The 120,927-nt window shown below is 38.3% G+C and overlaps 11 protein-coding genes and 1 pseudogene across 15 annotated transcripts; 6 read left to right on the top strand and 6 right to left on the bottom strand.

The window, feature by feature from the left end:
- Positions 1–27,349: 27,349 nt before the first annotated feature.
- LOC112177303 lies at positions 27,350–27,709 on the top strand. The gene has a single exon (XM_024315605.1). The coding sequence runs from the start codon at positions 27,350–27,352 to the stop codon at positions 27,707–27,709; it is 360 nt and encodes a 119-aa protein (XP_024171373.1).
- Positions 27,710–34,760: 7,051 nt separating this feature from the next.
- On the bottom strand, positions 34,761–37,001 carry LOC112177184 (40S ribosomal protein S7-1). The gene is made up of 6 exons (XM_024315419.2): positions 36,852–37,001; positions 36,143–36,227; positions 35,979–36,052; positions 35,771–35,894; positions 35,353–35,535; positions 34,761–35,108 (listed from the first exon to the last, which is right to left on the bottom strand). The coding sequence occupies exons 2-6, from the start codon at positions 36,215–36,217 to the stop codon at positions 34,989–34,991; spliced, it is 576 nt and encodes a 191-aa protein (XP_024171187.1). The 5' UTR covers positions 36,218–36,227; positions 36,852–37,001; the 3' UTR covers positions 34,761–34,988.
- A 2,228-nt stretch (positions 37,002–39,229) lies between these two features.
- LOC112177183 (transcription factor MYB62) lies at positions 39,230–40,745 on the bottom strand. The gene is made up of 3 exons (XM_024315417.2): positions 40,505–40,745; positions 40,244–40,373; positions 39,230–40,146 (listed from the first exon to the last, which is right to left on the bottom strand). The coding sequence occupies exons 1-3, from the start codon at positions 40,656–40,658 to the stop codon at positions 39,579–39,581; spliced, it is 852 nt and encodes a 283-aa protein (XP_024171185.1). The 5' UTR covers positions 40,659–40,745; the 3' UTR covers positions 39,230–39,578.
- Positions 40,746–45,890: 5,145 nt separating this feature from the next.
- LOC112179762 (transcription factor BEE 3) lies at positions 45,891–47,680 on the top strand. Its single transcript, XM_024318241.2, has 6 exons — positions 45,891–46,537; positions 46,626–46,748; positions 46,849–46,914; positions 47,009–47,077; positions 47,178–47,258; positions 47,396–47,680. Exons 1-6 carry the CDS (start codon positions 46,121–46,123, stop codon positions 47,492–47,494), a joined length of 855 nt encoding a protein of 284 aa, XP_024174009.1. The 5' UTR covers positions 45,891–46,120; the 3' UTR covers positions 47,495–47,680.
- A 6,023-nt stretch (positions 47,681–53,703) lies between these two features.
- LOC112178585 lies at positions 53,704–59,337 on the top strand. Of its 2 annotated transcripts, XM_024316733.2 has the most exons (10): positions 53,705–54,099; positions 54,593–54,816; positions 55,019–55,253; positions 55,662–55,831; positions 56,366–56,508; positions 56,601–56,778; positions 56,911–57,487; positions 57,827–57,939; positions 58,550–58,793; positions 58,935–59,337. In XM_024316733.2, exons 2-10 carry the CDS (start codon positions 54,626–54,628, stop codon positions 59,160–59,162), a joined length of 2,079 nt encoding a protein of 692 aa, XP_024172501.1. In that variant the 5' UTR covers positions 53,705–54,099; positions 54,593–54,625; the 3' UTR covers positions 59,163–59,337. The 2 variants fall into 2 exon arrangements, with proteins under 2 accessions (XP_024172502.1, XP_024172501.1); XM_024316734.2 differs by lacking the exons at positions 58,550–58,793; positions 58,935–59,337 and adding an exon at positions 58,371–58,539 and having other exon boundaries at positions 53,704–54,099.
- A 286-nt stretch (positions 59,338–59,623) lies between these two features.
- On the bottom strand, positions 59,624–60,661 carry LOC112177302 (VQ motif-containing protein 20). Its single transcript, XM_024315604.2, has one exon. The coding sequence runs from the start codon at positions 60,626–60,628 to the stop codon at positions 59,948–59,950; it is 681 nt and encodes a 226-aa protein (XP_024171372.1). The 5' UTR covers positions 60,629–60,661; the 3' UTR covers positions 59,624–59,947.
- A 1,560-nt stretch (positions 60,662–62,221) lies between these two features.
- On the bottom strand, positions 62,222–63,608 carry LOC112176092 (annotated as a pseudogene).
- Positions 63,609–70,729: 7,121 nt separating this feature from the next.
- Positions 70,730–76,012, top strand: LOC112177213 (synaptotagmin-5). 2 transcript variants are annotated; one of them, XM_024315479.2, is made up of 14 exons: positions 70,730–71,259; positions 71,632–71,706; positions 71,803–71,910; positions 72,303–72,335; positions 72,455–72,544; positions 72,762–72,887; positions 73,104–73,247; positions 73,335–73,742; positions 73,861–73,995; positions 74,107–74,319; positions 74,422–74,694; positions 74,807–74,944; positions 75,089–75,391; positions 75,492–76,012. In XM_024315479.2, the coding sequence occupies exons 1-14, from the start codon at positions 71,068–71,070 to the stop codon at positions 75,711–75,713; spliced, it is 2,460 nt and encodes an 819-aa protein (XP_024171247.1). In that variant the 5' UTR covers positions 70,730–71,067; the 3' UTR covers positions 75,714–76,012. The 2 variants fall into 2 exon arrangements, with proteins under 2 accessions (XP_024171247.1, XP_024171248.1); XM_024315480.2 differs by lacking the exons at positions 70,730–71,259; positions 71,632–71,706 and having other exon boundaries at positions 72,455–72,536.
- Positions 76,013–92,881: 16,869 nt separating this feature from the next.
- LOC112176311 (CRM-domain containing factor CFM3, chloroplastic/mitochondrial) lies at positions 92,882–99,354 on the top strand. Its single transcript, XM_024314161.2, has 9 exons — positions 92,882–93,926; positions 94,558–95,023; positions 95,114–95,244; positions 96,168–96,512; positions 97,140–97,296; positions 97,379–97,671; positions 97,771–97,830; positions 98,567–98,650; positions 98,907–99,354. Exons 1-9 carry the CDS (start codon positions 93,051–93,053, stop codon positions 98,982–98,984), a joined length of 2,490 nt encoding a protein of 829 aa, XP_024169929.1. The 5' UTR covers positions 92,882–93,050; the 3' UTR covers positions 98,985–99,354.
- Positions 99,355–99,468: 114 nt separating this feature from the next.
- Positions 99,469–102,442, bottom strand: LOC112176312 (cleavage stimulation factor subunit 2 tau variant). Its single transcript, XM_024314162.1, has 7 exons — positions 102,267–102,442; positions 102,062–102,139; positions 101,664–101,702; positions 101,033–101,584; positions 100,853–100,945; positions 99,981–100,145; positions 99,469–99,888 (listed from the first exon to the last, which is right to left on the bottom strand). The coding sequence occupies exons 1-7, from the start codon at positions 102,357–102,359 to the stop codon at positions 99,763–99,765; spliced, it is 1,146 nt and encodes a 381-aa protein (XP_024169930.1). The 5' UTR covers positions 102,360–102,442; the 3' UTR covers positions 99,469–99,762.
- A 3,304-nt stretch (positions 102,443–105,746) lies between these two features.
- Positions 105,747–108,022, bottom strand: LOC112175379 (protein CUP-SHAPED COTYLEDON 1). The gene is made up of 3 exons (XM_024313052.2): positions 107,665–108,022; positions 106,879–107,153; positions 105,747–106,700 (listed from the first exon to the last, which is right to left on the bottom strand). Exons 1-3 carry the CDS (start codon positions 107,816–107,818, stop codon positions 105,993–105,995), a joined length of 1,137 nt encoding a protein of 378 aa, XP_024168820.1. The 5' UTR covers positions 107,819–108,022; the 3' UTR covers positions 105,747–105,992.
- Positions 108,023–114,733: 6,711 nt separating this feature from the next.
- Positions 114,734–117,909, top strand: LOC112175378. Of its 3 annotated transcripts, none has more exons than XM_024313050.2 (6): positions 114,734–115,020; positions 115,107–115,534; positions 115,652–115,999; positions 116,095–116,472; positions 116,661–116,875; positions 117,194–117,909. In XM_024313050.2, exons 1-6 carry the CDS (start codon positions 114,875–114,877, stop codon positions 117,437–117,439), a joined length of 1,761 nt encoding a protein of 586 aa, XP_024168818.1. In that variant the 5' UTR covers positions 114,734–114,874; the 3' UTR covers positions 117,440–117,909. The 3 variants fall into 3 exon arrangements, with proteins under 3 accessions (XP_024168818.1, XP_024168819.1, XP_024168817.1); XM_024313051.2 differs by having other exon boundaries at positions 114,735–115,020; positions 115,107–115,501; positions 116,655–116,875; XM_024313049.2 differs by having other exon boundaries at positions 114,736–115,020; positions 116,655–116,875.
- The last annotated feature ends 3,018 nt before the right edge of the window (positions 117,910–120,927 follow it).

The raw sequence follows: 120,927 nt of genomic DNA, 5'->3' as shown, positions 1-120,927 counted from the left end.
ATCGGTAACCGGTTTAGTTCCGAAAATGCTTCCCAACTCTTCAACAAGCTTTGCGACAATACAACTCTCAACAGTTGCTATTATGGGGAACTGTGCACTAAAGTGATCGAGTATAACAACGTTTCATGGAACAGGTGGCTAGAAAACTTGAAGCGCGATTACTTATCTAACCCATGGAAGATTACTTCTTTGGTTGCAGCCTTTACTCTTCTGGCTCTCACCTTATTGCAGACCACATATACCATTCAGCAATACTACTATTCTCCTCGTCAGTGATTACTGTTTGTTAACTAGTTTACTTTGTGGTATTCATTTCCTTATTTGGCAATGTATCTTGATGTATGGGATTTCAAATAAAAGTTGGATTTGCATATGGATGAAGTTCCTTGATTTATTAGTAGGTTCTGTCATCAATAAAAGATACGTCTAACTTATAGTTTCATTTTCACAAGTCATTTCTCATTTCCTTTCCATAAACTATTGAGCATGATCTGGTAGTTAATGGATTGCATACAATGAAACAATTGTATACGTATATGAAAAGAACTTTCACCCTCGATTGGAATGATTGGATTGCTGCAGACATACTGTTTTGCTCCAATTTTGTTGTAGCTGGTCAACAGTCTCTTTTCTTGCGGGCATGCCAGCACCGTTACGGTGCGGTCGTCAGGGGTGTCTCTTGACCTGACTTCTTTCGTGCGATTGTGGATGAGGAGAGCACCAACCTCGTCGCGGGATTCTTTGTGCCTCGTGGTGAGGACTTTTGCTTAGGTTCTTTGAAATCACACAATCGATACTCGACGTTGTAGATCGAGCAGAGCGAAAATCACCTGGAAGTGGGGAGAACTTGCTAAAGCGTGACTTTAGCTTGGCTAGTTTGCGAGGGCGTTACCCTTGCTTGGCTGGTTCCGTAACCGTTGTGGTCACGGCACTACAGTCGGCTCCTGAGGAGACTAGGACAGAAGCACGTTGACAGAGGGTTTGGTGGTACTGACAGTCGGCTCCTGAGGAGACTGAGACTGGAGTGTGGTCACCGGTAAGAGAGAGAGTTGGTTACTCCAAGGAGGCTTGGATAATCGTAGAGATTAGTTGATTGAATTGTATGTGTTTGTGTTACTTGTTGTAGCCTCTATATATAGGCTACCATGCCATAGTGGTTGGCCTTAAACAAATCATGATGAGTTTTCCATTTAAGCACTAATGGAATCATGATAGGTTTTCCTATTAAGCACTAATGGAATCATGGAGCATTTAATGAAATTATGGGGCACTAAATGGAATTTTGGTGGGTTAGGCACTTAAGCACTAATGGAATTGAAAATGATGAGTTTTGGAGTGGTTTTGAGTCACTTTCTGCTCCTTTATTCCTTCAATTATATCTCCACCAAGAATTCAGAATGGGCATTCGACTTCTTCATATCAAATTATCCACCATGAGTGTAGATCAGGCCGGAAACGCTGCTGGACTCCTTACAGGTCTGGTTTTCCAGTTTTGTCTTTCAGAAAATTGGACTGATTGTTTGAAGGTTTTCCACTCCAAAGTCCAAACTAGCTCTTTCACTATTCATAAGAAATGATTCCATGTGGTTGGGCCGGAAACGCTGCTGGACTCCTTACAGGTCTGGTTTTCCAGTTTTGTCTTTCAGAAAATTGGACTGATTGTTTGAAGGTTTTCCACTCCAAACTAGCTCTTTCACTATTCATAAGAAATGATCCTTGGAATGTCTAAAATGAATCTGGAAAGTTTTAGCTCATTTGGATTTAGTTTGGTTAGTTTGCCGCCCCTCCTTCCTTGTTTAGCTCGGTTGCTCCTAGCCGAAGTAGGACATTGTGCTAAAGTTGACTTTTTATTTCCATGCTTCCATCATTTCCTTTTCTTGCAGCTCGCATAATCTTCCATAATTATGCAGATAGGCTTTATTTAGCCTCATAATAATATATTTCGAACTTGTCGACAATATATAGCTTGAGCCACTGACATTGGCTCAATTTCTCCATGACATGCCTTGTCAGGCCAAAATGCTCATTTTGAGTTCAAACACATACTGCAACATAACTGTAAGTATATGGGTATAACCTTAGCCTCATGTTTTATATCTTTGTATGTTGGTTCATATAGAAATGGCACAACAAATGTACATTTGACAACTCATTTCAATGTCCTTTTTATGCTGTCAAGATCGTATTGACCTATCTTTTTGAATGGCATGAAGTAAATAAGATAATGGAAACTACTACTTCCACTAAAGTTTAGTTGCTTGGCTGGGGAAAACCAAATTTCACTACTAAAAAAAATTGCATTTGCGACGCCTATTTTGCGACGGCAAATTGGGCTTTTGCGACGGAAAAAACTTTTCGCGACGGAAAATTGAGCCTTTTGCAACGGAAATGTTGGCGTTGCAATAGGTGGCGTCACAAAATCCATTTGCGACGGTAAAATGCCGTCGCAAAAAGTATTTGCCTCGGAAAACTATTGCCGTCGCAATGGATAAACTATTTGCGACGGATACTTTGCCGTCGCAAAAAGATATTTCATTTTAAAAAAAAATTGGGGTGAATTTGTTGCAACGGATACTTTGGGTCGCAAAAGAATATTTCATTTATAAAAAAAAAAAATGGTGTGAATTGCACACCAAAGCTAGTACCATCTAAACCACTCCAAAGAAACATATTACGTATATACAATTATACATATATACAAGAGTTGAACTATATAGAAACATGATCAAAACCCTTACAGCAAGGGATAATGCCCAGTGGCACCAAAACATCAAAACTAAAGAAGGAAATTTACAAAGACAGAACTCTTAACACTCGGGCACTCTTTTCACAACCCTGCTACCTAAGTATCTGCAAAGAAACAAAAAAAATAAAATAAAGGAGGCATGAGCAACTAAAGCTCAGTGAGTAGCTAAACAACAATAAATGAAAACGTAAAGACTAACAATCAGTACTCCAAATGAAAAGTAAACAGCACCAAAATTTATCACCCAAGTCATGATCAACCCACTGGTATTAATCACAGAAAAATCTAAACTCCAACACAACCAGTTGCCACAGCAAACTCAGTCATGAAAATAATCAGGCTTCCAAAGCCCCCGAGCTACCACAGCTCAATGACTGTGCCACTAATCATGGTCACGTCATATGTAATGTGCACATTGCCAACACCACTCTCTTGTTGACTAGAGGATTGAAAACACAATTAATTTTAAGGTAATTCTCAAATCATGATCCATAACAATTGCAGCACAATAAAACCATCAAATTCACAATTCGAAACACATACTGAGTTGATGACTAACAGAACATATAATCAAGATCCAAAACCCAATACTCCAAAGTAAAAACCAATAAGGAGATTAACAAAATAAAGAAAATAGATAGAGGATACCACAAAGTAGAAACATGAAACCCTCACCCTTGACTTAGTACCCGAGCTTCTTAATACCCAAACCAGAAACAAGCTTAGTTTGTACTCTCTTTCAAAACCAAGGTCTAAATTCCTCTCTTCCTTCTCTCTTCAATCCCCCGTCTCAAAGAAAAGAAATCTGGAACTATGTAGTACCCTCCCCAAATCCGTTTCTCGATGGGAAACAAAAGCCCAAAAAGAAAAGAAGACAAAGGCAAAACGGTGGAAGGGATAGAATTTAGGCTAGGTGGGCTTCTAGGTTTCAAACACGTCATCTCAACACCCACTGATGCTAAGCAAACAAACATAAAGTTAATTTAATTAACAATCTCTATCAATAACAATGAATAAAGAGAACAAGATAAAGGTACCCAACTGACAAGATAAAAGAACTCATTCTAAAAACAACCTTAGGTAAAGAAAAAAAATAAAAAAATCAGTTTCAGGATTTCACAGTCTTCACATGATAAGAGAATATAAAACAAAACCCAATGTGAGAGTAATATACTGATGACATGTGCCAAAAAATTGAACACTAGAGGATCTACTCGGCAGAAATGAAAAGGAGGCAAAGCAAGAAATTACAAGGCCGACCAAAATGCACCAGGGACATAACCAAATACTTATGCAATAAACCAGAAACATGTGATTGATAAGCAAAGCTGAACAAATGGCATAACTGTAGGATTCAACTTACCTCTCCATTCATCTCATAAGCAAGTAAAACATCTGCTTCTGGGCTTGTGGCATGAATCAATGGAATTGATGCCTTGTAGGGGCCTTCATTCTCCTCCTATAAGATGTAATCATTGCTCTAACTATTAGAATGAAAACAGATTTCTTCTTGCTAAGAAAATGTACTCTTTATCTACCGGAAAACATCTTAAAACCAAAGAAATGACTTCAGAGCACATATTAAGTATGCAAGCATGTACCTTACACCTATCAATGCTTGATGTTTAAAAACTAGTTTAAACTATACACTGAAAACAACATAGCATTATCATATATGCAATTGAGGCAATCATGCTTGGATTTTAATGTTAGGGAAGGTACTGATGGACATAACCAAAGTGTTAATGATCTTATCCAACAGAATCGGGGCAAAGGTTTCTTTCAAGGACCCATTATAACACGTGGCTCACTTGGTCTGGTTGATTGAAACAGGTCCCCAAGAAAATAATTCAGTGGCCCAGCTCGTTACTATAATCTATAACCGAGAACCAAAAAACAAATCTGCTGAGGGTACTTGCACATGGATACCATGAATGCACAAACTATTAATATCATGCACTCATTCCATATCTCCACCAACGAGAGATATGCATAAAACCTAATAATTACACCTCATTTCATTTACGGAATTGGAGCATTGAGATAAGAAACTCAATCATGGATACCTATAATCATATGTTAATGGCTCTCCGACTTCTATTGATCTTGCAGCAAACACACCGACATGTGTTTCCCCCTCAACTTGCCTGCAAAAAAACCAACTTACATTATTGATTAGCACTTGGGACCTAATAGTGGGTTAACATTTTATTCTAATGAGCAGATAGAGAATTCAGTTGTATTACCAGTGGATTATATCACTGTATTAATTTAATAACAATTGTAAATATGATAAAGAAATAAGTAATTTTGAAAAGAAAAACAAAACAAAACAAAGTGGTACTGCCCAGTCGGACATTGTTAATCTGGAGTACCCCAGATGGAGACTATTTCTTGCACCCACAATTCGAGCATCAAATTCCAAACATATTATTACTAGTTGGCTGGAACCCAAAAAAAAATCTTGTCTAAATTTACTGGAATAGCAACAACGTGCTACTTAAGAAAATTTGATGCTCTAGAAGTCCATAAATCTTGTCTGATGCATATAGGATCCATAATTAGTTAAGATGTAAACAACTATGGTATGCACTATGTTTATAGGACTGTTATGTTTAATGATTGGTCTGACCATAAATGTTGGCTTAACAAATTATCATATACATATTCATGTTTAAACACGAGCATATAGGATATACATAACCACTTCAATAATTATAAGATTAAAAACAACATTGAAAGAGCAAATTATCTTAACAAAATCTGGAAGTGGGCAATATCTCAAATTGCAAAGCAAGATATAAGTAGTACTGTCAAACCACACTAACCACTTTTCAAGGACGCAGTTCGGATCACAGCTGTGATTGAGAAATCGTGATGGATTTCCTTTAAAAGTAGCGTCGATTGTGAAGTCTTTTTGAATTTCACACATATAGAAATTCTTCACTTCTTTGTATTTCATGTCCCAAAGCCTTTGTTCGCACAACGCATCATTAATAACTAAAAAAGCAGGAAAAAGTAAACCGTGCATTTATTCTTCACTACTATATTCACTTTTTTTCACAATCCCTTAAAACTATCCCTCATATGACTACCGACACATCAAATAACACAACTTGCGTAGAAAAGGTCCAAGTCATATCACATCCTTACTGATAGCACGTACATATGTACTAGAGGTAGATCATTTTGACCTTTTCTGATAAGATTGTCCAATTTACATGCACTCATGCAGTGTTTGGTGTTCTACCCAAATGGATAACAAACTCAACATGTTTACCACCAGATTTAGTGGCGCCTGTCAACTTCGGTATTCCCACAAGATTCAAGTTGTGGTAAAACCTGAAAAAGCAGGGAATGAATCAAGCTCATTCTAAAATGGACCAAGTCTCAATTCCTTGAGACGGGTGAATGCGTGTGGGGATCCTTTTGCTAACCCACTGTTATATGCTCTAAGCAATGAGACCAAAAATTGATTAACTGTGATATGAGTCATGGTTCCCAACATAGAGAGCTCAAAAACCTCATCTTTATCACTGAGCAGTACCTAAAAACTCAACTCAAAATTTAATCCATAATCCGATCCCAAAACCCTAACCTAGAACGATCCAAATATCACCTAAACAGCGCATAATCAAGGAAATTAGAGCAAAACCCATATCAAAAATTGGACAATAAGATAGAAAGTTGAGTACCTGTGGGCCCAGGCGTCGATGCCGGAGTTCTTGGCAGAGAAGACATCGTGAGCGGTGATCTTCTACTTAGCGCGGTGGAACTCGGCGTCGGGGTCTGCGAGGTCTTTGTACTTCTTGGAATCTTCTTGAGACTGGTAAAGCTAGGCTTTGAGCTCCATGATCGAAGAGGCTCCGACGCCGTCGCGCGGTGCTTCAGAAGACATCGTGAGCGGTGATCTTCTACTTAGCGCGGTGGAACTCGGCGTCGGGGTCTGCGAGGTCTTTGTACTTCTTGGAATCTTCTTGAGACTGGTAAAGCTAGGCTTTGAGCTCCATGATCGAAGAAGCTCCGACGCCGTCGCGCGGTGCTTCTTGGCATTATGGTTGACTCCGTCAGCCATCCCAGTGATTCCACCACCACCATATCGTTATAGAGTGATTGATAGAGGAAATAAGAGAGGTGGTAGAGGTCGGGGTGGCCATGGAAGAGAAGATCGATAAGAGCAGAGAGCTGTAGCGAGAGAGAGAGAGAGTCAGAGAGAGGAGGATGAGAAGGAAAGTGTAGCCACAGATCTAGATCTAGAAAAGTTTTTTCTTTTTTTTTTACTTTTCCTTAACAATTTATGCGACGGCGTGGCAAAACCGTTGCAATTGGTTTAAAATTATACGACGGAAACATTATATCCGTCGCACAAACTTGCAAATATACTACGGAAAAATATCCGTAGCACATACCGTCGCAAAAGTTTACTTTTTGCGATGGAAAAGTTTTCCGTCGTAAATTTCCGAAGCGAATGCAATTGTTTTTAGTAGTGTTTGGGCCAGTTCAACCATCATTTGTAGACTTCCATCTATACCTGCCTTTATTGCTCCAGTTGTCGATGATGTTATAGGCCTTGTTAGGCCTATGGATGCTACCACAACTACTATTTTTCAGTTTTTTGTTTCTTCTTGGGCCTTGGACCCCTATTGTATTAAAAAAAAAATTACATCCAAAAATTGTCTCAACTTCTAATTGCTAAATAAGGACTACTTCTACTTGGAGAAATTTTCCTGTGCTACGGTGAAGCTATGTCAGCATGTTGACATGGTTAGACGAGTTAATAAAATATTGACACGTGGTAATATTTATTAAAATGAGATTATACCTCATCTCCAAACTCAGACACCGTTATATGCTTGTACATTCTCTCGCTGTCATCCAGGTCAGGGCTTGCCCAAGGGCAGCTTTGGCGACAGCCCAGGGCCCAAGGGAAGGTGGGGAACTATTTTGATATGTACTTTATATACAGATCCTATCCAGAGCGAAGCGCGAAACTCCACTTTGAAATTAAAGTAAAGATTTTGACTAAAGTCACTTTTCGGTCGCATATCTACATCTCAACCGTTTAGTTTTTAGGTACTAATGTATAGATCATCTCTGTGTTTAAGAATAAAGGATTCAAGAAAGAATTGATGAGAGAATTGTATATTCAATATTGAGAATATGAGCCCTATATATAAAGATTACAAAGTACATGTTCTAATGTTACGAGGAAAACTATTCCGACTAGGACTAGGAATTCTAGAACATTCTCTCCTATTATAATCATGAAACTAATCCTAGTTTGAATAGGCATACAAAGCTGATTTTCCTTCAACACTGCAAATTTTCAGCTAAATTGATGATTTTTAAGGTATCTAACTCGCTTAAATCAATTGACGAACTGAATCTGTCCAACCTGAACTGTACTAGCTTTAAGGCAGTTATCAATGCTTTGGCTGAAAATTTGCATTGGTAGATGGAACAAGTGGCTAGCCCGATTGAAGCGTGATCATTGTTCTAACCCATGGAAAATCACTTCCTTGGTTGCAGGCTCTATCCTTCTGGTTCTCACCATATTGCAGACCTCATATACCATACAGCAATACTATTTTCCTCCTCAGTGATATTTGTTAACCAGTTTAGTTTATGGTATTCGTTTACTTGCAATGTATTTTGGTGTACGACTTGTTTAAGGAAATTTTAAATAAAAGCGGGATTTGCATATGAGTGAAGTTGTTTGTTGATTATGAGGAGGTAGTCGATCATCTAAGATGCTTTCAACTTTTGATTTCGAAGCTGTTTTATTTCTTTTTCATTCTCATTTATACTCTCACATCTGGATGCTTAGCTATAATTTGTTCCTAAAATATGAGCTGGGGGTGATGATTGGATCACAGACAAACAAGTACATGCAAATTTGATCACCTACACATTGTAAGCGAATAGAAAGAGACGTATGCACGAATCAGGACTAACTACACTAAGCCACTAGCTAAGGGACAAAAGAAAGAAGGATAATTCTATGAAACCCTTGTCATATAATTAAATAAGGCCAATGTCTTGTAATAAGTAGAAAGAAATTCTACAATGTGTTAACGTATGACATGCATACAAGTGCGTTAAAGTGATAAAATGAGTCATCAAAATAGTAATATTAGTCCTCACAGTGGTAACATGAGTGCTTAAAGTAGTAAATTTTCTTAGTTACCACATGAGTCCTCAAGTGGTCAAATGAGTTCTCAAAATGGTAAAAATATTTGATATATTAGAAATGTTAACATACCATAGTCTTGCCCCGTAAGTAGATACTATTTATATTACTTTGTTTGCAACTTCGCAATGAGCCATTTGGCTGTTTGGTATCGTTGCTATCGAGGCATTTCAGATACAAATTACTACTAAAAACAAAAACATCAACTTCGTCAACGGATAAAAAGAGTGTGTTTAAGTAAATCGAAATTGCAAAGAGAATTGATGGGAGAATTGTAGCAGTATTATTGATAATAGGAGTCCTATATATAGGGATTTACAGAGTACACAAAAGGTAATAGAATCCGAACATAACTAGGAAATCTAGAACCTTCTCCTATTACAATTCTAGGACTAAACCCTAGTTTGAAGATGCATACATGATGTCGACTTCCTTCAATACTCTCCCTTGTGCCGCTCAAACTTGGTGATGACGCTTTGATCATTGCCTCACTAAAAACCTTGTCAGGTAACAAAAACCCTATGGGAAAAAAATAACCATGGTTGAAGGACAAAAAGAGCACAACACGTCCTTCACTCTTCGAGATCTAACATGTAGACATCATACCTCCCGCTGATGTCAATATCTCCCTCTGATTGCCAGAATAATGGAAGTTCGGATAACTTTCTCAATCCGATGCTCTTCACATGTTTCTCGAAGGTGGATTTAGATAACGACTTAGTAAATAAGTCCGCTACATTATCCTCAGATCGGATTTGATTCACTTCAATATTTAGAAGTGCTTGTTGTTGCTGATTGTAAAAGAACTTAGGCGATATATGCTTGGTATTGTCGCCCTTGATGAAACCTAACTTCATTTGCTCAATACAAGCTGCATTATCTTCATAAATGCACGTAGGTTCATATGTGGTAGACTTCAAACCACAAGTTTCTCGAATATGTCTAATTACATACCTTAGCCATATGCATTCTCGCACGGCTTCATGTAGAGAAATAATCTATGCATGATTTGAGGAAGTAACAACAAGGGTCTGCTTTGTAGACCTCCAAGATATCGCAGTGCTTCCCATGGTAAAGACATAACCCATTTGGGAGCGACATTTGTGAGGGTCAGAGAGACACTACAAGAGAAAATGTCATCGGCGACAACCCAAAGTTGTCGTAAAAAGTCAAAATTTCTCGCTGAATTGAAAATGCGACGACTTTGGGTTGTCGCAACCAGTTGCCACCTTATGTGTTTTACTGATTGTCAAAAGCGACGAAATTACACGGTTGTCTCTTTTCTAATATGTGACGCAATTGGTTCCTCGCATATCACAAATTGTGACACTCACAAATGTGTTACCAAAAATTATATGCGAGACTTTATATTTGTCGCTGTTTTTAATATACAAGGCTTTGTTTACGTCGCATATTCCATATGCGAGGTTTGGATGTTTGTTGCATTTTCAATTGGCGACGCAATTCGTTCCTCGCATATGACATCTTGCAAGACAAGAGAGTGCGTTACAGAATGCTATAAGCGAGACTTTATATTTGTTACAATTTCCAATATAGGAGACCTTGTTTACGTTGCATATTCCATCTGCGAGGTTTATATGTTTGATCGAAAATTTATATGCGAGACTTTTTTTGTTGCAAAAAATAACTGCAAGGTTTCATTTTTGTTGCATATATTAACATGTGACACATATGCATTTGTTGTAGAAAATGATATGCGAGGCTTCTTGTTTGTCTCATATAATTTCGTCGAGGAACTTATTGCGTCGCATATTGAAAAAACGACAACCCTGTTATTTCGTCGCTTTTGACAATCAGTAAAACACATTACCCGACAACTGGTTGCGACAACCCAAAGGTGTCGCATATTTAATTAAGCGAGAAATTTAGTCTTTTTACGACAACTCTGAATTGTCGCCAATATCTTTATATAAAGATATGTCAAATTAGCATAGTTGTCGAAATATAAAATGCAAGAATAAATATTTGTTGAAAAAAATAATAAGCAAGATCGCATATAATGTTGCATATAATGATTTGCAACATATGCAAAAGAATCATTGTTTGTTGCAAATGACTTTAAATGAGGCTGGATTATTTGTCTCATTTGATAATTATTTATTTAAAATTTTCAAAATAATTTGAATATTTAAAAAATTAATTTTTTAATATTAATCAAAGATTTATTAAATCATAAATCAAATAGAGTTTACAAAATTCTACCCACAAAATAATAATAGCTAATAAAAAGAAAAATTGTTTGCCAAGCTAGACTAGCTAAATCCTAATCCAAAAATTACTAAAAATGACTTTATGAATCACAAATCTTCCTCCAAATCCTCTGTTTCAGAATTATCTCCATTGTTTTGGACACCGTCTTCATCTCTTCCAAAGACATTATCTTCTTCACTGTTGGGTACTACGATATTCATGTCAATGTTTTCTGTATCAGCAAAACAACCTTGGCTATTCATCAGGAACTTCTTCAACATTGTCATTAGCTGTGCATTTTGTGACCGCATAGTGTCCACAGTTGATTCAAGCTTCTTAACTTTATCTTGCATTACGTTCATCTCAGAACTCACAGCTGTTGAAGATGTAACAGTTGGAAGCCCCATGCGAGGAAACGAGCCTAAACTTCTTTTTCCCTTCCTTCCACACTCTTCAGCCATGATTGGAATCTCATCACGCGTAGTAACTTGTACAGATTCTGGTGGAGTACCCTCTGGTGCCTCTAGGGTTAGTTTCTCCTTATGCTCTTCTCTCTTATTTTTCAGTCGATCCTACAAAAATAAAATATAACAACAAAAATAAATATGTTATTTACTTATATATTTAAATAGTAATTATTTTCCCAAAACTAATACGACTTTAACAACATTGATAACAATACTTACATATTTACCACGTGCAGCATCACTAACCCAATTGCTATTGATACATAGCTGCCCAATTGTCTATGAAAGACAAAGGATTGCCCTCCTGCAATTTAAAAAAATCTCCCAAATTAACAATTATTCAAGATAACATTTGAATCAACTCACTCGAAACTCATAAAATTTACCTTGGCTGTCCTCAAAGAATGTTGAATGAAAGGCATAGCTCCACCACGATGTGTACTCCTTTGTCTCTTTCGGCTAGTTGAATTCTTTTTGCATTTATCCTTTATAAATATTGTGAGGTTAATTATGTACTCTAAAATTTTTAATCAAAGCATAAAACTGTAATATTATTTCTTTTAAAAAAACATACAACAATAAAAATATTTTGAAAAAAATAAAGGAGTGAAGAATACATACAATATATTTTGGATCGGTGTAGAGTTCATCACATAGCCAATGCCACTCCTCTGTCGATCTCTTACCCCATAGATCAGGTGGAGGAAGTGTGGCTCGTCCCTGAACAGATGTGCCACATTTTTGGTAGTGATCGTGCAACTTCCACTTGAATTGAGTATATGCCGAGCGCATCTTATCATCCACAAAATAGATAACTTTTGGTATCTTATCATCTAGATACCATGCATCAGCAAAAACCATCAAGACATCATTGTCATTTTGATGGAGGGGAGGAGGAGAAAGTCGGACACCATGGACGGCGGCGCCGGCGTCTACATCACGAAAGGTGGATTTTTGCCTTGTGGGGTTCAATCCCATACTTTCGTCTTTTCTTTTCTCTCTATAGGGATAAAACAAGCTCATATCAATCGTACCTCTCAAGTATCGAAATATTGTCTCTATACCAATCCAATGGAGGCGTGTTGGCGCAGAGCTATGTCGAGCTAACAAGTTTACTGCGAATGAGATGTCCGGTCTTGTGCATTGAGCTAAGTACAATAATGCGCCTATTGCACTTGGATAGGGCACTTCAGCCTCTAATAAGTCTTCGTCCTCATCCCTTGGATAAAACGGATCTTTTTCGGGCTCAAGACTACGGCCAATCATGGGAGTACTCACAGGGATCAAGATGAGAGACAAAGTGGGGATAGACCACGAAAATTCATGTCGTTCTTGTTGAACATTATTGTTCTTTTCTCCCCCTAATGACAGGAAGACTGTCTCATCAAAGTGACAATCCGCAAATCTAGCGGTAAATAGATTGCCTGTCAAGGGTTCTAAGTAGTGGATAATGGTTGGAGAGTCATATCCAACATAAAGGCCTAATTGTCTTTGAGGACCATTTTTGGTGTGCTGTGGCGGCGCAATTGGCACATAAACTGCACACCCAAATATGCGTAAGTGTGAAACATCAGGTTCATATCCAGTAACCATCTGGAACGCAGAAAAAGATTGAGTGGCAGTAGGCCTCAGATGAATGAGCATAGCTCCAAGTAGAAACAGGGAGATTGGTGTGCATAACCAATGCTCTAGCAACCATTTGAAGTCTTTTAATGGCAGCTTCTGCGAGACCATTTTGGGTGTGAACGTGAGGAACATGGTGTTCAACCTCAATCCCAATGGACATGCAATAGTCATCAAAATTTTTTGATGTAAACTCTCCAGCATTGTCAAGATGAATTGACTTAATAGAATGATCAGGGTGGTGAACCCTTAACTTAATGACTTGTGCTAAGAGTATAGAAAATGCAGCATTTCTTATGGACAATAGCATGACATGTGACCAGCGTGTCAATGCATTAACCAACACCATAAAATATCTAAATGGTCCGTAAGTTGGTTGGATAGGTCCACAAATATCACCTTGGATTCTTTGCAAGAATGATATATTTTCTTTAGTGTCCTTTGCATAGGATGGTCTCGATCCTAACTTTGCTAAAGAGCAGGCTTTGCAAAACGAATGATGGGTTTTAGAAGTAACCAAGGAAGAATTCGGTTAAGCCACAAAATCACATAGGATTTTAGAAGTAGAAGGAGTCAAGGAGGGGAGCATGGCCTTAAAACCATGCTGTTGCCGTAGGGGGTAGACGGTGCCGGCCCTTTGTGGCCGGTCATGCACACTCATGGCGCCTTATGGCACAAGTGTTGCTCCTTTGACCAATTTTTGGTTCGTACTTCTCTTCGTTTTGAAGAATGGATGTCCGTGTGAAGTCTTTAATATACAGATCATCATATCACTACCTGGATGTCCCAAACGGTCGTGCCAAAGCCTATATGTGTCAGAATCCCATAAGTCATCTTTCATGACATGGTTGGATTCAATGACTCGAATAGTGGTTGCATACAACCCATTAGAGCGACACATAAGTTTCTCTAATACTCGTTTATGTCCGTAATCATTAGAGGTGATGCAAAGGAACTTTTGTCCATTCTCACAATGTGTTTCCACATGAAAACCATTAGCTCGTATATATTTAAAACTCAATAGGGTTCTTCCAGCCCTAGGAGCATATAGAGTTTCAGTGACATTAATAATTGTGCCGTTTGACAACATAAATTGAGCTGGTTCTCGACCATGAATCAATTGTGATGGTCCAGCCATCATAGTCACTGAAGATCGACTAGGCGTCATCCATAGAAATAGTTGCCTATGTCGCAATATAGTATGTGTGGTGCCACTATCAACAAGGCATTCCAACTCTCCGGGAAACATACTGAAAAATAATAAAGTTCCGAATTAAAACATGTCCATGACATTGAATAATAATAGGATACTTTATTAATAAAAATAGTCAATGATTACATCAAAGTTTCCAAGGTCTAATCCAAAATAACAACAACAAAAATCAATCTTAGACAAATCGTAGTCACTCAATCCGTTTGGTAACTCCAATCAAATACGACCAGGGAAGTAAAGAGAGATGTCGGTGGAGCGAGGCTCTCTTAAGTACCACTAATCTCAATTACTTTCCTAGACATCATACTTCATTGGATGCCCCACATGAGAAACAGTTAATAAATTGTCATTTATTGACTAAGGCATATTGCCATTACATATTTCTTGGAAAATAAAAAGGACTATTCTAATCAAAGTCTGAGGCATCCTTGTGCACTTCATTTCCATCTTTGAAGTCCTTTATGGTGAGATTGACATCTTCACCATCTTCTTCTTCTGCAAGGTAAACTTCTTGCTCCCTCAGGTCTCCATACTCCTTGTAGTGTGCAGCTAGTTGGGCGCTTGCCTTGCATTGCTTGAACCAATGCTCACTTGATCCACATCAATGACACATGTCATTGTGGTTATCTCCCTTTAATTGAGGTGCACGTTGTGGACGCTCCCTAGGAGGGTTGGCGCCGCCACCACGGCCACCTCTCCCACGTGTGGCATTGCCACCATGTGTATCCTCACCAAACTTGCGGTTTCCTTCCTTGTCAGGGCAGTTATATGGACCCATATTTCCCTCATGCCCCTTATTCTTAGGGTTCCGCTCCTCGCGCCCTCCTTTGGGTGCTTTATAATTCGCTTCATGAAAGCTCTTAGTTCCAATGGGCCTTGAACTATAATTCCTCACGAGTATGTTATCATGTTTCTCAGCTATAGACATAACATTGATAAGCTGATGAAACCTTGTGATCCATTCTGCATTGACCTCTGTACGATATTGCTTTGAGACCACAATTGCTGAAACTGGGAAGGTGGAGAGAGTTTTCTCAATTAGCTCTTGCTCTGTGATGGGTTGTCCACAAAATTTCAACATGGATTGTAGACGAAGAGCTTCTGAATTATATTCAGCAACGGACTTGAAGTCGGCAAAGCACAGATTGTTCCATTGAACCTTTAAGTCAGGGAGGAGGGAATCTTGGACATTGCCAAAGCGCTCTTCTAGCGCTACCCATAGCTCTCTTTCATCTTTGATCGACATGTACTCCAATCTGAGTGATTTGTCCATATGACGTCGCATTAAGATAACTGCTTGAGCATGCTTTGTAGGTGTTCGTATGAACACAAGATCTGTGTTAGGTGCCTGGATTATGGGTAATATTCCCTTTGAAGTGAGGTGGTTCTCAACATCGGTTACCCAGCTATGGTAATCCGAGCCTGTTGAGTCAAGCATGGGAAATTCGAGTCTTGGTTCATTCGACATCCTGAAAATAAGAAGATAAGATGTATTAGTTTCGGAGCTAAACTTCCACGAAAACTAAAATAATAAGATTTCCGAGCTATGCTACCAAGAAATCAATTTCCAAGAATATTTGGATTAGACCAAACAATGATGTTTAATATGGTTACAATTTGATGCTTGCGGACGCTCTTAGTCCGAATATTATGAACACTCTTAGTTCATTGATTACGAACGCTCTTAGTTCGAATATTATGAACACTCTTAGTTCATTGATTACAAACGCTCTTAGTTCGTTTAGTGTGAATCTCCACAACTCCGTTTATTAAATAATCGAACTCATGTTCGGATATTGCAAATCCTGCAGCAAATAAAGAAATTTAAAAGACAAGAAAGCAGGAACTTTAATCACAAAACCTTACTTGATGATTCGGGGCTTGAGAACATGTGCGTGTTGAAGCAGGCGTGTTGGGGCAGCAGTAGCAACAAGAGGCAGCAGCAGCAAGTGAGCTGCAAAGCGAGGCAGCGAACGCGGGGCAGCAGCGAGGCAGCGAGGTAAGCAGGCTGGCTGGCGGATGCGCGCGAGGGGCTGGCTGTAGGGCTGCAGATGTCACCCGGGTGTGCAGGGGCTGCGGGGGCAGCATGTACCCTTGTGAGCAGGGGCTGCAGGGGCAACAGGCAAGCGGGTTCGCGGGAGGCAGGGTTGCAACGCGGTAGGCTAGCAAGGCTAGGGCTTGCGGAAGTTTTTGGTGAGGGGGTTTTCGGGTTTTGGTTTTAGGGTTTTGGTTTTAGGGTTTTTTTTTTTCTTTTAGGGCTTGGGTTAGGGCTCATGCATGTTGATAACTTGTTTAAGTAAATCAAAATTGCAGAGAGAATTGTAGAGTTCTAACATAACTAGGAAATCTAAAACCTTCTTATATTACAATTCTATGACTAAACCCCAGTTTGAAGAAGCAAACATGATGTCGACTTCCTTCAACAGAGTGAGCACTTACTGCACACTTGGTCTTATAAATACTAACAAAGACAATGAAGCTTACTTTGGAATCAGTCATGGCAAACTACATAGAAAGATGGTGTGATGAGCATGATAGTTTGATTGTTGTAGAAGATGACAAGAAGAGCACAGAAATTGTTGAAGCATTGGAAAAGACCATGAGCGCTAAGCTTCGCAGTGATTCACCTTGTCTGCTAAGTGCTGCAACCTGATGTTGTTTCAATTGGACCTTTTCACAGAGGTGGAAAACAATTTCAGCTCATGGAAGATGTAAAACAATGGTATTTACATAACCTTCTCTTGCGTCTGAATATAAATATGAAAACTTTGATCCAAGGCATTGATAATGTTGTGAAACGTGCACGTAGATTTTACGCACAACCACTTGATCATATTAGCCAGAACGACTTTATAGAAATGATGATACTTGATGCATGCTTTCTCATAGAACTATTTCGGAAACTTTGCTTTCCAGAAAATAAGCTTTCTTGTACAGGAAGTGTCCCTCTAGTTCAAGAAACAGATACTGGCAATGACCCTATACTGAACATGGATTGCATGCTCCAATATTTATGCCATGATCTTTCGCTACTAGAAAATCAGCTACCTTGGTTTGTTCTTCAGTGTTTGTATAATCTGACCGCATACAATTCTCCCCACCCTTGCCTCACCTTACTAGTGCTCAAATTTTTCAGCTGAGAAGCATCACTGGCCAGTAATTTCAAGTATTATTCCAAACAAAATTCTAGATATAGAATCTTACACATACTTGATTTAATAAGAACTGCAATAGGTGTCCCGAGCAAAGTATTTTGGTATACTAACAATAGATCAGAATCAAAATTGCCTCCTCCATGCGAATATTCTCTCAGAAGCTGGCATTGAATTTAGAAGGGGTGCTGCTGAAAGCATAATGAGCATAGATTTCAGAGATGGCACTTTTATGATTCCAGAACTAGCAATTGGAGAGTTGACTGAACCATTGTTCTGGAACCTCATTGCCTTTGAACAATGTTATCATGGCCACTAGCATAAGATCACATCTTATGCCCTGTTAATGAATTACCACATCAGCTCCAGCAAGGATATGGATTTCCTTTGCAACAAAGGAATAATGGTTAATTGGTTGAACTCTGAAGATGCTTCCCAATTTTTCAACAAGCTTTACAATGACACTGTTCTCAAGCAATTCTACTATGGTGGACTCTGTGCTGAAGTGAATAGATATTACAAAGTTATATGGAACAAGTGGCTGGAAAAATTGAAGAGTGATTATTTATGTAATCCATGGAAAATTACTTCTTTGGTTGCAGCCTTCATCCTTCTGGTTCTCTCACCCTATTGCAAACCACATACACCATTCTGGAATACTATTATCCTTGATCATAGTGACTAGTTGATTTACTTTGTGGAACAAAAATACATTTGTATAGTATGAATGTTGAGCTCACACACTTTATAGCATGAGCAGTTGGATGATTGAATTTTGACACTCAATGGTCTCATACTGTTAAAATTCTACCTGACTGGTGCCTAAGATTACTATGAAGTTTCATTATTTATACTAATTAAAGGAATTTGAAATTAATATTGAAAGGCTTGGACCAGAAAAAAGTCGGAGAGCAATCAAATTGTTAGGCTTTATATGTTTTTGTTGCATATGCTACTTGATCATATGGACTCTTAAGCTTAAGGAACCTTCTCCTATTATTCAATAAAAATATGAAAAGCGTGCACATATAAAGTGCAGCAGTCTTGATCGAATTTTCCTTCCCCCAACAGAGATGGTCAGTTAAAACTTAAAAAGACTTATAGTAGTGCATCTTCTCACAAGCTTGACAGTGAAAAAGAAACAGCATGTAATTGAGTAACCTGCAAGTATTCAAACTAAGGCTTATAAAATTTGAAGTTGGACTTGTACCTTATTAGTTTCGATTTTCAGTACTTCGTATTCAAGTTCGATTTCTGTTCCTCTTTGCTTTGGGCAAATTCCCTCTTATCCAGTTAGCATCACCACTTTGAACCTTCAAATCATGACGAATCATACAGAAAGTACAGCAGATCATTCTTTAGTTGGTATAAAAGGCGACACGGATATAGTTGGAACATTTGAAAACACCATGAGATCAAAGCTTTCTAGTCAAACCCCATTCTCTCCTACATGTTGCATCTTCAAAGTTCCTGAGGTGTTCAGAAGACAAAAACCAGAGGCCTATAAACCTGATGTGGTCTCAATCGGACCCTTGCACCGAGTAGGTAAACAAGTCCAACCCCTGGAAAATGTGAAACATTGGTATTTACATAACCTTCTCTTTCAGTGTAGCATAAGTTTGAAAGCTTTGATCCAATTAATGCATTCTTGAATTTGAGAAACAAGCTAGCTAGTTTTATGCAGAAACACTTGATCATCTTAACCAGAATGGCTTCATAGAAATGATGATACTTGATGGTTGCTTTCTAGTTTCTAATAGAACTTTTTGTAAGATCATATTGAACTAGATATATAAAGCTGGTATGCACACGAGTTGCAGCAGCAGCAGACAAAGAGAATAGAGCTAAGTTATTGGGATTTAATAAAACATTGATGATTTAATTGAGTTGTAAAATCATTTAATGAACACTTGATTAAAGCCATCTGATTTGAATTTAAACATTCAAGTTATGCATTGATTAGGATAAGGGCTTGTCTGAATAGATAAGAAGTTATGAGCAGTTTCCTTGATGGAAGGAACTGCTGTAAACTGCAAAATAGTTATAAAACCTGTTTATCAGATTTGTTGATTCCCCTGCAAGAACATAAACGTTTCTCTATAAATACATTCCCATCAATGCAAAGAGAACTTGTCGTATGGATCTTGGAGAAGGAATGGACAACACCAATCAAACTGGTCAATTACTTGAACTCTATATCTAATCCTAGTCTGACATAGAAATATGTTTTAGTTTATATACTTGTTCTGCATATGTGTTGCAGTAGGCTAATTTTAATTTTACAATTGGTATCAGAGCTTTTATGCTTAGACTAAGATTGATATATCTATGATTATGAGATTACATGAATGCTAATACACGCTTATATGATTATATTGATCTGGTTATTTTTTAAAATCTGCAATATTGATATGATTGTTGAAGGATGTCGATATAATGTGTGCCTCCACAAACTAGGGTTTAGAGTTGTAATAGGAAAGTGTTCTAGGTATTCAATTGTATTCGGATTCTATTACCTATTGTGTACCTTGTAACTCCTTATATAAAGGGCTCATATTATCAATAATAAACACAATTCCAATTCTCCTACAACACGTTATCAACACGAGTTCTAACCCTAGCCCAAAAGAAAAAAAGAAAAAAACCTAAAAACTCTCTCTCTCACAAAAATCTGTTGTAATCCCTCCTTGCCCACAAAAACCCTAGCTTCGGCTCCACTCCAGCTGCAAGACTGCCTCCCGCTGCAGACTGCAGCCCTCCTGCCGCGAGCCTTCTGTAGCCCGCTCTGCACACCAGCCTGTACACCTGCGCACCCTCCTACACACCACCGCCTGCAACCAGCTACTTCCTGTTTTCCTGTCGCACCCTCCAACGATGCACACCCTGCTGCTGCCGCAAACCGCAAGTCCCTGCTGCTGCTGCACAACCGAGCGCACCCCTGCGTCCCTGCACCCTCACTGCTTGCTACCGAGCCCACTGCCAAACTAGCTGCCTGCTGTTGCTGAACCAGTCGCACCTCCCTGTCGCACTGCACAGCAGCCCCCGCTGCTTCCTGCCTCCCTGCTGCACAACTGCTCAAGTCCTTTGCCTGCTACTGCCAAATCTACCGCTGCTGCTCACCTTTAGGTCACTGCTCTTGCTACTGCAGTTTGTCAAAACACGCCTGCTCCAACACGCGCGTGTCCTCAAGCCAAGAACCATCACGTAAGTTTTTGTAAATTAAAGTTGTTATTTTCATGTATTTTAAATTCTTTTATTTTCTGCAAATATTGGAATATATGTTGCCAAATGGTTTTGAGTATTTAACAAAGCGGAATTGTGAGGATTCACGCTTAACGAACTAAGAGTGTTCGTATAAACTAAGAGTGTTCATAATTAAACGAACTAAGAGCGTTCGTGTGAACTAAGAGTGTTCACAATGCTTGGACTAAGAGCGTCCGTTAGCATCAAATATGACCATATTAAAACATTGTTGTTTGGTATAATCCAAAAGAGATTCTTGGAAATTGATTTCTTGGTAGCTTGGCTCGGAAATCTTATTATTTTTGTTTTCGTGGAAGTTTAGCTCCGAAACTAATATATCTTCTCTTCTTATTTTCAGGAGGTCGAATGAACCAAGGCTCGACTTTCCCATGCTTGACTTAACAGGCTCGGATTACCATAGTTGGGTAACCGATGTTGAGAACCATCTCACTTCAAAGGGAATATTACCCATAATCCAGGCACCTAACCCGGATCTTGTGTTCATCCGAACATCTACAAAGCATGCTCAAGCAGTTATCTTGATGCGACGCCATATAGATAAGGCACTCAGATTGGAGTATATGTCGATCAAGGATGCAAGAGAGCTATGGGTAGCGCTAGAAGAGTGCTTTGGAAATGTCCAAGATTCCCTCCTCCCTGACTTGAAGGTTCAATGGAACAATCTGCACTTTGCTGACTTCAAGTCTGTTGCTGAATATAATTCAGAGGCTCTTCGCTTACAATCCATGTTGAGATTCTGTGGATAACCTGTCACAGAGCAAGAGCTAATTGAGAAGACTCTCCACCTTCCCCGTTTCAGCCATTGTGGTATCAAAGCAATATCGTACTGAAGTCAATGTTGGAAGGATCACAAGGTTTCATCAGCTTATCAATATCATATCTGTAGCTGAGAAACATGATAACATACTCGTGAGGAATTATAATTCAAGACCCATTGGAACTAAGAGCGTTCACGAGGCGATTATAATGCACCTAAAGGAAGCCGCAAGGAGCGGAACCCTAGGAATAAGGGACATGAGGGACGTATGGGTCCATATAACCGCCCTAATCAGGAAGGAAACCGCAAGGTTGGAGCGGATACACGTGGTGGCAATGCCACACGTGGGAGAGGGGGTCGTGGCAACCCTAGCCGTGGTAGTGGAGCCATAGCTCGTGGTGGTGGCGCCATGGGTCGTGGTGGAGGCGCCAATCCTCCTAGGGAACGCCCACAACTTGCACCTCAATTGAAGGGAGGCAACCACAATGATATGTGTCATCGATGTGGATCTAGTGAGCATTGGTTCAAGCAGTGCAAGGCAAGCGAGCAACTAGCTTCAAGATACAGGGCATACAGGGACCTGAGGGAGCAAGAAGTGTACCTTGCTGAAGAAGAAAAAGAAAATGGTGGAGACATTAATCTCACCATAGAGGACTTCAAAGCTGAAGATGAAGTGCACAAGGATGCTGCAGACTTTGATTAGAATAGTCCTCTTTATTTTTCAAGAATCATGTAATAGTCAATAAATGACAATTGTATTAACTCTTTCTTATGTGGTGTACCCAATAAAATATGATGTCTAGGAAAGTTATTGAGATAATTGGTACTTAAGCGAGCCTCGCTCCACAAACATCTCTCTCTACTTTCCTGGTCATATTTGATTGGAGTTGCCAAACGGATAGAGTGGCTACAATGTGTCTCAGTTTGATTTTCTTTATTCTGGATTAGACCTTTTTGGACCATTTGATGTAATCATTAGCTACATTTATTAATAAAGTATCGTATTATTCAATGTCATGGACATGTTTTTAATTTCAAACTTTATTATTTTTCAGTATGTTTCCTGGAGAGTTGGAATGCCTTGTTGATAGTGGCTCCACACATACTATATTGCGACATAGGCAACTATTTCTATGCATGACGCCTAGTCGATCTTCTATGACTACGATGGCTGGACCATCACAATTGATTCATGGTCGAGGACCAGTTCAATTTATGTTGCCAAATGGCACAAGTATTAATGTCACCGAAGCTCTATATGCTCCTAGGAATGGAAGAACCCTATTGAGCTTTAAAGATATAAGAGCCAATAGTTTTCATGTGGAAACACATTGTGAGAATGGACAAGAGTTCCTTTGCATCACCTCTAATGACTACGGACATAAACGAGTATTAGAGAAACTTATGTGTCGCTCTAGTGGGTTATATGCAACCACTATTTGAGTCATGGAATCCAACCATGTCATGAGAGATGACTTATGGGATTCTGACACATAGGCTTTGGCACGATCGTCTGGGACACCCAGGTGGTGATATGATGATCCGTATACTAAAGACTTCACACGTACATCCATTTTTCAAAACGAAAAGAAGTCAGAACAAAATTCGGTCCAAGGTAGGGCCAGAGCCTCCTACCCCCTGTGGCCCAACAGTGGTATTGACACCACTAATGCCTCCTTGGTTCCTTTCTCTACTTCTAAAGCCAATTGTGACTTCGTGGCTCAACCAGATTCTTCCATGGTTACTTCTAAAGCCCATCTTTCGTTTTGAAAAGCCTGCTCTTTAGCAAAATTAGGATCAAGACCATCCTATGCAAATGACACTAAACAAAATATTCCATTCTTGCAACGAATCCAAGGTGATATTTGTGGACCTATCCAACCAACTTGCGGACCATTTAGATATTTTATGGTGTTAGTTGATGCATCGACATGTTGGTCACATGTCATGCTTTTGTCCACTAGAAATGCTGCATTTGCTAAACTCGTAGCACAAATTATTAAGTTAAGGGCTCACCACCCTGATCATCCCATTAAGTCAATTCGTGTTGACAATGATGGAGAGTTTACATCAAAAACTTTTTATGACTATTGCATGTACATTGGGATTGAGGTTGATCACCCTGTTCCTCACATTCACACCCAAAATGGTCTCGCAGAAGCCACCATTAAAAGACTTCAAATGGTTGCTAGAACATTGGTTATACGCACTAATCTCCCTGTTTCTGCTTGGGGCTATGCAATATTGCATGTAGCAATGCTTATTCGTCTCAGGCCTACTGCCACTCAACCCTTTTCTGCGTCCCAGTTGGTTACAGGATATGAGCCTGACGTCTCACACTTACGCATATTTGGGTGTACAGTTTATGTGCCAATTGCGCCGCCACAACGCACCAAAATGGGTCATCAAAGACGATTAGGCATTTATGTTGGATATGACTCCCTAACCATTATCCGCTATTTGGAACCCTTGACAGGCGATCAATTTACCGCAAGATTTGCGGATTGTCACTTTGATGAGACGGTCTTCTCGTCGTTAGGGGGAGATAAGAACAATAATGTTCAACAGGAACGACATGAATTATCGTGGTCTGTCCCCACCTTATCTCATCTTGATCCCCGAACCGCACGTACGAAATTGAAGTGCGGAGAATTCTCGATCTTTAGAACGTAGCAGACTCTATGCCTGACACGTTTTCTGATATCGCTAAAGTGACCAGATCACATATACCTGCTGCAAACATGCCTGCAAGGATTGATGTCCCTAAAAATAGTGGACATGGCGCCACCCCTAGGGGTATTGAGCATGGCGCTGTCACCACTAATGGTGATGGAAATGTGGCTCAGGTCGGGCTCCTAGCAAGGAAACGTGGGAAGCCCAAAGGTTCGATGGATTCTCGCCCGATAAATAAAGCGAGTTTGGCACAAAGAGATCCATTAATCATCGACATAAATAACCCGTCTCATAAAGATATTCCGGAATATGGTTATGTCCAAGAGACATCATTGAGGTACGCTCCAATGTCAGAACCAATTCCAGAGAATAGAGAGATCTCCATGAATTACACTAGTCTACATGAGACGTTAAGTCAAGAGTCTATTATCCTTGATGACGTGTTTGCATATTCTATCGCTCAAGGAATTATAGAACGTGATGATATCGAACCTCGCTCCGTTGAAAAATGTCAATGAAGAGCAAACTGGCCTAAATGGAAAAATGTGATTCAAGTTGAATTGGATTCACTAACAAAGAGACAGGTATTTGGGCCTATAATGTTGACACCCCCAAGTATAAACCCTATTGGCCATAAATGGGTCTTTGTTAGAAAGCGTAATGAGAAAAATGAGGTTGTTAGATACAAAGCCCACCTTGTGGTGCAAGATATCTCACAACGCCCTGGAATAGACTACGAGGAGACATACTCTCCAGTAATGGACTTTATAACGTTCCACTAACTTGTCAGTTTGGTAGTTTCCAAAAAACTTGACATGCAGCTCATGGATGTGGTTACAGCATATCTCTATGGGGATCTAGATTCAGAGATACATATGAAGGTTCCAGATGAACTTCAATTACCCAAATCAAGTGGCTCTAAACCACGGAGCGCGTTTTCAATAAGATTGAGACGCTCGCTATATGGATTGAAACAATCCGGACGGATGTGGTATAACCGTCTAAGTGACTACTTGATTGGGAAGGGATATGTCAATAATGAAATATGCCCATACGTGTTTATAAAGAGGACAAGTTCCGGATTTGCAATTGTAGCAGTTTATGTCGATGACATGAACCTAATTGGAACTCTAGATGAGTTAAAGGAAACTGCTAAGTACTTGAAATCTGAATTTGAGATGAAAGACCTTGGGAAAACACGGTTTTGTCTCGGACTAGAAATCGAGCACCGTAGTGATGGGATTATGATCCATCAGCCAGCATATACCCAAAAATTATTAAGGCGCTTTAATGAAGATAAAGCAAAGCCTGTGAGTACTCCCATGATCGGCCATAGTCTTGAGACTGAAAAAGATCCGTTTCATCCAAGGGATGAGGACGAAGACTTATTAGAGGCTGAAGTGCCCTATCTAAGTGCAATAGGCGCAGTATTGTACTTAGCTCAATGCACAAGACCGGATATCTCATTCGCTGTGAACTTGTTAGCCCGACACAGTTCTGCGCCAACACGCCGCCATTGGATTGGTGTAAAGACAATCTTTCGATACCTGAGAGGTACGATTGATATGGGTTTGTTTTATCCCTACAGAGAGAAGAGAAATTATGGAAGTGTGGGATCGGACTCCACAAGGCAAAACGCCACCTTCCGTGCTCCTCCTCCCCTCCATCAAAATGACAACAATGTCTTGATGGGTTTTGCTGATGTAAGGTATCTCTCTGACCCTCACAAAGGTCGCCAAACGGGTTATGTCTCTACCATGGGAAGCACTGCGATATCTTCAAGGTCTACAAAGCAGACCCTTGTTGCTACTTCCTTAAATCATGCAGAGATTATTGCTCTACATGAAGCCGTGCGAGAATGCATATGGCTAGGGTATGTAGTTAGACATGTTCGAGGAACTTGTGGTTTGAAGTCTACCACAGATGAACCTACATGCATTTATGAAGATAATGCAGCTTGTATTGAGCAAATGAAGTTAGGTTTCATCAAGAGTGACAACACCAAGCATATATCGCCTAAGTTCTTTTACAATCAACAACAACAAGCACTTCTAAATATTGAAGTGAACTAGATCCGATCAGAGGATAATGTAGCAGACTTATTTACTAAGTCGTTATCTAAATCCACCTTCGAGAAACATGTGAGAAGCATCGGATTAAGAAAGTTATCCGAACTCCCATGATTGTAGCAATCAGGGGGAGATACTGACATCAGGGGGAGGTATGCTGTCTACATGTTCGATCTCAAAGAGTGAATGACGTGTTGTGCTCTTTTTGTCCTTCGACCAAGGTTATTTTTGTCTCACAGGGTTTTTGTTACCTGGCAAGGTTTTTAATAAGGCGGCAATCAAAGTGTCATCACCAAGTTTGAGAGGCACAAGGGGGAGTGTTGAAGGATGTCAACATAATGTATGCTTCTACAAACTAGGGTTTAAAGATGTAATAGGAAAGTGTTCTAGGTATTCAATTGTATTCGGATTCTATTACCTATTGTATACCTAGTAACTCCCTATATAAAGGGCTCCTATTATCAATAATAAACACAATTCCAATTCTCCTACAACAATGATAAAGCCTATATGCATAATTTAATTTTGTTAGAATAAATGTTGTGTGATTTCATTGAAGTTCATATGCTACCATAGTAGTCATGAATAAATTGACATGTTACAGTTCATGAAATGTCATATAAAGAATCAATGTTGTTATACTGTACGCTATCAAAGTAGTCACAGTAAAAGAACATTATAGTTTTCTGTAAGAAAACACTGATCAAGATATATCTTTTTTCTGAATTGTTATATGCTTCCAAATAAGTCATTTCAATTAAATCAGTATGGTGGTATGAGTATATGTAAGAAAGAACTTTTAGTTGTCTTTTGAGATTGTATATCACAAATGATATCACTCTTATTTTGACAAATGTTTATCTTAAATATATACATTGTATGAAATGCAAATTATCAATTTGCAGTTGGGAAATTATATTGAGTCAATGGTATGTAGATACCATACTAAATACATCAATACATATTGCAGCACTACATTTTCCAATGAGCATCAGTAATATTGAACTGCTCAATGGATCAAACTACAAGAAATGGAAGGGAGACATTGAATTAAACCTGGGAATTCTAGACTTTGATCATGTGCTAAGGGAGGATCCACCACAGGAGCCAGCTGCTAATGCAAGCAAGGAGACTAAGGACAAGTACCTGCAGTGGCATAGGCATAATAGAATGGCCTTGATCTGCATGAAGAAAAACATGACAGATGCAGTGAAGGGAGGAGTTCCAGATTCTGAAAATGCAAGGGTGTTTTTCAACTCCATTGGAGACAAGTACAAGGTGTCTGACAAAGCTGAGACTGGAAATTTGATGAATAAACTGATCAAGATGAGGTTCAATGGATAAGGAAGCATCATGGAGTACATTATGCAAGGGATAGACACTGCTAGAAAGTTGAAGGGCCTAAACATGATAGTTGAAGATGCCTTCTTGGTGTATCTGCTACTTAACTTATTGCCAGACCAATACAGTCATCTCAAGAGTCTCTACAACACTCAGAAGGAAAAATGGAGTCTTGATGAACTCATCTCCATGTGTGTACAGGAAGAGACTGAGGTACTCAAGAGGGGTAAGGCTATAACCATAAACTACATGGGAAACCCTGTGAACTACTTGGGAGAACCCAAGTTTAAGAAAAATTCTGGAAAATATTTCAAGGGAAGTTCATCTAAGAACCTTGTGAAATCTGATTTCACAAAGGGTAAATCTCTCAATGCATCACAAAGTCAAGTGAAATGCTTCTTTTGCAAGAAAGTTGGACATTTCAAGAAGGATTGTGATGGCTTCAAGAATTGGCTGAATAAAAAATGTAACTTTTTACTTAAATCTGTTTTCTCTGTTGAGTCAAATGGTTTTGAAACTGACAATTCCTGGTGGTTTGATACTAGTTCACCTATTCACATTGTGAACTCATTGCAAGGATTATCCAGAATAACAATCCCAAGAAGGAATGAGACTAAAGTATGTACTGCAAGTGGACAAAAAGTAGAAGTTCAAGCTGTAGGAATTGTCAAGTTATTGTTTAAGAATAAATTTGTGTTAGAACTATCTAATGTGTATTGTATTCCAGAAATAAAGAGAAACCTAGTATCTTGTTCTCAATTTGTAAAAGATGGTGATTTTAGCTTTTCAAGTAATAATATTAGATTGTTGTTTTATAAAGATGATTTCTGTTTTGGTAATACTGATATTATTGATGGCAATGCATGTTAATTGTGTTAATGAAGTTTTCTGCAAAAATAGTTGTTATTCTGATGTGTTTTCAATAAATCAAGTTTCTGGTGTCAAAAGAAAATTCAAGCAAAATGCATCATCTTTTCTGTGGCATAAGAGATTAGGTCATATTTCAAAATTTAGAATGCAGGAATTGGTTAAACAAAATATTTTGCCTGCATTAGATTTCAATGATTTTGAAACTTGTATAGACTGTTTACAAGGAAAAATGACAAATTCCAGAAATTTTAATTCTAAAAGAAGTGAGCATCTTTTAGACTTAATACATATAGATGTGTGTGGACCATTTCCAGTTCAAACCGTTTGTGGGAATTCATATTTTGTCACTTTCATTGTTGACTTTTCAAGGTATTGTTTCATGATCTATCTCATTTCTGAAAAATTACAAGTGTTGGATTGCTTCAAAATTTTCAAGAATGAGGTTGAAAGACAAACTGAGAGATTGATTAAGATGGTGAGATCGGATAGAGGAGGTGAGTATTTTGGCAAATACTCAGAAAAGGAACAATAACATAACGGACCCTTTGCTTTATATTTGGAAGAGTGTGGAATTATTGCTCAATATACCACACCTTACACTCCTCAACAAAATGGGGTTTTTGAAAGAAGGAACAGGACCCTAATGAACATGGTTAGGAGCATGTTCGTTAGATCAGGCCTGCCAAAATTTTTATGGGGAGAAGCCTTAAAGACAGCTAATTACATTAGTAACAGAACTCCTACAAAAGCTGTGAAAAATACTCCATTTGAGCAGTGGTTTGGATATAAACCAAGCCTGAACCATTTTAATGTTTGGGGATGTAAGGCTGAGGCAAGAGTCTACGATGTGAAGAAGAAAGATAAGTTGGATTCACAATCAATATCAGCATTTTTTGTTGGATATGTAGAAAAATCAAAGGGGTACAAGTTTTATAATTCTGCAAGAAGTCAAAGAATTTTTTAGACAAATAGAGCAACATTCTTTGATGAGCTATTTGATCAGTGTGAGGCAGTAATAGATGCATCAAGCACAAGTCAAAATGAGAAGAATTTTGAGGAATGGTTTATTTATCCAGAAATTGTGGTTAAAGATAATGCTTATACTCAAGAAAACATGATCATTGGAAATCAAATTCCAATAGACGTTGTGCAAAATGAATCAGTTGCTGTAGTTGAAAATCAAGCAAATAATGGTGTGGAATTTCAAGAGAATGAAGTAGGTGGAAATGAAGCAGTTGAAGCTGTTCCAGAAGTAATTTTAGTGAGAAGATCAACAAGAGAAAGAAGACCTGCAATTTCTGATGACTATCATCTATTTTCTACTAAGGTGGAATTTGATTTGGGAGAAAATAATGATCATGTTTGTTACAAGGAGGCAATGCAATCTGTTAGCAAAGAAAAATGGAAATTGGCTATGGAGGATGAGTTGCTGAGCATGTCAAAGAATTGTGTGTGGAACTTGGTGGAAAGAACAGCAGAAATGAAGCCTATAGGTTGCAAATGGGTATTTAAAACCAAAAGAGACGCAAATGGAAACAGTGAGAGGTATAAATCTAGATTGGTTGCAAAGGGTTACAACCAAAAGGAAGGAGTGGATTATAATGAGACATTCTCACCTGTGTCAACCAAGGATGCTTCCAGAGTCATCATGGCTTTAGTGGCACATTATGATTTGGAATTGCGCCAAATGGATGTCAAAACAGCATTTTTGAATGGAAACTTGGACGAAGAAATTTACATGCTTCAACCAGAGGGATATGTGGAAAATGAGAACAAGATTTGTAGTTTAAAGAAGTCCATTTATGGATTAAAGCAGGCTTCCAGGCAATGGTACTTGAAATTTGACAAAGTGGTCACAGATTTTGGATTTGAAGAGAATAAACTTGATGAATGCATATATTGCAAGATCAGTGGGAGTCATTTGATATTTTTAATTTTGTATGTTGATGATATTCTACTTGCCACAAACAGTGTAGCCTTGTTGAAATCAACCAAAGAATTTCTGCAAATGAATTTTGACATGAAGGATATGGGAGAAGCACACTATGTACTTGGTATTGAAATTGAGAGGGATAGAAGCAAACATGTGTTGGGATTATCTCATAAGCATTATGTGGATAAAATACTGCAAAGATTTGGCATGGAGAAAAGGAGAAATGGTGAATACCAATGTCAAAAGGTGATAAACTTCACAAGGGTCAGTGCCCACAAAATAATTTTTTCAAAAGAAAAGCATGGAAAATGTTCCATATGCAAGGCTAGTGGGAAGTTTAATGTATGCTCAGGTCTGCACAAGACCTGACATAGCTTTTGCGGTCAATATGCTATCCAGGTTTCAATCCAATGCAGGCCATGAGCATTGGGTAGCAGGGAAGAAGGTTTTGAGGTATCTAAAAGCAACTAGAGATCATGTGCTGGTCTACAGAAAAATTGAGGATCAAGAATTGAAGGTAGAGTGCTTTACAGATGCTTCTTACAAGCAGGATCCAGATGACTTAAAGTCGACATCTGGATACATATTTATGCTTGCTGGTGGAGCAATATCCTGGAAAACCAGCAAACAATCATTAACTGCAACATCAACATTCCAAGCAGAATACATTGCTATCTTTGAAGCAACAGCTGATGCATTGTGGCTTAAGAATTTTATTTCAAAACTGAAGATTATTGATTCTGCAGCAAAACCAATGACTATATATTGTGATAATGCAGCAGCAGTTTTCTTTTCAAAGAACAACAAAAGAACTTCAGCATCTAGGAATATAGATGTGAAGTACTTCTCTGTAAGAGAGTGTGAGAGACAAAGAGGTGGAAATTGTGAAGATAGGAACAAAGGAACAATTGGCTGATCCCTTGACAAAGGCTTTACTAGTTGCTTGTTTTGTGGAGCATGTTAAGAAGATGGGAGTGTTGTCTAGTATTGATGCTTAAGTTATTGAAATTGTAGGTTTACTGTGTAATGGTTGCAGTATTAATAAGTGCTACAATATTCAAGTGATTTGCTTATCACATTTAAGTCTATTGCTTCATTTACATATAGTATGAATTTAACTGAATATTGCATCTGCATAATCATTTCAAGTATACATGAAGTACTAATATGAATCAGTGATATTATGCAGTAGATAATAGAATTATTTCCAAGATTAATCTGGAATCAATAATGCTTAAAGAATTGTTGATTACAATATATGTTAAGCATATTCAGTTCTTTGCATTGCGGTAATTCATGTAATTGTGATTACTGTGTTGTGATTTCAAGGAACCTTGTGTTGTTAACACATTGCAATTCTTGTAATTCAATACAGATGGTTGCAATTGACAGAATTTTGAGAATTAGATGAATGTTGTTTAAATCCAGTGCACACTACAGCAATAGTTTGGTTCCTTTTGCATCTAGTCATATATCTAGTTCAATGGGAGATTGAAAGATCATATTGAACTAGATATATAAAGCCGGTATGCATACGAGTTGCAACAGCAGCAGACAAAGAGAATAGAGCTAAGTTATTGGGATTTAATAAAACATTGGTGATTTAATTGAGTTGTAAAATCATTTAATGAACACTTGATTAAAGCCATCTGATTTGAATTTAAATATTCAAGTTATGCATTGATTAGGATAAGGGCTTGTCTGAATAGATAAGAAGTTATGAGCAGTTTCCTTTTTTATATATATAAAAAAAGGCTAACTCATTGCCCTTACTCAAAATTTTATCGATAAGCAATAGAAGATACAAAGGAGGGGGACTAGGCCGAAACCACTCCCTGATGACAAGAGAAACAATAAAAAGCGGGGGACTAGGCCAAAACCGCTTCTAATACAGCAATCTAAAACTAACAAAAGAAATAAATAATACAAACTGGAACTCCAAGTAAGAGCCCAAACTGTACTAGTTAAATCTGTAGCTGGTGCGCAAAGAAACATCATGACCAAACGGAGAGGCGAGAAAAGATGGTAGCGAAGAAGTTATGATTAGGATAAGGGCTTGTCTGAATAGATAAGAAGTTATGAGCAGTTTCCTTGATGGAAGGAACTGCTATAAACTGCAAAATAGTTATAAAACCTGTTTATCAGATTTGTTGATTCCCCTGCAAGAACATAAACGTTTCTCTATAAATACATTCCCATCAATGCAAAGAGAACTTGTCGTATGGATCTTGGAGAAGGAATGGACAACACCAATCAAACTGGTCAATTACTTGAACTCTATATCTAATCCTAGTCTGACATAGAAATATGTTTTAGTTTATATACTTGTTCGGCATATGAGTTGCAGTAGGCTAATTTTAATTTTACACTTTTTCAGATCAAAGCTCCGGAACTTGATAATGATCCCATATTCAACATGGATTGCATGTCAAAATTTCTTTGACATTTTGCTACTACAAAATCATCTACGTTGGTTTATCCTGGAGCGTTTATATTGCCTTTCCACAACTTCCCCATCCTCCTCTTACCTCACTATGCACAAGCATATTTCTACGGTAAACTATTATTAGACTCATAATTTTGAGTCCTATCTTCACCGAAGCCCTGATAATGATGATGAAACTTTGCACATTCTTGATTTGATAAGAAATGTGATAGTTTTTCCATTCCATGCATTTGGATCCACCTACAGCTTAGACACAAAGCTGCCTCATGCTACGGTTCTCTTGGAGGCAGGTGTTGACTTCAGAACGGGATCCGGTCATAGCATAACGAACATAGAATTCAAAGATGGGATTCTTACAATGCCCAAGTTGACTAGTGTAGAGTTGACCGAACCATTGTTCAGAAATCTCATTGCCCTTGAACAATGCTATCATGGCCGCTCGCCTAAGATAACTTCTTATGCCCTTTTGGTGGATAACCTCATCGGTTCTAGCAAGGACATTGAGTTTCTTTGTGAGTAGGGATGGCAATGGGGAGGGTAGGGTAAGGGGATTAAATTATCATCCTCATACCCGACTTCATGGATGGCAATGGAGAGGAGAGGGTAGGGTAAGGGGATTAAATTACCATCCCCATACCCGACTTCATTCTCCATCCTTTTACCCGCCCCAATCCCCGTAATAAGAAACTGGGGATTCCCTGTCCCCTTCCCCATTGGGGATTAGGTCCCCGTACCCGCCCCAATCCCCGTTAACAATATTATTAATTTATTATATAAAAATTCATACAAATAATTATTGATTGTAAAGTATGAAGTTAAAATCAAACATCAACATAAAATAAATTCTTTATTTCAATCAAACAAAAACAAATACAAGTCTCACTTTTTTTTTGGTAATGTACAAGTCTCACTAAAAAAAGAAGAATAAAAGTCTACATTCTACAAAAAATTCTAATTTAAATATTGACAAAAAGATGAAGTTTACCTAGATATTTATTTATAAATAATATCAAAAATATATATAATATATATATATATATATTTTAGATAATTCTTATTGGATGGGTATGGAGATGGGGATCAAAATATCATCTCCGCCCCATACCCGATTTCAGAATTCAAATATTGGAGATCCTCATCCCTGTTACCCGATTTCCCCTGAATTTCTCCCCATTAGGGTCGAATACCCGATGCGTACCCTACCCGATGGGCATTATTGCCATTCCTATTTGTGAGAAAAAAATCAAGATCATCGATAACTGGCCGAGTTCCGAAGATGCTGCACAGTTTTTCAACAAGCTTTACAGACACATTTCTGAAACAGTTCTACTATGGTGAACTCTGCGCTGAAGTGTAATAAAGTTAGAGAAATTGAAGCGTAACCATCTGTGTAACCTTGGAGAGATTCTTGATTGGTTGCAGCCTTCATTCTTCTGGTACTTACCCCAATGCAAACTACATTTAACTTTCAGCAATACCATTTCCCTCGGTAGTTAATCACGTTTGTGTTATTAGTTTATGGTTTTGTTATTGGTTAATCACGTTTCCTTAATTTCAATTTCATAGCTGATATCGGACCGTTACTTCTTTGTTTGCAGCATTGTGATTATCTATCAAACCCATAGAAAGTCATCTTTGGCTGCCACATTTACTTCTGTTTCTCATACAATGAAAACTACTATTCTTAAAAGTTACCAATGTATTTTGCAAAACGATGAAAACTTCTAGTACCAAGTATCTTTCAAATAGATAAAAGCTAACAGAAGCTTTTATAGTAATTTCATTTTCAAGAAAGAACATTGAAGAGACCATAGAATAGAAACCTCATATTCTCAAACTCAAAGCTTTAAAATCCTACATTAAACCAGCCATATTAAAAGATAAATAATCTAACAACGAAGAGAACAAAATTCATGAAAAGGCTATTTTCGACCATGCCCTCAACATCAAAATTTAAATCGTCTGACTGCCAAAAAGCAGTTCTTGAGAGACAGAAAATGGCAGAACAGTATTTAAAAAGTGCCATCACATTTCTAGGCCTCGGTGATGGGGTATTCGAAAACAACATCTTTTCCTGAAAGCTTACGGTAAACTGCAGAAAAGCTCTCCAACTTATACTCGGTGTTGTTTCGCTCTTTCGGGTCAAGGAAAACCTGCTCAACAAAGGAAAAAAGATTGGAATAAGTATGAAAGTAATCAGACAGAGAAACATAATACTTGCTCATACATGCACTTTTCTTAGAAATCAGATCAAACTTCAGTCCAACTATGGGGATCTTCCGAACTAGTGTAACGGTGTCTTCTGCTGTTTTTGAAAGACTAATCTCAATTATTCCTTTCAGTGTGTCTACCACCAGAGTACAATATTTTGTGCTTCCGTAAATCATGATAGCTTACCTTCATGATCTTGGAACCATCAAGGCGATATCTGGTGCGCTTGCCAACAATTTCAGCAGGTAAAACAACATCCTCCAATATTGCCTCATGAACAGCAGTCAGGGTGCGAGTGCGCGGACGTTGAGCAGCAGAGCCTTTCTTCGGAGGCCTCACAATCCTACGTGTGGCAATCAGAATCACATCCTGCCGCATGAAAACCAAAATGCCAAATAAACATCACCAAGTTTGCAAATATGTTTAGAGTTGTATCACTTGTGATACATAATCACAGGCAAGAAAAGAAAAGAAAACCAATATAGCAGCTCAAAACTAGTAAGCAAACTAAATAGTAAAGGCAAAATACGCAATGCTACATGATGAAAAGCACAGTTCCATCTTTCCACTGAACTTCTTAAAAAAAAAAAAATTCAGTAATCACCTTTCCACTGAACTTCTTCTCAAGCTCCCTCACAAGCCTAACATGGATCTTGCGGTAAGCCTTCCTCAGTCTATAAGGAACATGGATAACAACAGCCTTCCGATTTCCAGCAACATCAACGAGACTGCATCAGAAAGAAAAGAGTATTAATCATACAATATGCAAGAGTATCTTATAAACTAATATGCATCCAAAAAACTAGTCTTACGCTGCAGAGTTAATGTACAAGTCCTTCAAGTCACTTTTCAGCTCTTGGTTTGTGTTCTCCAAATCAAAGATTGACTGCATGCGTAACAATTCAAGTGCATAAGTAAAAGAAATTACTACTAAAAGAAATAATCACTAAAAAGCATGACGAAACGCAGAGCTTACCTGTGCAACAGACTCCTCAAACTCAGTAGGTTCAGCATCCTTATCCTTGTGGATCTTCTTCCTTGAAGTGAACATGTTGACAAATCTGAAGATACAAGCATGAAACATATTAACATTCACCGAACACCAATGCCAAGGAAGAAAGCTACTCCAAACACCAATGCCAAGGAACTCAAAATGCCAATGCAACCAACATATCTAGTGATTTTGATAAACAGCAAAACGATAGCCAAATTCACAATCTCTACAGAGAAATAAAAAAATACGCAAAACGGAGATGTTTATGTTTTCATACTATCTCTACAGTATTTCAGCAAAACAATCTGTTTCGAGACTCATGGGATGAACAGTTCATCCCAGACCTTATGAAATTTTCAAATCAATTAATCAAGGTTTAGCTTCTCAAAAAATTCAATCACAAAACAATGAATGAACTTTCATACATGTAATCCAGTCAATTTCTCATATTTTCTCCTCAAAAAAACGCAGCAATCAGAAAACTCGGAGCCACCATCATAAGCTTCAAATCAATCAAATTACACATAATAATCCATGTAAAATACAATATGATAGCACTAGAAACGAATTGAAAAGAAAAGCTCAAAACTTTGCTCGGTATAGACGAAAAAAATTCATGGAGTTTCTGACGAAATAAACTAGTAGAGGTAAAGGGATTGGATTAAGAAGACGAAATGGAATTAGGGTTTACCTGAAGGGAGGAGAGTCGAGCCCTCGGAGAGATCTGCCGCTCAGAGTGAGTGAAAGCTTCAAACTTTGGCTTCGGCACTGACAAGAGGAAAACCCTAGTCTCAGAATGAAGGTATTTATAGTGAGGACAGGGATGGTTTATTTGTGGATCGGACGGCTGAGATTAGCTGGGCAAAATCATCTCGGCCCAACATGGAAGTGAAAGCCGAAAGGCTAATGAGTTAAGCCCAACCAAAGTAAACTTTCAAATGAAGACAGAACAAGAACTTTAAGCCCAACCAAAGTAAACTTTTGTTTTTTTTTGTTTTTGGGTCTGAACAGCGAAAGTAAACCAGAGATTGGTAAAGTTTGGACTTTGGACCCTGGGGGTGCTTTCAAATTGAGACAGTGTCATGTAACACGTTTGTGCTCATAAATTTCATAAGAGAAAATATCACAAATGGTTACTCAACTTTTACCTATTTGATATTTTGGTCACTCACCTTTTAAATATATCACTTTGGTAACTCAACTTTAACTATGTTATTCACTTTAGTCACTTCTTTAATTTTTTTCATTAAAAAAAGAAATTATTTGCCACAATATTAATGATATTTTCGTCCAACTAATTGTGAAAAATTGATAAATGTACATTAGAATGAATAAGAGAAGTGATCAAAGTGAGATAAAATGCTCATTGGCGGACTAAAGTGATTGACAGTGTAATAGTTGAGTGACCAAAGTGTTGAATGAATCATAGTTGAGTGACAATTTGTGGAATTCTCCCTTACAAAAAATTATCTTATAAGGCAATCGTGACAAGTTGTTGGTCCGACCTCTAATAGAAGAGTGGATATATTTTGATTGACGGATCAGACGTGTTATGTGAAATAGTTATCCCACCCAAGACTCTTCCACCAATTGCATGACTGCAGAGCATTGAGGTGAGTATTTTGTCATATTGGTTGTGATACTTTAGGTATTATTGTGGCGCATAATTGGTATATCAGACACATGACACGAGCGCTCCATTTAAAACATTCTTATTAGACTATTTGGTCTTATAAGAAAAAAATTCTTTTCAAGACATTTGATGACACGTTTACTTACTTGAAATGAAAAAAGTCATGAATTAAAGTTGATTTCAGATGAATTGATTCCTAAACCCAACCAAGCTTCTCCACCACTGAGTTCAAAACATTGGGTTGTTTCTTAACAAGTTCCTGATTTTGAAATGGGATCCACTTTCATTTCAATTCTCTTTCATATGAGTAACCACAGGGAAAAACATATTCTGAAATCGGATCTCTCTTATTTCAATATCCATTACTCATAATGGCTTACGTTTTGGGACACTGGTGAAAGCATTATCAACTTTCCAAAAGCAATCAAACAGGCCAGAAAAATCACAATTTGCTAGGTTTAAGGTATTCGATCTCCAATTTTGTGACGAGAATAGTCAAGCCACTATGGAGTTGTACAGTGTGAGAGAGAGCCTTTGACCAGTCCAGTTGAAATCCAATTCAGACCATCTTTCTTGCTGGTGATCATGACAATTCTCATCCCTAGCTAGCTACAAACCCCGTTCCAATTTGCTGAAAAGTTTTGCGGTAGCCGCTACAAACCTTAATTCAATCTTTGTTGGCTGAGGCTCCCTCACTGACTTCCATCTACATTAGCTGTTGAAATTAATATCCAAATTGACAAAGGAGTAAAACGACAACCGTCTATACCGGCAATTGTATACAGTCTTATACAAAATTATCTTTTTTTTTTCTTTGTCTTATATACGATATGGTATAATGATTCATTGACGTACCTTGGAGGCTTGGATATAAGTACAAAAGTAGCGTTTTCATAGATAATTAAAGAATTAGTCATAATCAATGTCCAGCAACCTCTCCTGTTATGCACGTGCGAGTTTTGAAGTCTATATTTTATACGTCTCTGCAGACGTACTATGAAATTTCATACTGACGCAACGTGGCTGACTATACCAAGTTGTAGGTTAATCCAATCTGAATGTATGCATCTCTGAAAGATATATAACAACTGTTTTTCTTTTTTCTTTTTTCTTTTTTCTTTTATTAATTTCAATTGCAGTCATTTTATAGTGCTTTGATATGGTATGGTATGGTTGGTTGGAGTCCATTGATCCACTAACTACTGCAAGATCTTGCTTCCTAGAATTGATCACTTCAGTCAAAAACAACTCCACCACCCCACTATATGGGCAAGAAGAAAAATAGCTGCTGAAAAACGTGAAGCATCTAAAATAAGGCTGCAGGGACACATTCAAAGCATGTTTCAGAAACTTCTTGCATTTTATATCTCAAAAGTTTCTTAGGATTATTGAGTATCAGAAGAAGAATGAATGTTGGGAGATGAACGCAGAACCAATAGATTGGCTTCACAGAGGAGTGGCATTGAATTTTAGTCCAAGAAAAAGATGCACATTAATAACGATGGAAAGTTTAAACTAACAACAACTTGCACTGTTCTGCACTCAAGTTGTGGAAAATTAAAATTAACAAATACTGTTCACTTGATAAATGATCTGGAAACTATCTATATCAAAAAACTTATCAGTTCCGTGAGGGTTGTCCGAAAATAAGTCCCTCAATCTAGATGTAGAGCATCCGATCCAAAAACGAATTGGGATAATGGGATTGGTTTGAGAGGTCCGTGCATGTTCTTATACAGTATATATATATACTAAAAGTATTCGGGCGATGTGGGACTTTGCGTGCTAACACCTCTGCAACAATTCATCCATGTTCCACATGCTACATGAAAAATCAATTTCAAGCCAGTTGCTTTCGCTTTCTGGCACATAGCAAGTATCAGCAGCAGCAGAATTCCCCAAGTTGAAGACTTCCATGTCATGGCTATTGTTGTTTACAAAGTGATCATTGCGCACTATGGCTCCACCAAAAGAACTAGAAGGGTAATATTCTGAAAATTGAGAAGTGTTTGAGCTCTCCATTGGTAACTCTGAAGGCAAAATGCATTCTGTGTTCTGCTTTTTGATATCCAAATCGTATACAAATCCGCTCATGTCAACAGCTCCTTGCTCAGTAAATTGTGGCTGTGATGGTGGTGCTGTTATTGAATGCTGATGAGAAGCAGCTAATTGGTTTTGGTCTCCTATCTTCTGCAGCAATCTAGGCATCCAAAAGCACCTAATAATATTCTGAAACTCTGTGCTGTCGGTATCAATTTTAAGATGCTTTGCTTGTTTCTGCACTCTAGTTCTCCAGTAGTTCTTGATTTCATTGTCTGTTCTTCCGGGTAAGTATTGCGCAATTTTCGACCACCTACAATCACAAGATGAATGAAAATTTTAGTATTTTGAACTAGATTAAGCATAAGTTGAAGAACTGGAATTTAAGATGAGCTCAGCTAAGCACACACCTATTTCCCCACTTGGAGTGGAGGTCAAGAATCAACAGCTGTTCTTCCGGAGTAAGATTTCCGCGCTTAACATCTGGTTTCAGATAGTTCAACCATCTCAATCTGCAACTCTTCCCAGTTCTCCGTAATCCTGAAACCCGAAAACATGAATAACATTGAGCAAGAGGAAGAGTACTACTAATACCACCACCTATGAAAAATGCATTATGATGTACAACTAGACTACTAATCATGATCTGCTTGCAAAAGGGCTGTAATTACCTGCCCGATTTGCTAGCAGATTCCATCGGCCTTCACCGTGACGAGCTATGTATTGAATCAGAAGAGTGTCTTCTTCAAGAGTCCATGGCCCTCTCCTAAGTTCATTGTCATCTTCACTGGAACTGCTGCTGAAGCTTTTGGTATTAGAAGACATAGCTGCTAGCTCTCTTTGCTCTTGGAGATTGAAGCAAACTATGCCAAACCAGACTTGTGTATCACTAACTAATCCAAATCTTTAACTAGGGTACTATATATATAGCCCGCTATGAAACTTCTTTTATTTTACTATATTTTATTTTATTACTAATGTTTGGGAAAACCCAAAAACTAAATTTCAAGAAAGGTGACTTGGTGGAACTAAATTCTCTACATTGATGTAGCTTCCACTAAGCTTCCAATCTCATTAGTCCATTTAAATATGGAAAGAAGAAAAGAATATTACAAGCTCACCTATTAGCAGCAAAATCAACCCTTGGAAGTAAACAACACTACTGGACTAACATAAATTCTTGGTCAATGTAAACTTATTCATCATTTCAAAACTGTTAAATCTTGACAATAACTTCATCAAATGATGGGATTGCGATAATTTCAATTCAACTCATATCTTAGAACTAGAAAAAATCCCATCCAATGCAATGTAATGAAAGTGAGTTGCATATCACTTTCATAAGGCTGAATTATTAATTAGCGATTCTTTCTTCTTCTTTTTTCATGATAAATTTTTGCAAGTTAATGCTCCTATTTAGTTTCTTGCTCCTTGTTTTTCTTATTTTTAAACATGGAAATGATATATGATGGAGTTTTACAAGAAAGGAAGATGCAAAGCTGTCATTTGGAAAATAAGAAATGTATGAAGTGCATGTATTGGACTTATTGTAAACGCTAAACATTGCAAAAACGCATGTGGTAATATACAATGAAAGAAAGGGACAAGGAAGAGTCCGAGTTTACAGAGATGCACTTATGAAAGACGACTTCTGTGGAAAAACATGATCTGCTTATCGAAATTCATCATTATTATTAATTAGAGGGAAGCTGTTTCTTTAAGTTGACACCAGCCACCTCCAAGAACCCAAGTCTTCAACAGAAGCTGTTCAAACATGTAATGAGATAAGATTTGATCATCTTTTGAATTTTGACCCCAAGTTGAATTGGGTTTGGTGAGTTTATAGATGATGACCTAGCTTCACTTCTCTTTTTTGGCAATAAAATCAACATAAAACGAGATATGTGTAGTTCTAGTGATTAAAAATATTTACTTCGATATAGATTTGAGGTCCAATCTTGAACCCTCACCTCAAGATATTTTACAAGTAATGAGCAATAAAGCAGGGCATAAAATTGCTAGAGTTCGAGTTGCTTACGATGCTGCAATGCAATTGAGAACTTTGTTCTTACTTTGACCATCTGCTTAGAATTTTACTCGTTTCCCATATTAATTTTGTATCATTTTATTCATCTATTTGAATGAAAATGATCATATCCTACACCTTCCTATGGGGCTACAGAGCCTAATAGGCCCAAAACAAGAGGTAGAGAGAAATGAGTTGTCAACTTCTTATGAAAGAAATTAAGAAAATGGGTCATTCAAAGTTTCATAGTTTCTTCTTTCTTTCTAGATGATCTAAAACAAGATGCTAATAGAATATGAAACGTGCTTGACTGAACAAAATATTCGTATATGTCCTTCACACCCAAAAGTTTGCTTCTTGTTGGTGCTTGCCTTCTTGTTGATTTGAGGGGGGGCGGCATTTTGAGCTTTTACTTGGAATCTCAAAACACTTTATCACCTCCTTTTATATATTTTACTTGGTTGTCATATGATGTCGGCTTTTCTATGAAACAGTGTAATCACCTCTGTGGCTCTTGTTCCTCCAAAGTCCAAACCCAATCAGCTTTGAAGACAGAGACATGGAAAGAGGTGAACTGGAAAAGTCTGCAGATTTTGTTAAGTGCAGCTAAATTTGACTTTACTAAGGTACTGTAGATTCTCTTATGTTTCTCTTTGTGTGTATTTCAGTATAAAACAGTACTAGCTAGTACTAGTTCGGTTTTTCTTGCTGAGTACTTGATGGCTGCCATTTTACCTTGTAGCTTAAGCTAATTAATAGTGGAGATTCTAGTCCTAATTAGGCTCAATCATAGTCGGCAAGAGGTATATATAGTATGATCTCAACCGTTTATGTGCCACAAAAGTTGGTGATTAAAAATTTAAAAGTCGTAATGCTAGCTGCTTCTAGTATAGTGCACAGCAGCTAGAATTCTTGACACTGAAGCCGGATGGCTAGAGGAGGAGAATGAGGAAGGCTAGTACAGACAATCTATCACCTCACTCAAAGTTGTGTTTATTCGATGATCACTAGCCGCCTCAATCGGGATAGTGAATAAACATAACCGGCTGCCTACACTAATGAAGTAAACCTGGCTAGCTACACTATCTCAACTTATGTTCCAGTTACTTATATCGTTTTGTTCTTTTTCTGAAGGGTGCAAGAGCAAGATGTTCATTCAAATGTCTCGAAGAAGCGCAAGCAGGAGCAACTGCACTTTACTGAGGTTGGTACTTGAAGACATCATTCTTTCGGGCATAGTTGGATTTCGATTTCAGATCAGTTCAAAATAATAAGCTAGTTAGTAAGAGGTAAAGCCAGAAAGTGCAAATAGCCCTTTATTTGGTTTGTAATCTAGCTCTATACTAGTCAAACAACAGACACAGAACCAAACAATGGGTTGGAGTGGAATAACAAGTTCATCACCTACCTTCAAACAATTGTATAATCTTGAGTCATATATTCTTAATTTTCACAGGCTACATGTATATTTAAATCTTAGGAAAGGGACTCCAAACTGATAACCACAGAAATGGAAAAGTCTAAGACTGCAGCAAGTCAGCAACCAGCATGACATCAAACTACGCCAATTTGGTGTACTTAGCTAGCTAGCTAGACTTGATTAAACTACAGCCTCATGTTGATGACTACATAAACTAATTAAATTCGGGGACCTTGTGCATGACTATATAAGTACATTCTGATGAGGATTTACTTGATGACGATAAGTCGATGACAATGACAGGATTATTATGATTTTTAAGCGTAATTAACGGCGAGTACTCCCCAATGCCCACCATGATTGGTTATATATATAACAGGAAACAACAAAGCTTATTTGGTAACCACCACAGGTGGTCGAGTTGGTAAGAGCCTCCTAGGTTTGAATCCTGCCGACGCTTATTGGAGTTAAATCCCAATATATTCTTGGTGGCCAGAGGTAGGGATGGCAAAAATCCCTAGCAGGGCGGAGCTCCATTGGATACCCGCCCCTAATGGGGGGAGAATTTGGAGACAAATGAGGATCCCCAATCCCCGCTATCTAAGATTGGGGATGGAGTATGGATGGTATTGTGATCTTCATCCCCAAACCCGCCCCAATAATATATAAATATATTTAACTTATATATATTTTAATTTATTGTATATAATATAAATCATATTTTAAATTTATTTATTGTAGATTTTGATTTTTAAAAAGGCAATATGAGAAAAAATTATTTTATTTATTAAATTCTTATTGGGGATTTAGGACGGGTTTGGAGGTTTAGTCCCCAGTGGGCATGGGGACGGGGAATCTCCAATATATTTTTATTGGGGATTGGGGATAGAGAATGACTCCGGGGATGGGGATGGTATTGTGATCCCCATCCCCAACCCGCCCCATTGCCATCCCTAGCCAGGGGGGAGGAAGCCGACGCTTATTGAAGTTAAATCCCAATATATTCTTGGTGGCTAGGGGGGAGGAAGCGTTCTGACAAGATCCTCCGAGCACATATTAGTCTCTAGGCCTAGGAAGCTTTTGAGGATACCGTGTGATTAACTGATTGACAAATAAAAATAATAAAAAAACAAAGCTTATTTGGTGCAAAGAAAACAACAAAATGTAATATTTTACTAAATCCAAACGCTACACACACATATTGACATGCACACTATTATTTTCCTATAGCAACCTGCAGATTATATATATTTTCATCTTGCATGCATATTGTGCAGTGAGCTATGTATTCCTAAGCATAGTATACCTAGCTAGCTAGTTTGCTTTATTCAGCACAGGTTTGGTATTACAGTGACTAAAACTCCAGATCATGCTAGTTAATTAGCTCAGCTTGGCTCTGCTGCTAGCTTTCTTACATTACAAGAAAGATCAAGGCGCATACATTCAATTTGGTCTTTATTCTGTATCTCAGTATATTGATATGAATTGCTAGCTACTATCTATATCCTCCTCAGTTTCAGACTTCGAGTGTTTGACCTTGTAACAGTAACCAGTTCTGAACAAATTAATCATCCAGAACTCTGAATATGAATATCTAGCTGTTGATTGAGACTCTGCAATCAGTGGAACTTCAAAGAAACAATCAGGGCCGGCTAGAAGAAACTGTCAATAGTCAGGCCGTCTCTCTCTTTGAACTAATGAACTAATATATATACTCACACTAATTCTCGGAAGGTGATGAAGTTTTGGACTTGGTTTTGAATGAGACTTGTTCATGGCCCAGTATTGTTGTGTATCTGTTCTTCTTTTGTAGCATGTGTTTGAGTCTTGTATTGTACAAACACTAAACCCTAAAATTTGGGTAGTGGCTCCACTCATGTTGTTGATACTTATTAAAGATGATCCACGTAGATCACTTAGAATTCAAGTGAAAACAGTATGGAGTTTCTGATCTTCTGTTCTTCTATATATGATAGAAATTTAGAGCTTCTGCTTTGATGCAGATGTTTATGGTGAGAATTTCTCTGAAGCAAACTCTGATATGGACTGATATTCATTTGGATAGGCCCCAAATGAACTTAGGAGGAAAGTTAATTGTTTCTAGGCCCAATGCCTTTAGGACATGATGCAGGTCTATGCTTTTCTATCTACACACATCCAGTAATTTGGTGAGTTATGACTTGTTGGTTACTTGTTATATCGATGTTGTAGAAGTCTTGGGTTCATGCATCATTGACACGTGTGAGGTGGGATAAAAAAAAGCAAATATATATATATATATATATATATATATATATATATATAATAAAAGTTTGGTCTTGTGTGTGGAGAGCAATGCAACAACAATCCACAATGTAATTCACTCACTTGGTTGCAGAGGAAGCAACCAACAATTCTGCAATTGACAGCAATTCCACCCCAACAAGGTTTAGCACCTAATGCTTAGTCCTTACCTCCAAACCCTCCATGTCTTACTCAATCCAAAACACCCCAAAACATTTTCAAAACTCAATCACTTCATTCATATGATCTAGCACAACACACTTAAAGCTCAGTGCCAAAACCCTACATGGCCCCCCTTATTATTGGATACATACCTCCTGAAAGGGGTCCCACTGGGGAACACACTACTCTGCCACGTGGCCCCTTTCCAATTCTTCCTCATTATGATCAATATTAAATATCAACTAATATATTGTTGTTAAGGTAAGATGAGATTACATGCAGATGTAATCCTACACTATAAATAGTAGTTCCACACTTGCACAGCTACATTATCCAAAAACCCAATTAAGCTTAGAGCTAGCAGGAGAGCTTTGTGAGTCTGCTATACCAAATCCAATGGCTCAGTTCACAGAAGATTTGAAGCCTTCTTTTCCTTTCTTAGACATTGAGCCAAGCAGTATACTTATAAACCAGTATGCAGACCAATTCAATCATCTTGGTGTTTTGGACTACTCAAGCTTGAATCACTTCCAAGGCTACATGCCTTTTTCAAGTGACAATTTCTTTGGCAACAGCCAAGGACCTGAATTCCCAGGAACCTTGGTCGAAAACTTTCCGGCTGGTTTTGTTCAACAGAACAGCAGCAGCGACAACAACTTGCAGAATGATGAGGCCTCAGCTGCTCAGTGCCTTGTCGCAGCTGGAAACCCTGAATTCCAAGAAAGCAAGAAGAGAATAGCAATGGAGATGTCAGAGAGCAGTTCTGGAGTCTCCAATCCCTCAGTTTCGAAAACTGGGATCAAGAGAAAAAATGTAACCATCAATTAAAATCTTTTCAATTCGTTTCTGGCTTGTAATTTGTCTGTTTAGTGCTGATTGATTTGGATTGTGTATGTTGCAGAGCTTGGGAAGAGGAAAGAGGGTGAAAATCAGTAATGAGGAGGAAGATGAGAAACCAAAGGAAGTGGTTCATGTTAGAGCCAGGAGAGGCCAAGCCACTGATAGTCACAGTTTAGCAGAAAGGGTATACTAGCTTGCAAATAATTTTTTTAACTCAAATAGATATCATTCTTAAATACATGCATTATGGGTTTTTATTGAATGCTGCATTATTATCCCACCAGGTTAGAAGAGGAAAAATCAATGAGAGACTGAGATGCTTGCAAGATATTGTCCCAGGTTGCTCTAAGGTAAAGAAATTTGTTAGCAATACATATTATGTGACAACAACATATACCTTGAGTCTGTTATAATTTTTCGGTACTCATTATCATGTGATTACAGACTATGGGAATGGCGGTAATGCTAGACGAGATAATTAACTATGTGCAGTCCTTGCAGAACCAGGTTGAGGTCAGTTGATCAATTGACAATGATCAAACAAATTGTAGTTATTTTTTTCTACTTCTTGTTCTAAAGAAATTAATACCTTTTTTTTTTCTTTTGAATTCAGTTCCTGTCTATGAGGTTAACTGCAGCAAGCTCTTTCCATGACTTCAACACAGAGACAGAAGATGCTATGGAAACAATGCAGGTACTCACATTTTTTTCCATCAAGAACGTTTTATAAAACTTTTGGACTTCCGAATTTGGCTCCTTTGAGATTAAAAACTAATCACTCAAAAGTGAAAATCCATTCAAGGACTTGATGTATATATTTATATGTTGCAGAGGGCAAAAGAGTTGGAGAGAGTGAAGATAGAAGCAGGATATGGAGGAGTAGTTGATAGTAGCTTCCAGTATTCCTCAACTAATTATTGGTCTCTCTGAGTCTCAAAGAGTCTGACTACAATTTTGGATGCTACTGCAATATACAACAAACACATGAAGATGCTATTGCTCTAGCTCCATCTCCTGATATTTTATGTATAATTTTAGGGCCTTCATTTTAATATAAAATTTGTCCCCATGCACTTCATGCTATGTCTGGCATAAGTGTAAAGTCTCATACTTTAATTGAAAAAGCCTCACTCATGTGGGAAAATTTATCCAGATTAATACAAGGACTACAGTCAAATTTTTCTCCTAGTTGTGGTTTTACATAGATGATAGACAGAAGAATGAGTAATGCTGCCAAATCAAAAACAGAGACACAAGGAAGCATAATCCAGACAGCATTAGGAAAATGTCGATTTCAGGAAAGGAGTTAATCTCATCTCCTTCAGTTCCAATACATATACAGCTGTTTCATAAGTACAGAAACTGTAATGACTTCTTCTGACAGAATCCTAATTTTCAATAATTGGGCTCCAACTGGGATATGCTCAACTGGCCATTACTACCTACATTTGGTGGAAACTAATTAACCCAGCACTGTCATAAATCATCAACAGTGGATTTAGGAATGTATCTCTCTTTTAATCAATATGCAGAATGAAAGATATATTCCTCAAACATCTTATCTCAGCTTTTTCGCATGGCCCTCACTCCTTCAAGACATCTTTATCTTTAGAGCATTTTAAGTTTTTACCAAGAATAGTGTTAGGTGAACCACATTTTTGGGTATCACGTGTATGCAAAGATAGATTGGACTTTCTGCCACATAAGGTGGGACGGAGATAATACCCAAAAAGGTTGTTCACCGAGCATTGCTATTTTAACAAACATTTGCCTCCACACATATAAGGAGAGCATTTTAATACTTCAATAGCTGCCCCAAAGTTTTGGGTGAGTGAATGCCGAGTGCCGTCACTAGCTATCACTTCATTTATCCACCCTGGCCAAAAAAATTCAGTTTCTTTGTCTACTGATAAAAAGTCCGAGTAATGTTTATACGTATCATATTTACCTATCATATTGATAACGTCATCGCTGAGGTTCACAAGAGAATGAGATATATCATTATATCTTCATAAGAGATGTAACTATAACAGTGGAACAAATAGTGTTATGGTTGGAAAAACACAGTCAATCCACATTGAGTCATAACTGAGACGTGGATAAACACTAAGCTGTCGACTAAAATGAAGGCCACAGCTCATACGCGGCTTGATGATCAGTAACTCCAACTTGTCTAATGTGAACATCATCTTTAGCACAGCAGCAACTTGGATATATATCACACCAGCAATTTTAGATAAAACTTTGGAATTATCTTCTATATTTATGTCGGTAATTAAAAGTTTGGAAATGTCTAATTGGGGGCATTAATATTTTGAGTGAGACCCTTGAACCAAAGAGGAGCCAAGTCGCAAACTGTCACAAACTTGGAACCAGAATTGACAAGCAACCTACACCATCTAGGAGGACTAGTTAACCAAAGCTTGCTGTGATATCCCACAATTAGATAGATACACATGAAATCCTCTAGGACATTGCCAATTCATGAAGTGAATGATTGGGGGAGAAAAAAAGAATTGAAGAGTTTTTTTGTCTTCAAGTTTAGTTTTTAAGTGAGTTTGGGAGAGGAAGAAGGGTTAGATGCATTGCATCCATGAAGCTTGGAGAGATAGAGAGAGGGGACAGCTAGAATGGGCCAGTGGTTGCCTCCAAAAAGAGGCATGGGCAATTGTGGGCACTCACTCACTCACTCACTCACTCTCCAACTTCGCAAAATGATACGGGTTTATGAACCTTGATCTCTAAAGTTATATCTTGCTTTCCCTCCATCATATCCCACTGAACTAAATCTTTCTTCTTTTCTCTTTGACCCTCTTTTGACCACGTCTTGGTTTGTCTCTTGGAGAATATGCATGAACAAAGAGGAGGAAGAGGGTTCAAGGGTCCCATGGAAACAGTTAGTGAATGGATTGTGCCAAATAATTAGATTGAGGATCTTAATTACGTAGTGAAGTTAGGAAGTTGAGAACTTAGATTGGGCAAGTTCAAGGACCCTTGTACTAGTAGTCTTTAGAGCTTTTATTTGGAAGTGGAAATGGTGTCATCCCCACTACTATGAAAAAAACTAAGATTGAGAAAGAAATTGAAAAAGGACTGTATGTGCATGCATGTCCATGATCCCCAGCCCCAAACTCAAACTTACAAAAGTTGAATGAAATTTACTTTTTCACTTTTAAATTAGAGTAGGAAAAATTTTTGTACGAAAAGTTAAAAACACAATTAGAGGCCTCATTAAAACTTTGTCTGGAGAAATTTAGTGGGACAAAACTCTAAGCGAATGATCCAATAACCAAATTGACTTTCCGATCATCTTTAAGGCCACATTTCATGGGATAACGTCCGAGTTAGATGGCGCCAAAATAATTAAAGTCGAATGTGATTTACATACTTTGTGACCTAATTCCAAGTTTTTACAACTATTCATCGACAACGAACATGATGTGCATAGTTAGGTTGAAGGAAATATAGATCACATATTAGATAGATTCACGTCCATGTCTTATCTTGTTCAATTCTCATGGGACAGGCATATATGCAGAAATGCCTGAAGACTAGGGGTCAAACAATAATGCTAAATGAAACAGTCCATATTTGGATTTGGATTATGCGCAAGATCAATTTATATACAGAATGTTTAAGTCGACAGCATGATTTGGTTTCTCCCAATAAGAGTAAAATGTTGAGGTGAAGTTAGCTTAGCTCCAAAGTTTGTGGCCCTATATTTACATATACTGATGCTGAAGCATCTGGAGTGTGAATGCTGATCAAACAGAGTTACAGGGATTAAACTCTTTGAATATTCATGTGAATTTTGCAGAAAATGAAATGGCTAGGGGACAGTGATGGACAGATTGTATTAAGTTGTTTGTGCAGAGCTATATATGTATCGTGCGAAAGTTTTACTGTCCACCGGAGCAATGTAAAACATCCCTGATCCCTAGCTTGTATTGTGCTGTTCAACTCAAAGTTGGGAATCACCAATCACCAAATAATCCATGTTACTACTTACTAGTAGTTAACGTTTCTAGTACTCACCAAAAACAAAAGGGATCCATCAACGTTGCTAGTACTCACCAAAAACAAAAGGGATCCATGCTTTTGTTCAATATGGAAGAGCTTTCAGTCTTTCAATCTGGCAAACCCACTGGTTTGAGCAGCAGTACTAGAAGGTTATAGGGCTTTTAGGAAATTTTCCACAACTTCTAGTCTTGTGATTTAAAGGCCCATAATATAGTGAGATGGGCTTTTTGTTGTGGTGTGTATGGGCTCTAAGCAGGAAATTCATGCTAAAATTTCAGTCTAACTTGGAGATACTGTTACAGAGTTGAAATTGTAATGTGATAAGGATGGATGTTAATATATTGTGACAATAATGGGGATCTGAAGAAGAAGAAGAAGAAGAAGAAGAAGAAGAAGATAGGATTGATCGTTTTATGAAGGTGATAGAGTAAGACAAATGATGAGGTATGGTGACAATTTATCATTTGGGGAATTGTGATGATAAATTGTTGGTGTACATTAGTGAATAGTCTAATGGTGATAACATTGTTGCAAATGTGCACCTTTTATTGTGATTCTTGTGCCCTATATGGTAACAATCCTTTCATCAACATTTCACTCTAGAGTTCTGTTTCCTTGGTAGGATTATTTCAGATGTGTGTATGTGATTATTTTACAATTTAGTAAATGGAAAACGAAAAACAAAAGTAATATGTATTTTCATATGTGAGATTTTTATTGATGATGTATTTTTCAATAGAAGTGTGTCATCTTTATTTTATTTTTCATGAGAAACTTGTAATAACAACATTTAATTTACCTTGTACCAATAATTCGTGTGTAGGCAAGCGTACGCTCTTTTTTATCTTTTTTTTTTATAGAAAATTACATACAAGTGTCAGTTTGAAACTTATTTTTGTTTTATAGAAAATTACATACAAATGTCAGTTTGAAACTTAAATTAGCTATAAGGCCACCAAAGTTTTATTGTACACATAAGGCCACTTGTATGTTTAAATTATTTACACTCTGACAATTTTACCCTTTGTGGAATATTTTTCCTCCAGCCAAAACAAAAAGAAACTCTCTCTCTCTCTCTCTCTCTCGTTTTTTTCCCCGATCTCTCTTCTTCTTCTCTTCCCTCTGCAATCACCGGAAACCCAATTGCATCGACCCCTTACATCGATCACAGATCTCTCTCTCTCTCTCTCCCTCCCTCCTCCCTAATTTCAACAAGCCCACTCCAATTTCAACGAGAAAGCTCTCCTTCTATTTCTCTACTGCTCCAATTCGACCACCAGCATGGTGCTACCAGACCTTGCACCGCTGTCGTCACCTATTATAGATCGAACGAAAACAAGAGAGGAACAGGCAGATCGGGAAGTCGTCAGCGGCAGTCTGATTTCTGGTTGATAATCGTGATCGGAGAGGTGATAGGAGAATCGCGACGATGATGAAGGTGCATGGCGAGGACAGGCGAGGCGAGGCAGCCCAGACATCGACGACATCGTTTAGGGCTCAGTTTGGTATTGACTTGAGCTTCTGGAACTGCCTCCTAAGCCGCTCAGGGCTCATCGTCTAGTAGAGCGCGATGGTCACCGACGCCGGACTGAAATCTAGACCTCACCGGCGGCGTGGAGGCTCGAAGAGAGGCAGAGGTAGTTCATTTGCTCGGCTTGCTTCCAGATTGCTTCGCACCGGTGTTTTGGGATGATTCGTAGTCGTCGAGGGCCGATCTGGCATTCAATTTCGTCTATGAGATGAAGGTTTGGATTGGGCTTTCGAATTGAGTGCACTTGCTTTCAAGAGTATGATTTGAATCATGGCAGATGGGTTAGATGATGCAGAGAGAATGATGCTCTAGTGTAGCTTTTGGTAATTCCCATGGATTTTTTGGCTAACTCTAATGAATGATGCTCATGAATACAAGTTACGTTGATGGATAATGATATGTGCAATACATTCAAATTTGAGCAGTGCATGGCTTCAACATTGTATATTTATAGTTGTTTTGATTTTTCGTTGTGGCTTTTGTGTTAGTTGGTAATAGCTTTCTTAGTCGGTGATAGTAGTTTTGTTAGGCTATGGTAATAGTTTTTGGTGTTGGTTAAGTAGTTTTTGGTGAGAGTAGCTTTTGATGTTGGTGAAAGCAACTTTTGTTGTTGGTGAGAGTAGTTTTATAGCGTTGGTGAGAGTAGTATTTATTGCTGGTGAGAGTAGTTTTTGGTATTGGTGACAGTAGGTTTTGTTGGTGGGGATAGTAGCTTTTTGTTTTGGGGAGCATAGGTTATTTGGCAAGCAGTAGCTTTTATTATTTGTGATAGTAGCTTTTGTTATCTCAACGGAGGTTGCCGGAAATCTTACTAAAGTAGCTTTTGTTGCTAGTGACAGTAGCTTTTATTGCTAGTGATAGTAGCTTTTGTGACCTCGCCGGAGATTGCCGGAAATTTCATCAGAGTAGCTTTTGTTGTTAGCTACAGTAGCTTTTGGTGTCAGTGACAGTAGCTTTTGTGACCTCGCCGGAGATTGCCGGAAATTTCATCAGAGTAGCTTTTGTTGCTAGCTACAGTAGCTTTGTAGTCGCCGGAGTTGACCGGAGACCAGCCGGAAGTTGGCCGGAGGCGGTCGGAGACCCGCCGGAGTTGGTCGGAGACCTCGCCGGAGAGGAGAGAGAGAATTAATGTTGACTTTTTACTCTAGTGGCATTTATGTAAATATGTTGGTTTTTAATATCCAAAATATAACACATTTTTTAATCTAGTGACCTTATGAGGGAAAAAACTTATTGGTGGCCTTATGACTAAAAAAACATTCAAAGATGCACTTATATGTAATTAACCATTTTTTTTTTTAATGAGAGATTTGTAGCAATGATTTATTCATCGATTTTTACATACAAATATAAAGAACATTTTTCTCAATATTTGACCACTCTTCAAAAATCAGTCTATATACAAACTTAAACATTTCCCGTCAACTCGAAGTCGAGTTTTTTTCCCATTCCTTGGAAAATAAACCTAAAGTAGAAAAAATCAAGGAGTTTTTGGAAATGTCAAAAACAATCTCCAAAAAAGGAAATTCATAGAACACGATTCTAATAATCTGATGCATTAAAGTATGAGGCTATTAAAACGTAGTCAGACCAAAACATCCCCTGCACCCTTTCCTCTTAATAATCGAGTCACCGATTTCTCAACGTCTCAGAATGACGGAACTAGTGTTGTTGGACACTACTCTTGCTGTTATCAAATTCTATTCTTATCCATCAATCTTAGTCTTCCCTCTTTCTTCAATATACTAAAAAACCCAACCCCACGCCAGAATAACCATGTCCCTTCTACGTGGCTCGTCTCACCGACTCTTCTCTGCTTTGGTACCAATCCCAATCTCGCAAATTGGTGAACTGGGCTGGTGGAGATTGGTCCTGAGCATATAATCCGAGTTGGGTTTTGTGGAAGGTTGCAGAAAGTTGGAGACTTTGATCGGGAAAAGCAGAGGATGCTGATAAAGGTGTGAGCTTGACTGTGCATTTTGTGGTAAGTGGATTATGTTTTGGGTTGTTGGGCTCAGTTTTTTTTTTTTTTTTTTTGCTGATTTTGACTTTAATGAGATTTTGTTGGGTCTGTGGCAACTTCAAAGAGATTGATTGATTACTAATGGTGAAATTTGGTTATTGGTTACATTGATGATCAGCTTCAAAGAAAAGGGTTCTTTGGATTATGAATTGCAAGTTAGTTTGATGATCAATAAGAACTGAAATGATAGTTTGATGATCAATAAGTAATATTGAATGAGGAAACTGTGATGGGAAGTTACTGAATGTGCTGTAAGAGGAACATGGTGTTGGATTTTAAAGTGGCTAGGCTAAATTTTGGTCATTGGGAAATAACAAATTTGAAACTTCTTGGGTCGTATTTATGTTTCTATTGGTTTGGAAAGGGTGATTAGAGGCAGTGGGGTTGGTGAAGTTGGGCTCATGAGTTACAATCAAGAAATGTGAGTATGATTTGGTGCTGTAATTCATTGCAGTTTACGTAAGTACATAGGAGGGGAGAAGTGGGGATGGCAGTGGCAAGCAAAACCAGAAATATGCTCGAGAATCTTGTAAGAGAAGGATCGTTCAAATGGTTGATTGGAAATCGAAGCCCTTTTGATGATGAATTGGAGGAGATGGACAGGTCTCCTTCAGCCCCAACAAATTGGATACCGGAGCTATCTCCTATTGCAAATGTAGTTGTCCGTAGATGCTCCAAGTAAGTTTCCTGCTTTTACATCTCATACACTCTTAACTTGTAGATTGCCAGAGTGAAAGTGATCATGATATTGTTTCCATTAGAACCCTATTTTTCAATGTTAGGTGCTTCATATGACTATCAAGATTCGTAACTTATTTTTCAAAATATTGTAACTAGTTTAGAGAAATGAATTGCTTATGATTACAAAATAATGGTGCAGAATCCTTGGTGTTCCTACGACTGAGCTTTGTAAAGGCTTCAGTGCAGAGGCTTCCGAGTCTATAAAGCATCCATCTCGCTATGCAAGGAACTTTTTGGAATACTGCTCGTTCAGAGCTCTCGCTCTGTCAACTCAGGTGACAGGTCATCTGGCTGATAAAAAGTTTCGACGCCTAACATATGATATGATGCTAGCTTGGGAGGCTCCAGCTTCTGACAGCCAACCTTTGCTAAATGTAAGCTTAAAGTTTTTCTGAAATTTTTTTCCCCTTAGAAGCTTATTTCTTTTATTGTTGATATTTTGATGTTTAAGTCCTGATACACGTTCTAAACTATAAGTTTAATAAAAGCATGCTTATCGTGCCTAATTGTGATTTGCATTAGAATGTCTGCAGTGCTCTGAAATATCTTTGCCCATTGTTACTACTTACCTGTATTGTCTACCAAACTATTTAGCAGGTTAATACCTTCAGACACGCAAATCGCTTTATATGCATTTCTATTTGCACTCCTCTTAATGAGACGTGTTTGACTATCTGTATAATTAGTTGTTTAGTTTCAAATTTCTTTAGCTCTCTGGTGGTGCGCTCTCTCTCTCTCTCTATCACTCACTCACTTACAAGAGGCCCTTGTCTTTTGTGCAGTTAAATGAGGATTTATCAGTTGGGATAGAGGCTTTCTCTAGAATAGCTCCGTCAGTTCCCATTATTGCAAATGTGATTATCAGCGAAAATCTTTTTGAGGTACTTGCAACATCAACTGGTGGGAGACTTCAGTTCTCCACTTATGACAAGTATCTAAGTGGACTGGAAAGGTACATACTTCAATTAAATTTGCATTGCACATACATTTCAGGAAACAAAAGCATTATGAAAAAAATAAAAATAAAAGAGCACAGGATACCAGAAGGATATAACAAGCAATCGACCTAGGAAAAGCCTAATTAGTCAATACTGGCAGTTAAATTCTTGTCATGAGTTTGGTCATCATTATGATAAGTGAACTAGTCTCCACCCTAATTAGTGAGGGTCATGACTTATGAATTCCATTAGGTCTCAAAGACCCCACACAGGGGTTGGCTTAATTATAGTTGGTTTGCACTCTAACAGATAATGTATTGTTAATTTGACAGAGGAAAAGAAATTTCCACTAGAGAGTACCAACTAAAATGTATTTTTATGAGGAAATACTGCATAATGCATATATCAGTTAGTTGGTGGAATACAGTCTCCAGAAGGGATTACTAAATGTTGAAACAGTGCAATTTCCTAAAGTTTGTGTAATCATTGGGAGCATATTCATTCGATCTCATATCTAGTCCTGCTATTTTAAAATTTTTTTCATACAGAGCAATAAGAAAAATGAGGACCCAATCAGAGTCATCTCTTCTTTCTGCTGTACGATCATCAAGAGGAGAGAGAATTCTGGAAGTGGATGGAACAGTAACTACACAACCAGTTCTTGAGCATGTGGGAATTTCTACATGGCCTGGTAGGCAGATGTGATTAAGATTGTAAAATGGTCAATGCATATCTATCGAGTATTTTGAAATTGGTTTTTAAATTTTTATGGTGTGCAAACAGGACGGTTGATTCTGACAGACCATGCACTTTACTTTGAGGCTCTGCGTGTTGTATCTTATGACAAGGCAAAACGATATGACCTATCAGATGACCTAAAACAGGTCGTGAAACCTGAGTTGACTGGCCCATGGGGTACTAGACTGTTTGACAAGGCAGTCTTTTATAAATCAATTTCATTGTAAGTTATTAGGAGTTGACTGGTCCATGGGTTAGAGTTTTTCTGTACATTTTACTTTCTTAGTACTTAAAATTGCAAAAAATATTGTTTTATTAGAACATGATCATCACTTTCATACTATTTTTTCTGTAGATCAGAACCAGTTGTGATAGAGTTTCCTGAGCTGAAGGGGCATTCTCGTCGTGATTACTGGCTAGCGATCATAAGAGAGATTTTGTATGTTCACAGATTTATACATAAATACCAAATCAAGGGGGTCAAACGAGATGAAGCGCTATCAAAGGCTGTGCTTGGGATTCTGCGAGTACAAGCCATTCAAGAAGTTTCTTCTGCTCCTTTACGCTCTGAGGGTCTTTTAATGTTCAATCTTTGTGATCAATTACCAGGTGGAGACCTGATACTGGAAACTCTTGCAAATATGTCAACCGTAAGCGAATTAAATAGGTCTGACACATCTAAGTCTGGTGGTGGAATGTATTCAATCTCAGCATTAGATATGATTTCTAACTTGGGCTTCGCATTTGGAACAAGTTCTAATAATTCGGTTGAGGCTGGTCTTGCTGTGGGTGAGGTAACTGTTGGACAACTGACTTCACTGGAAAGAGCAGTTAAGGAATCAAAAAACAATTACGAAAAAGTGGCACAAGCACAAGCTACAGTAGATGGAGTCAAAGTGGAAGGCATTGATACAAATGTTGCAGTGATGAAGGTATTTGCTGATATTAAAGGTTTTTTCCCCAGTTTTTAAACCTTCCCCTTTATCCTATCTCAATTCCTGTTTTAGTTGAAGATGATTAGAGTATAATTAAAGGAGTTATGAAAACATTTAATTTGTAATCCTCAGCAGTGGCCAAAAGACTCCAGTGAATCTCTAATTCCCTTTGAGACATCATCTGCCATTTATTCCATTATGTGCTGGTAGTTTGGATGTAATTATCCAGTTGATGCTTAATTGGATATAAATATGAGTTTACTGCATTCTTTTCTCACCTAGCTTATGTTTTGCTCCATTTTCTGGCAACATCTTCTGAACTTTGATCGCTTGCAGGAGTTGCTCTTTCCAATGATTGAACTGGGGAAATGGCTTCTTTCTTTGGCATTATGGGAGGATCCACTTAAGTCTCTGGGTTTCTGTGTTGTTTTCACTTACATCATATGCAGGTAAAGTGGGCCAATTAAAAATTGTGCAACATTTTTTTAGTAATCCTAAGTGTAACAGCTTCTTGCTTTACTCATTAATCATTATCCAGACTTACGAAGGAGGGGACGGTTGGGAAAATGAATTTTTTACACAGATAAACTTTGATGATGGCATAATGTAATAATATAATAATAGTTTTGTTTGACTTCTGTTGGCTTGAAGTCTGTGTATAGTACTTATATAATACTAGATAATAAGTTAACCTGCTCTGTTACTGCAACAGTGCATGTTTGTCATAGTGGTACTCGTTTTGGTCTAAGCCACTATAGTAGTATTTGAATGAATAATGTGTAAAACCTTCATATACTTTGATGTTACATGTTACAGTGTATGCGCCTTTACCTTCATGCAATTGTGATCAGAAGAAATAAATTCGGCATATGATTTTCAGAAAATTTGGTCACTATTTCTTAGAGCTCTTATGGGATGGGAGAGAAATGTTGCAACAGAACAGGAGATAGCTATGGAATAAAGACTATGGAGAATGAGATTATGCTCTGTTTTGTTTCTTTCGGCACTTGACACTGGTGGCCATCTATTGCCAGCTAACTTAAAGGGTGTATATTTCAGGGGATGGCTGAGTTATGCCTTTGCATTTACGCTCGTCTTTATTGCGATCTTCATGATGCTCACCCGGCTTTTTAGCCAAGGAATATCCGTTCACGAGGTTAAGGTGTTAGCACCACCACCAATGAACACAATGGAGCAGCTTTTGGCTGTTCAGAATGCAATTTCCCAAGCTGAAGGGATCGTCCAGGATGGGAACATTGTTCTCCTAAAGCTACGTGCTTTGTTGCTGTCACTTTTTCCGCAGGTTTTTCTCTCTTTGTCATCGCTGCTTCCTCCAACAATGTCTCTGGATAATCATTATATATGGTGTTCTGTACATACCATTTGTCTCCCTCACCTTTTAGTAAATTGCTCATATTTGCTTGTTTTTCCATCTGATGATCAGGCAAGCGAAAAATTAGCAGTGGCTCTTTTAGTGATGGCTTCGACTCTGGTCTTCCTCCCCGGTAAGTACGTTGTTCTGTTGATCTTCTTGGAAGCGTTTACACGGTATTCACCAATGAGGAAAACTAGCACGGAGAGATGGATGAGAAGATTGCGAGAGTGGTGGTTCAGCGTACCGGCAGCTCCAGTTATACTTGAAAGAGAAAAGGAAGAGAAAAAGAAGAGATGATGCTGTAATATCTGTATTGTAATTGTATGCTAATGTAGTGTTTTCTTTGCACATATAGAGAGAGCTCCCGAGTAGAGAGAGGTGAGTGTGTAAATCTTAACATTGAAAGTCAAAATAAACTGATACGAAAATTTATAAAAATGAAAAGGTTTGATCTAAGAACTAGCCCAAAATATTCCTTGCTTTCTGTTTCTGCGCCTCCAGCTTATTAACTGATACAGATGATAAATTGCTGCTATTTGAATCATCAAAGTTTGAACCTTGTTTCAATCATTATCTACTCCAAATTCTGTCCTCAGAAACTCGTGAATCAAATACGTTTTGATTCACATTCTGTGTAAGTAAATGAGTCGCACATTATATAAGAAATATGTATTGTGGACACTCAATTCAGCACATAATTTAGGAAATATATACTGTAGAAACAAATAAAAAGAAATGCAACGAGAAGAACCTTTAATCGAGCAATGAATTTCTTTGTATAGAGTAATATCAAGTGGTAAAACAGACACTATTTTAACCTTTAACAAGTTCTACCCAAAAACTTAGAACTCTTATTTGCAACTGACTTGACCATACCAAAAAATCAAATGGTAAACAACAACGTACCAACAAATTTTAATTTTTATGAATTGAAATGAAATACTCTAACAAAAAATTGGTATGAGTCCTTCCCTTAACCAGTCTTGCGCGTAATTACGGCCATCATTCCGAGCTCTGGGAAGCTTTTATCTCTGTGAATTGAAGAATTGCCGACGAATTAAAAGGAACTAGTAGTCTCCAGATCAACGATGATCGATCATAGAGTCGTAATTAAATATGTTCATGGAATTGGTGCACAAGAAATCCGTGTTCGGCGTGAACACCGGAATGTTGGTTAGATATGGATTCGGCGGCACAAAGCACGATGATGAATCCCCTCCTCCTCCTACGTTGTTAAGATTATTATTACTGTTATTGCTGCTGCAATTCTCTTCGGTAATCACCGACGAAGATTCGTTGTCGTCGTTTCTTATCATCACATTGTTGCTATTAACCTGATTAGGGCTCTTATGCATCATCTCCTCCTCCAATGACGACATGCCAACGTTGTTGTTGTTGTTATTTCCCGTCTCTAGCGGTTCGGGTTTCGCCGCCGCCGGCGACGTGTCATCCTCGAACCGCGAGAGGCCGGTGAGCTTCTGCACCAGCGACATGAAGTCACGCGGGTGCGTGTGGATGATTTTAGGGGAATGCGTGTAGATGATCACCGGGTGGCGCTGCTGCTGCGGCGGTCTAGTGGCGGTGGACCCTAACATTGCGTACGTGGACGATGAGGATGACGACGACGGCGGCGAAGAGGTGCAGGAGGAGGAGGAGGGTTTCTTGATGAAATGGGAGTCCTTGTTGATCTTCAACGGCGGTGGATATAGGGCATTGGTGGTGGTGGTGTTGTTGGTGGTGATCTTATTTGCATGGGGGCTCATCTTGGTTTGAAATTGGTTGGGAAACTAGGTAATTGCAATTTTAGGACCTCAAAACTATGAGAAATGAGCTGAGAATGGAATTGTTTATATAGGGATAGCGATTAGAGAGAGCACGTTTAATTTTGTTCCTCCTATTTGGGTGGGATTGGTTGAAACAAATTTAGAGGGTGAGTGAAGAATATATGGGGCTGTGTGGTTTTATCGAATTTGAAGGGTAAGAGAGGCATCGAGAAAAATACTTTACCACGGAGTAATTTGCACGTTTATCTCAAATATTATGCACGCTGGATACCTCCTACTTATCGATCAGATGAACTGATGAAGCAGAGAGAGTTATGGAATATTTTTCACGTTTTGTTTTAAATACCACGAATATAACGGGCCGTGATTGGAAGGTCGGACGTGCCACTTGTGCTCACATAGTACGTCCAATCCACTAATGTTTTACTCGTCATCCTGATCACAATGATCGAGTGCAGGCATTCCTATTATTCGACGAGCAGACGCGTAGTGCCGCCGTGCCACGTATGGGGTTGTGATATGTGTAAGGGAGGGAAGAGGCGTAGTTCCATGATTTTAGCACTGGGGGTATTGGTGTGTGACAGATGGGATAGGACAGTTGAGACATATTTGGTGAGTTTGAGGGCTTATCGGAAGAAGCAGTTGGAGTGTTCATTTTGTGGAAGCTGCGGATGGCTTTACACTCCTTACTACATTCTCATCTCTCTCTCACTCCCATTTTTAAGTGTGTTTGAGCTATGTTATCCCCTCATGGCTGGTAAGGAAAATGTGGGGAATAAAATACCTTAGAAAGAACCTAAAAAGTCCTCATATAATTCGGTGTTAGCGAATTAGCCTTTTTGATTTGTTTTAATTTATGGTATTGTTATTAACTTACTATAAAAGTCAATTTTGAATGTGTTTTTTTTATTCACTTATTTATTAATTGTTGATAATATTAGCTCCAATTGCATCTAAACTTTTCAATTAAAGATAGCGAGTGAAATTACCAATCTCGTAGAGAATAAACAATGTAAGTTTAAAGAAAATCGTTATCAGAATGTCAAATATTAGAACTAAAACTGCTAATATTAGCGTCAATGAAAAATATAAATTAAAGTATAATAAAAAAAACATTTCAAAATTGATACGAATGACCCGAAAAGGCTAAAGAAATCCGAACTAAAAAGGAAAAGAAATTCCAACTAAAAAATGCAATGAAACCTAAAGTAAATAACGCTTAATGGCACATTTACTTACTTGGAATGGAAAATAATCATGAATCGGAGACAAGTGGAATGGGAGAAGAAAGGAATCGGTATTGATTCCGGAGGAATGATTCCTAAACCCATCTCCCCCCCCTTCGTAATAGAATTCCTGAGTATTCAGGAATCGATTCCTGATAAATAGGTGGGATCTACACCAATTCTGATTCCTTCATGTGTTAGTAAACACAGGAATTCTTTTACCTGGAATCATTTCGATTCCTTTATGTGTTAGTAAACACAGGGGTGTTTTTACTCCGTAATCATTTTATTACATTCCATTCCATTCCATTCCAAGTAAGTAAACATGCCGTATTAGCTCATCGATTCACTTGGAAGGAGGGAAGAAGATTGCATCAAAAGTTCTCTTTGATCGGAAGAGTTTCTCAGTATTTGAATCCACGTTGAAGGAAGCTTCAAGCACCTGAGGAGATAACACCTTCCAAGCACCAACACTTCCAGCCAAATGAGTGAATATTGGATTGGGAGTGGTGATGATAGAAAACCATTCCAAAGCCTTCCGGATCAGCAATCTTTGAAACAATAAAGAATCGAGGAACAATGAATAAGTTGCCGGTTGTAACGGTCGTTTCCAAGACCTTCTTCCCATGGACACCAACAACTTGCACACGGCCACTTCCCCTAACAATGTAAGTCACCTACAATGCATAGGCACAAGAAAACCCTGGGGAGCACATAGCACTTTCGTCCAGCCTAACAAGATCAGCACCAAGCCCAACCTCACCGACCAAAGGAAGATTCTTAGGTTTCAAATAATTCTTCCACCGCCCTTAATATCAACATCAAGAGGAGCCTCTTCGCAATTCAATGTCATCCCATCTCTATGTTCCTTGTTTGGCTCAGGCAAATTAGCTCCCCCTAACTTAACAATGCCCTTGCCGGTTTGCTTGCCAACAAGAGTCTTTACAACACTCTCCTCCAAATCTCATGCTCAGCCAACAAACTCAATTGAGAAGCCAGTGAAAATGTCATTAGAACCATTGAGATAGAAGTCAGTGAATTAGCCTTTTTTATGGAGACAAGCTATGGTACCTACCATTATGAGAACAAAAATTTGAACAAAAATTTACAAGTATTTGAACCAAAATTACAACATTGACAACAAAAGTTATCATATTCATTTACACTATTTACAACATTGAGAACAAAAATTACAACATTGACAACGAATTTGTTCAAAACTTGTAAAAGTGTCGTAAGAGGTGTAATTACCATTATTATAACAAAATATTACACATAGTAGGACTCAAATTACAATTTTGAGAACAAATTTGTTCTCACTTTGTAAGTGTGGGTATGGGATACATACCAACACACTAGAATTTCCCTTTTTTATGAGCTGTTTTGGTATCACCCAAGAAAAGAACCACAAATTCAGTGTCCTCCTTGTGGTACCACCATGTGATAACTCCAAAAGGGAGAGCAATGGCATCACCCTACTTCACTGGAAGAACCTTTTCTTCCTTCTCCGGCAGAACAATTCCAACTACTCCATTACCTTGAAGGACATATGCAACTCTGGCAAAGTCAGAGTAATTGGGGAGAGCAAGGCCATCCTTCTCTAGAGAGAGCTGGGCAGCTCCGATGTCACCTTCACGAAGCATGGGAAGCTCCGACGGAGACCAGGCAGGGTAGGAACCACCATCTCCTCCATAAACTTTCTTAGCCAACCTTAGTGTAAGATCAATCTCCATCTTTTTTAAAACCCAGAAGCAAATTAAAAACCCAAAACGAGAGCGAAGTGACAATACTAAATATCAAGAACAATGTGTGTGTGAGCGATGAAAAGTGCTTGTTTCTTGGCGTGTATTTATATAGGAGTGATGAGAATGATTTCAGTACACATCCATCTTCTACTAGCTAGGAGAAAGATTCAGTATCTATATAGGAGTGATGAGAATGATTTCAGTACATGTCATCTTCTACTAGGAGAAAGATTCAGTATTTGATTATAACAGGGTAAACCTGGATTGTCCTGACCCAAATCAAATTACCCATTTAATCCTGGGTTAGGATTATTAGCTTACCATGTATGAGTTTCTAAAGCATAAAAGAGTTTCATGAACGGAAACAAGAGTTCCAAATCCACTTATCCCTAGGAACCCGAGGATTGGGATAGAGTTTTAAATCCTAAGCATTAGCAACCGAAAACTGACCATCACTAGAGAATTTCCAAACAAGTTTTGAAGTTATCCTACGCTCCCGGCTAAATGAGAAGAAACACGTATCCTAGAAATGTTAACCCAAAGAGTTGTTGTCGAGATTTCTGAGTTTAATCCAAGCCGAGATTTCTGAGTTTAGTCCAAGCACCATTAACAATAAAATCAGAAACCTCCGAGAGCAAAAAAAGAGTAACAGGTCAATTTCTAACCTGAGTTAGGACCGTAGAAGGCCAAGCTCAATTCGGAGTTGAGCAATAGCAAACTAAACCTGGTTATTGACCAGAAAAGAGCATTAATTTGTTTTTCACACTCGATCAAAATTCAAAGGTGATCGACTAAGGTTCACAAGGTAAACATTCATAGATATGAAAACATCATCAAAATTTATCACACTGATATAGCTCTACAATCAATAACAACCTACATCAACATCAATGTTTGTTTATCATTATTTTTTTTTAAAGAAGTAACAAAACTAGTAAGGGGAACAGATCGATTTTTCCTTTGTTTGAGTTTGAACAATGTAATCGGTTCAAAGCCTGTTATTCAAACTCAAATTATCTAGATAGCTCAAAACATCGCTCTCAACAAAGTAGCCTCCTTCGGCTTGTGGAGCCAAGAAAAAATTTCTTCCTTTGATTGTCTTCTTCAGTAAAATACCCAGTTACTACGACGAAAATTCCCCCATTACAAGAATGTTCTTGAGCATCAACATTTACCACATGCAAGGATCTCCAAGTACACAGATTTTGAAGAGCTATCAACTTCTCTTTGATTTTTTCTTTGGTGGTTGTAATGCTCATGACTCCATTATCTTCAGGACGAGCGAGCTTGCTACTATATCTTTGTAAAATCCGTAAACTTGCTCAGGCAAGGTCAGCCACATCTGATATTATTTGTTAGTAAATGCGTAACTAACTTCCTTGTTCCTTGGCAGAGAGCCCGAGAGGTTCTGCACACCATGAATCGGAGAAGCCATTTGCTTTATAGGGTTTTGCTGATTGTAGGAGAAGAGTGGTCAATTATTAGCAGGGAGATGGATTCTTATAAAAAAGAGTTTTGAGAGTTGGATATTTGGATTGGATGGGCTGGGCTTGGCTGGGCTGGAAATTTAATAAGGCCGCGAGATCACCTTTGTTTATGTCCCAAACATATCTTTGCATGTAAGTGCTGATTTCATATGCACGTACTCTTTGCGTCACTGTCAAGAATATCCGATCAATGGAGCAGTGCTTTATTAGGGGACGACATCAAGAACATGTTGAGATCAAGCCCACTATCTGGATCAGCCCACTAAGCTAAATTGTCTGGAGATCTGAGTAACAAGTACTATAGTACATTCCCAGTTTGCGCGCACCAGCGATATCAGTTGCATCCCTTGTCTTCAACCTTCAGTAGCTGCAGTTTGTATTCATTTGCATAGTGGCGGTCCTGTGCCACGTGTCTCCTCCTTGTTACATGAGACATTGCTATAATTTGTATGCTCTATCCCCAGTTTTGGGCATCAATGATATGCAAACTGTTTGAATTTATGTGTTTTCCCTTTTCCTCTAATTGTGCACCCAATAGAACACTGCAAGACCCTTCGAGTCCATTTTGTTCATGCACATATTTAGAGAAGTAAATTTATAACTGATGTTAGACACAATAGTAGATAAAATCTGAGAGAATTCTATTCCATTAATTCAGAGTCGAACACCCTTTTATTTAAAAGTTTAGGGTCAGATTTTTATTTTATTTTATTTTTTTATAAAATTAAATAGAGGATTAGGCGATATTAGTTCCTCTGCAACAGCCGATTTGGGGTGACTGGCACCCACCCACAATCTCGAAAGAAAGGGGGCCACCGCAACCGGGAACCCACCGCCCATCCCTCTATTTTATTTTATTAAAAAATGAAAAGAAAACACAAGAAGAGAGAGGGGGACAAGAACCAAAGCCTCTCTGAAAACAAAATGAAATAAAGTACTCAAAGTGAGCACTGAGCTAAAATAGTTACAAACTAATGAATAGAGCAACCATGCAGCATAAACCACCGTTGCACAAAATCTATCAAGCACTTCCGAATTAGCTAGTACGGAAATTCGGTAACCCTTGCAGATTGTGAACAAAGGCAGCTGATGCACAAGGAGGGCAAGAGTCCCACCAATAATGCCCCTCATGATCCACCCCATAGTTAGCTAAGCAATCAGCCACTTGATTCCATTCTCGATAAATATCTGAAAACTGAATCTGCATAGAGGAGAGAATGGTACAACAATTGACCCAATCAACACTTAGACGCCAAGGGACTGAGTAATTTTTATTGGCAAGAAAGTGAATTGCTACCGTTGAATCACACTCAATCCAGAGAGAAGCCCATCCTTTTCCTGATGCTATTGAAACTGCATGAATAATGGCTTGAAGCTCTGCTTCTAGGGCAGTAGCAATACCCAAGGAACCAGCAAAACAACCCATACAATTACCCAAGTGATCACGAAAAATACCTCCATAGCCCGCGAGTCCTGGCGTCCCACAAGCAGCACCATCTGTATTAACCTTTAATTGAAAAGCACAAGGAGCATGCCAATTTACCCCACGAATTTGATGCGATCTTGAGGCTCGACCACTGATTCTAAGAGCACTGAAAATACAAAGCTCATCTACTGAGTTACGCATAATTCCTAAACCCAAGAATCAACCTCTCGAATTTGCTGCTTGATAGAGCGAATCAAATAATCAGTAGTTAAGCGACGCTCATCAAAACGGATAGAATTTCTAGCCTCCCAAATAGTGTAGAAGCCAGCTCCCATCATTCCCCACCATAGCAATTGCAATTGAGTACCAAAACCATGTTGCAGTGGGTAAGAGAAGAAATCATATATATCCAGGAAATGAATACTGACTTTAAACCAAGATAAAACTGCAGACCATACCTCCATAGAGAAAGAGCACAAAAAAAAAAGGTGGTGGGCCGTCTCAGCAGATGCATGACAGAGAGAGCACATAGAAGCAAAAGAAAAGCCTCGCTAAAGTAAGAGATCATCTGTTAAAAGCTTACCATGAAGAAATTTCCATAAAGTAACAGAGTTTCGAGGACGAAAGCATTGACGCCAAACCCATCTATCCCAAAGAACAATTGCCTGTTTACTCCTCTTGAACTCATAGGCTATAGATAAAGATAAACTCCCATCAGAAGAATCCAACCACACCAGCTTATCCTCCATGTTTGAATAAGGAAGTCTAATAGCTGAAATTTCTGACCAAAGTGCAGAAAGATCAGCAATCAAATTTGTAGAGCAATACCAAGAGCCATCTCTGATGAAATCAGAAACTTTGGCACATAATAATTTGCCAAGCTGATGCACAATACCCAATCTATCAACAACTGAACCATTAAGCCAATTACCATGCCAAAAATCAATTGATCGACCATTGCCCACTAACCATTTAGAGTTGTAGAAAATATCCATAAACAAGGGTCGCATGTTAGGCCAAATAGATGATTTTTTATAGTAAGAACATGGCTGACCTGAACGTTGAAGAAACCGAGCAGAAAAAAAAGCAGCGGCTGGTGTAGACTTAGTTAAGAAATCCCAAATTTTTTTTAGGAGGAAAGCCTTATTAAGAGCCATAATATTACGAACTCCAAGATTAGGGTCAGACTTCACTAATCAGAGGCTTTTGTAATTTCTTATAGAAAAAATAGAGCAGTGCTCTCTCTATATTCACACAAGTCTACTCATGTCATGCACGTTATAGAAAATTCATTCGTATGATTTAAATGTACAAGCGCAATGACCTTATAATGAAAAATTACTGATGACTTTAGGACTTGATATATCATCAGATTTAAATATCGCATTCAAATGATCCAACGATTGAGTTTCAAAATTTTTAATGAATTTTCATTTAATTTAAAGTGTTCCTCAAAGACTTTAATTATCGCATATATATTATGGTGGGTAATTCAAGTAATATATGTGCGTGTGTGAGAGAGACAATTAAATATCAGGATATGTGTACCCCTAATTGTGATGAGTAAGGTGAGGAGAGTAAACCAGAAAATAGAATCTGTTGGTATTGACGACTATCGAATGGGATCGAATATGCTTATATAGAGATAGATGCGAGAGCTAGTGGTTCAAGCTAAGCTGTAGTCCATGATTGAAACCATGTAATATGTATGGAGCAATCATATGTCATATCTGTATGGACCAACATATCGTACGTTGACTTTAACGATAAGCTAGCAGAGATATTTTGTGCTCTTAATTATTGGTTTGGAAATTCGATCTGGTTCACAATTATTAGCAGAGATATTTTCTCGTCACGCGACGTACAACTGAATGAAAGTGTCGATATCATTAGGAGTAAAATTATCTACTTGTATTCTTCTCAAAAAAATTATCTACTTGTATTTTACATTTAAGTTTCAAATTCTAGTTTGTGTCAACTTATACAACTCAGAGAAATATATATATTCATTCTTCGATCACAACTCGTATGACTGCATTCCCTCCACAACCGGATCAATATGAGAGCAAGGCAACACTACCTCGAGTCCTCGATCTAGCTAGAATTCCAACTCTATCAATGGTGATTATGTTGATGAAGCTTTCTTAATAGACTTTTTCAAAGAGTCAAATTAGGTACACGGCTGGTTTCTTACGAACATATATAACCTTCCTTTTCATGGTAACTTCATCATCTAGCTAGCATTTCAAATAATTAATTAACATAAACAAACACAAACATAAAAGAAGAAATTAGCATCAATTCTGTCATCTTGATCAAATTTCAAAAGCAACAACTTTTGGAATCGGCTCCCATTTCTCTGTCATCTTGCAGTCGTCATTTGCTGATCCCATTGATTTGTTCGTAATTTTAATAAAGTTTTTCTTTGACTAATTAAACGTCACTGCATTTTGTTTGCCAGGTTAATATACACACATATATTGGTGTATGTTTCACGTTGAGAATAATTTTTTAAATAAAGACTAAAAAACAAAAGATGATCATGATCATGATTCATTAAAATTTTATGTCAAATCAATAAGGTTAATTTGTGATGTGCTTCTAGTCTTCTAGATAGCCATGAGAAAAAGAAAGGATAGAAAAAGAAGTCCAGGTCTTTGTGATATATTATTCAAATAAAAAGTGTAGTCTCACGTACACACACCTTTAACAATATGGCATCATCAATTGATCTCATTATAGTGAATAAATGGATTTGATTCATCTAATTAGTGTTATAGGTTTCAAATTGGCCATATTGTGATTAGTTTCATCTGTTAAAGAGATATAATTTGATGAATTTGATTTCTTTTATATCCTCATAGTCTCTTAAATTTAAGATTTCAATTAATTTTATCTTATTTTCGATGAATTTTGTAGATCACTATATGACAAAAGTGTATGATTATGATTAGTTTCATCTGTAATCTGTTATAAAGATATAAAATGACGAATTTGATTTCAATTATATTCTCATAGTCTCTTAAATCTAGAGTTTTTAAGTAATTTTATGTTGTTTTTTTATGAATTTTGTAGATCACTATCTATTGAGAAAAGACAACCGATCTTTATTTGTACCAACAAGAAAGACAAAAAAAAATTGCCCTTACAATGCGCAACATTGAAAAACTACATACAGGTGTACTGTTGTCGAAATTTTAGATTATATATTGACCAAACTAATCCCTACACATTAGCTAATAAGACCAAATTTATCATTATCACAATTATTATTACCAATAATGAGCGTGACATGCATAATTCAGAGTGTGTGACAGTGTGTGTTCGACTTAAATTGATAAAAACTATTCGAGTTGACAGCGACTCGACTCGACTCTACACCCAACTCGGCTCGGCTTACTTGTACGATATGGATGCATGCTGCTAAAGTAAAGAGCACATCGTCTAACAACCCTACTTTTTGCTTGATATTTTCTCGTTAAATAAGTTAATTTAATCCATTAAGTAAGAACACATCATCTAACAACCCTACTTTCCCCTTGAGATTCCTTATTGGATAAATTAATCTCATCCACTAATCTTAATTAGTGAAAATAAAAGAAACCCCATGAGTGCATGACCATGCTCGTGCTCGTCAATGGGGTTACAGAAACCAGATTTCAATGGTGGATTGATTCTAGAAAATCCAAATACCCCATTAATTAGAAGAAAAAAAAACGTTAAGTTTTGGTTGTCCAACCTTATTAAGAGTTAAGACACTCCCACCGTTTTCGATCCACGTGATTCAGACTTGTACGGCCCTCCGGCGCGTGCACCCCACTACCCAATCACAGCGCTAGTTCGTACTGCAATCGTATGCTGCCACGTACGGAAGTCCCGCTTCAACGTTCGTCGTTCAATCGCCAACCAGCTCTGACAACAACAACAACAACCACCAGAGTCCAGAGTCCAGAGCCCTCCACAGTCAACGGGTCAAAACGCAAAAGCACTCACACCGAAATACGGTGCATCCGAGCTACACCCGAATTAAAATCCGACGGCCCAAACCCCACCTTCGAAGGGACCCACCGGCCAATCGATGCCATCAAGGGCGGGAGACAGATAGCGGATGAGGTGGGACCCGCATGGGAAAAGCGCTTTAGGGACAAAAGCACTTTTGGTGGCTTCTATAAACTGCTAATATTCGGAGTTTCGGACAATTACACCCGGAGGTTTTCAGAGTTGTTAACTAAAAATGGTCTCTTTTTCTAGCCTTGACTTTTCCTCTGTGTGTTGTTGTATTAAATTTCTATGTTCTCCATGAAAATGTAGAGAGCTGCTTCAAATCCCACAATCACCGTTGAGCTTATTCAACTATCATTTATTCATAACTACATCCCCATTAACTCATTTCACGATTTTCACCTACAAAATTTACTACTTCTTTCACAAGTCTGATCACACAGATCAAAACTTTCTGAGGTTTGTTGATGAGAAGAGGAAGGTGAAGTGTTTTCAGAGAAGGGTTTTTGATTTGAGGGTGTGTTCTGATCAAATGAGTAGAGGAAAGAATAAGAGAAGCTTGAGGGTTGAGGATGCTGTGGAGTTCTTCAACTTTGTGGTTGAAGAGAAGCCATTTCTTCCTGTTTTGATTCCTGTGGTTTTGTTTGCTTGGGCTATTGAGAGATGGGTCTTCTCCTTCTCCAACTGGGTCCCACTCGCGGTGGCCGTTTGGGCAACTGTGCAGGTTGGTGATGACCTTGTTATTATGTTTGTAGGTGAATCTCAGGTCTATGTGACATTTGGTTGAGTTTTGGAGTTTGAAAAGTTTCAATTTTTGTTTCCGAGTTTATAGTTGGTAGAGTGAGATGGAATTGTAGTTGTTTGTGTTTTTGTGAGGGATTTTGGTTTGTGGAGGTTGGAATCTGATCGCCCTCTTTTCAAGTTTCCCGTTTGTGGATGATAGGGTGCTTGGTTTATTTTTAGTTCTACTTTATCCATTGGTTGAGATTGAGTTCAATTTAAGTATGTTCTTTTTTTAGCAAACTGCAATTCAGATCTTTTGAGTTGTTTCCACTCAACTTCACTGAAAATAAGCTGTCACTTGCTCTGTCTGCAGTATGGGAACTATCAGCGTCGAATAATTGTTGAAGATTTGAACAAGCAATGGAAGAGAGTGATACTTAACACCTCGGTACGATAGTTGTTCACATTTCTTCTATTTTTAGTTGTATGAAATGTGTGCTTATCGAAGCTGAATTTTCTGTTTGTGATCCTTTTGGTTGTGTAGCCCATAACGCCATTGGAGCCCTGCGAATGGCTGAATAGGATGTTGACGGAAGTATGGCCCAACTATATTAACCCGAAGCTTTCTTCAAGGTTTTCATCCATTGTTGAGGTGAGAATAATCTTATCCTGTTTCTTTTTGTTAGTGTCAGTTGATACTTGATACTATGCTGTATTTTGTTTAGCTAGTTACATTTGCATACTTTTTAAAGATGCTCCTTGAGCAATGTGCCACTTGTGTTTTATGGTCATGACATCCTTCCAGTAACTTTTTAATAAGTCAAGAAAAGTTGTCTATAATTTCAGAAACTCATTAGCTGGATTTTGAGTTTCTTTTGCATTCACTAAATGCATGCTTATAATGCTGGAAGAAGTTGTGGTCATTATTATTATTATCATTATCATTCTTCTACTTTTGGCAGGATGTCTCAATTTGTCCATTGTACATGCAAAACGAAAGTTTTTATTGTCCCAGCTAATTAGTTAAGTTCTTGTTGTTTGCAGAAACGGCTGAAGCACAGAAAATCAAGGCTTATAGTAAGTGATCTATTCCTCTACTTTTCTACTACAGTTTGAAGTTTGAAACTTTGAGTTAATTTGCACTGTAGTGACATATTTAACGAGTGTACTAAAGAGTAACCATTTTTTTCGTGTAGGAAAGAATTGAACTGCAAGAGTTTTCACTAGGTTCAAGCCCTCCAAGCTTGGGCCTTCATGGGACACGTTGGTCAACATCAGGTGATCAGGTTTGGTTTCTATTTTACTTGTAGTTCTCAAACTTTATCCAGAATGGTACTTTTGTACTCATTTCTCTTGAATTAAATTGATATTGCTTAGACTGAGGTTTATATAAGGTGGTAGATATGTTTCTGTTTGTTGACTTAAATTATTACTTCATCAATGTTTCATATTCTATTCTTAGATCTTAGACTGAAGAATGTATTTCTATTTGCATTTTTACAGCGAATCATGCGCTTGGGTTTTGACTGGGACACAACGGATATGAGTATTATGTTGCTTGCCAAGCTTGCCATGCCATTAATGGGGACTGCACGGATTGTTATAAATAGCCTCCACATCAAGGGAGATGTATGTAAAGCAGCTTCCTTTTCATCTTTTTTTCTTGTACAGTTCATCTCAAACCAATTTACAACTGAAATTATATATACACAAACATAACTTAGCTTGCTTTTCCTTCTCTGAGTTGTGGCTATCCTATTGGAAAGCATTGACTGTTGTGCATCACTCTGAAGCAATTTAAGTTTTCTTTGGTGAGTCCTTCATCCAGTAAATTGCATTTTGCAGCTTCTCCTGAGGCCAGTTTTGAATGGGAGAGCAATTTTGTACTCATTTCTGTCAGTTCCTGATGTGAGGATAGGAGTTGCGTTTGGTAGTGGTGGAAGCCAATCACTACCTGCTACAGAGCTTCCTGGTGTTTCTTCTTGGCTGGTTTGGTTCTTAAGCATGAAAACCTTTTTGTACTGAATGTCTTCAAAATCTCTTACTTTTACAAATAATAGATTTTTTCTCTCATAGGTGAAAATTCTTAATGAAACCTTGGTTAAGACGATGGTTGAACCTCGCCGCCGTTGTTACTCTATGCCAGCAGTAAGCCTAAGGAAAAAGGCTGTTGGAGGTATTATATATGTGACAATCGTTTCAGCCAGTAAACTTTCTAGATCTGGCTTGAGATTAAGCCCATCCAGAAGGCAATTTGATAGTACTTCAGAAGAGCATTTTGTTGATAAAGATCTACAGACATTTGTGGAGGTTGAGCTTGAGCAGTTAACTAGAAGAACAGATATGAAGTTCGGTTCAAACCCTAGATGGAATTCAAAATTTAATATGGTGTTACATGAAGAAACCGGTACTCTTCGATTTAATCTTTATGAATCCACACCAAACAATGTGAAGTATGACTATCTGGCGAGTTGTGAAGTTAAGGTACTATTATTACCATGCTTAACTTAATTTTGAAATTACAGTGATAACTTTAACCTTATCTTATCACCTCGTTGAGTGTCAACTTCAACTAAGTTGAATTGTTGTTCCTTTCGAGTAGGTGAAGTATGTTGAGGATGATTCTACAGTGTTTTGGGCAATAGGACCCGACTCTGGTGTAATAGCCAAACATGCTTTATTCTGTGGAAAGGAAGTTGAAATAGTTGTTCCATTTGAGGGGGTCCATTCTGGGGAGGTAACACATAAGATTTTGCCTGGGATTATAAGATTTATGCCTGGTTTCTGTATCCCATTTTCACTTTATGTAATTATTTATTAATTTATTTTTGCTCAATGCATCATGCAGTTGACAGTGCAGCTTGTCCTTAAAGAATGGCAATTCTCTGATGGTTCACACGTCTTGGACAACTTGAGCTCCCAAAGATCGCTTTTTGGTTCATCAAATTTTCTGCCGAGAACCGGGAGGAAAGTTAACATAACTGTTCTGGAAGGAAAGGATCTTATTTCAAAAGACAGGTCTGGGAAGTGTGCTCCATATGTTAAATTGCAGTATGGCAAGGTAGATATTTTGTTTCCCTTCATTATGTTCTTTGATTTTCTCATTGGTATATACTTTGCAGATAATTGTAAATATTATTTATATTTTGTTACTTTCTTTCAGATTCTCCAGAGAACAAGGACTGCTCATGCTTTGAGTCCTCTCTGGAATCAGAAGTTTGAATTTGATGAGATAGGAGGAGGTGAGTACTTGATGATAAAGTGCTACAGTGAAGATACCTTCGGTGATGACAGCATTGGTAGTGCACGAGTTAATTTGGAGGGACTGGTTGATGGATCAGTCAGGGATGTTTGGATCCCTCTAGAAAAAGTTAATTCTGGAGAACTTAGGCTTCAAATAGAAGCAGTTAGAGCTGAAGGCTCTGAAGGATCAAGGGTATGTTATTATAAAACTTAATGAATGATTATACATGTGGATCAACTTATTAGTCTGATATCTGTTTTGGTGACTAAATTATTCTGCCTTTTCACCTCTTTGGTATTTTCAGGGTTCGACTACGCATTCAAATAATGGATGGCTTGAACTTGTTCTCCTTGAAGCGAAAGACCTTATTGCTGCTGATATCAGAGGGACAAGTGATCCATACGTGAGGGTTCAGTATGGGCACTTGAAGAAAAGAACAAAGGTTAGTAGAAGTATCACATTAATATTGTAGATGCCTTAGCAGTTCCGCTTACCCTTTGATTTTCCTCACCATATTTCTGAAACACTATTATACTTGATATTCCATGGATCAGGTTGATAAATTCTGCGATGACTTGCCTTGCAGGTTATGTACAAAACTCTGAATCCCCACTGGAATCAGACCTTGGAATTCCCTGATGATGGAAGCCCCCTAGAGTTGCATGTTAAAGACCACAATGCTTTATTACCAACATCAAGCATCGGTGACTGTGTTGTCGAATATCAGAGACTGCCTCCAAACCAGATGTCAGACAAGTGGATACCCCTCCAAGGTGTGAAAAGGGGAGAGATCCATATTCGGATTACAAGAAAAGTCCCAGACTTGGAGAAAAGAACGAGCTTGGAGTCTGATCCATCCATGAAAAGAGCACACAGAATTTCAAACGAGGTAAATGAGAATTATGACTTGCTCATCTTAGCCGTTGTACAAAAAATGTTTCAAACAAACTCAACTCCATTCTAAGTTTCTAACTCTCGAGTTTGTTTAGATGAAACAAATGATGATGAAGTTCCAGTGTCTAATTGAGGATGGAAATCTGGAAGGACTGTCAACGGCTATGTCTGAGTTAGAAAGCCTCGAGGATACACAAGAAGCGTACATGGTTCAGCTTGAGACTGAACAATCACTTCTTGTTAACAAGATAAAGGAGCTTGGTCAGGAAATGTTTGACTCGTCTCCTTCCCTTAGCAGAAGATCTTCTGGAGTCTAAGCCCTTTTCAATTTTGAGTTTTAACCCTAATGTTTTGCTTTGGGTGTTTATGTAATTACATGAAAACCTTAGCATATAGAGTATGTACATTGAGTCCTATACAGTTCAGGTCACCATCTTGCTGCATAATTGTATATGGGTCATAGATGCTTGATCATATTTCTGCAGCAAATAAAGTACTTAGATTCTTAGCTTTTTGAGAAATCACTCGCTACTTAGAGAAAACTGTTTGGAGATCATTTCGGCATGTATAATACATCCCCTCAATTACTTAATGCACACTATATTTTTTTGTCTTATTTTTTAATCCAACTTTCATCTATGTCCATCATCATTAAATAAGATCCACTATGTATCATCAATTTTTATTTAATACATTCTTTTACTATAATTTTTTGATTTATTGTGGAATTAATTGCTAATTAATTCCAGCACATCTCAATATGGTAATTACTAATTTTTTTTTCCTCACATCAAAGAGGTTAGTGTTTTAGGGAATCAGAAATTGAGAGATAATCGTTGTGTATTCTCATTGATAATAGGGGCCTCTTTATATAGAGGATTACAATGCATAGAATCTCAATCATACAAGGAAAGTAATTCTACATTGATTAGGATTCTAGATCCTTCTAATTAAATCCTACTACCACTAGGTCAAGTAACCTAGAGTTTGGGCTAAACACAAATTAGGTTTTCCTTGAACACTCCCCCTTGTGTTGTCCAAACACGGTGCTTCTCTCGTTGCCTCGTTAAAAACCTTGCCGAGTAACAAAAACCCAGTGGGACAAAAATAACCTCGGTCGAAGGGGAAAAAGAGTACAACACACCCTTCACGTTTCGAGGTGAACATGTAGACATCTCCCCCTGATGTCTGCGTCTCCCCCTGATGACTACGATCATGAGAATTCAGATAATTTCCGCAAGCCAATTCTTGCCACATGTTTCTCGAACGTGGATTTGGGCAATGACTTAGTAAACAAGTCTGCCTCACTGTCCTCAGATTGAATCTAGTTCACTTTGATCTCGAGGAGAGTCTGTTGTTGTTGATTGTGCTTGGTGTTATCGCTTTTGATGTAGCCTTGCCTCATTTGTTCAAAACAAGCATCATTATCCTAAATGCTTGTAGGCTCATCTGTGGTAGACTTCAAACCACAATTGTTCGAACATGCGTAATTATGAATCCAATCCATATTCATTCACGAACCACTTCATGAAGAGCAATGATCTCTGCATTATTCGAAGATATAGCGACTAGGGTCTATTCTGTAGACCTCCACGATGTCACGGTCTTTTCCCATGGTGAACACTTAACCGGATTGGGAATGACCTTTGTGTGGGTCAGAGAGATACCCAACATCAGCAAAACCTTCCAAAACACATGTCGTTTTGGGATGGGGATAGTAGACGCAAGCCAGGGTTGGCGGCGTACCTGGTGTGTGATGGGTCCGAATCCATCATCTCTTCGTAGGGATAGAACAAGCCCATATCACTCATACATCTCAAGTATCGAAAGATATTTTTTACACCAATCCAATGGCGTCGCGTTGGCACAGAGCTATATCTAGCTAACAAGTTCACAACATATGAGATGTCCGGTCTTGTGCATTGGGATAAGTACAATAATGCACATATTGTACTAAGTAAGGCACTTCTGCTTCTAGCACATCTTCATCATCATCATTTCGACGAAGAGGATCCTTTTCAGGATCAAGATTACGGACAATCATGGGGGTGCTTGAAGGCTTAACCTTGTCAAAATGCCTAAGCATCTATCGACACGATGCTCAAGTTCCAAACCGAGACATAATCGTGTTTTCCCAAAATCCTTCATCTCAAACCCAGATTTCAAGTGTTCAGCGGTTTCCCTTAACTCTTTAAGGGCTTCTAGTGAAGATCATGTCCAACATGAACTGCGATAGAATCCGAAACTTGCCATAGAAACGCGTGGGCATATCCCTTCCCAATCAAGTAGTCACTTTAGTGAGCGTTTCAACCTTATTGTAAACGCGCTCCATGGTCTAGAGACACTTGACTTGGGTAAATGAAGTTCGCCATGAACCTTCATGTATATTCCGTATCTAGATCCCTATAGAGATACGTAGTGACCATATTTGTAAGCTGCATGTTCAGTTATTTGGAAACTACCAAACTGACAGGGTAGTAGAGTGCGATGACATCCATTACGAGAGAATATGTCTCATCATAGTCGATTCCAGGGCGTTTTGTGAGAAGCCTTGCACCATAAGGCCAGATTGCCATATCTTTTTCTCATCACGCTTTCTAACGAAGACCCATTAGTCAACAGGTTTTATGTTAGGAGGTGTTCGCATCTCTAGCTCGAAAACCTTCCTCTTCGTTAGAGAATCCATCTTAACCTGGATCGCATCTTTCCTTTTAGGCCAAAAACTCTCTACGTTGGTATTCATTCATCAACGAAGCGTGGTTCGATATCATCTGACTCAACAAACTCATTAGCAACGAAATGCGTAACTACATCATTAATTATGATGGAGTTTCTATCCCACGTCTCATGTACACTAGTGTAAGTTTCATAGAGCTCTATATTCTCAACAATAGGTTCTGATGTTGAGGCATCCCCCAACGGTAACCATAACCCGGAAGATACTCATGAGACGGATTTTGAGTCTTGATGATCAAAGGATTGGAATGTGCCAAAGTATCCTTCGAACCCACGGGCCTCCTACGCATCCTAGCTGGGGCCATGGCCTGTAACGCCAGAGTGCCACTCTCTTAGGCATTGGTACCATGCCTACCTCCGTGTAGGGTGGCGCTACATCCTCTCGTAGGGACGTCCTTCCTTGCAGGCATGTTTGCAGCATATTTGTGTGATCTCGTCACTTTAATAGGGATCAAGATGAGACATAGTGGGGACAGACCACGACAAATCCTGTCGTTCCTGTTGAACATCTGTGTTCTTATCTCCCCCTAACGACGGGAAGACTGTCTCATCAAAGTGGCAACCCGCAAATCTAGCGGTAATGAGATCGCCTTGCAAGGGCATTAAGTGGCGGACGATTATTGGAGTCTCAAATCCAACGTAGTTGCCTATTCGTCTGTAAAGACCCATCATAGAGCGCTGTGGCGGCCCAATTGGCACATAAATGGCTCACTCAAATGTGCGTAAGTACAAAAGACGTATACCCAGTCACTAGCTGTAACGCATAGGTACATTGAGTGGCGGTAGGTCGTAGACGAATTAGCATAGCTGCATGAGATATTGCATCACCCCAAGCAGATGTAAGAAGATTGGTGCGCATTACCAATGTTCGGACTACCATCGTAGTCGTTTCCGCGAGACCAATTGGGTGTGTACATGGAAATGTGATGTCCAACATCAAGCCCATTGCAATATCCATCGAAAGTCTTTCGATGTAAACTCTCTAGCATAGTCAAATCCAATTGACTGAATAGGATGATCTGGGGAGTGAGCCCGTTGTCATATGATATGTGCTAGGAGTGTAGCATAAGCAGCATTTATAGGTGGACAATGGCACAACACGTGACCGGCGTGTTTGCGTGTCAACCAACATCATAAAATATTTAAGTGTCCGCAAGTTGGTTAAATTAATCCACAAAATCCCTACGGATTCTTTGTAAGAACAGAATGAGTATTGTCATATCCTTTGCATAGGACGGTCTCAGTCCTAGTTTCCCTAAGGAGCGGGCTTTGTAAAACGAGCGAGAGGCCTTAGAAGCAACCATTAAGTATTTTTGTTAGGCCTGAGCGTTCGAAACGCTATGTGAAGCAAGTTGGTGATTGCAACATCACCTGGGGTGCCATCACCATGATGGACGCTATCCATGGCGTGATGGATATGGACTACGCCAGCCCTAGGCTGATGGTGGACGGAGGCGGTGCCCTAGGCAACAACGTCAGTCACACTTAGTCTAGGAATCAACTTTTGATTCATGCTTCATTTTGCTCGAAAGAAATGATGTCCATGTGAAGTCTTTTGTAGACGGATCATCATATCATGACTAGGATGATCTATCCTGTCGTGACAAAGCCAATATGTGTCTAAATCCAAGAGATATTCTCTCATAACTTTACTGGATTAATAGCTCGAATAGTGACATAGAATCCATTAGAGAGACACATAAACTTCTCTAAGATGCGTCTGTATTCGTAAACATTAGAGGTAATGCAAAGGAACTCATTTCCGTTCTCTACATGCATGTTCGCATGGTATTCGTTGGCTATTCATAGGGTACGATTTACCCTAAGAGCGTAGAGAGTTTCTGTGACAGCAGTAATCAAGGTGCCATTTGGCAATTCCATGTCCTTGAATTAATATTGATGGCCCAGCCATCGTAGTCACAAAGTAATATGCTCAGAATCAAAATTGAGTCATAATGAAAAGAACTCAAAATTTTATTCATAAGCCAACGGAGTACATCATTGTTTCTTTGATCAAAGAAAATCTAATCCAATAAAAAGGAATATGGCAATCGCCTACATCTCTTGGAAAATAAAGACTTAAACAGAATTGGCGATCTATTTATCCCAGCCAGATTTGTAGTCTTCAACCCTTCACTCTAGATCATCTTCTTGATCTTCTTGTTCCACATAGTGAGCTTTTCTTGCTTCACAATATGCTTTGTAGGCGGTGACAAGTTCTTCACGAGCTCTACAAATGTGTGCCCAATGATCAGACACTCCACATCGAGAACATACATCTCTTTGATCGAACTCTATTGATTGAGGCACTTTGAAAGCGTCATTTAGATGGCTCTTAGTGTTGGTGACGCCACCAACATGGCCAGAGGCGTTGCCTCTCTCTCTCTTTCCACGTTTACCTCTTCGGTTCCATGTTCGCCTATTTTGGCGGTTACCTTCCCAAGTAGAGCGATTATATGGATCAGAATGTCCAGAAGTATACCTAAGATTAGGGTTTCGCTCTTGGCGCCCTCTCTTAGAGGTGCGACTATAATTGGATTCCGGAATATGTTCTGTTTCCACGGATCTCGAATTATAGTTCTTCACAAGGATATTATCATGCTTTTTAGCGACATTCATAGCTCCAATGAGCTCATGAAACCTTGTGATCCGTCTTGCATTTACATCGATTCGATAGTTCTTAACAACCATCAATGCATAGACGGGGAAGGTAGAGAGAGTCTTCTCAATCAACATCGCATCTGTGATCATTTTACCACAGAATTCCATTAAGGATTTAATGCGAAGTGCTTCCGAGTTATAGTCAAGAATTGTCTTGAAATCACAGAAGCGGAGGCTATGCCATCTCACTTCTAGGTCAGGAAGCAAGGAGTCACGGACGTTGCCAAATCTTTCTTCGAGTGAGACCCACAGCCTTCTAGGGTCTTCTTCATTGATATACTCGTATTGGAGCGAATCATCCATATGACGAGTCATTAGGATGATGGCTTTCGCCTTATTTGCCTCTAAGGCTGCTCTATTTGCTTCCAAAGCTTGAGCTTGCTTAGCAGTTATCACGTCCTGGCTAGGCTCGAGAATCATATCCAATATTCCATCGGCTTTGAGATGCTGGCGGATATCACGAACCCACCTGTGATATTCAGAGCCAGTTATTCCCAATGGAGCAAAGTCCAATTTGTTCAGGCTACTCATCCTGAAAGAGAACAAGAAATTAGGGTTAGTTTCGGAGCGAAGTAGGCTACCACGAAAACATATGAAATTTCTAAGCGTAATTGCTTCCAAGAAATTAGGAATTTCCGAGCGTAGTCTCTTCCAAGAAATTCGATTCCAAGAGATATTGGATTAGATCGAAACAATGATGTAAGTGGTCGATCATAAATTCTCTACAAACTCTAAGTTTAGAGATCTCAACAAGCTCTAAGCTTGGAGTGAGCACGAACCCCCACAGTTCGGCTTAATTTGGTCTCCTCTATAATGAAGAAAGGGGGGTAGAAGAAGGGAGGTTGCAAGTCCCCGAGAAAAAGAAGAGAAATTGAAATAAAAACTAAAAAACGGGAACTTTTAGTAAACCATACCTCTTAGGATTGCGGATCGCATTCGATCCTTATTGTAGGATTGCAAACAAACTTCAGTTCTAGGCGAATCAAACTTGTTGAAATTCGGAGCAGATTCGCTTCTAAACAGCTCCTACTCCGATTGATGTATAGGTCACAAAATGTCTCCAATAGGACTTGAATACTGTACAGGTCTAAAAAAGACTCCAATAGGGCTGAAATTTTGAGGTCAGATAGAGGAGATAGAGATGAACAACTTTGATGAAGAAAGTATTTTGATCAGAGGTCCCGAACAAGACGTTTCAGGGCGTACAAGCAGGCTAATCTGCACAAGAACGAGCGAGCTGCTATGCTACAGGGGCAGCAAGAGTGTCGCAATGCTGCATGGGCAGTAGGTGGCACATGGGTGCGCAAGGGCTGCAGGGACAGCTTACGGCATGGCTAGCAAGGGCTAGGAGCTTGCGGCTGTTTTGGTAAGAAGAGTTTTGGTTTTTAGGGCTAGGGTTAGGGCTCGTGCTGATAACATGTTTTAGGGAATCAGAAATTGAGAGATAATCGCTGTGTATTCTCATTGATAATAGGGGTCTCTTTATATAGAGGATTACAATGCATAGAATCTCAATCATACAAGGAAAGTAATTCTACATTGATTAGGATTCTAGATCTTTCTAATTAAATCCTACTACCAATAGGTCAAGTAACCTAGAGTTTGGGCTAAACACAAATTAGGTTTTCCTTGAACAGTTAGAATATTGTTAGAATATTGAATAGCTTAATTTTTTTTTTTTAATAAAGAGTTGGTGCGGCCCTCAAGCCTTGATTAATGAAACCGTCAAATGACTTAACTTTCTTATCTTTGAACAAGTTGAAAAACTTGTGCAATATTAAATTAAAAAAAAACAAAGATAATGAGAGCTTTCCTCCCTTTCTTCTGGTGGCAGCAAACCCTATCTCTAGGGTTTTGCTCGTCGAGATCGTTGGCATCCGAGGAGATTTCTTTCCCCCGTGAAGCTAGTTTGTCGCTCTCCTTGAGGTCAAGATTCCATTATGTTCAACCTCTAAGTTGTGGTATCCGGCTCTTATTGGCTTGTTGTTCGATACTTTATTGCGGTGCTAGTGAGGAGATTGGTCGAGAGATCGGCTGTTCCAGGGAATTTGGCACTACGAGGAATTTCTCCGTTGCAGGTGTGTGGGAGAAAAATCAAATTTGGGATCCTGGTTATGCTTCTTCCTTATCAGGGGGAAGGTGGAGTTGTTGCGATGGTGATCGGGTTTGCTCTCTGGTGGTTGCTGCGGACGGTAGAGGACGGAATGATTTCCAATTTGGGAGTCTGAGGACGTCCGGTGGTGTAGGGTGGTTGGGTTCGATCCGGTTTGGTGTGATGGCAGCGGCCTGTGGGGTGTATGGCCTCATGGTGTTCTTCGATCCGTTACAAGATCGGCGCTCTCCATGGTGGTGGCTCCGAGCTGATGGAGATGGTGCACTCCGACGACGGCATGGCTCAGCTTGGAGGAGTCGGGTTGGTGGTCTGGGTGCCCTGAGCATTTTTTTAGGGGATTGGGCTTGGGCTTGTTTTCTGGTGTCATGGGCTGCATTAGGGCTATTTGGTTCTGGGTGGGCTGCAATGGTTAGACCCGCAAGGCATTTATTGCTAAAGTAATGGACAAGGAAGAAGGCATGGAAGAAGAGATCTCTTCCGGAAAATATTTAAAATTTTGTTAGGTTGCAAAGATCATAATCTCTGAGGGTTTTTTACTCTTGCTTCTAGGATTACTGGTCTTTGTTTAGAATAAAAGTGCGTGAACTGTCTAAAAGGTGGATGTACTGGGGGTATATTGAGTTCTTGTTCTTGTTTTAGAATATGAGTCTCAGGGTACTCTGAAAAGCGATTTTTTCTGTTAACCCCTTAGGGGTATTTCGTTTTTGTACTGCTTGCTAAATCTATATAATGGGCTGACCTCTTTTGATAAAAAAAAAAAAAAAAGTTGAAAAACTTGATGCCTCGAAGATTTCAAAGGATTCATATATGTCAATATTTACATGATCCATATAATCACGGTCAGTATTAAAATCGGTAAAGTATGAGTGATGTTGGTTGTTTATGATGATGATGTATTCATGCATTCAAGATATATTTATGGCACGTTTACTTACTTAGAATGGAAAATAATCATGAATCAGAGACAAGTGGAATGGGAGAAGAAAGGAATCGGTATTGATTCCGGAGGAATGATTCCTAAACCCATCTCCCCCCTTCGTAATCGAATTCTTGAGTATTCAGGAATCGATTCCTGATAAATAGGTGGGACCTACACCAATTCCGATTCATTCATGTGTTAGTAAACACATGAATTCTTTTACCTGGAATCATTATGATTCCTTTATGTGTTAGTAAACACATGAGTGTTTTTACTCCGTAATCATTCCATTACATTCCAAGTAAGTAAACATGCCTTAATGGTTTTATAACATCTTTCAATTTCATTATGAGCTTTTATTTTTATTCTAAAGAGTATTTTGGATATTTCAAAATTTGGAAAAGTATTTGACACCAACATTTGGCTTCCATTTATATCAGTATAGATATTTTTTGGGAATTGAAATTTACACACTTCATTTTATAATCTACACTCTCCATCACATTTTTACAATTCACACTATAAAAAGACAAAAGTTAAAATAATAAAAGGGTTAATGCTCATACACCCCAAATCTGGGAAAATACTTCTCATACACCCCAGTGTATTATTTTTGTTCCCTTTTACACAACTTTTTCTCACTTTCTTTCCTACATACCCGTCTTTTCAAAACCACTACCATTAGTACCCTTTTTCTTTGAAGTCTTGGTCTGTTAGAGTCTGCATCTGCATAAGTCTCTTTCATTTAATTGTTAGTTATTTGTTTTAGAAACGTGGTGGGCCCATCAGAGTTTGTTTCATTTGAATATATATATGAAGCTTACAGTCATCCTCTAATTCGAAAGGTAAACAGTACAAATTACTATTCATAATTTCAGTTGTAGACAGACTTGAGTTAGTAGCTATATGCAAACACACTACTAAAGAACTGCAGATAGAGAGAGAAAAACTGAGAAAATTAAAAACCTATCGGGACAGCCTTGATAGAGAATCTCCCAATTACTGGGATATTATTTATAGACTCCAGACTAGAATCTATAAAATAGAAGAAGAGATAGAAAATCTCCTATATGTTCTGGAAGAGGAACAAAAACCTCTGAATTATTTGAGCATTGGTTAGATCCGCATCTCACTGGTATCAGAGCTTGTAAAAGGCTCAAAGGAGAACCCCTCCTTAATGGGGACAATGTCAGAATTATTATTAGAGAAAATAAATTCTCTATTGAAATCTTCTGATGAGAAATATCAGAAGCTGTTACTAGAAGTATCTAGATGTCAGTCGACTCTAGAAAAATTACCTGCTATAATCCACCAATTGGAAAGATTAGAAAACAAAATGAATTATATCAAAGAACTTCCAAAAACGGAAGAAGAAAGACTGACAAGTGTCAGTAGAAAAATCAAAGAACAGCAAAAAACGCTGAAATCTATACTGAAGGACAAGAAATTGCCTACAGTAAAAAAGAAGACTAATGGGTTCAAACCATTAGAGAAACCAGACTCAAATCGTGTTCCTAACATGATTTTTCTGGAACCATCTACTAGTCAGTCTAGTATCCGGTATGAAAACCCGGAGAATACAGAAAAAAGAGAAATGAAGATGTTAAGCATCTTTGGAAAAAAGAAAAGAGTTCAACTCCTAAATTCTGAAGAATTTGAATACAATGAAATCGAGCATGAGGTAAAAAACTCCTCAATTCCAAAGCTAGATTTCAAACAGATCTACAGACGGGGAACATTTGACCTGATGGATAGCCATCATTTCAAAGTACTTGAATTCACAACCCCCTCAACAACAAGAGAAACAGATCTCTTGATGATCACCCCTGTTGAAGTTGCCAGAGCACAAACAAAGCAGTACCAATTTATGCACATTGGAGTAGTCCAAGTCGGCATAAAACTATTGGCAAGAGAAGGCATCAACTGTTCAGTCCTATGTGTCCTGCAAGACAACAGACTGACAGACTTCCAAGCTAGTCTGTTGGGAACTCTAGAAGCATCACTATGCAACCAGGTAGCATATTTCAACTGCTTCCCCAACTTCTCCACCAGCTTGAAAGATGCAGCCCACTGCCTCAGACTGAGAGTCAAGACAGACGGGATCTCAATGAAAGAAGAAATGCAAGAATTGGCAATAATATACAGAGTGTACTATAAACTGATGAGCACCACAGTGGAACTAAAGACAAGGATCTCCAACATCCCTGGTCTCACTACTGGATTCCTCACCAGCCAGAAGAACCATTCATAGCAAATTCACAAGGTTGCTTGGAATGAAGTGACTTTTCCTCTTGAATGGAAATTATCCGGTCCAAAAAAGCTGCCGGAAAGAGCAAAAGCAAAGATCTACGAGAGTAGACGCACTGGAGAAATCAGCCTCAACTTTGATAATCACAGAAAAAGTGATGTCTGTCCTGAAAATATCAGGATAAACAGCAGTCTTCTGAGAAGAAGCTATAGCACCAGAGAAGCCGATGTCAGTGGTACAAAACCCACTATTGAAGAGCCAATATCAGAAGAAGATTTGGAAGCTGATCTATGCAGACCAGTCCACATGCTCAGAGCTGAAAGGCTCTATGATCTTTACAAAGAAGCTGAGAATTGTGAAAGCCCTGAACGATTAAAAAAACTAATCGAGGAAATGAAAGAATTCAAATGCAGAAAGACAAGAAAAGTCTTTCCTTACCAAGATGTTGAAATGGAAGAAGGAGGAAGCTCCAGAACTTTCATAAAAAAAGAAACAAGGGAAATGAAACTCCCAGTTCAGAAAGCCCCCACGGGTAAAAAAGGAGAAAGAAATTCTCAAAGATTTGTCCCAGAGGACAATCTGCCATGAGTTCCGATCACGAACTATGGCATCTGGTTGAATCTAGACAAGAGTCTAGACAAAAGAAAAACCATTGACCAATGGGTAGATAGCCTGATGATGGCTTCTGCACTGACCCTTGGAAAATTTGAAGCACCAGATTTGCAGGTGTATTATGAAACTACTCTTACTGGAGTGGCAAAAAAGTACTACCTATCTTTCAAGGAAACTACCAGAGGAAGAGACTGGCTTGAAGAGATAAAAAATTCAAAGTCTCCGTATGATTTTGCAGTACCCCTGTACGATCAGTTATGTGGAGATCTCTCAAATCTGAGTGAGAAAGCCAAAGAAACGGCAAAGTCGAATATCTATACTCTCAAAATCTGTGACATGAGATATTTCGAAGAATACCTAAATGAGTTTCAGGAATATTACTGTACAATTGGTGAACTAGAGAATACTGATCTAGTTAATCTGTTGCACAGAAAGCTCCCTGAACCATGGAGAACAGCTGTGAGAGAAAGCATAGCTGAGAAACCAATTGAAAGATTTTCAGTTGGAGGAATCGCCGACAGAATCCGGCAACTACTGAAGGAGCAATGCAAAGCCAATCTTAGAGCTAAGATGGCCAAGAAGCAACTCAAAGGAGTTGAAAATTTCTGCTATGGAATACTAGATATGCCCACGAAATGGGGATGTCATGAATCCAAATTCCACAGAAAAAAGAAAAAGAATATTACTCTAAAAAATTCAAAAAGAGTAATCAGAAGAAGAATTGGAGATTCAAGAAAAGCTCCAATTACAAGAAGCAACAGGATGAAGATCCAAAAAAGAAATTCTTCAAGAAAAAGAAGAATACTCAGCAGTATAAACAACCTAGCAAGAAAGCTTGCAGATGTTGGTTGTGTAAAGCTGAAGGGCACTATGCCAATGAATGCCCAGAAAAGGGTAAAAGATCTACTAAAGCTGTATTTGAAGAATACGAGCAAATAGTAGAGGTAGCAAACATTAAAGGCTACAAAATAGCCTATTCTGATGATGAAGATGACGACAGGTCAGTCTATTCTGCCTGGTCTGAAGAAGAAGAAAGTTCATCAGAAGAGTCTGAGATTGATTCTGAAGTAGAGTACTACGAATCCAGACAAATGAATGTTTTGAAAGTCAAAAACTGGGAAGAAAGCAAGACAGAATCATTCATGTCTTCTTATCAGGTCAACCCTGGTTCATTCGTCTGTGACTACTGCTTATGTCACGAGAAGAATGGTCTCCCTATGTTCTGCGAAGAGTCTAAGAAGACGTATCACAAAGAATGCTTCATAGCTGAAGCAAGAAGAAAAACCAAGAATGGACTTGTCAGCCAATGGGTTGAGCAAGAATATGAAGAGTATTTCGCTGAGAAAAAGGCGAAGGAAGTTGAAACTCTGTTCCAGGAAACCATGGAACAAGCAAAAAGAGTTGAAACAACTGTATTCCAAGAAACGACTATGGAACAACCATCTTCCTCAAAACAAAGGAAGAAATCATCGGTGAAGAAATAATCGATGAAGATATTGAACTGGTTGAAATACCAGAAAATGAAGCAAAAGAAGAACTGGTGAAACCACCAGAAACTGTTCATCTCTTAGAAAGACAAGAGATAGCTGCAGATACTGACACATGGGATCTACTTGGCCAACCTTCCGGCAAGTTTGATTACAAAGTCAGATATGATCCTCCCTCCTGGCTCAGTAATCCAGACAGCAAGAAGATAATTCCTACAGACTGGGATGATACACAATCAGCTAGTTGTGCTGAATCACCCACTCAGGAAAATTTTCCAGAAGAATGTAAACCATTCATTCCTCAGGAACAAGCTCAAGAAAATGAGCTTCACCAATCGAAAGTCGTCTCTACAAGTAGATACAGCAACTACATAGAGATTGGACTCAAGTTCCCTGATCACAGGAAATATCATCTACATGCTTTTGTAGATAATGGATCAGGATTTACTGTTGCAAAGAGATTTGCAATTCCAGACGAACTCTGGAAAGAAGATAAAAAGAAGTCAGCTACTGGTGTTACATTTGATGGAAGCCATCTCACCATGAAGAAAGTAGCAAAAAATGTTCATATCACCATAGGTGGAGGAACATTTATCATCCAGAATGTTTGGCAATCTGAAAGCCAAGGATCCGATTTCTTGTTGGGAAATGATTTTATTCTCCAACAACGATTCATTCAGGATGAAGAAGCGATAGGCTTCAGAAAAGGAGAACGGGTGTTCTGGGCAGACCGACTCACACGGGCATTCAGTGTGGTAGGTCCCGGTTTTACTACTCACTATCAGAGATCGCAACAGAATAGTGGTGATCTTACTCCCTACAAACCCAAATTTCAGCCCATACTCCAAATCAAACAACAAGAAGAACTGCTTGTTGAAGAATCTTCAGAAGAAGAAGAAGAAGAAGAAGCTAGTGAAGATGAAGAAGCTAGTTTCATCTATGAACATAACCTCAAGCACTGTCAGAACAAGCTTGAGTCTCAACAAACTCCCACTCTTGACAAAATCAAGAAACTACTCGAGCAGAATGTGGATACAAATCCTCAGAAGTTTTGGGAAAAAGACCCAGTGGTCTGTGAATTGAGATTGCACGACATGAACGCTATCTGCCATGTCAAAGCTATTCCTCAGTACAAAGAGGAAGACCAAAAAGAATTCAGAAGTGATATTGAAGATCTCCTGAAAAAGAGATTAATCCAACCTTCCACTAGCCCTCATCATGCTCCAGCATTCTATGTAAGAAATCATGCAGAGAATCTACGAGGCAAAGCTAGAATGGTGATTGACTATAGAGATGTCAATAAGAAAACTGTCAAAGACGGATATCAAATCGCTCAAGTCAGAGTGCTGATCAACCAGCTCAGAGGAGCTAAAGTCTTTTCGAAATTCGATGCAAAGTCGGGTTTCTGGCAGGTCAAGATGCATCCTGAGAGTGTACCTCTCACTACATTTGGAACACCACAAGGTCATTACGAGTGGCTGGTAATGCCTTTTGGTCTCAAGCAAGCTCCCTCAATCTTTCAAAGAAAGATGGACAACATCTTCAAGCATGTAGCGGAGTTCTGCGTCGTCTACATAGATGACATCCTGGTCTTCTCCAAAAACAGAGAACAACACATGAAGCACCTCCACGAGGTAGTAAAGCTGATAGTTCAGCATGGAATTATCCTAGGTGAGAAGAAAATCTTCTTTATCCTTGATGAAGTTGATTTCCTAGGAATAAACATCAAGAATGGAGTCATAAATCTCCAACCGCACATCCTTGAAAAGATCTGGAAGTTCCCAGACAAAATTCCTGATGCTAAGAGTCTAGAGAGATTCCTTGGTGTCATAAATTATGGGAGAGATTTCATCCCTATAATCTCAGGGTTAACAGCAATGTTATCTCCCAAGACAAGTTCCAAAAGAAAATGGAACTTCATAGAAGATGATGAAAAGATCGTGAAGCAAATAAAAAACCTCTGCAAGAACCTCCCTCCTCTTCAACAACCAGAAGAGAATGATGAAATTATCCTCCAGACAGACGCGAGTGATAATTACTGGTCCGGTGTTGTTCTGGCGAGAGCGCCCGGAACTAACATTGAAAAGATCTGCAAATTTTGTAGCTGCAAGTTCAGCCCTGCAGAACTAAATTATCCCACAGGGGAAAAAGAAATTTTAGCTGTCAAGAAAACGATTTTAAATTCTCCAGCTTATCTGGGAAAAACCTTTACTGTCCGCACCGATTGTGCTAGAGTAAAGAATTTTAAAAATTTTAAACTTGACAAAGCTGCTGATAAAGGAAGATTAGCCAACTGGCAATTGTTTCTTAACCAATATGATTATACTGTTGAATTAATTGCAGGAAACAAGAACTATCTTCCAGACGCATTGACCAGAGAATTGGCAATGTTCAGCCAAAGAGAAGACGACGAAAGTCGTAATCCCAGAAGCAGAATGACTGGGAAAGAACAGGAACCTGAAGAGGATCCAAAAGAAACCAAGGAGAAAATCCTTAAAAGGTTTCTGCTAAGCTCAAAAGGCTTGGCTTCAACTGATCAATCCCAGGGTAAAGGATTGGCTAGCCCGTCTCAAACGGCAGACGGTAAAGGCACATCAAGACCGTTGATGGCTGCTGCTTTGCCAAAAAGCAGACCAACTCCGAGTGGAGTTATAAATGTTTTTAATTATGAATTAAGAACTTTTGATACTCCTGTGTTCAGAACTGGCAGGAGACTAGCTTATCACCAGAAGGCAATCCTGGACAATCTCTTATTTGCCTTTCAAGAAAGAAGCAGTGGATTAATGTTCCCAGCTCTGCTTGCATTAGCTGAAGAACTCTACGAGAATGGTAGACCACAGGGTGAAGAGCTTCATACACAGCAGAGTGCTGTAAGGAAAGAAAAACTATCCTTCCTTGAAAGTCCAGAAAGTGCTAGGGTCCCTATCATGGCACTCAATGAATCAGACTGGTATGAATTCCATAATCTGATCGGAAGGCACAATCCTGAAAACCTAGTTCCTCCAACCCTCTTTATTGTCTCAGGACCATATGTTGGAAGATACCTGGTAAATGTTCAGAGTGAACATCCTCAAGAACACAAGCTGTGGCTTGTTGAAAATGGTTTTGTCCATAATTTGTGGACTAAAACTAATGATGATTTAAGAGGCTTGCCGCCTATTATTGTCAACACGGTCAAGAACATCAGAAAAGACAACTGTATGCTTCGTCTGAAGTTCAGATCCACTCCTCCAGAATGGATCCAGAAGACAGATGGTGAAGTTGAATATATTCCTCCATACCATTATGTGAGAATTATTCAAAGAAGATATCTTCAACCAGCCTGTGTAGCATACAACGGCCAACCAAATTCTAGCATCCCCTGGATGAAGGCCATGGCTCTTGACTACATCAAAAAGATCATCTCTGAAGACAGCAACAACACATTCCTGGCAGCAGGAGAAAAGACAATTATCACTGCTTACGATCATCCTGACGTAGTCAGCAGCGATATATTCCTATCTCTAACCAGAAAAGAGATAGACTCGACAATGGCATGCATGCGTTGGGTGGAAAAGCTTGAAAATGACAACCACTACAAGATGTATGTTGATACAGACGTCGAGGATAATGCAACAACAACTTGCATGGCCCAGACAGACAACAACTCCTTTGTCTTTGGCCACCATTCTGAAACGGACGAGAACATGTGAAGCTACAGGTGAAGAATCAGCACCAAAATAGCAACTGTAGAACTTTAGACTTTTCTAAAGCTACTTTTGCTTTTTCCTTTTCAAAAAGAAAAGGTTAAGTGAAAAACATTTCACTTTTTCCTTTTGCTTTTTCCTGACCGACCTCCACCAGCAGGAGCACTACGAAAAGCAAGAGTCACGGAGTTGTCCTGTACATTTTGTATTTTGAATTCTAGTTTGAGTTCCGCTCCCTATATAAGGAGCCTTAGCTTCTCTTAAAAGGCATTCGAAGTTTAGATCAGAAAAACTCCTCTGATAATAAAAATAGTAGAATAGCAGTGTGCTTCCCTTCCTATCTAGGTGTGAAGTAGTGAGCCTCCATTACAAGTAAGTAACTGGTCTCATTCTTATGGATAGCTAAACAGCTTTTGCTGTTTACCTGAGAATGAGGCTCTGACTGTTCAAAGCTTGTATGTATATTTGAATAAGTAAATTCAGATGGATATTCACCCACTTCTTTAATTTATAAAATGTTTATGTCATTATCTTTACATTTCGTAATCATCTTTATCATGCATGGTTTACTATGTCAAAGTTTGAACATTCGAATGTATGCATCCCATGGAAAACTAAAGTTCTAAAGCTTTACTGTTCAGCCAAAAGAATCAGTTTTAAAACAGAAAAAATTAGGACAAGCAGCAGTGATTCCGCCCTGTGAGTAGCCGTTTAGACAGGAAGTCGTTAGGCGAAATGTGGCATGTTGAAGGCTAGTCTTGTTTTTGTTTTGAAGTTTTTACTGTTCCTTTTTGTTGGATAGAACGGTAGAGGAATCTAAGGTCAACATAAGATACAAAGGGCATTTGTTTGTTAAAACTATCCTTGTTAATCTTTGTCTTTCATCAATAGTGAAATACCAAAGTGTTAGGCAGTTGGGAAAAATACCAAAGATTTTTGGGTACGCGGGAATTACCTCATAATAAAAAGGTGTGAATTGGAAAAAAAAATATATATACCCGACGGAAAACACTATCCAAAAAAAAATCTTATCATATCTCTATACAAACAGTCTTCCCCCAACCTCCCGCCCCTCTCTGAGCTCCGAGCAATCAAACTCAAAGCAATAATGTCCCTGAAATTCAAACACCTCCACCGCCACCAACCACTATAAGCTCAGCTCAGCTCACCGAACCTAAACCCCTCGCCACAAATGGCCTTCGCAACCGCCAAAATTTCCGAAATGCCACTCAGAAACTCACTCCCGCTCACCTCTCACTCCCCTTCCTCTCTCAACCTCCTCTTCTCGTCCCCAAAACTGTCATTTCACATCCTCAAGCCCTTCTCTGCTCTCAGAACCACCGAGCACGGCGGCAACCCGAACGCGAGGCCGTCGCCGCACAAGTCCAAGCCCTCGTCGTCCTCCTCCACCGCACCGTGGCTGAATAAGTGGCCGTCTCGCGGTGCTCCCTCGGAGTTGCCCCGCCATAAGGTCAACGATAGAGTCAAGGAGTCCAAGGGCGGTGGAGAGAAGCCGAGTAATGGCGCTAGGTACGTGGACAAGGACAAAGGCCAGAGCGCGATAGAGAGGATCGTGTTCCGGTTGCGGAACCTGGGGTTAGGCGACGAAGACGAGGAGGAGGAGAGCGGTGATGGTGTTGAATTGGACGGTCCGGATTCAATGCCGGCGGCGAGCGGAGAGGAGAAGCTCGGCGATTTGCTGCAGCGGGAGTGGGTCCGGCCGGACTATATATTGGTGGAGGAGAAGGGCGACGATGACGTGGCGCTGCCGTGGGAGAAGGAGGAGGAGGAGGAGGAATTGAGTGAGGATGAGGAGGTGAAGGGGCTGAGGAGAGCTCGGAGGTCGAAGGCGCCGAGCTTGGCTGAGCTGACGATTGAGGATGAGGAGCTGAGGCGATTGAGGAGGTTGGGAATGTTCCTGAGGGAGAGGATCAGTGTGCCGAAAGCCGGGATTACGCAGGCTGTGCTGGAGAAGATTCATGATAAGTGGAGGAAGGAGGAGCTGGTGAGGCTCAAGTTTCATGAGGTTTTGGCTCATGATATGAAGACTGCTCATGAGATTGTTGAGGTTCGTTCAGTTCTTGAATTTTCGTCTACATTTTGCAATTTTCTGTATGTGAATTGTGAACTGAATGTAATTCTTGCTGAATACAGATTAGGATATTATGTCTAGTTTGCTTAGTAATGATGAACCAGTAGTATATGAATATATGCATATATCGAAAGGACTAGTTTGGTTAGTGATGAACTAGTTTAATGAGCTGTTGCCATAGCTGCTCCATTTCTGAGGGATTCATGGTTAAATGTACTGAAAGTAAGTGAGTATTTTCTCAGCTGATTGACACTGATTATGGTGTGTAAAGTTACCCTCGTTTCTCATTTGCATGAGAAACCTAGTACACGCTTCTTATCCATCATCCTTTTCATTCTTTTTTGTGCTAACTGAGTTTGGTTAACAAAAAGAACTGCACTCGGGTTTTGTTATTTACGCCTCACATCTTGCTCTCGCTTCAAAGAGCTAAAATCTTGTTGCTGATGCAGAGGTGGTCTGAGTTTCTCAGAATTTTGTGTGTGTGTGTGTGTTTTGTGGTTTCATGTCCTTTTTACTTGTCCGATGTCATGAAATTTTGCCAAACTTTAATGCTTACAGTTTTCTATTTTCTTTTGTAATGTAACTGATTGCCTTTAGTGATGGTCAGCGTCGAACAGGAGGTTTAGTTTTATGGAGATCAGGGAGTGTCATGGTTGTGTACCGTGGGATTAACTACAAAGGCCCTTCTAAATCCGAACCCGTTGGTAGGGAAGGAAATGCTCTTTTCATCCCAGATGTTTCATCAGCTGAAACTCCGGTAACAAGAAGTGGCAATGATGTGACTTCAACTCCAGATAAGACTGAGCAAGCTGTGAAAATTCCAGCACCTCTTCCGAAGATGACAGAGGAAGAAGCTGAATTCAACAGCTTATTGGATGAATTAGGTCCTCGTTTTGTTGAGTATTGGGGTACAGGAATACTTCCTGTTGACGCTGATTTACTTCCTAAAACAATCCCGGGTTACAAAACACCTTTCAGGCTTCTTCCTACCGGGATGCGATCACGGCTGACTAATGCAGAGATGACTAATTTGCGGAAACTTGCTAAATCAATTCCATGTCATTTTGCCCTTGGTAAATTCTCCTTCTGTTTTTATTTTTAACTTTACTCTAGTTTACCATGTCAACATTTGCTGACACTTCATTCTTGATGTCTTGATGAAGGGAGAAATAGAAATCATCAAGGGTTAGCATCTGCAGTACTTAAAGTTTGGGAGAAAAGTTCCGTGGCGAAGATTGCTGTCAAACGAGGTATCCAGAATACAAACAACAAAATAATGGCTGAGGAGCTGAAGGTCCGTTCTACATTATCTGTTTTTCATTACTTTTGGTACTTTTTCCCAACTTAATGCTGCATTTTAGTTAATGTGTCAGAGTCAAAACCCACCACTTGAAAAACATTGTAATCTTCACAGGAACATTACTGAACTAGAAGTCAAGGTGGTTTTTTATGTGAAATGATAGTTGTTCCAGTAATGTTCTCTTCGGGAAAAATAAAAAAGTGATAGTTGTTCCTATAATGTAGTGTTCTTTTACAAGAACATTACTGAACTAGAAATCAAGGTGGCTTAGCACTCTTAAGATTTTCAGGTTGGCATGGTTGAATCTTTTTGTTTGAAATCCATTAGGAGCTCCCTTGCCTCAAACTTACTCATGACTGTGGCTTAGATTATAGATCCCTGAGTTGTGTGGCATCCAGCCCCTGTAGTGTGGTTCATTTTATGATGTTGGTTACTTCTGCAGCATGTAGTGTTCATAAGAGCTTTTCATTTGGGCCTCAAACCCTAATTATTCAAATCCACAGGACTGAATGGAATTAATGATATAGAGATTATTTTTAAGTATGCGGATATATTTGCCCAGTGGTTGTTCAGCATATCTACTTATCTCGCTGCTATACTTTTCACAAGCTTAGTCTGCACAGTGAACTGTGCTTTTCTTTCAATGCAAATGAGAACCACTGCCATTCTAAGTAAGAAACCTATCACAATCTTTTGTTAATCATTATTGGCAAGCTTGTAGATAGGCATTTCTTTTATGAATTTTCTGGCAAGCTAAAGCACTCACTATAGGTTTTATTTATCTATTTTTATTATTAATTGTTTGTTATAAATACAATATATTTTTATTTATTATAGCTTTTTCATTTTTTTTACCTGGTTGCCTGTACAGGATAAAGTTCAACGGGTAATAATTCTAAATTTATTCTACATTGCAGGCATTAACAGGTGGTGTTTTACTACTCAGAAACAAATATTACATTGTCATTTACCGTGGAAAGGACTTTATCCCAACAAGTGTAGCTGCTGCTCTGGCTGAAAGACAGGAACTAACGAAACAGGTTCAAGATGTGGAAGAGATAGTGCGTGTCAAACCAATAGATGCAGCTTCTTCAGGTACAGAGGAAGGACAGGCACTTGCAGGAACTTTGGCAGAGTTCTACGAGGCCCAAGCCCGATGGGGAAGAGAAATATCTGCTGAAGAACGTGAAAAGATGATTGAAGAAGATTCAAAAGCTAAGATTGCCAGGCGTGCAAAACGAATTGAACATAAGCTAGGCGTTGTAAGTATCCTTCCTTTAGTGTTCAATGGCTCCAAACACCATTTCCTCTTTCCCTCTCTCTGCTTCTCTCAGTTGCTCTCCTTCTATTCTGCCAACATTATGCCATTAACTTAGATGTGGTTGCTGTGGTTTTGATTTTGGAAAATTGTTTGCATATAAGTGTCAAATAAATGTGAAAAAACTTTGTTTATGTTATAAAATAGTGATGCAGATAATCATGTCAAGAATCACAAAGGCCTTACCTTGCCCACACAATTTTGTTTGAATTTAGGAAGGTTTTGTTGTTATCACCAAAAAAGGGCCTGTTGTGCATTTAAAGTTATACAAGCTTAGTAATAATTTTCTTGTGGCTGCTGAATGGATCATGGTGGTTGTAATTAGTCAACATGGACATCTTCTTACATATTTATATGAGAGAAAATGGTGGTGATGTGGTCTCTTAATTTTGTCCTCTTGTATCTCCAGTGTTGGTAGACCTAAATTGTAGGAGATAGACTTTGTACGTCCTGTGTAATGTTTTCTTGTCCAAAAGACATCATTAATAGCCTCACTTATAACTTGGGTACTACTAATATGTGTGTATACACATCTGTCTGACTTGGTTTTAAAATCTGAATTCGCTGACAGGCCCAAGCTAAAAAGCTTAGAGCAGAGAGACTCCTATCCAAGATAGAATCAGCAATGCTTCCTGCAGGTCCTGATTATGATCAGGAAACCATCACTGATGAGGAGCGGGTTATGTTTCGCAGGGTTGGCTTAAGAATGAAAGCATACTTGCCTCTTGGTGAGTGATCCTCTATATCTTTGGAAGTGAAGATAGAACTATGAACTGAAACACTGATGATCTTTGTTTCATAATGTACTAGGCATACGTGGTGTCTTTGATGGTGTCATCGAAAACATGCATTTGCATTGGAAGCACAGAGAGCTAGTGAAATTAATATCCAAACAGAAGACCCTTGCTTTCGTTGAAGATTCAGCCCGGTTGTTGGAATATGAGAGCGGTGGCATACTGGTGGCTATAGAAAGAGTTCCCAAAGGATATGCTCTTATATACTATCGTGGAAAGAATTATAGGCGTCCCATTACCTTGAGGCCAAGGAACCTTTTAACTAAGGCGAAGGCATTGAAACGTTCGGTGGCCATGCAACGCCATGAGGTTTCAGTTTCTTACTCTTCCCCAGTTTCTCTGTTGAATCTGATATTTGTCTTTGATTTGTTCTTCACCTCACGATAAATATTATATGTATCCATGTAGGCTCTCAGTCAGCACATCGGGGAATTGGAGAGGACCATAGAGCAAATGAGATCTGAAATTGTAAGTTATAGACATATAATTCACAATGCTTTTACTACGCTCATATGCAGTCATGTGTATGCTCCTATAAAATACTTGATATTGTGCAAGTTAACCATGGCATTGTTTAGGCTAATTTGCTTGATCAAATCTGCAATAATTGATTCAAACTTAGTGCTAGAAAGACTAATATATTTATCTGCTAGTGTGTTTTACAAATTTATTGCATATTCTCTATTCATCAGAAGATAATTTGGACAGCCAGGCTACATTACTCATGTTGAATTCATAAGTTATGTACATCATAGTTCAGCCTTGTTACAAAATGAAAGTGTACAATGTGATAAGTTGTTGAATAGTAATGGAATGTACATATGCCAAATGATCCTAAATCATGAGGATCATGGATTGGTCCTAATTGTCTACATTCCTGAAATTGTTGTCTTGTCTACTATTTACGGGGCACATGTGATAAAATTGCTAGGTTCTGTATGACAATGTAAACTTGTACGCTTAGTTAATGCTATTGGTGACCACTATTGGTGTAAACTACTCTGCCTTGATAAAATGATCCAAGCATTTGTGACCCTTCCTTGGTCAACATAAGCGATCTTGTACAGTTGGAATGTTTCCAATAATATAAATGATACGAATTTCATGGCTGTTTCCAAAAATGTACAGTCAGTATTTTTCCAATAGAATCATGTCCTTTTGCATTGCTGTTTGCCCTTGTGTATGACGATAGCTTTCCAAGCAGGGTATTTCTGAAGATGTAGAAAATGAGAGCACTTGGACCTCAAGAAATCCCCATCAGAGTGGTCATGACTCGGAATTTAACCAAGTGAGATACTGTTTCTCTTATTTATCTACTATCAAGTGCTGATGATGCTATGACCAGATATAGTCTTGGTTAATGTGGTCAACATAACAAAAGTTGGGCTTAGATGGGGTCTGAGATTGAAGTCTTAGCATGCTCCTCTAGGACAGTTTCTGTTTCTGTTAGCTCTTTCCTTTTAGGACCTTCTAATGAGTTAAGAGCCCCTTAATGAATTTATATGCAGCAATAGGAGTAAATGTTTGGTTGTTCTTATCTGCAGAGTGAGGATGAAGCTTCTGACATGGAATCAGATGGTAGTGACGATGATGAAGGCTCAGATTGGGAAGATGAAGATTAAACATTAAAATCCACAATTTTAAAAGGAAAGATCAGTTTTGACAAGAATTCTTGACAACGTGGAAATAGGGGAGGTTTCTGAGAAAGAGTTGGCTTCTGTTAAGCCTCTGGAATGGATATAATGATACTTCCTCAAAGAGGATTCGAAGTTTACAGAAAAACAGTGAACACCACACAGGATATCATCAATTGAAGCTGAAGAGTGCACCGCATACCTCACCAACAGATGTAATCAGTATCTCTTATGTAAACAGGCGTCCACTATTGTAGTCAGTCAGCCCATTGTTGTATATTTAGGTGACATTGTATTTATTCTTGTAAAGTTTTCTTTCATGAATTGTGTATACAATGGACCTGGATTTAACGCCCTAGTCTTGCGGTATAACTGGATGAATTTTTGGCCTCCCATAAAAAAATTTTAAAAGGGAATTCAGAAATCTGCTTAAGAACCAGAGATCTTAAATATACTGGAAATGCAAGTCATATAATTCCCAACAAGAAAACTCGGCAAGTGATTGCCATCATATTTCCAAAAACTACAATTTGAAACCGTTTAAAATTGTCTCGGATGGCTCTTGCATAAACTTCTACATACAAAGGTCCAATTGATTAGTAACAAATCTATATGATCAACAGATAACATTTTCTTTCTGCAACAATGGATAGATACTTTAGGGTTTAAATCACCAATGATAACACTGAAATCTCTGGCCGGAAAGCAAAAATTGAAGCTCAAGGCTGCCCCTGCTTCCCTACTGAAAAATCAAAATTTCAGCAGTTTATTGGCGCATTATCTGCTGTAGCTGTAGCACTTGTTTTTTCTGTTCTGGAGGCAGGAGATTAATTTGTTCTGGGGTAAGAATCATCACTTGTTGAAGCAGTGCCTTCTCCTCATCAGGGGTTAACTGCACAACGAGCAAAAAAATCAATTGGTGACAGGAAAACTCAAGACATAGATAAAAGCTCCGGCTGATATGAACAGTTGCAGCTATTTTACCGCTGTGCCACGACCAGGCATTTGACCAGGAACTAATGATGGTGGTCCTGAAAGCTGTGGCACTGACGAACTCTCTGGCGGGCCAGACATCCAAGATCCTCTATCTGCTTGCATAGAAGTTCCAACTTGATTGCTGTACTCTGAACCCAAATGCATACCTCCTCCCTGAAAGAAAAAAAGCATCAGGTATGATTCACTCATATCCATCCAAAAACAATATACAAAGTTCATTGCAGATTAGAGCACTCCTCAATGAAAACCCAACAGGTAGTTCATTAGGGGAAACATTGCGTCACCAGCAACTGACAATTCAAACAAAAAAAGGATAAATCCAGACTTGGATGAAACAAAAAAGCTCAAAAGAAATTCTGGAGTCAACAGCCTTGCAAGTAGATTTAAAATGACTCTGTTAACTACCATAACGTTTCCCAGAATCAAGCAAATTCAAATTATATAAACATAATGATAAACATTGTCCGGGTCGATCAAAACCTACCAAGAAGCCCACACGTACACGTTTTTTTGTTATATATCCTACTCTACTCTTCTTACAGGATGTACATCTCATTCACTAGAGGAATCATTATTCTTCCATGGTATCAAGAGAACACAGTTGAAAGGTTCAGGCAGAGATGTGGCTAACAATAAGGGCGAAAGGTAAAAAGGAATGCATGAACCGAACTTTGGTTGAGTCTCTAACGGCATACAAGCTACTTCAAGCACGATTTTAATAACATCAAGAATTTGATATGATAAGGCATTCCTCTAGGATGCCATTAAGCCTAATCAACCCTATAAGAATACTAACTGATATACAATGTTCACATCCATTCAGATAAAACAAACTTTCTTTCTGATATAGAAACACATACCTGATACATGGATTGAGGTGGTGGGTGACTTGGAAGTGGTGGCTGTCCCAGGGGAAATGAAGGCCCAACACTAGTAGGGGGTTTCGTACTTGACTGAAAAAATCATTGAAGACAGTAAGTCCATTCTTCTTATATTGACACATTTTATAGAAACCAGTGAAACTACAAATCTCAGCTTACATGAAACATGGATTGTGAAGGATGTTGGAAACCCGAATTGGGCCCCATTTGTGGGGGATACTGATGGTGGTAGTTAGGCATTGAAGGTCTTGGTTGTGGTGGCAATGGTGGTTGCAGGGGCATATGATGACCTCCACTTGTCTGTAATGGCTGTTGCAACTGGTTGTAAGAAGCCATTTGGGTTTGATGAAGTTGAGGTGGCTGTGAAGAATGATGAGGGTGTGTTGGAGGATTTGGAAGTTGAGAGGATTGTGGAAGAGATACTGGAGTCATTTGGGGATTCAGATGTCCCTTAGGCTGCTGCTGGGTCTGCAGGGGATATGAAGGCATAGGCTGAGACTGAAGATTAAACGCAGGAGGACCAGCCGACGAGCTAGGCACTGTAGATTGGTTTTGGTATTGCTTTCTTGCAGGAGCTTGGATCTGGGATGGACCTGGTTGATCCTGAACACCAAGGCCAGGCAATGAGGGAGCTGCCAGAGCATTAGACTGCTGAGTTGGTTGCACCGACTGCTGTGAATGCTGCGACGTCACTGGCTGAATGGTGGGAATCTACAAAACAACCACAATTTAGACATATAACAAAACGCAACCCCTTATAGACAACTTTTACAAGTACAGAAGAGCATACCGATTGAGGTGGCCGGACCATTCCAAGCATAATTTGTGCCTGGTGAAAGAACACACTTAATATCAGCAGTTAGAGACTAAATGGTATACTTTTGAACAAAAACTACTTCACTTATGAAACCTATTCGAGACCATTAATCAGTAATGCAATTCAACTCAATGTCCACACAGCAATTCAGAACTTAGAAATTGAAGTTATTTCCTACTAAAATTAGCAACTTCTGAACAAAACCATTCACAACACAGCCCTAATCACACAAAATCATCTCAAGAAAGCAAAACAAAATTGAAAAAAAAATAATAATAAAAAACCTTGCATGCACAAAATTATCTCAAACAAAACAAATGACATATTTAAGCAGAAAGGGGGGAAAAGCAAAACCCTAAAAATTCAGAAACCTGGAAAAGCGCTTTGGTGAGAAGCGGATTCTGTATGAGGATCTGCCTCGCTTGCTGCTGGTTCTGTTCTATCAGACTCTGTAATTCAGAAAACGACGCCGTTAGAACAGGGACATTAGTTCAATTGGGATCTTTGAAGCGAAAGAAATTTTGGGAAAGGAAATTTAAGCACGAGAAGAAAATTCGAGAGGCAGTGGTTATATACCTTCATTTGAGACATGATTTCGTAGAGCTGGTTCTTCGACATTCCGGCTATATTCGCCGGTAGGCCGTCGCCGGAGATTTGCTTTCCCGCCATTGTTTCACCGAGAGTCCAGAGACGGAGAGAGAGAGAGCGCGCTTATGGAGTTCGGTTGTTGTTTATGGCTTTATTGGTCCCCGGTAGTAGTTTAAAGACGATTTTTGTGTTTCTTTTTTTCTTTTCTTTTTTTGAAGTGGGCTGAAGTCTCATTGAACCCATCACCCATGAAAGGCATGATTGCAAGAAGTTGGGAGGTCATTTTGGCACCAAGTAGAGTATCGGCACTGGATCAAACCCGGGGATGCTAACGCAACCGGGGTTTTTTTTTTTTTTTTGAGAGAAGGAAATGCATTGCATTAAACTACTAAACGCAATCGAGATACAAGTACAGGTATAAGTACCAGAAAGTTAAAATGACAATCCACAACCTAATATGAAAATCAGGAAACAAAAGTGTCATCACTACTAACTAGCTGTGCTGCTCGTAACTTTCACTAGAAAATACTTATAACCATAAAATGGAAGAAGTGGAAAAATGTCTTCACTTCTTCTCTTCAACCTAATCTAGAACTTCTTTGGTTGAAGAAGAGAAACAGTGGTGGCCTCGTTAAAACCTTGTTTAGATAAAGCCAGTGGGAAAAACTTCAAACCGAGGAAATTAGAGTACCACCCATACAAAACAAAACACACCACAAAAAAACTGCACTGTCTAGGAAGACCCAGACCTGTCACCCAAAATGGTAGAGAACAGGGGAGGGGGAAACAAGTTGGTTGTGTCCAAAGGACACTCGTTACTGCTCTTGCATGTTTGATTGTTTGAAAGCTCCTTTACGACGCTTGGACTTGGGAATAACCTCCTTAGAGACCTCTGAAACCTCGTCCAAATTGCCAGATCAGTGAGCACATCGTCCAAAGGGTGGTAGAGTGAAGGAGACTGATTAACTCCATGTATAACCCCTTGCGGAGAAAGAGGAATTTTAGGGTCAACAACCGTCTCTCCTTGCGAGAGAAAAAGGGGAATTAACCGCAGTCAACTGTTGAAGAAGGGTGGGCCTATCAAAAAGTAGATCAGCTGTGATTGGGCTTGGGCCCGAACTATGTTTCAGAAAAAAATGGGCTCCCACAACTGTCTTTAACCAGATACGACATTTTCGCATCAGCTGTTGATGCCAAAGTAACCGCTTGAGAGCCATGCACCGCCTCCAACGTCGGCATCTGGGGTTGAGGAGCCTTAACCATCTGGTTTCCGGCAGACGAAGAAGATCTGCATATCCAAATTGACTGAATTCATTGATGGTAGCATAATTCCTTCCTCTTGATCTGATCGAAATCATCTCTACAATTGAGTTGAAGTCTGTCAAAATTATGTATCTTATTGCTTGCAAAGATTTGAATGCTCATGCAATCATCAAATTGAAACCCACAACAGTTATATCAATGAAGACAATTAAAACACAAAGCAAAATGAAAGAGATCCTGCAAAACAGAGTCAGAATTAATAACCCATAACAAACTAAATGCAAAATTGAAATAAGGAGGCTTAAGCATCACAAAGGATGCATCTTGAGAGAGAGCCTGAAGATATATGTATTGAACTTTGAAAGCATTTACAACCTAACGCAACCGAGGTTAAGCGCACAGTTTTTGGTCAAAATCGCATGCTCTTATTTGTGTGCAATTTTTTTTTTACTATCAAACGTGATTTTTAAGAGATTTTAGAATTGATGGAACTCAAAAAATCAAGATCCGATATTTTTTTGAGATTTTCCAAAGTCGGAAAACCGGAAAAATAGTAAAGAAAATTGAGTCGATAGTTTTGTATTCCATTACTTGCAGGCTGCAGCGGCTCCTAAAAATAATATAGTACCAATTATCAGATTATGACATAGAAAATTCATTATTTGAAGTGTTAATAAGCACGAGAAGAAAATCATATAGTACCAATATTTGGGTTTTAGGATTTTATAAATCATTTTTTATTGCTATTAGGGTTTCAAGTATCACAATTGAACAAAAAAAAAATCACATTCAACAACTACAATGAACATGTTGGGTATAAAAAAATATTGATATCATGTAAGATTAGAGAAAAGATAAGAAGAAAAAAGGAAGAGAGATGATAGATAACCAACCTCTTTGCGCGTAGAGAGAAAACTTTGATAGATTTAAAATAATAATAATAATAATCTTTGATAGACTTTTTCAAATATTTGGTCTGTTGGCTAGAAAATTATTAGAATTTGGTGTGTATAGTTAACACTACAAAGTCCATGATTATCCTTGATTTTCTAATTCCATAAGTATGAATGAAATTTTGAATACCCTCTAAACTTTTATTCATTTTTAGAAGTCCTAATTGAATACCCCTAGATTTAATTTGGTGGAATTCATAAAGTCTTTAAAAATTCTAATCTAATACCCAAGACTTTCATGGACTGCTGAAAGTCTATATTGAATGCACCCAGACTTTTAAATTTCATAGGTTTCTTAAAAAGTTCAACTAATTCCATATACAATACACCCCCTTAGGTTCACTCATTGGGTGAATGAGCATATTCAACATCTCTTGTAATAAAGGCATAATAACTTTATAATTTTCTAATCCGACTATTCATATTGTATAACGTAATATAAATATTAGTTCTGTAAAAAACCAATCAAATTGAAGACCTTTTAGTTATTTTTTTCTATGAAATACTTGGACGGTTCATCATAATAGTAATAAGTGTTGTTAGAACCATCTATTTGTTTGATTCAATTATATAACTAAACGATTTCTAATTCGATTGAATTTTTACAGAGATGATCTTTAAAGCCTTATTTATGATATGGACCTGTGAATTATAAATTTATTAAGTAAAAGTATGTTAATCGATAATGATAGGTGAATATGCTCGTTCACCCTAGGGTGAACCTAAGAATGACTGATGATGCGGCTCGATAGCCTCTACACATCTCGACACCGCTTGTTACAATCGGTTAATTGGCTTCCCTTGTCTTCCTTTTCCTTTCTTAGTTTTCTTTTGTCTTTCTGTCTTCTCTTTGTTTCCTGTTTTCTTCTCCCTATATATGATGCATCATATCTTCGAGCCACTAAAGGTCCGATAATCGATGCCAATGATCTGCATTGGTTAACCGACACTTGGGTGCAGTTCCAGAAATTCAGTCAATTCAATATTGGTTAACTAACTGAAATTTTGGTTCAGCTGAGTGGGAGTATATAATAGGTAAAGCAAAAGCTTTTAGCCATTGAATTGCCAAACACCATTGCATTCGCAGTTTGTGATCCATTCCATATTCTATGATTATATTTTCTGGTATATTATGGAAGTTTCAGAATTCAGAGAAGAGCATATATACCACATATATATATAACAAAGGACACTAGGGTTTCCCCAGCATGCATACATATATTGAGCAAAAAAAGACATAAAGAAAGTAGTGGCATACGCGCAGTTACACTTAACAACACCAACGTACACCAACATGAACATTGTTACGTAGTTATTTTGATATATATGACATTTTTATATATATGCGGGGAAAGGTGAACGAGAGATAATGAAGTCGCTGTACTACCCAGTCATAGTTCCTTTTCTTTCATGTACGTACGTATCCGGATTAACATACGGTCGAAAATTGTCGTTTAAGAAGTTAGCTAGCTTATGAATCCTTGATGATCCTGCAACTTCACCATATGGAGTCCAAGTTGAATGGTTGCCCCGGATGCTGTTGTGACTGCGGCACGGAATCCATGACCTGATCCTTAGATGATGAAGAGGCTTGCAAATTTGACGAATTCATGTTATGATCAGTGCCAAAGTGAGACATTAATCCAGGTTGCTGTTGCTGTTGCTGTTGCTGTTGAGCTGCCATGAAAGAGGAGTAGTGATCTTCTAGACCAGCTGCTGTAGCATCTCTAATCGGTTGCTGATAGATGGTACTATTAGTACTAGCACTGCTACTCCTAAGTTGTAATGCCCTAAGTAGCAAGGAGTTCACTGACGAAAGATTCGATGGACTTAGCAAGCTAGATGGCCATGATCCGAGTGCTGCTGCCGGAAGAATGGCACCACTAGCCGCCGCCTCTCTCGCCCCGAGCCAATTATTCATGTTTAAAGTAGTGCTGATCATGTTAACATCATTATTGATTCTCTTATTATCAATAACGTTGTAATTGTTGCCTTCTGGAATTGACATGTTGTTGCTGATGAACCCAGTACTAGATGAATTTGCAATGTTGTTCATAAAATTAGGCAACTCCACATCTCCAAATTCATTTATCATTGAGTTTGTCTCGCCAAGAGAATCGACAGATTGCGGTGAGGAAGATGTAATTTGCTGTGGTTTTTTCAAGGCTATGCTCTTCTGAAACACCCTACAAACCACCCATTCTTCCTGCATACATGTGAAAACTAGCTAAAGTTAGCCCTAGCTAAAGAAATAATTACCAAATAGTTCCATGGCTAGATTCCATCCGTGTAGTGCACGTAATGTATAAACTAAGCTTTCTACAGAGAGAGCAAGCCTCTATTAATCTGCAAACCAAACATGACCTAATTGAGTTCGTACATACCTTTGAGGTTGAGGATTTGAAGGGATGGTGCTTGTTTTCTAGTCTGTATTCGTGCATGACCCAGTTGGTTTTCTCACCCCTTGGAGCTCTACCCCTGTAGAAAACTAGGGTTTTCTTCATTCCAACGAGTACCCCTTGACGAAGTATTTCTTTGTCTTTGCCAGTTGTCTTCCAATACCCTGCTTCTGTGGCTCGGTTGGTCCGAAGTCCAGTAGGGTATTTTCGGTCTCTTAAGTTGAAGAAATACCATTCTTTCTCTCCCATCGAAGCCTTGCCTACACCAGAAGTAATTAATTGTTATTCAACTTATACGACTAGATAATTTAAGAGTTTCCATAATTTAGGTGGTTGGTAACTAATTAACCAGAACTAATTAATTAATTAGGAAGATAAAATACTATAGGAATCAAGAAACATTAATGCTGAAATTTCCAACATTTACAATTTCCCTTTGGTGAACATTTTCATTTCATAAAAGAATTCCTTGGTTAATCATTATATGCAATTGACTAAGCTAGCTCGCCATCAGGATTCAGGAATGGAGATTAGGGTTTAAGAAGACAAAGAAAATAAGACCAAAATCATAAACAGAACTACAGATAGAAAAAAGAAATCATAGACTTTTCATCAAAAGGTAATTAAGTCAACAATCCAGCTTGCTCTCGGTAGATCGATGGAGATAAGAGATAATACAGTTGTAACTTGTACCAAAGAAATAGTAATGGAAGATGAAGAAAGGTAATCGATCATTAACGGCAGATCTTTGATGCATATGATAATTAATACCTGGGAGGTCCCAAGGTTCACACTTATTGAGATCGACAACAGCTACGGCTTGTGATGTGAAGCTAACATCAGAAACCTTGCGCCCGAGATAGTATGTAATCAGTTCTTCATCTGTTGGATGGAATCTGAACCCAGGAGGAAGATTCTCCTGCATTCTTGTCAATTACTTGATAATCAGAAACCTACTGAACCGAATAGCTAGTATTGGATGGATACCCTTAACTGCTGCACTCTCTAGCTATTCGATTCTTCGGAAGCTTGGAGCGTAGACGAAGTAAGATAATGATGAAGATGATGAGGTATTAATGGAGCTGCATATCTCATCAAATCTTCAAGAAGAAGCGGCCATTGTCATTCGCCTGTAGTCGTTTTATATTCTGATGATAATTACAGCTAACACTTTGACAAACTGAAGAGGACAATTTTTTCTTCTCATGCAAAGTCCAATCAAATTACCAAAACGCCACTACCATTACTATATACGTATTGATTATTGAACAAGTAAGAGGGTTAGCGCGCATTGACTAAGAATGGCTCAATATATCAAAGTGGATACGAAAATTTCTCTGTCACAATTTGTATAATAATTTAAGCCTCAGATTTTACACATGAGTGGCAATTGTTTGGGCACGACTCACGAGGGTTAAGGGTTGTCTCTGTTACACCAGATTTTTGATTTCATATGCAACTTTGTTAATTTAGTTGTATTCTATGTGATATGAGATGATTCAAAGTCCAACCACCTTCACCCATTTCTAACCACCCAACCCTAGCTTGGCTACTATACTCTACTGCCCCAATGGGAACGTTCTTGGCTATTTACTAGTATCGCTTTCCACTCGTATATATACTAAACCCTAAAACATTTGTGTGTGTGTGTGTGTATATATATCTATCTATCTGTCTATTTATATATTCACTAGTATTGACACTTGTCTACGCCTCTCATTATCTCTCCTTCTCATGTGATTGTGATTTTAGCATCCTTCTTGCAACTGTTTACATATATAGGTTGCAAAATGAATTTGGTTTGGTAATCTATCTAAAATAGTTCATGATAACCCACCCAAAAATAGATATAAGAACATTTGAAAAGATTTGTCGTAAGCTAGCAGATTAGTATATAGCTTCTAACACAATTTTTACAAAATTGTTGTGAGCATCTCACGTTTTCATAAGTATAGTCGTCGTTATAGTTAATACGTGTGTGTAAAACTTTACATGTAAAAATAAGGTGCGTATTATTATTAATGTAGGAACTAGCTATGAAGTACGTAGTAGTACCACCAAAACCCCATAAACATACAACATGATCTATATGCTTAATTGTAGTTCTTTTTCTGGCATGTTCATGGAATATTGAAGACTTGACAGTTTCAGATCATCTTAATTTCAAATTAACGTCCATCGCCTCTTTGTGTACTTTTTCGTTATTTAATAATGGGTGAGAAAAGTTTACATATAGACTAAGACTAGGACTAAGAACAAGAGTAAGATTGAGTGGTTAAAAAATGGTCACCAACTCACACGACTGGGATACCGCTTGGGTAAGCGTTTTTGTTGGATATCGTAATTTTCTTCATTCATCACCTTTTTTCTTTCCTAGCTTCTCCATCAAATTCAATCCTAACTTGGAACTTTTCATGTAAACAGTAGTAGAATATATTCAATTCTTGCTTTGGCAGCTAGGTTTTCTAGAAGCATTAAGCATATGTGTATTGATCCACGTGCGTATTTCTGCATATGTCTCTCTCTCTCTAGCTTAATCGATTTCTATGGGGTATTACCCAGAGAGTACTCATTCATTTACCATTATGTATCCCAAGTTTGATTACAATGTTAGTTACTTTTAATCACACGTGAATTCCTTACTCGGAAAACAATTGATATTATATATGCTACTTAATTTGCCTCATTTTAAGATGAACATGGGAGATGAGGCAATCGAACTAAGTACGATGAGGAGTACTGGAAGCTTGATCACTAAATTAAGTTCTACTTAGTTATATACCTAAGCTTTCTATATTCATTTAGCTAAAATAGTTTGAATTTCTTCCCCAATGACACCATCTAATGAAGTGAGGTTCATGCGTGGTGGGATCATATATTTACCATGTTAATTCGGAAAGAACCAAAATGGCAAAATGAAAGTAAAAATTGGTGGGGACTTCATCATACTATCTTTGTGCTAAACCTTTTTATATGTTCAGTTAACTTCACCCATTTGATTAACATGGTTGCCTGGCTGCGAATGGCAATGATAATACTATGACTTATGCAATTTAAAGGTGGATAATTTGCAGTACTGAAACCAATATAAATATAAATGTGTTTGATATTTTTATTATTTTCGCCTAGAAGATATTCATCTCCGATTTATATATGCATGAAAAAAATATTTTACATTTTAAGATACTGGAGGCAATTAAAAATTTACTACTCATCGAATCAAGCAATAAGTTGAGTCTTTGAAAAATCATCACGGTATAATTAAAATTTTCATACTCAAAACCTCAACTAGTCAGTTTATAAGCAACAAATTCAACGTGAGGATTAACCAGAAACACTACAAAAAAAAATTGCAATGGCTTCGGCATGCTTTTCCAGTCGCCAAAAACCGCTCTTTTGCCTCGGCAAAACCTTGCTGTCACAAGGATTGAATAAGTTTGCTACCCCATTTGTAGACAGTCGCAACTGCCATGGCCAAACAATACCCTTTACATCGGCGAAACTTAGCCGTCGCAAACACGTCTAAAATTTGCTACTGCAAGAAGATACGGTCGCATCAATTACTTATAATCTTCTGTCGCAAAGTTTCTCGATCTTATTAAGGAACCCAATCCTTCTAGGGTTTATAAGAAATCCTCTCTCCTTTTCTCTGTTCTCTCCCTCGGCACACTTTCTTCTTTCTATCCTTCTCGATCTTTAGATTAATTTTTGTTCAGATTTGTTTCACTTCTCTCTTAATCTCTATGAACCAAAAGCTTGTGATTCTTTGCTAGCTAGAAAAGGGTGGAGCTTCACCAAATTTCCGTCAAATCTGGCCACTTCAATAGCAGATCTACTACTTTCAGCATCCTCTATAAACCCCAGCAAGAAATTTAAGCAAATCACAAAGGAATAGGTGAAACCTAATTCCATTTGTTTGTGCTTTTAACTTTTCGGTAATAGAACATGGTGAGAAAAGAACCAATTTTGTTCCACAAGTAGAGCTTTTGGTACCTTAGTTGTTTTGGGATTAGGATCTTTGCGGTCTCTAAGGCCCTGACTATTGGCACTTACAGTCTCATATTATATTACGCCTTGAGCTCTAAAATTGGCTTGTCTTAATTGTTGATGATTAATTAGTTTGAAGTTTAAGCTGTCTCTGAGCAATTGATGGGTCCTGATTTCTTACTGATGTTATTAAACTATACTTTCTTTCTACTAGTTTAGAACCTCGTTTGCTATTCTGGTGTTCATTTTGATTTATGAGATACATGGTTGTCAGTTGTTCTAGTGATTTCTTGTTTCCCACATGTTTCTTATATCTTGTGAAAATGTATGTTACCATGTGAAATCAGGTTTGCATACCAAGGGGCATAAGAGGTTGAAATAATCTTCTGATAGAAATGTATTTGATGGAATGATCTTGTCTTCAGGTATGCATAGTGAAACTGTACAGAAGAAACCATTATTGATGTTGTTGCCTATAGGATTTTGAGTGATACAGTCAACTTTGTTCTTAAAGAGCACAATTCAGAAAAGGTATGGAGACCTTCTGTTTTTCTTTTTTCATTTTTTAAAATTATACGTAGTCTTGCTTATGTTTCATTTGCAGATGAGTGATTTGTATCCTATATATGTATACAGTTTCACTACATGATAGATTATAACTCAGTTAGACTTTGTGATTGCCTCAAATTGCAAATAATCCTACAATATTTCTACTTCCATCACCTGTTATAATATGTCATTTTTTATATTATACGACAGTCAAACATGGAAATCTAATCATCTAAAACACATAACCTCATATTATAAGAGTCTAAGAGTTAAGTTCTTATTCTATGTAGAATGTATCGCAGAAGGCAAAAGAGAATGTATTGCAGAATCAAAAGAAATAAAACATTCCTTTTTTTATTTCCTTCTTCTTTTCTTCTGGTTTTCAATTGAGTTCAAAAGTAATACAATTTATTCTAAGCATTGGCTTTGGCCTAGCAAGCATAGTTCCAGTAGCATTCCTGGAATGGTAAACTTGGTGTGGGTGTGGATTGTTAGCTTATTTAAACTTTATTTTACTGAAATTGCAGGTCGTGATTAGAAATTGAGTTCTCATTACCTCTTTTCTATATGCTTGTTTTAGGTATAAAATCCCTTTCGCCTTTCTACATGCTTGACTCAATATGTTTGCAGAATTTGTTCTTCGTCCCCTTGTATAAACTTCTAAAGTAATACGAATTTATTATGTAGATCTTGTTGTACCTAATCTGTTGATAAGGTTCATATTGAGGTAAGATATTGAATTCTCATTTTATCATAATTACAACCTATTATTACACTTTAAATTTCTTTCACCGTGCTTCAATGATAGGCACTGGGTTTCACTTAAGTGGAAGCTGTCATTTTTATCAATGCTTTTGTTAGTTAAAGAGTACAGATTTCTTTTATTGCTTTAGCAAATCAAAGAATTGAAATCGATTGTGTACTGGGATTAATGTAATGAAGTATGTGATGACATAGGGGCTGAAATAAAGGGAATGCATGGCAGCAAAGCCCAAGTAATGATAAGTCGTGTCTACTATATAACTGAAATTTACTACTTTTTATCTTGCACCACCTCATGCGTCAATGCCTTTTACTTTATTATTTATTATTATTATTATTAACATCATCATCATCATCATCATTATTATTATCATCATCAGACTCAAAACTCTAATCTCGGTCGAGTGACCGAACAACGCCTAGTCATACGACTCAAAACTATAATCTCGATTGAGTGACCGAGAAACTCTTATTTCGGTCAACACCTTCATTTCGGCCGTATGACATAAATTTTATATTTTCGGTCGATCTAATGCTTAGTTGACTAATTTCCTCATCTCAGCTGAATGATCAATTAATTTCATTCTCGGCCGAATGATCGAGTGACTTCATTCTTGGCCCTTACTTAATCTCAGCCAAAATTCTCTCTCATCCAATAGCGAGAGCTTAGTAGGTCGACGTGCAAAAAACATGTGCAAACACAAATGAGGCTATTGCGACGGGGACGCGCCGTGGCTATTGCAATTTTTTTTTGTAGTGAAACAACGAATACAACTAGAGAAGTTATTAAAATAATCGACTTCAAACTGAAGCTTATTACATTATAATTACATGAGAAACCTCGAAAACTAACAGTTTAACACAAATCACTATGAATTTTCAAAGAATTCAACCAGCAAATTCAAATCATGCCTTAGAATCACACACCATATCAATTTAGGCTAAGTTATCCAAAACTCACAAAAGATAAAAGAAATCATCGAAATCAAACACAAACAAGCAAGTCTCAGAGAGGAATATCCAACATTTCAAAAGTGATCTTCATCGGAGCAGTTAATTTATAAGCTTTAAGCTAATTAGAATATAGTATAAATGCCGTCAAAAGCACGTTGCATCTCAATATCGTAAAATTTGGGCTTTATAAGTGTGTATATGTTGAAAGGCTTGAAGACTCGGGCTACTTCAAGTTGGTCTTTTGGGCTTGCAAAACAAGTTGAGCATGTAGATATGAGATGAATCATGATCTCCAAAGTATTCAAAAGCATTTGAAAGATTCAAACCAGAAAAATAAAAAATAAGAAAATCAAAGATCATATGGAATTGAATAATTTAGCACTTAGTCGATAATATAATGTTGATTATTTTCGATTTGATTCGTGACTCATCTTGTAATCAACCTCTGAGTTGATGGACAAATACTTCTGCAGAGAAATCTTAATGCCAAAGTTAAAGACAAAGAAACAACTGGAAGATTTCTAAAAGAAGGTCCAATTTGACTACAGCCCACCCCTACCCTTTACGAAAGGCTCTTTTATTCAATTACAATTTAGGAGGCAAAGAATACTAATACCTTCAAGCCTCGACTAAACTAGCTACACACCAAATATAAAAATAATTATATCTTAATACTTCTTTTGAAAAGTTGCATGTATACATGTCTACCAATGCGTGTGGCTAAGTGGCTTGGTTTCGGTCTCTTTTTTTTTTTTTTTTGGTTAATTTTGATATCATAAACCCTTTTGACCCTTTCTTGTAGAATAGAGTTTTCTACATTACATTCAAGAGAAAAATGAAGGAAGACGCAGGTTTTCTAATGTATATCTACACACACACACACTATAATACAAGGTTTTTGTACTTTTAATACAAAGCTAGCGCAGTACAAATGATTCCATTGAGTTTGTTTTACAAACTGTATGCACATGCAAAAGAAGTTTAATTCATCCCAAGGTTGACCTAGTTTCAACCTGAGACTAAAATTTTCAAAAGCAATCTTAATGAAAACCACGTACAACAATGGTTTCAAATACACTAGCTCGCTAATTCCACGATGCACATTTTATATAAGATATTTGTAATCTTCGATTTTCAACCTAAAAATAAAATTTGTCATGTTATTATTTATTTTATTTTTTTGAATAAAGGGCCGGTGCGATTGCCATCAAATCTTGATTAATGAAACTGTCGAATACAAGGAGAGATATTGAGTTTAAACCCCTGATTACAATAAGTATATAAAAAACATTCTAAAATAAAAGCAGAAATCTCTACCAAATAAATGTAGAATACATGTCTAAATCTGTCATGTTATTTAAGAAATTACGAATATAGTTATTAAGACTAGTATAGAGTTTTGTAATATTCTTTAATTTTTCACTTGTTTCTAAGATTATATATACTTGATATTCGGGATCGTAAGATCCATTGATATCTTCATCTTTTGGTTAGTTATCAAGACATAAAATAAGGTTTTTAGTACACTTACAAGAGTGCAGGACATATTAGACATTAGTTCAAAAACAAATGAACCAATTTGACAAACAAGGAAGAGATTTTACGAAAGCAACCAAAGAACACGCTTTAGCTTTTTGAAGGGGGTAGCACTCACTTTGTTTTGCTTTGCTTTGCTTTGTGAAGGAGTCCCCATAGAAACTCATTTTGGAGAACCAAAGGGAATTAGAAAATGCCATGTTCAACAGAGGAAGCACTTGCTAGGCTCTTCTACAATACTTCATCCTCCGTCTACCTCCTCCTTCTCTTCCTCTATGTCTCGTCCATTGTTCTTGCCAAGTTCTTCTACTTCGTTGGCAGCAACCCAATATTCCCAAGGTCTTACAGTTTACATGCTATTATCAATATCGTAAATCTTCACTCTTCTAGTTTTCATGCTTTAATTTGTTGTGTTCCTTTTGCAGAAACCAGAATGGATACGAGAATTATCTGTTTTCGGATGAAGAAGAGGAGGAAGAAGAAGAATTAGAAGAAAGGCACAGCTTTCATGTTCATGGTCATCAGTACTACACTGAAAACGATCATCTGGTGGCCGACATCATTCATGGAGGTGAAGCACTAAAGTTTTTGCCTAATGACAACCTTCAGAAGGATCGATCAAGTTTTTCTGATCAAGAGTTCATTAGCGCCGGGGGGAGCCTAATTGAAGAAGACCAAAATGATATGTCACAAGGTTCAGAATCAGAACAAGATCATATTGCAGAGGAAATCCCTGTCAGAGATACTGCTTCTGTTTGCAATTCTGTCCCGAATGATCAAGTCTGGACCACTTCTCCGATCACTATAGAACTACACAGAAGTGAGTTGAGGAGAAATGACAAAAGATGTGACGGTATATCACATTCTGAGAAGCAACATCTTAGTTTGTTACACTAACTAGTCACATGTAGTACTTCTAATGCTTCCATTTACATTCTGCAGTCTGACATTGCTTATGATTTTTGTACAGATCATAATCATGAGGATTCTGATCAGATTACCGAAAACAATACAGAGACAAAATTATCTGGGGATGAAAATTTTCTAGTATTTAGGCCGCCCCAGTCGGAGACCAAGAAATTAATCAAGGTTCAAGAAAACAAGGAGGATGAAATTTTTGGTGACTCGACAGTTGGATCAACTTCTAAGAGCTCTTCTGAATGGAGAAGCTCAATCAATTGTTCTGCGACCGAAGATCCATTTTCTTCCTCATCACGGAGAAGCTGCCCCAAGTGGGAGTCTTACACTGTCTTTCAGAAATATGATGAAGAAATGATGTACCTAGACAGAATTAGTGCTCAAAAGCTCCATGAAACAGGTCATTTCATTTCTCTGGATACTTAATTATTTTGGTACTAAACATTGTTTAAAAGCTTAGCTTGACTCTAAAACTCCTGTAATTTTTTTTTTCAGAATCACTTAGGTCTATTCAGGTTTGTCCAAGATCAATTTCAGAGAGGATTGTTCATCGAATCTCATTAGCAACCAAACGGCCATCTGACGTACGTCACAACCCTTATCATGAACTAGAGGCTGCTTATGTTGCTCAAATTTGCATAACGTGGGAAGCACTTAACTGGAACTACAAGAAATTCGAGCAAAAAAGGGCCTCGTCGCATCACGATTTTGACCCTGGCTGTCCTGGCCAGATTGCGCAGCAGTTTCAGCAGTTCCAAGTTCTTTTGCAGAGATATGTAGAGAATGAGCCCTACGAGCAGGGCCGGAGACCTGAGATTTACGCTAGGATGAGGCTTTTGGCACCGAAGCTACTTCAAGTTCCAGAATATCGAGGTACTCATACAGTCAATTGCACTTTAACTTCTTTTATTTCACAATGACACCTCCTTTTCTTTAACAAATTGAATGTGCAGTAAAGTTAAAGTTGTAGTTCCATGATGGTATCAAGAAATGCATATTAAAGAGTATAGGGATCAAACAAATTAAGTAATGCATTCTTTTGTTCTATTTTTAAGCTTCAGAAGATGATGATCATGAAAAGGAAGAAGGTTTTGGCTCGAGAATCTCCTCAGCTGCGTTTCTAATGATAATGGAAGATGGAATCCGAACGTTCATGGAATTTCTTAAGGCTGATAAAGAGAAACCCTGCCAAAAGTTATCAGCCATGTTTAGGAGAAAACGAAGAGGTTCAGTTGATCCAACTCTTCTAAATCTCATGAAAAAAGTTAACCAAAAGGTAAGTTATATATATTAACCATGTTTGGCTACGTTATCATTATCAAATTCAATAAGGCGATATTATTCACTCTTAGGAACTTATTTTACACTCATTCTGGTGTTTGAAAATGATAAAATGTAAAATTTAGAATACAAATGAGAGTCTATATAGTGTAAATAATAAAATTCTGCCTTTAGAGTCCAAAATAACTTTCTTACAGTATAAATACCAACTTTTTCTTAGAGTATAAATACCAACTCTTTCTAATATATGTACACATGGATATACTTGATTTTTCCGTGTTTTTAATTTTGCTCTTCCCCGTTTGGTGAGCAGAAGAAGATGAAGATCAAAGACCTTCGCCGTTCGCACAAATGCTTGAGAAAGAAAAGCTTAAAGGTGGAGGAAGAGATGGAGATACTGCTTGGCCTAATTGACCTAAAACTGGTATCTAGGGTTTTGAGAATGGGTGACTTGAGTGCGGAGCAACTACATTGGTGTGAAGAGAAGATGAGCAAAGTGTTAGTCCTGGATGGAAAATACCATAGAGATTCCACACCACTTTTCTTCCCAGCACAGTGATCGGTGACCCACCACCATCTCATGTAAATTGCTTGATGACTAGATCCTGATCAATGTCTATTAGTACCGAACAAGATGAATATCCTAGCCAGGTACCCTTTTGTAAATACACACATACAATATCATGGAGCTGATTAGCTAGGGTAGGAGGGACCCTACAGATCAAAGCAAGCACATGTGGAGTGACAAGGATTTGGGAGATTTGGAATCCATGAGATGTGAGAAGTGTAAAGATAGTTTATGTGATTCATGAATATTGAAAGTGAAAGAAGAAAGCAAGGAACATGAAGATGGAGGGAGAGGTGAGACTTTAGCTTTTAGCTTTAGCTTTTTAATTGCGGTTTATCTAGAACTATAAGGGAGATTTGATTAAAAGAACAGCAAGGCTGCTGTGGGGAATAAAAAAGGTGGCACATGTTACACTCTATCCCTGGAAATAAAGTCCAATAAATCAATCCTTTCAGTTCAAAGATGTCTGACTAGGGCATGGATGAGATTAATTTCTTGACTTTCTAAAGTTGATGACATTGTAGTTGGGCAATCATGATTTATGGAAAGGAAATATATAAAATTTGTTCACATTTGCAGCATATGGGAATTTGGAAACTCTGACATAATATCTCAAATGTCTCGACCTTATTTATAGAATAACAAATTACATATAAATTATTGACAAAACATGACTTAACAAATACATCATTTAAAGATTGAATTAAACATATAAGGACTAAATCTACAATCTGCTCTCCACTTGACACATGTCATAAGTTAATTTACTTTTTTACCTTTAACTAATTCTTTTGACTTTTAATTCATTTATAATGATTAAATCTTACAAATAAGGACAATCTGCTCTCCACTTGCCACATGTCATAAGTTAATTTACTTTTGGGCTAAATACTGGTTACTACCCTGTGGTTTAGGTCCAAATTCAATTCAGTCCCTAGACTTCTAATTTCATCAAAAACACCCATGTACTTTCAATTTTGATCTAATAAGTCCAATTCGTTAATATTCTGCTATAGGTTCAACTTATAGTTGAATTATTTAATGAAAAACTTTTTATTTGATAGATTTCTAATAGTGAGACCCACTCCTAAATTGACTATGGATGCCACCTCAACACCACATCATAAAACATAGGCCATATATGAGCTATGTCAACAAGTTAAATGACTCAATTATCGGAACACTAACAGATTGGACCTATTAAATCAAAATTGAAACTGCATGGGTGTTTTTGATAAAATTAGAAGTCCAGGGACTAAATTGATTTTGAACCTAAACTACAGGGTAGTAACCAGTATTTAGCCCTTTACTTTTTTACCCTTAACTACTTATTTTTTTAATGAGAATAATCTCTTTATGTTATTTTTTTTTCTGAGAATAATCCCATTTATGTTTTTTTTTTTCTGAGAATAATCTGTTTATATTACCTTTTTTTCTTAGAATAATCCTTTTATGTTAACTTTTTATTTTATTTTTCTAAAATAGATTATTCTATGTTACTTTTTTTTATTTATAGAATAATCCATTTTATGTTACTTCACAAAACCTCACTCTTCTACTACTCTCATCTCATAGCTTAATCCTGCTACTGCACTCATCCAATCCTGCTACTGCACTCGCTGCACTCATACTCGTCAAGTTATGCTATTCATGTTTTACTACTGCACTCGTCATCGCCTAATCTTGCTACTGCACTAAACCAATCCTGCTACTGCACTCGCTGCACTCATACTCGTCCAGTTCTGCTACTGCACTTGTACAATGTTTGTGTACAAATGCAGGAGCAGTAGTAGTAGCAGTAACAATTAGATTTGTCAATCTGAAATTGAAAGCATAGAAAATCACATTATTTCCACAACAATATTACCAAACCAGTAGCAATTAGTCAAACCAGTGGCAATTACCAAACATCAAATCAATCACAATCATCATCAAAAACAAAAACCCTAACTCTCCTGTCAAAAACTTGTGTGAAGATCAAATCTTGCAATGGCTGCTCCAATTCACATATCTAGAATGTTTCAAGCCTGAAATCGAAGGCACAGTGAGCAAATTATTCTTGCTTGAAGCTAAATTAAAATGGCTCAACCTAAACCATTTAATATTTTCTTTTATTTCCATCCACCACCATGCAACTCTTTCACTACCCAATTATCTCCTCAAGCCCTACATTTCCCTCCCGTCTTGGGTCGGGCCGACCCGCCTTACCGTCCAATTTGCCTACCACTCTGACTCCCTCAACTTCCACAACTTCGTTGGCTCCACCCGATCCGACTGGCAGAGCTCCTGTGCATTCTAGCCAGCAAGGTCATCTGCTCCCAGGAGCAGCCCGCTCAAAAATCCGGAACCGCCGACCACGTTGCTTCAAAGGTCACAAGACCTTCGTTGACCTCCACCTCATCCCCATCGAGAACCTCTCCTCCACCAAGGACAAGCCGACCTCCCCTCCCGCCAAGACCCTCACCATCATCGACCTCTCCCCGGCGAGTACTCCGAGGCCGTTGCAGGTAAGGCTTACCTGAACTGCGAGGCCATTCCCTGCGAGCAATTCGAAGTGGCTTTCCAGGCCGTGGAGCTCTAGATGGCCGACCATGCCATTTTTCCTATCGGAAGCTCCCTTGGCGGCTCAATCCACCGGAATTACGATCCTCTCCTCCGTCACCGGTTCCACATCATCTGTGAGGTACAGTTACTCGTCCACCACTGCCTAACGGTACTATACATATCAAACCTTTGTTTTGGGGTTACTCTATCCTACAGTGGCATCATTGTAATTTTACCAAAAAATTATTTCAATTTGTAATTGCATATGAAACATCAGGGATTAAGCCTGCTTCATTTTCTTTTGGTCTGGGCTCCTTGTCCTTATTTGTATAAAACTTATACAAGGTGGGTTTTCTGTTTTTTAATCTTTGATCTGTTACTTATATGTAGTTTTCTATTTGTAGAATGTATACAAAAGAGTTCTCTTTGGTTTTGATTTTGATTGCCACCCTCTTTCTTTCCACGTTGATCTCTTCGGTTCCGTGTTCGCCTATTTTGGCGATTACCTTCCCAAGTAGAGTGATTATATGGACCAGAACGTCCAGAAGTATCACTAAGATTAGGGTTTCGCTCTTGGCGCCCTCTCTTTGGGGCGCAACTATAATTGGATTCCGGAATATGCTCTGTTCCCACGGATCTCGAATTATAGTTCTTCACAAGTATGTTGTCATGCTTTTCAGCGACATTCATAGCTCTAATGAGCTAATGAAACCTTGTAATCCGTCTTGCAGTAACATCGATTCGATAGTTCTTAGCAACCATCAATGCAGAGACGGGGAAGGTAGATAGAGTCTTCTCAATCAACATCGCATTTGTGATCTCTTTACCATATAATTCCATAAGGATTTAATGCGAAGTGCTTCCGAGTTGTAGTCAAGAACTGACTTGAAATCACAGAAGTGGAGGCTATACCATCTCACTTATAGGTCAGGAAG

Source organism: Rosa chinensis, chromosome 7 (genome assembly GCF_002994745.2).
Source record: "Rosa chinensis cultivar Old Blush chromosome 7, RchiOBHm-V2, whole genome shotgun sequence".
NCBI classification, from domain to species: domain Eukaryota; kingdom Viridiplantae; phylum Streptophyta; class Magnoliopsida; order Rosales; family Rosaceae; genus Rosa; species Rosa chinensis.
Note: the sequence above shows the minus strand (reverse complement) of the source record. Positions and strands in the feature narration are given on the sequence as shown.

Excerpts from the sequence above, each read along its gene's own strand:
- LOC112177183 (XM_024315417.2), bottom strand. The coding sequence starts at position 40,658 with ATGTCTTCTAATACCAAAAGCTTCAGCAGCAGTTCCAGTGAAGATGAC. Across the intron at positions 40,374-40,504 it reads TCTGCTAGCAAATCGGGCAG|GATTACGGAGAACTGGGAAG; the intron begins GTAATTACAGCC and ends TTCGGGTTTCAG. Across the intron at positions 40,147-40,243 it reads CACTCCAAGTGGGGAAATAG|GTGGTCGAAAATTGCGCAAT; the intron begins GTGTGTGCTTAG and ends TTGTGATTGTAG.
- LOC112176312 (XM_024314162.1), bottom strand. The coding sequence starts at position 102,359 with ATGGCGGGAAAGCAAATCTCCGGCGACGGCCTACCGGCGAATATAGCC. Across the intron at positions 102,140-102,266 it reads AAATCATGTCTCAAATGAAG|AGTCTGATAGAACAGAACCA; the intron begins GTATATAACCAC and ends TCTGAATTACAG. Across the intron at positions 101,703-102,061 it reads TCACCAAAGCGCTTTTCCAG|GCACAAATTATGCTTGGAAT; the intron begins GTTTCTGAATTT and ends TTCTTTCACCAG.
- LOC112177184 (XM_024315419.2), bottom strand. The coding sequence starts at position 36,217 with ATGTTCACTTCAAGGAAGAAGATCCACAAGGATAAGGATGCTGAACCT. Across the intron at positions 36,053-36,142 it reads TTGAGGAGTCTGTTGCACAG|TCAATCTTTGATTTGGAGAA; the intron begins GTAAGCTCTGCG and ends TTACGCATGCAG. Across the intron at positions 35,895-35,978 it reads TTGTACATTAACTCTGCAGC|TCTCGTTGATGTTGCTGGAA; the intron begins GTAAGACTAGTT and ends TTTCTGATGCAG.
- LOC112177303 (XM_024315605.1), top strand. The coding sequence starts at position 27,350 with ATGAGCATCAGTAATATTGAACTGCTCAATGGATCAAACTACAAGAAA.
- LOC112175378 (XM_024313049.2), top strand. The coding sequence starts at position 114,875 with ATGCCATGTTCAACAGAGGAAGCACTTGCTAGGCTCTTCTACAATACT. Across the intron at positions 115,535-115,651 it reads AAATGACAAAAGATGTGACG|ATCATAATCATGAGGATTCT; the intron begins GTATATCACATT and ends ATTTTTGTACAG. Across the intron at positions 116,473-116,654 it reads TCAAGTTCCAGAATATCGAG|CTTCAGAAGATGATGATCAT; the intron begins GTACTCATACAG and ends TCTATTTTTAAG.
- LOC112179762 (XM_024318241.2), top strand. The coding sequence starts at position 46,121 with ATGGCTCAGTTCACAGAAGATTTGAAGCCTTCTTTTCCTTTCTTAGAC. Across the intron at positions 46,749-46,848 it reads GTCACAGTTTAGCAGAAAGG|GTTAGAAGAGGAAAAATCAA; the intron begins GTATACTAGCTT and ends TTATCCCACCAG. Across the intron at positions 47,259-47,395 it reads ATGCTATGGAAACAATGCAG|AGGGCAAAAGAGTTGGAGAG; the intron begins GTACTCACATTT and ends TATATGTTGCAG.
- LOC112177302 (XM_024315604.2), bottom strand. The coding sequence starts at position 60,628 with ATGAGCCCCCATGCAAATAAGATCACCACCAACAACACCACCACCACC.
- LOC112176311 (XM_024314161.2), top strand. The coding sequence starts at position 93,051 with ATGGCCTTCGCAACCGCCAAAATTTCCGAAATGCCACTCAGAAACTCA. Across the intron at positions 93,927-94,557 it reads CTGCTCATGAGATTGTTGAG|CGTCGAACAGGAGGTTTAGT; the intron begins GTTCGTTCAGTT and ends AGTGATGGTCAG. Across the intron at positions 97,672-97,770 it reads TGGCCATGCAACGCCATGAG|GCTCTCAGTCAGCACATCGG; the intron begins GTTTCAGTTTCT and ends GTATCCATGTAG.
- LOC112177213 (XM_024315479.2), top strand. The coding sequence starts at position 71,068 with ATGAGTAGAGGAAAGAATAAGAGAAGCTTGAGGGTTGAGGATGCTGTG. Across the intron at positions 71,911-72,302 it reads GGTTTTCATCCATTGTTGAG|AAACGGCTGAAGCACAGAAA; the intron begins GTGAGAATAATC and ends TGTTGTTTGCAG. Across the intron at positions 72,888-73,103 it reads GCCTCCACATCAAGGGAGAT|CTTCTCCTGAGGCCAGTTTT; the intron begins GTATGTAAAGCA and ends TGCATTTTGCAG.
- LOC112178585 (XM_024316733.2), top strand. The coding sequence starts at position 54,626 with ATGGCAGTGGCAAGCAAAACCAGAAATATGCTCGAGAATCTTGTAAGA. Across the intron at positions 54,817-55,018 it reads GTTGTCCGTAGATGCTCCAA|AATCCTTGGTGTTCCTACGA; the intron begins GTAAGTTTCCTG and ends ATAATGGTGCAG. Across the intron at positions 57,488-57,826 it reads CAAATGTTGCAGTGATGAAG|GAGTTGCTCTTTCCAATGAT; the intron begins GTATTTGCTGAT and ends GATCGCTTGCAG.
- LOC112175379 (XM_024313052.2), bottom strand. The coding sequence starts at position 107,818 with ATGCAGGAGAATCTTCCTCCTGGGTTCAGATTCCATCCAACAGATGAA. Across the intron at positions 107,154-107,664 it reads TGAACCTTGGGACCTCCCAG|GCAAGGCTTCGATGGGAGAG; the intron begins GTATTAATTATC and ends CTTCTGGTGTAG. Across the intron at positions 106,701-106,878 it reads TCAAATCCTCAACCTCAAAG|GAAGAATGGGTGGTTTGTAG; the intron begins GTATGTACGAAC and ends ACATGTATGCAG.